General features: G+C 37.7%; 1 protein-coding gene and 2 pseudogenes across 2 annotated transcripts; 1 reads left to right on the forward strand and 2 right to left on the reverse strand.

Moving 5' to 3' along the window:
• Window positions 1-39,112: 39,112 nt before the first annotated feature.
• LOC142169197 (uncharacterized) lies at window positions 39,113-78,796 on the reverse strand (annotated as a pseudogene).
• Window positions 78,797-108,302: 29,506 nt separating this feature from the next.
• Window positions 108,303-108,713, forward strand: LOC107821135 (cysteine proteinase inhibitor B). Its single transcript, XM_016647547.2, has one exon. It carries the CDS (start codon window positions 108,303-108,305, stop codon window positions 108,711-108,713), a length of 411 nt encoding a protein of 136 aa, XP_016503033.1.
• Window positions 108,714-110,666: 1,953 nt separating this feature from the next.
• Window positions 110,667-120,904, reverse strand: LOC107802968 (putative UDP-N-acetylglucosamine--peptide N-acetylglucosaminyltransferase SEC; annotated as a pseudogene). Its single transcript, XR_012698502.1, has 28 exons — window positions 120,395-120,904; window positions 118,812-118,957; window positions 118,557-118,655; window positions 118,428-118,478; window positions 117,569-117,685; window positions 117,430-117,486; window positions 116,938-117,057; window positions 116,760-116,822; window positions 116,587-116,665; window positions 116,243-116,352; window positions 116,091-116,144; window positions 115,934-116,001; window positions 115,754-115,856; window positions 115,362-115,564; window positions 115,163-115,259; window positions 114,582-114,653; window positions 114,384-114,460; window positions 114,195-114,311; window positions 113,998-114,082; window positions 113,738-113,905; window positions 113,078-113,188; window positions 112,903-112,989; window positions 112,470-112,597; window positions 112,305-112,387; window positions 112,072-112,177; window positions 111,832-111,978; window positions 111,067-111,187; window positions 110,667-110,966 (listed from the first exon to the last, which is right to left on the reverse strand). The product of XR_012698502.1 is annotated as a putative UDP-N-acetylglucosamine--peptide N-acetylglucosaminyltransferase SEC (transcript).
• Between the last annotated feature and the right edge of the window lie 6,634 nt (window positions 120,905-127,538).

Consider the following 127,538-nt stretch of genomic DNA (forward strand, 5'->3'; position numbering starts at 1 on the left):
GGTTGGTGGTCTAGGTGTAGCGAGTGTGTTGCGTACACCAAGTGTGGGAGTTGCATGTGGTTGTTCTGATTGTTCATGGTGGGAAGTTGGAAAGATGGTCTAGAAATTCTTTGAGTTAGCAGTATTAGTCGATTTCTCCTATTTAGAGGAAGTAGCAAGTTTGGCATTATTCTCTCATGTGGTGTCTTTTAAAGTATTAGAGGAAAGCTGATTTGGAAGATTCAATTTGCATGTTATTGGGTGAGTTTGGCATGTGCGAATAAATAGAGGCAGCTTGATCAGCTAACTCTATAGCTATGTCCATTTGGATGATGTCTGTTGATAAGTGTTGAACATTGTTTTGTATTTTTGTGACTTGTCATTTGTGGAGTGTATTTTGTCTCCATGTAATAGGGGAGGCTTAGTAAAACTTGAGCTATCATTAGGATTTGGCAGCAAATCAGAATGAAAGGGTGTAGGGTTATGATCATTTTGAGCCACGTCTGGGACACGTGTCTCTTCATTACTGGTTGATTTCTTTGGTTGTATTGAAGGGATAGAGCGTGTGGTAGGGGAAGCGTTTTGCAGGTCATTTGGAGCGTTTGAGGAATTAACATCTTTTTCATGATCTTCTTGGAGAGAGCAAATTTATTAGAAGTGGTGGGGTACTGGATATTAATTATTCGATTCTTCTCCAACATGTTGTCTATGGGATTGGCATGTAGTTGTCTTTTATTGAGTAAGTTAGTATTGGGATTGCTGGAATATTCAGACTCTTTAGATTTGAAAGCAAGTTTCTGGGTAAGAGATACTTACCTGTGGCAGCGTCAAAGATTTTAATATTTATAACTATCTCTCCACTTTGCAATTTTGTGGTACTGTGTTGTTGTTCCATCTGTTTGCCTGGTTCTGTATCATAGTTGTTGCTGGATGTCACGATCCAAAATTCCACCACAGGCGTCGTGATGACACTTAGTCTCTAAGACTAGGTAAGCCGATTACAATTACAATTTAAGTTATTTTTTTAAAACATATAACTTAATACACGTGTCGAAACCAACAACGGAAATAATTCTATCAACCTCCCAAGACTGGTAATACTGATTCACGAACTCTAACTGAATACATGGAATGATCTCGAGGATCAAATACTCAATACTGTTTGATTAATAATTAACAGTACAATAAAATAAAAAGACTCCAAGGGACTGCGACGACCAAGCAGCTCTACCTTGAATCCTTGCGATCACACTCTATCCTTGCGATCACACTCTATCCGAGTCCGATATCTCCAATACCTATCTCTACACAAAAATGTTTAGAAGTGTAGTATGAGTACACCACAGTCTGGTCCCAGCAACTATCAAGACTAACCTCAATGGAGTAGTGACGAGGTACAGTCAAGACACTCACTAGTCTAATAACATATGCAATATAGTATACAAAAATAATCGGAAACAATTAACAATGATGGCAATAAAAATCGACCAATGATAAACATAGCCGGACAACAAGAACACCATAAATATTGCTCAACAAATAATGAATACAAGTACAACCAATTAATCAAGTCTTTCAAATATAAATATTTCACCTATATGTTTTTCAAATAATAATCTTTAGGATATAATATTTTCCAATAAATATATTTCGAATATACTCCCTTCAAATAAATATCTTTCAAATAAATCTCTTTTAAATATAATTCCTTGAAATAAATATCTTTCAAATATCATTCTTTCAAATAAACGTTTTTCAAATATAATTCTTTCAAATAAATATCATTCGAGTAAAAGTCAACATGTGACACCTCATTTAAAAATCATAAAAATACGGTCTAAGCCCACTTTCATATTTCCACAGTACATCGTGCCAAATCATAAATGTTTTTCACGTATAATTATTTCAAATAAATATCTTTCAAAAAAAAGTCATACTGTGACACCTCATTTAAAAATCATAGAAATACGAGTCTCAACCCACTTTCATATTTCCACAGCACCTCGTGCCAATTTCTCTATCACAACCACACAGACAACTCACGTGCCAATATCATCATCATTTACTCACGGCACCTCGTGACCACATTTCATATCACAACTGCACGGACAGTTCACGTGCCAATATCATCATTATTTACTCACGGCACCCCGTGCCCACATTTTATTTCATTATCCGCCTGACAATAGCTACATGCTCCCAATTTCAATATAGATCTGACTATTATCAATTTACCAACAACGGGACATATTGCACGAGATATAAAAATAAACACAAGAAAAATCACAACATTACGTGAAATTTACAAATGCAATAACCCCAACTCATCACATAAAAATTACCAACACAATAACCCCGCATCATCACATATCATTGCCAACACAATAAAACCACATCATCACATATCATCTCTGACAATAGCCACCCTTATCTCTCCTATAGCCACCCTTATCACTCATATAATAGCCTCCCTTATCCCTCCGCCCTGACAATATCAATAGTCACTCTTATCGCTCCTAAAGCCACCCTTATCTCTCCTATAGCCACCCTTATCGCTCCTATAATAACCACCATTATCGCTCCGTTTAATAACCTCCCTTATCACTCCGCCCAGAAAATATCCAAACACACATAACAACAGTGAAATACCACTCTTATGCCCGCATAATGTCAACAATGGAATTCCACCCTTATACGCCGCATAATAGTAACCCAAATCACACAACAATTCACACAGAATATTATCACATCACAACAGCATCAACTCGTATTTACAAATTGCTTGTAGGCCACAACCATTCTAAAGGTACAATAAAGTCAATTAATTTCACAACAGATAGTCTACCGCTCAACACAATGTATATAGAATCTCAAAAATAACCACAAGGATGGGAAAATAACTCATCATAAGACAACGCCTTCCTTAATCCAAATTTTAGATAAATATATAAACGCCTCAATTTAAACTTATTTAATTAATTATTTGTGTCCGAAAGCTTCAAATCTAGTCACAAATAATTCAATATACTCAACACAAATCGTAGGAATTAATTCCATATGAATTTGCTAAATTTCATAATCTAAATCCGAAATTAACTCAAAAATTAACAGTGGGGACCACATCACGGAACCCGACAAAAGTTATAAAATATGAACGCCCATTCAACAACGAGTCCAACCATACAAAAATTATCAAATTTCGACATCGGATTGACCTATAAATCTTCTTTTTATATTTTTGTAAGATTTTATAAAAATCTGATTTTGCTTCCATAAATTCACGGATTCATGATGTAAATGAGTGTGGAATCATGAAATATAATCAATATAGGATAAGGAACACTTACCCCAATGTTTTTTCGTGAAAATCGCCTAAACCGAGCTAAAAAAATTCAAAAATGAGTAGAAATGGCAAAACTCCCCGTTTTGTGGAGTTTTTACTGTTTGGGCGCCACAGGTGGCATGGGGCGCTGCCCGTGGCACTATTTCCAGTAACCTTAAACATCCCAGCGCCAGGGCTAGCGCCCCGCGCTACCCTGGGCGCTGACGGCGACGGAAAATCGTTTCCGACAAGGAAATTGGCATAACTCTCTCATACGATGTCCGAATTCAATGATTCTTTTTTCTATCGCTCCGAAATTTCAATACGGATCTAATACTTCAATATATGATACCACATATTCTTGAAGAATCGATGTCGAAACATTCTAGGTTCGATGCTAAAACATAGCAAATCAAGTCCGATTGACCTCAAATTTTGCACACAAGTCATAAATGACATAACGGACCTATCAAAATTTTCATAACTTGATTCTGACATCGATATCAATAAAGTTGACTCCCGGTCAAACTTCCAAACCTCCCATTTCTAACTTTCGCCAATTCAAGCTAAAATCAACTACGAACTTCCAAATAAATATTCGGACACACTCCTAAGTCTAAAATTACCATACGGAACCGTTGGAATCATAAAAATTTTATTCCGGAGTCGTTTGCTCAAAAGTCAACTCTCTGGTCAACTCTTTTCTTTTAAGCTTCTTAATTAAGAATTGTTCTCCCAATTTGATCCCAAATCATCTGAAAACCAAACTCAACCCCACTTGCAAGTCATAATATGTATTGCATAGTTGTTCTGGACCTTAAGTCGCTGTACGAGGTGTAAATTCATAAAACGACAAGTCGGGTCATTACACTGGAGCTCTCTTTCTCTTGGCGAATGAAATAATTTGCCATTGTTCCCTCGACCGGTTATTGTTAGGTGCTGCTATGGGCTCTGTTTTGTTGGTTGATGATGATGGAGTTTGATGGGTGCGATGATGGAAGGTGTAGCGTAGCCTCCCACATAACTTGCAGAGGATACGTTCCCCCTCGTATATGATTTGCTGCTTATATTTGCCTATGAAGATTCAGGTCTGGACTTGTTCACCAGAGGAAGCTCAATACACAACCGTGCATATCTTCCATGTATAGTTGCACCGGTGCATGCGTCTATTTTTAACAGGCGCCCAACGGTGTTACCTATTTTCCTTAGTATTAAGGCATCGTAGAACTCAGTGGGTAACAGTGGGAGGCGTATCCAAATTGCTGATCTATCTTGTGTTGCTTCACTTGCTATGAAATTAGGTTCCCATTTTTTATAGAGAGGAAATAACCATTAACAAACTGATAACTTCCATGGAAATAGAGTTTGCAGCTAGAGAGATGACGAAGGAGAAGAAGATAACCTCTGCAGTACATGAGGCCATGGTTCTAAATTCAGCTTCAACTGAGCTTCTAGAGACAATATCTTGCTTCTTTGATTTCTAGGAGATAAGAGCACAACCAAACTTCACTAGATAACCTGTAACCGACCTTTTGTCTCCACACATGCTCCCCAATCTGAGTCACAGTAGGTTGCTAGCTTGCTTGTATTCTCTGCAGGCATTAAGAGTCATAGACCAAGTTCTGCCTTAAAATATTTCACCACTCTGAGAGCAGCTTCTAGGTGAGATATTTTGGGGCACTGTCTTAGTGCCTTAGCTAAAGTAGTGAATTTTCTTGTGAAGAAACTGCACTCTCGAGCCATTCACCTTATCAAACCTCTCTCTCAAATCCTCCAAAACCTTATGCTCACTCGATGCATACAACACACTATTTAGTAAACTAGGTCTAACAACATTCATAATCCATGAAAGGACAACAACATTCACCTTTTCCAACAGATCCTGTAGTTCAGGTGTAAATCCAGATTTAGGATATCGACCATCTACAATCCCTAGATTGCTTTTCCCTAGTAGACCAATTTGCATAGCACTACTCCACAATGTATAGTTTTTAGATCTAACAAGTTGAAGAGAGATCAGAGAACTACCCGGTGTGTCAGTTGGCTGCAAGTACAAGGGGTGATTATTATCGATTGTAGGGAAGACACTTCCTCCAGTTGTAGCATTTATTGGATTTAAAGTTCCAGTAGCATTTGCATAATTAGTGCCATGAATTACATATTCAATTGCCATATCTAGCTGAATTAATGAGTGAACAACAAAAAATAAGCCCTAGCTTCAATTAGAGTTCCCTCACGATAATTCACTCACTTAATTGAGTGAATTAGAGAAACTAATGAAGACAACTGAGTTCTTGAGTGCCACCGATCAGCGTTACATACTCTGATACCATGATAACTTCCATGGAAATGGAGTTTGCAGCTAGAGAGACGACGAAGGAGAAGAAGATCACAGTTGAGAGAAAGCAGAAATGCTCTGTATTTCTGAGAAAGAAGGAAATGAAAATTTTGTTCTTACCTCCAACATGTACAGTGTATTTATAGTTATAACTAACTAACCAAATATTACACAAACATATGTAATATCTTAACTAACTTAAGATGAGTTGGATCCTAGCTGGAATGTTGTAACTACAACTTGAACTTTTCTTTCACACGCTTATTGCTCAACACAAACCATGCCCTATTTTGAAGTACTCTGATCATGTTTTCCTCTTTGTTGAATTTCACAATAAAATAGTCAGACCCAAGGTCAATCAGTGAAAAGTTTTTTGATGGTTGCCACAATTCTTATATTTTCCTTTTTAGGTATTGATGTTGGATTCTTTTTCCTATAAGCTTAATGATCAGCGAGTGCTTCCATGGTTGGTACTTGTGATTTTTGTCTTCCTCTATGAGTTGGATCGACCTTATGCCATTGAGAGAGTTTTTCTGTGGCTATATCCATGCTTGCATCTAGTGGGGATTGTAGCTCCTTTATTATTGCATCTTTTGACAGGTCAATGTTCATCATATATTCGGTTGAGAGGAGTTTTTCTTTGAAAGAAGACTATTGGTTAGGTTCATTATTAATACTTGTACTATTGATATCTGGTGGTTTGGGAGGTATCTGGTATTGTTTTTATTCTTCTTTTTGTAGTTTCTCCATAGTTGGATTCATTGGTAGTTTAGTGAAGTTTGCGTAGATGTTATAGAGAAGGTAGAGCTTCTCACTCTATCAGATTGCGGCGTATATCTATTTTGAATTCACAATGATCATTAAGATAAGTTGTACACAATTACATTGAGAATATGTTTTGTTAATTCCAAACGTTGCTGAGAATTCGCTATATTCCGAAGGCTAGAAATGCGATCAAAAACTTAACATGTTCAACAATGTTTTTGGCGGGAACATACTAGTCCGAAATAATACTCATCCCTAAAACTATATTGTCAAAATTATTACGAAGAATAATAATAAAAATAAGCTGGACCAGAATCTAAAAAGTAACATAATATGTAGAAAAACCAAAATGCATGAACTTTGATTACAGTAATTTAAGAGTCTATAGACTTTATCTTCGGGGAAGTATACAAACATCTGTTCTTAGTACTGCTATTTAGGGATTAATCAATACTTATTTTATCTTAAAAATTAAAATTAAAAATTTTAATTTCAGGACAACTCAGAATTTATGTTCCGAAAACAGAAAAGGAAAACTGAATTCACGGCACATTGTCTAATTCCTAAATAGCAAACCGTAGAGAGACTACATGATGTCGTTTCTACTTCATCTTCATGTATATGGGCTAGACTAGACATAAAAGTTGGATTGCTATGAAGATGGACCGAAAACAAGAAGCTCAGTCTAATATTAGGAGAAGGTGTAAGGGATCTTTACACAAATAGCCATTCATATTCATTATTTTTTTTTTAGCCATATACATAAATTATACATAATTATACACATATAATACATAAATTATGTATGTATTATAACTCCACCAGTTGTTCTTAGTTTAAGTGGTTGGATGACCGGCTGTTTGGGTTAATTCTTCAAGATGGAGATGTGAGCCATAATGCATAATTATGGGTTTTCGACTATCATTCAGTGCGGTGCTTTATCATTTAAATATAAGAGATTTTACACAAATAGCCAGCCGAATTCACTATTTAATTTTTGTAGTCCTTATACATAGATTTTAGATTGATTATATATGATTATACATATAATTTAGAATTATATGAAGTCGAAGAGGCAAATATGTTATTTGGCGCACAAGCTAAGAAGGAGTTGAAGGGGTAAAAATGTTATTTGGTGCACAAGCGAAAGAGGTAGTCCATTTATTAAATACAGCCTCTATACGTCTACTCTAATGTTCATTGTTCCAACAAAGAAAGCACATAGAAAGTGATGAGTGATGACAAAATATGGATTCAATGAATGAAATAAAAAGAAAGAAATAAGGTAATTCGGATTAAGTCAAATGATTAGATGGAGTTACATTTTTAGGGTACTATAAATATATTAACATAGACAAACTTTCTAACATTGTGACATTGTACTAAAACTACTCTTAATATATAGTTGCCAACAATTGACAGGAGTACTACTCCAGCATTAAATAAAATCTTGACCCTGTGATCAGCAGGAGAACTACTCCAGCATACAACAAAATTTTCTTGATATCTCCACCAAACGACGACGTCAAATTTTCATCCTTATTAGGAATTTTCGATGCTGGAACAGGACGGCCACCCAGAATTGCTGGCGATTGAATCGAAGGGTTATTTTTATCGCCTCGGGTTGAATTTAGAACAAGAATATCATCCATATTTGGTGGTAAGGGCAACACCAAATCCTTTGGCATAGATGGTAGTGGTGATGGTGGTGGCTCCTTTGGTACCTTTGGAAAAATTGGATGCCTTGCTGCAGAAGGTGTCATCTGACAGTGTTTCGCAAAAAGAAAAAGAAGAAAATACATGTATAAGTAGTACTCGCCTATTTTATTTTATATGTCTTGTTTTTACTGTGTACGAGTTCAAGAATAAAAAATGGACTTTTTAATCACACGACCTTCAACTAAATGTGTGTATGATCTATAACCTACTTACCAAATTAGCCTTTGAATCTAGTGGTCTTAATTAAACATGCCAAGTTATTTCTATAAGAGAATTCATTAAGGGTAAAATGAGTGGTGAAAGGTATTTTTTCTAAAACAGATGAAAAAAAGTAAATCACATAAATATAAATGGAGAAAATATTTTTTTCTTTTTGATAAAAATACATTGTGTAAATATATTTGTACGATAAGCATTTGAAAATAATGGAAGTGGAAAATCAATTTGGAACAAGTAATGAAGCCTTAGAAACCCCACTAAAGCCAAGCTATACTAAGAGGCCTCTTAAATTTATTTCGTAAAATCCATATAATAATAAGATACAATTGAATTTGCCTTTTGATCTAAAGATCAATGAAAATATGACTAAATATAAAGTAGCTAAGTCAGAGACAGTGAGTTAAAGTCAGAAAATAAGTCAAAGATATGAAAAGAAATAAATGAACTTAGAGGAGGAAAAATTAAAATTGAAGAGGAAGATAAATATGCTAACTACTAAGAGAAAATTTATTGTTATTTGCTAACTCGTCTTGTACAACCTCAACAAAATAAATAAATTGCATAAACTTGAAATCTCTTATTAATAACTTTTATATAAAATAAATTGTATGTTATATATAATAATTAATAATATAGTAAACTCCTAATATTTTTGGGGCGTTCTAATTTTGGGGTCTAGCCTTACGCTTCGGCCGCCCCTGGAAGCATATATTGATACATTTTTATGAAAATTCACTAAAACTTTCAAATGACTTTAGTATTAAGAAACTTAAAAGTCAAACAGAACAATTTTGAATCTTGGATATTAGATAGAGCAAAAATTACTTTTAGCCCGTGACCGAAATTATTTATATTCATAGCCGCAAAACTTTATAACATTTAAGTATTTTTATAACATATAGAAATGCATATTTGTAAAAATAATATATACTTTTTAGCTATTATTTTTCAGAGCAGCTATACGGTGTCATTTTTCCTATTGGATATCTGCCACTGATTATTGATTTAATAAAAAGTTTAAAATTAAATAGTTTTCAAATATTAAAAGATGTCATTTTTTTGAAAAGACGAAAAAAGAAGAGTACTATATAAAATAAAACAGAGGGACATGTTGATGAACTCACCGAGGTGACGAGTAGGGTTGAGGTCCCGAGTTGAAACAACTGAAGTAATAAACAGAAGAAAAGCTAATGTGACCAACGCTAAGCTGGAGCTGCAAAAATATTTGCACAGTCAATTTACTTATATGATAATTACATGTAACTTTCTATGGTAAACAATATTTGATAACTAGACAAAATTGTAACTAATTTATAATAAGTTGAACTTCAATGGTTATGTAAAAAGGGTATTTCATATTGTCATTACATATAATTTAACTCATTCTTTTTTTAAGATACAAGGAGGTATTTTTTGAGTTTTAAGAAATTTTGCGTTCAATAATCTAGAAAGGGAAATTAAGTAAAGAATAAGAAAACTTTTTTATGCGTTGCCTAGCATGAATTTAATCCAGTATTTGTTTTTTCCTATTTATTTGAAGCATATCTCAGCAACGAGAATTTATACTATTTTACAAAATTTCAATGAAATAGAATAGAATTTTACCTCATTTTCATGCTGACAAAAGTATTTTGAGGCTGTAAGATCAAAATATTTTCTCTTTCAGATGGTTTGTGTTTTGGTGACAAATAACAAAGTCCTATATATAGATGAAGCAAAACGAAAGATAATAATTATAAGAGGAATCACATTAGAAGCCAATTAATTAACGCATGAGACGATGGCAGTTAGGATTAAGGAGAAAATACTGTATCATATGAGAAGTAACGCAAAGGGCATAAATGCAAGAAATTCGTTATTAAAGAAAACAAATATTAAGTACTATTATTTAAATCATTAACTGACTAGAAATTGATTTGGGTATCATCCACACTAAATGTGATGATCTCCAATAAATTTCATCTTTATCATTCTAATTATTGTTTTTGTTTTTTGTTAGAGAATATTTTTTATTTGGAGAAACAGATATTTTATTAATAAACTACTAAGGTGGCATTACATCACTAGTACTATTAGTAGGAATAACACTTAAGTTTCCAAACATTGCCCGTTTGTTACATATTGAATTTGATATAAGTCTAGTAGTAGCTAGTCCATATTTGTCCTCTTGGATGATTGTCTTGACAAGATCTGGGGGTGAACAAAATATTTGTGCCAGCAAGAGGTGGTTGTTTGGAGCCTAATTTACTCAAAACGTGTGCCACCTTGTGTCACGACCCAATCTAACCCAGTCGTGATGGCGCCTGTCATGGAACTAGGCAAGTCGACTCATTTCCAAAACAAACTGATATTTTCACTTCAAAAATAATTTCAATGTTATTGAACATAAAAACCTTCGTAAAGGAATTCAAATCAAAATAAAAGTGAGGAAGGAAAAGCCCGACATCGGAGTGTCACTAGTCATGAGCATCTACTACAATCTGTCTAACAATCTCAAGGCTAACTCAGCCTGGAAAATAGCTAAATACAACTAGAGGAAGATAAGAGGGAGAAGAGCAAGGGCTCCGATCGCCAAATAACTACCTTGCTATCTCCGAGAAAATCTTCAACCAGAACAATCAACAACTGCTACCGCGTCCAGCTACACCTGGATCTGCACACAAGGTGCAGGGAGTAACGTGAGTACGCCAACACAGTAAGTAACAACAATAAAGAAAGACTGAGCAGTAGTGACGAGCAATAAAGCATATAACGTTCATATCATGAAATCTCAGTTCTAGTAAAAACTCATTTAAGGATATTTTTCAATCGCTGTCAAAGAGAGAAAAAAATGCAAAGCTGAGCAAAAATGAAGAGATCATAAACAGCCCCTCGGGCAAACCTCACAGTCACTTGTGCCACTCGGGCATACCTCACAATCACTCATGCCTCCCAGACACTCAACACTCGGCACTCGCACTCAGTAGGTACCTGCGCTCACTGGGGGTGTGGACAGACTCCGGAGGGACTCCTTCACCCCAAGCGCAATATCAAGCCAAATCATGGCATAATCACTCAGGCCCACGGCCTATATCAAACATGTTGCGGCGTGCAGACCAATCCAATAAATATGCAACATGTTGTAGCGTGCAGCCCGATCCCATAAATATCCTCACAAATCAGGCCCTCGGCCTCACTCAGTCATAAACCTCTCAAGCCACTCGGGCATTTCAGTAAAAACAGGATGCTCAGCCCAAAATAACATTTATATGCATCAAAAATCGAGTAATAAAACTGAGTTATGTAGTAAACATGTATAACCATAATCGAGTATAGATTTTCATTCGAAAACAGTGAGAGGATAGTAAGAAAAGGCCCCTAAGGATCCAAACAGTACTGTCACAAGGCCCAAATATGGCATTCAACCCAATTAACAGAAACTCTTTCTAAAAACACATAAGTACCATATAATTTCCACAATATATGAAACTTTACAGTTGCTATGGGACGGACCAAGTCACAATCCCCAACAGTGCACGCCCACACACCCGTGACCTAGCATGTGTGTCACTTTAAAATAGTAGAATGATACGAAATTCGGGGTTTCATACCCTCAAGACTAGATTTACAATCGATACTTACCTCAAACCGGTCAAATCTCTACCCCGCAATGCTCTTGCCTCTGGACTCGGACTCCAAATACTCCAAATCTATTCAGAATCAGTACAATACCATCAATATACACTAATGAAATGAATTCTACAAGAAAAGCTACAAATATTAAACCAAAACCCGAAATTAGCTCAAACCCGGTCCCCGGTCCCACGTTTCGAAATCCGACAAAATTCACAAAACTAGAAAGATCACTTACTCACGAGTGTAACCATACCAAATTCATCAAAATCCGACATCGTTTGGTCCTTCAAACCCTTAAATTACTCTCTAAAATTTCCAGGCCCTAACTCCTCACTTTCACTAATTATATGATTAAACAACGGGAAATCACCATATATATGAGTATTAGGGCTCAAGCAACTTACCTCACTGATAGCCCTTGCATCACCCTTCAAATATCACTCCAAAAGCTCCAAAAACCGACTTGAAAATGGTGGAAATGAACCAAATTCGCGAAGGGTTCTGTTTATGGTTTCTGCCCAGGATTGTCGCACCTGCGGGCTCTTTTTCTGTGCCTGCGGGACTGCACACACGGTCAAGGCGCCGCATCCGCGAACTCCACTTAATTCCCCAGCTTCCGCACCTGCGCTCCAGGCCTCGCACATGCGGGCTCGCAGGTGCGGCCAAATCCTTCGCGCCTGCGCTCCAGCCTTGGCCTCACATTTTTCCGCATCTGCGCAGCAAATTCTCGCGCCTGCGAAAGCGCACCTGCGCTCTTCTACTCCGCTTCTGCGAAAACTGACCAACCTCCTTTTCTTCACATTTGCGCACCTTCCCTCCGCGCCTTCGACCTCGCACATGCGACTTCCCCTTCCGCAGGTGCGGAAATAGCAGAAGCAGCAGCTTCAGCTGCATTCCAACTTCGACACATCCGTTAACCACACCCGGAATCACCCCAAGGCCCTCGGGACCTCAACCAAAAATAGCAACAAGTCATATAACAACCTACAAACTTAGTCGAACCTTCGAATCACTCAAAACAACATCCAAACACCAAATTACCTTCGGATTCAAGCCTAAGAACTTCTAAATTTCCAAATTTGGCAACCGATGTCGAAACCAACCAAACCACGTTCGAATGACCTCAAATTTTGCACACATGTCACAAATGACACTACAAATCTTCTCCAACTTCCGGAATTCCATTCCGACCCCGATATCAAATTTTTCACTGCCGACCGAAATCGCCAAATTTTCAATTTTGCCAATTCAAGTCTAATTCTACCACAGACCTCCAAATCACATTTCGGGCGCACTCCTAATTCCAAAATAGCCTAACGGAACTATCAGAATTCAAATCCGAGATTGTTTACACATAGGTCAACATCCGGTTGACTTTTCCAACTTAAGTTTCTACTTAAGAGACTAAGTGTCTCAATTCACTCTGAAACCACTCCGGTCCCGAACCAACTAACCCGATATAACATAATATAGCTAAATAACACAAAAGGAAGTAGAAATGGGGAAAACGGGGCTATAACTCTCGAAATGACCGGCCGGGTCGTTACATCCTCCCCCTCTTAAACTTTAATTCGTCCTCGAACGGGTCTAGAAACATACTTGGAGTCTCGAATAGGCATGGATCTCTTCTCCGCATCTCCTGCTCAGTCTCCCAGGTGGCCTCCTCCATAGGCTAACCTCTCAATTGCACCTTCACTAAAGCTATATCCTTTGAGCTCAACTTTTGAACCTGCCGATCAAAAATAGCCACCGGCTCTACATCGTAAGTCATATCACCCTCCAACTGAACCGTGCTAAAATCCAAAACATGGGACGGATCTCTGATATACTTCCGGAGCATGGAAACATGAAACACTGGATGCACACTCGACAAGCTGGGTGGCAAGGCAAGCTTATAAGCCACCTCCCCTATCTTCTGAAGCACCTCAAAAGGCCCAATGAACCGGGGGATCAACTTGCCCCTCTTACTGAACCTCATAACACCCTTCATGTGTGATACCTTCAGCAAAACCTTCTCCCCAACCATAAAAGACACATCACGGACCTTCCTATTTGCGTAGCTCTTTTGCCTAGACTGCGTCGTCCAAAGACACTCCTGAATCAATTTCACCTTATCTAATGCGTCCTGGACCAAGTCTGTACCTAAGAGCCTAGCCTCACCCGGTTCAAACCATACAACCAGAGATCTACACCTCCTCCCATATAAAGCCTCGTATAGATCCATATGAATACTCGACTGATAACTGTTGTTATATGCAAACTCAGCGAGTGGCAGAAACTGGTCCCATGAACCCCCAAAGTCAATGACACAAGCACGCAACATGTCCTCCAATATCTGAATAGTGCGCTCGGACTGCCCGTCCGTCTGAGGGTGAAATGCTGTTCTCAACTCAACCTGAGTACCCAACTCTCACTGCACGACCCTCCAAAACTGTGATATGAACTGAGTACCCCTATCTGAAATGATGGAAAAAGGGAGACAATGCAGGCGAACGATCTCTCGGATGTAAATCTCAGCCAACCGCTCTGAAGAGTAAGTAGTACCAACTGGAATAAAGTGCGCAGACTTGGTCAGCCGATCCACAATAACCCAAATAACATCAAACTTCCTCGAAGTCCGTGGGAGCCCAAATACAAAGTCCATGGTGATCTGCTCCCACTTCCACTCTGGGATCTCCAATATCTGAAGCAAGCCACCCGGTCTCTGATGCTCACACTTAACCTGCTGACAGTTGAGACACTGAGCCACAAATCCAACTATATCCTTCTTCATCCGCCTCCACGAATAGTGCTGCCTCAAATCCTGGTACATCTTCACGGCACCCGGATGGATGGAATACCGCGAGCTATGAGCCTCCTCAAGAATCAACTCTCGAAGCCCATCTACATTAGGCACACATATCCAGCCCTACATTCTCAGCACGACGTCATCGCCAATAGTCACATCCCTAGCATCACCTCTCCGAACCCTGTCCTGAAGAACGAGCATGTGGGGGTCATCATACTAACGCTCCCTGATACGGTCATAAAGAGAAGACTTGGAGACCACACAAGCCAATACCCGACAAGGCTCCGAAATATCCAATTTGACAAGCTGGCCCGCTAAGGCCTGTACATCCAATGCCAAAGGTTTCTCTGTTGCTGGAAGATATGCTAAACTCCCCAAACTCTCTGCCCGGTGACTCAAAGCATCGGCCACCACATTGGCCTTCCCTGGATGGTACAAGATAGTGATATCATAGTCCTTAAGAAGCTCCAACCATCTCCGCTGACATAAATTAAGATCCTTCTGCTTGAACAAATGCTGCAGACTCCAGTGATCAGTATAGATCTCACAATGAACCCCATACAAATAATGATTCCAAATCTTCAAAGCATGAACAATGGCTGCTAACTTAAGATCATGGACATGATAGTTCTTCTCATGGGTCTTCAACTGGCGCGAGGCATAGGCGATCACCCTACCCTCCTGCATCAAAACACAACCAATGCCTATCCTCGAGGCATCACAATACACAGTGTAAGAACCTGAAGCTGATGGCAAAACTAATACTGGAGCTGTGGTCAAAGCGGTCTTGAGCTTCTGAAAGCTCTTCTCACACTCATCCGACCATCTGAATGGAGCACCCTTTTGGGTCAATTATGTCAAGGGCGATGCAATAGATGAAAATCCCTCCACAAAGTAATAACCCGCCAAACCAAGAAATCTCCTAATCTCCGTGGCTGAGGACGGTCTGGGCCAACTCTGCACCGCCTCTATCTTCTATGGGTCCACCAGAATACCCTCACTGGACACCACGTGCCCCAAGAATGCTATTGAACTGAGCCAAAACTCACTTTTGGAGAACTTTGCATAAAACATCTCCTCCCTCAATCTCTGTAATACAATATTCAAATGCTGAGCGTGCTCCTCCTGACTACGAGAGTACACCAGGATGTCATCAATGAATACAATGACGCATGAGTCCAAATAGGGCTGGAATACACTGTTCATCAAATGCATGAATGCAGCTGGGCCATTGGTCAACCCAAAATACATCACCAAGAACTCATAATGGCCATATCGGGTCCTGAAAGCTGTCTTAAGAATATTTGAATCCTGAATCTTCAGCTGGTGGTAACCGGACCTCAAATCAATCTTGGAGAACACCCTCGCTCCCTGAAGCTGGTCGAATAAATCATCAATACAAGGCAAAGGATACTTGTTCTTGACTGTGACCTTGTTCAACTGCTTGTAATCAATACACTGTCTCATGGAACTATCCTTCTTCTTCACAAATAGAACCGGTGCACCCCAAGGTGACACACTAGGCCAAATAAACCCATTATCAAGGAGTTCCTGAAGCTGTTCTTTCAATTTCTTCAACTCCTCCGGTGCCATACGATACGGTGGAATAGAAATGGGTTGAGTACCCGGCACCAAATCAATAACAAAGTCAATATCCCTGTCAGGCGGCATGCCGGCAAGTCTGTAGGAAACATATCCAAAAAATCACGTACCACCGGAATAGAATCAATGACATGAGTCTCTGCACTAACATCCCTCACAAAAGCCAAATAAGATAGGCAACCCTTCTCAACCATACGCTGAGCCTTCAAATATGAAATCACCCTACTTGGTACATAATCTACAGAACCGCTATATTCAACCCTCGGAATTCCCGGCATAGCCAACGTCACCATGTTAGCGTGACAATCTAGAATATCATGACATGTAGATAACCAATCCATACCCAATATCACATCAAATTCGACCATACTGAGCAGCAAAAGGTCCACTTGGGTCTCCAGACCCCCAATAGTCACCACACATGACCGATATACGCGGTCCACAATAATAGTATCACCCACATGAGTAGATACATGTATAGATGAAACTAAAGACTCATGGGGCATATCCAGAAAATGGGAAAAATATGAGGAAACATATGAATATGTTGAACTAGGGTCAAATAATACTGAGGCATCTCTATGACAAACTGAGACAATACCTGTAATCGCAGCATCTGAAGCAATAACATCTGGTCTGGCAGGGAGGGCATAGAAATGAGCCTGGCCACCCCCTGATCCGCCTCCCCCTCTAGGGCAACCCCTAGCTGTCTGACCTCCACCCCGAGCTGACTGGGCGGGTGGTGAGGTAACTGGTGCTAAAGTTGGAGGATGACTCCTATGCTGAGATAGACCTCCATGACGACGAGGACAATGCCTCCACATATTCCCAAGCTCCCCACACTCAAAATAACTCCCTGGTGCTGGTGGCGAAAACTGAAGGGAGCCCCTAGCACCGGGATGACTAGTAGAAGAACCTGGCATGGAAGAGCCCTGAACAGGTGGAGCACAGGATGAAATCTGAGCTGGAAGGGCACTAAGTGATGAGTGGCCCTGATGAGAACTATGAGAACTATGGCCAGATGATGCACCCTGATGAAATGGCCGAGCTGACTGAGCCTGTCTGAAATAACGACCTCTACCGTGCTGGAACTGACACCCAAAAGGAGCACTGCTTAATCCACCCTGACCACGAGGCCTCTTGGCCTCCCTCTCAACCCTCTCCTAACCGTGAACCATCTCAAACTGTCGAGCAATGTCAACAACCTCATCAAAAGTAGCACCCGAAACCCTCTCTTTGGTCATGAGCAACTGTAGTAGATAAGTGAGACCATCAATAAACCTTATGGTCCTCTCCCTATCCGGTGGAACCTACCACAACGCATGACGGGCCAACTTGGAGAATCGTATCTCATACTGTGTCACAGACATATCACCCTGGCGAAGCTGCTCAAACTGTCTGGGCAGTTCCTCTCTGCAGGATCGAGGCACGAACTTCTCCAAAAAGACCACGGAGAACTGCTACCAAGTAAGGGTTGCTGCGCCAATAGGCCTACGCCTCCCGTAAGTCTCCAACCATCTGAGTGCACCCCCAGAGAACTGAAAGGTATTGAATGAGACCCCACAAGTCTCCAGAATACCAGCAGTACGGAGTATCCTCTAACACTTGTCCAAAAAGTCCTGAGCATCCTCTCTCTCTCTGTGCCACTAAAAGGTGGTGGCCGGAGTCTCCCAAACCTCTCCAACCTACGCTGATCATCCTCACGCATGGCAGGAACCACATAATCCTGATCAACTGTAATCGGCTGGGCTGGTGGTGCATCCAGTGTCTGAAGTCCCTAAATAACCTGCTCGGGTGTGCGAGCGATGGGAGTCTGAGTGCCTCCCCTGGCCTGAGAAGTGGCTACGGCCGTCGAAATAGAGATCGCCTGAGCAAGTCCGGCACATGCTGTCAGAATCTGAGCTAGGGCCTCCTGAAGGCCTGGAATCACAATAGGCACAGGTGGTGCCTGAGCTGGTGCATCAACAACTGGAACCTGGTCCTGATCTGGGACAACCGGTGGATCTGCAGGTACTGCCCCAGCTGTTGTATGGGCTGCACCTCTTCCCCTACCATGGCCTCTACCGCAGCCTCGGGCTCTCACGGCCCTGGCTGGTGGTACTGGTGACTGGCCTTCCTGATCGGTAGCACGAGTCCTCACCATCTGTGAGAGATTGAAACAACATATGTTTAGTTACTAGAATCAACAGATTCGCACGATAAGAATTCATGAATGTGGAGTTTCCTAAAGGTTCTGCAGCCTCTCGAAGATAAGTACAGACGTCTCCGTACCGATACGCAAGACTCTACTAAACCCTCTCATGACTCGTGAGACCTATGTAACCTAGGCTCTGATACTAATCTGTCACGACCCAATCTAACCCCAGTCGTGATTGCGCCTATCGTGGAACTAGGCAAGCCGACTCATTTCCAAAACAAATCGATATTTTCATTTCAAAGATAATTTCAATGTTATTTAACATAAAAACCTTCATAAAGGAGTTCAAATCAAAATAAAAGTGCGGAAAAAAAAGCCCGGCATCGGGGTGTCACTAGTCATGAGCATCTACTGCAATCTGTCTAACAATGTTAAGACTAACTCAGCCTGAAAAATAGCTAAATACAACTAGAGGAAGATAAGAGGGAGAAGAACAGGGGCTATGATCGCCAAACAACTACCTTGCTATCTCCGAGAAAATTTTCAACCAGAACAATCAACAACTGCTACCATGTCGAGCTACACATGGATCTGCACACAAGGTGCATAAAGTAACGTGAGTACGCCAACTCAGTAAGTAACAACAATAAATAAAGACTGAGCAGTAGTGACGAGTATTAAAGCATATAACGTTCATATCATAAAATCTCAGTTCTAGTAAAAAAATCATTTAAGGATATTCCTCAACAGCTTTCAAACAGAGGAAAAAATACAAAGGTGAGCAAAAATGAAGAAATCATAAATAGCCCCTCGGGCAAACCTCACAGTCACTCGTGCCACCAGGGCATACCTCAAAATCACTCATGCCTCCCAGTCACTCGGCACTCGGCACACACACTAAGTAGGTACCTTCGCTCACTAGGGGTGTGTACAGACTCCGGAGGGTCTCCTTCAGCCTAAGCGCTATATCAAGCCAAATCATGGCATAATCACTCAGTCCCTCGGCCTATATCAAACATGTTGCGATGTTCAGCCCGATCCCATAAATATGCAACATGCTGCGGCGTGTAGCCCGATCCCATAAATATACTCACAAATCAGACCCTCGGCCTCACTCAGTCATAAACCTCTCAAGCCACTCGGGCATTTCAGTAAAAACAGGGTGCTCAGCCCATAACAACATTTATATGCATCAACAATCGAGTAATAAAATTGAGTTACACAGTAAACAGGTATAACCATGACTGAGTATAGATTTTCAATCGAAAACAGTGAGAGGATAGTAAGAAAAGACCCCTAAGGGTCCAAACAGTACTGGCACAAGGCCCAAATATGGCATTCAGCCCAATTAACAGAAACTCTTTCTAAAAACACATACGTACCATATAATTTCAACAAAATATGCAACTTTACAGTTGCTACGGGATGGACCAAGTCACAATCTCCAACAGTTCACACCCACACGCCCGTCACCTAGCATGTGCGTACTCAAAATAGTAGAATGATACGAAATTCGGGGTTTCATACCCTCAGGACTAGATTTACAAACGTTACTTACCTCAAACCGGTCAAATCTCTACCCAGCAATGCTCTTGCCTCTAGACTCGGCCTCCAAATTCTCCAAATCTATTCACAATCAGTACAATACCATCAATATACACTAATGGAATGAATTCCCCAAGAAAAGCTCCAACAATTAAACCAAAACCCGAAATTGGCTCAAACTCGGCCCCGGGCCCACATCTTGAAATCCAACAAAATTCACAAAACTAGAAAGCTCACTTACTCATGAGTATATCCATACCAAATTCATCAAAATCCGACATCGTTTGGTCCTTCAAATCCTTAAATTACTCTCCAAAAATTCCAAGCCCTAACCCCTTATTTTCACTAATTACATGATTAAACAATGGGAACTCACCATATATACGAGTATTAGGGCTCAAGTAACTTACCTTACTGATAGCCCTTGAATCACCCTTCAAACATCACTCCAAAAGCTCCAAAAACCGACTTGAAAATGGTGGAAATGAATCAAATTCGCAAAGGGTTCTATTTATGGTTTCTGCCTAGGTTTTTCGCACCTGTGGGCTCTTTTTTCATGCCAACGGGACCGCACATGCAGTCAAGGAGCCGCATCCATGAACTAAACTTAATTCTCCAGCTTCTGCCTCTACGCTCCAGGCCTCGCACATGCAGGCTCGCAGGTGCGGCCAAACCCTTCGCGCCTGTGCTCCAGCCTTGGCCTCACATTTTTCCGCATTTGCGCAGCAAATTCTCGCACCTGCGAAAGCGCACCTGCACGCTCATACTCCGCTTATACGGAACCTGACCAACCTCCTTTTCTTCGCATCTGCGCACCTTCCCTCCGTGCCTGCGACCTCGCACATGCGACTCCCCCTTCCGCAGGTGCAGAAATAGCAGAAGCAACAGCTTCAGTTGCATTCCAACTTCGGCACATCCGTTAACCACCCGGAATCACTGCGAGGCCCTTGAGACCTCAACCAAAAATACCAACAAGTCATATAATAACCTACAAACTTAGTCGAACCTTCGAATCACTCAAAACAACATCCAAACATCAAATTACCTTCGGATTCGGGCCTACGAACTTCTAAATTTCCAAATTCGGCAACCGATGCCAAAGCCAACCAAATCACGTTCGAATGACTTCAAATTTTGTACACACGTCCCAAATGAAACTACGAACCTACTCCAACTTCCGAAATTCCATTCCGACCCGATATCAAATTTTTCACTGGCGACCAAAATCGCCAAATTTCCAATTTCGCCAATTCAAGCCTAATTCTATCATGGACCTCCAAATCACATTCCGGATGAACTCCTACGTCCAAAATCACCTAACGGAGCTAACTTAAGTATCAGAATTATAATCCAATATCGTTTATACATAGGTCAACATCCGGTTGACTTTTCCAACTTAAGTTTATACTTAAGAGACTAAGTGTCTCAATTCACTCTAAAATCACTCTGGTCCCGAACCAACTAACCCGATATAACATAATATAGCTGAATAACACAAAAAGAAGTAGAAATGGGGAAATGGGGCTATAACTCTTGAAACGACCGGCCGAGTCGTTACACCTTATTCCCTTCGCGGTAACTATCCAGATCACTGGATTCCCCAATCTCTTCAATAAGCACCTGCATTCAAGGACAACGTTAGTATATGCTGGGTAGCTATTATGCTCAAGTAACTGGATTATCTCTGTGGAATCAGTTTCTATTTCCATGAGAGTTAATCTTCTATCATCTGCGAGTTTTAACCCTACTTGGAGTGCTAGTAACTCTGCATGTGTAGGGGCGTAGGCTCGGACTGCTTTAGTGAAGCCTACTACCCAGTTACCTTATGTGTTTCTAATAATTCCTCCAATGCCCCCTGCATGATATCTATCCAATAAAGTTCCATATGTAATTAATTTGTATGTCTGAGGTGGTGGTGATTGCCACTTGATGGGTATGGTTTTTTTTGTGCGGGAGGCTCGTATTTTTTTCTACGAGAAGTTTGAATTCGATGGTACGTGTTTTGACCAATTGGTAGTTTAGAGGTTTGGAGAGGTTGTTAAAGCAGTTGTTGTTTCTATTTAGCCAAAGTTGCTATAGTACAAAAGGAAATATATCTTCCCAAGTTATATAGTTGTAGCTGGTAAGTATATGGAGATCCTTAAGCAAAAGCATCAAGTGCTTGCCATTTGGGAGGGTTTGAGTATCAATTCCCAGGCTACTCTAGAATGTATGGGCAGCTAAATAATGTAGGAAGATATGTGTGATAGTTTCTTCTTATTGGGCACAGGTAGTCATTGGTGACTCCAATGACTACCATTGCCAAAGGAATAATTTGGGCAGCTAAACATTATGATAGCATTGCCAAAGGAATAATTTTATTTTATTTAAGGTACTTAGTTTCCAAATCCATTCATAGTCAATATCTGTTTGTTGGTGCTGGTGAAGAAAGGCATAAACAAAGCGTGTGGAGAAGGTGCCATTTGGGTTTAGAGACCAAATGAGGGAGTCCATGGCCATTGGGTTCTTGGAAAGGGAAATGGAGGAAATCTTTTCTCTAATGTTTTCTAGTAGCTCGAAGGAGATTTGTGACCAGTTCCACTGGTCGTGGTACCACTACTGGGAGACTGTTAGGTTAGTGTCGTTGATACAAAAGGGCCATTGAATGATCGAACGGATACTGGGAGTGTTGGGGATCCAATTTCCATAATAGAAATGAATGCATTTTCCGTTACCAACATCACATGTAATGCCTTTTATAACAATTTTCCACCCTTTCAACACATTTTTCCAAATGAAAGAGTTGGTCTTGGCATTAGTTCTCCTACTGTATTTTTGGATTAGGGTATTAGCACAAATTGTAGAATGGTTGGTGAATAATCTCCATGCTAACCCTGCTAGTGCATCTTTATTTTTATGGATTGATTTATGAATTCCAGACCCCCAGTTTTTTAGGGAGAGTTACCATATCCCAGGCAACATAGTGCAATCTCTTGTTATGAGAAGTAGTGCCCCAAATGAAGTCACCCTGTATTTTGTCAATTTGTTATTGAGTCTTCTTGGGGAGGGACATATATTGCATGATATGAATTGGTATAGTGTTGGGGGAATATTTTGCTAGAATTGTACGTGCCGCAAGACTTAGGAAGCTTGATTTCCAATTTGACAGCTTGTGACGCATATTATCAATAACAAATTGGAAATCGCCTGGCTTTGGTTTGTTGTTGAGGATAGGGAATCCCAAGTATTTGTCAAACTGTATGGTTGGGTTAATGTTGAGCAACTCAACTGCGTATTCTCTTATGGCAAGTAAGCAGTTGTTTGAGAAAAGAATTTTTGATTTTGTATTGTGTCACGATCCAAAATTCCGTCACAGGCGTCGTGATGGCACTTAGTCTCTAATACTAGGTAAGTCGATTATAATAACAATTCAAGCCATTTTTTTAAAAATATAATCCAACAACGGAAATATTCAAACAAACTCCCAAGACTGGTAATACTGAGTCACGAACTCAAACTGAATACATGGAATGATCTCAAGGATCGAGTACTCTAAACTGTTTGATTAATAATTGACACTACAATAAAATGGAAAGACTTCAAGGGACTGCGACGACCAACCAGCTCTACCTTGAATCCTTGCGATTACACATTAACTCTGTCCGAGTCCGCTAGCTCCAATACTGGCTCTGCACAAAAATGTGCAGAAGTGTAGTATGAGTACACCACGGTCGGTACCCAATAAGTATCAAGACTAACCTCAGTGGAGTAGTAACGAGGTACATTCAAGACACTCACTAGTCTAATAACATGTGCAATATAATATACAGAAATAATAGGAAACAAATAACAATGATGGCAACAATAATCAACCAGTGATATACACAGCATGGCGACAAGAACACCATAAATATTACGCAATAAATAATAAATATAAGTACAACCAATTAATCAAGTCCTTCCAATATAAATCTTTTGCATATATGTTTTTCAAATAGAAATCTTTAGGATATAATACTTTCAAATATAATTCCTTCAAGTAAATATCTTTCAAATAAAATTCTTTCAAATAAATTTCTTTCATAAAATACGGGTCTCAGCCCACTTTCATATTTTTACGGCACCTCGTGCCAATTTCTCTATCACAACCGCACGGACAACTCACGTGCCAAATATCATCATCATTTAACCACGGCACCTCGTGCCCACATTTTATATCACAACTGCACGGACAATTCATGTGCCAATATCATCATTATTTACTCACGGCACTTCGTGCCCATATTTCATATCACAACTGCGCGGACAGTTCACGTGCCAATATCATCATTATTTACTCACGGCACCTCGTGCCCACAATTCATTTCATAATTCACTTGACAATAACCATAGGTTCTTAATTTTAACATATATCAAACTATTATCAATTTACCAACAACAAGGCAAATTGCACAAGGTATAAAAATAAACACAAGGAAAATCAACATCTCATGAAATTTACTAACGCAATAACCTCACATCATCACATATCATCCCTGACAATGGCTACCCTTATCTCTCCTATAGCCACCCTTATCACTCCTATAATAGCCTCCCTTATCCCTCCGCCATGACAATATCAATAGCCACCCATATCGCTCTTTGCTGTATTGGTGATTCCGAATTTAGGTTGTGCTCCATTCACTTTTCTGTGTCATTTTTATGGTATTCCGCTGATACTTTTTGTTTCCTTTCTTATTGCAATTATTGTATTGTGAGCCATATTGCATAGTCTTTATGTAGATATCATATTTCTGTGGTACTATACTTATACTTTTTCAGTTTATTAGACGAATGGGTGTCGTGACTATTCCTCGTTACTACTCCACCGAGGTTAGTCTTGATACTTTCCGGGCACCACTGTGGTGTACTCATACTATACTTTTGGACATTTTTGTGAAGATCCAGGTATTTGTTCATTAGTAGCTGTGCGGGTCATTGCTGTGGAGACTCAAGGTAAACCTGTTGCTGCGTTCGCAGGCTTCGGAGTCACCTTCAAGTTTTTATTTTGCACTGTTTATTCTTATTTCTGGATAGTTGTATTTAGAAATTTTCTAGCAAACACTCTGTAGAGATATCTATTTCAAATTGTCAGATTTATTTAAATAATATTTTTATTTTAATTAATGTTAGGCTTACCTAGTCCCTAAGACTAGGTGCCATCACGATACCCAAACGGAGGAGAAATTGGGTCGTGATATTACGGTATTTAATGCATGACCAAAATCTAGATGTCCTATTGTTGCTAATCTGTCTGCCTCCCCACTTTTCATCCTGCGTTAGAACATCGTTAAAATCTCCGCCTATGAACCAAGGCACTTTATAATTATTAAATATTGACATAACGTTTTCCCAAAGAGTATTTCTACTAACTAGATATGTGCTTGCATAAATGGCACTAAATTGCCAAGGAGTGTGGTTAGGGAGTACCTGAACTGGGACATGCAGCTCTTGGCCAGTTTACCTAATGCGTTCAACAGCTACCGTAGTGTCCATTCACATAATTACTATGCCGCCAGCTCTCTCATGGGTTGGAACTTCTATCAGGTCGGAAAAGTGGAACTCCTCCTTAAGGTTCGCATGGCTTTTCATTTTTGTTTCCAATAGGACTACCATATAGGGGTTGTAATTATTTACCAATTCTCTAAAGTTACATCTAAAATCTACGTTGTTTGCACCTTTAACACTCCAAATGACTATGCTAGTGGGTGTGTTCATGATTGATGAGAAGTTAAGGTGTGTATCTCCATTAGGATTGGTTCCTCTCGTCCTGAATTGACTCTCTCTCAAATTGGTGATTGGTGGTGTTATCTCGATCGAGAATTTTTGAAGAGCTATCGGGCATCGGAATATGTATTTCTTGTCCTCCCTCTCCGAGAATAGCATAAGGGCTATATCTCTTATTGTTGAGATTTCTGTGAATGACCTTCTTCCTAGAGGGGGAAGTATCTCCAGGTCTTCCACCTCTTCCATTTCTTGTCCTTCCTAATCTAGGCTTAGTGGTTGTTCCATCGGGGCCGCCATTTTTGGTTGTTGTTGCATTGGTTGTGGTTGCCATGGAAATAGTAGTGGATTCATTTCTATCAGCACCTGAGGTTAGAAAAAAGGAGATCGAACATTTGGTTAATGTTCAGTAGTGGATTAAAGTGTTGAGGTAGGTTCTAGTGGTTGTGCATGGCATGGTACAATGCTGGAGCTACATCAGGTGCCAGTAGATCGAGTATATTGGCCATCCACATGTGGTTTATGGAGTTGTCCATTGTCAATTTCATCCCTTTTGTCACTACTTGGGCAAGAAAGTTTGGATTTCGAATGGTCACCATAATCTCCTGTCACTCGAGCATCATTGTGAAGAACAGAGCTTGGCCATAGAGGTCTTGCTTAATCCACAAGGTTGGTTGGTGGTCTAGGTGTAGCGGGTGTGTTGCGTACACCAGGTGTGGGAGTTGCATGTGGTTGTTCTGATTGTTCATGGTGGGAGGTTGGAAAGATGGTCTGGGAATTCTGTGAGTTAGCAGTGTTAGTCGATTTCTCCTGTTTAGAGGAAGTAGCAAGTTTGGCATTATTCTCTTATGTGGTATCTTTTAAAGTATTAGAGGAAAGCTGATTTGGAAGATTCAATGTGCATGTCATTAGGTGAGTTTGGTGTGTGCGAATAAATAGAGGCAGCTTGATCAACAAACTCCATAGCTATGTCCATTTGGATGATGTCTGTTGACAAGTGTTGAGCATTGTTTTGTATTTTTGTGACTTGTCATTTGTGGAGTGTATTTTGTCTTCATGTAATAGGGGAGGCTTAGTTAAACTTGAGCTATCATTAGGATTTGGTAGCAAATTAGAATGCAAGGCTGTAGGGTTATGATCATTTTGAGCCACGTCTGGGACACGTGTCTCTTCATTACTAGTTGATTTCTTTGGTTGTATCGAAGGGATAGAGTGTGCGGTAGGGGAAGCGTTTTGCAGGTCATTTGGAGCATTTGAGGAATTAACGTCTTCTGCATGATCTTCTTTGAGAGAGAAAATTTATTAGAAGTGGTAGGGTACTCGATATTAATTATTGGATTCTTCTCCAACATGTTGTCTATGGGATTGGCATGTAGTTGTCTTTTATTGTGTAAGTTAGTATTAGGATTGTTGGAATATTCAGACTCTTTAGATTTGAAAGCAAGTTTCTAGGTACGAAGATACTTACCTGTGGCGGCGTCCAGGATTTTAACATTTATACCTAGCTCTCCACTTTGCAATTTTGTGGTACTGTGTTGTTGTACCATCTGTTTGCCTGGTTCTGTATCATAGTTGTTGTTGGATGTCACAACCCAAAATTCCATCATATGCGTCGTGATGGCACTTAGCCTCTAAGACTAAGTAAGCCGATTACAATTATAATTTAAGTCATTTTTTTAAACATATAACTTAATACACGTGTCGAAACCAAAGGAAATAATTCTATCAACCTCCCAAGACTGGTAATACTGAGTCACGAACTCTAACTGAATACATGGAATGATATCGAGGATCAAATACTCAATACTGTTTGATTAATAATTAACAGTACAATAAAATGGAACGACTCCAAGGGACTGCGACGACCAAGCAGCTCTACCTTAAATCCTTGCGATAACACTCTAACTCTATCCGAGTCCGATATCTCCAATACCTAGCTCTGCACAAAAATATTCAGAAGTGTAGTATGAGTACATCACAGTCGGTAACCAGTAAGTATCAAGACTACCCTCAGCGGAGTAGTGACGATGTACAGTCAAGAAACTCACTAGTCTAATAACATATGCAATATAGTATACAAAAATAATAGAAAACAATTAAGAATGATGGCAATAATAATCGACCAATGATATACACAGCCGGGCAACAAGAATACCATAAATACTGCTCAACAAATAATGAATATAAGTACAACCAATTAATCAAGCCCTTCAGATATAAATATTTCGCCTATGTGTTTTTCAAATAATAATCTTCATGATATAATATTTTTCAATAAATATATTTCGAATATACTCCCTACAAATAAATCTCTCTTAAATATAATTCCTTGAAATAAATATCTTTTAAATATAATTCTTTCAAATAAATCTTTTTCAAATATAATTCTTTCAAATAAATATCTTTCGAATAAAAGTCAACCCGTGACACCTTATTTAAAAATCATAGAAATACGGTCTCAGCCCACTTTCATATTTCCACTGTACCTTGTGCCAAATCATCAATGTTTTTCATGTATAATTCTTTCAAATAAATATCTTTCGAAAAAAGTCACCCTGTGACACCTTATTTAAAAATGATAGAAATACGAGTCTCAACCTACTTTCATATTTCCACGGCACCTCGTGCCAATTTCTCTATCACAACCGCACGGACAACTCACGTGCCAATATTATCATCATTTACTCACGGCACTTCGTGCCCATATTTTATTTCATAATCCGCCTGGCAATAGCCACATGCTCCCAATTTCAACATACATCAGACTAATATCAATTTACCAACAACGAGACAAATTGCACAAGATACAAAAATAATCACAAGAAAAATAATCACATAAAATTTACCAACGCAATAACCCCACATCATCACATAAAAATTACAAACACAATAACCCCCACATCATCATATATCATTACCAACACAATAACCCCACAACATAATAACATGTGGTGTAGTATGAGTACACCACGGTCGGTACCCAGTAAGTATCAAGACTAACCTCAGTGAAGTAGTGACGAGGTACAGTCGAGACACTCACTACTATAATAACCTGTGCAATATAGTATACAAAAATAATAGGAAACAAATAACAATGGTGGCAACAATAATCAACCAGTGATATACACAGCTGGGCGACAAGAACACCATAAATATTGTGCAATAAATAATGAATACAAGTACAACCAATTAATCAAGTCCTTCCAATATAAATCTTTCACCTATATGTTTTTCAAATAGAAATCTTCGGGATATAATACATTCACATAAATCCCTTTCTAATAAATCTTTTTAAAATATAATTCCTTCAAATAAATATCTTTCAAATAAAATTCTTTCAAATAAATTTATTTCGAATAAAAGTCACCCTGTGACAATACATTTCAAAATCATAAAATACGGGTCTCAGCCCACTTTCATATTTCCACGGCACCTCGTGCCAATTTCTCTATCATAACCGCATGAACAACTCACGTGCCAAATATCATCATCATTTAACCACGACACCTCGTCCCCATATTTCATATCACAACTATACGAACAATTCACGTACCAATATCATCATTATTTACTCACGGCACTTTGTGCCCATATTTCCTATTACAACTGCACAGACAGTTCACGTGCCAATATCATCATTATTTACTCACGGCATCTTGTGCCCACATTTTATTTCATAATTCGTCTGGAAATAACCACAGGCTCCCAATTTCACCATATATCATACTATTATCAATTTACCAACAACAATACAAATTGCACAAGGTATAAAAATAAAAACAAGAAAAATCAAAACATCACATGAAAATTACCAACGCAATAACCTCACATCATCACATATCATCCCTAATAATAGCCACCTTCATCTCTCCTATAGCTACCCTTATCACTTCTATAATAGCCTCCCTTATCCCTCCGCCCTGACAATATAAATAGCTACCCTTATCGCTCCTACAGTAGCCTCCCTTATCGCTCCGTTTAATAGCCTCCATTATCACTCCGCCCAGACAATATCTCAATACACATAACAACAGTGAAATGCCACCCTCATGCCTGCATAATGTCAACAATGGAATTTCACCCTTATACGTCGCATAAGAGTAACCCAAATCATACAACAATTCACACAAAATATTATCACAATCGCACAACGTCATCAACTCGTATTCATAAATTTCCCGTAGGCCACAACCATTCCAAAGGTACAACAAAGTCAATTAATTTCACAACAGATAGTCCACATCTCAATACAATGTATATAAAATCTCAAAAACAATCACAAGGATGGAAAAATAACTCATCATAGGATAAGGCCTTCTTTAATATAAATTTTAGATAAATATATAAACGCCTCAATTTAAACTTATTTAATTAATTATTTGCAAATAAAAATCAATAATGAAATTATTTCCAAGTGACAAGTGACAATGACACCAAATAATCATATAAAATACAAATTCGACAAAAAACAAATGAGGCATTGAAAATCAAGGATTTACTAAGTTCCAACAATTTTCCAATTTAATACATAAGGGTGTCTACAAATTTCAACCGACATAATTTGCACATATAAACCAAGTACGTACTTGTCACCTCACGTACATAGTTTTCAATTACACAATTTTCACATAAGACTCAATGCATAAGGGGTAATTCCCCCACTCAAGGTTAGGCAAGATACTGACCTCGTTTCGAAACAAAATTTCAAGATTCCAATAAACCTCTGCCTCGTGAATTCATGTACGAAAGCTTCAAATCTAGTCAAATACAATTCAATATACTCAACACTAATCGTAGGAATTAATTCCATATGAATTTGCTAAATTTCACAATCTAAATCTGAAATTAACTCAAAAATCAACAGTGGATCCCACGTTTCGGAACCCGACAAAAGTTACAAAATATGAATGCCCATTCAACCAAGAGTCCAAACATACAAATATTATCGAATTCCGACATCGGATTGACCTTGAAATAATCTTTTTATATTTTTGGAAGATTTTATAAAAATCTGATTTTTCTTCCATAAATTCGCGGATTCATGATATAAATGAGTATGGAATCATGAAATATAATCATTATAGCATAAGGAACACTTGCCCCAATGTTTTTCCGTAAAAATTGCCCAACAATCGCCTAAACCGAGCTCCCAAAACTAAATATTGAGTATAAATGGCAAAACTCCCCGTTTTATGGGGTTTTTACTGTTCGGGCACCACAGGTGGCGCGGGGCATTGTCTGTGGAGCTATTTCCAGAAACCTTAAACATCCTAGCGCTAGGGCTAGCGCCCCGCGCTACCCTAGGTGCTGACAGCGACGAAAAATCATTCCCGACACAAAAATGGGCATAACTCTTTCATACGATGTCCAAATTCGACGATTGTTTTTGCCATGGCTCCGAAATTTCAATACGGATCTAATGATTTGATCAAAACTGAATTTGGAACTCAATTGCTTAATCTGATATCACGTATTCTTGAAGGATTGATGTCCAAACATTCTAGGTTCGATGCTGAAACATAGCAAATCAAGTCCGATTGACCTCAAATTTTGCACACAAGTCATAAATGACATAACAGACCTATCAAAATTTCCATAACTGGATTCCGACGCCGATATAAATAAAGTCGACTCTCGGTCAAACTTCCAAACCTTCCATTTTTAACTTTCACCATTTCAAGCCAAAATCGACTACGGACTTCCAAATAAATATTCGGACACAATCCTAAGTCCAAAACTACCATACGGAAATATTGGAATCATAAAAATTCCATTCCAGAGTCGTTTACTCAAAAGTCGACTCTCTAGTCAATTCTTTTCTTTTAAGCTTCTTAATTAAGAATTGTTCCCCCAATTGTATCCCAAATCATCCGAAAACCAAACTCAACCACATACGCAAGTCATAATACGTATTACGAAGTTGTTCTAGATCTTATGTCGTTGTACAGGGCGTAAATTATTAAAACGACAAGTCGAGTCCTTATATTCTCCCCCTCTTAAACATATGTTCATGCTCGAATGTGCTAAGAATTATTGGGATGACATTAAATTACTGAGTGCATTCTTATACACATAACTTGCGGGTGATTCTACATCACCTAAAATTTAACATGGATCTGACAATGCCATCTCAGTTGAAGATTACTTCTTTCATCCATACTTATAAACTTTAAAACAAATTTCTTACACTCCAAACATTTTCAAAAGACCTGATTTTTACGTCAACACATGGTATTAGCCTCAACTGGCTATAGCAACTCGTGCCTACGCACACATCAACTTTCTTGATAGTGCTGAAGTACTTCAAAATTTTCCGGGGTGTTACATTCTCTCCCACTTAGGATCATTCTCCCTTGAATGAGAGGTAGAGTCCGCCCTCAAACATATAACATAACTTATATCTTCTTTCGCATGTCTCAATTACCCAAATTTTACTAACTCCTAAATTTATTTTAGAAATTTCGGCAGAGTCTCCCCTGTAATTAGGTCTATCTACCTGCCAGAGTAACACCAAAACAACTCTAAACAACACATCCACAACCCAACAAAGCACCACAATGTATATATCAATAACACTTATCTCAACATTACAAGCACTATATTATCATAATGATATCTGGACATGAAGCACATCATATGTATGCCCATAACCACATCTATGGTCTTAGTAATTGTTCATAATCGATTACAACATCGCCAATTAACCTCATGTTAAAAAAATCTCATTTTAAACCTCGACTTTACTAACAACGAGACACTAGGCATGAAGACCTCATAATTATTTACCCAATTTAACGAGTCATATTTAATGCCACCTGGGCACTCACCTCGTAGGCTAAAACTCAATAATTACAATACGAATATGGCAAATTATGCACAGAGAAATTCATACAAGAATTTTCAAATAAGCCAAACAGGCATGACTCCCTATAAGTACTATAGTACAAATTAAATTTCACAAGGGAGAATTTAAACACATAAATTTTCATCACAAGGATATCATCCTTATATAACTTCCATCGCGGCTCGTAGCCCGATTTAAACATATCAAATCATATTAAAATGCGATGATCTCGTCCTCAGTTCTGAATCACAAGTATTTTGCACATTGTGCGTACAAATATTTTTCATTTCCTTTCTTTCTTCTTTTCAATAAATTCGGTAAATAATTTTCACAACACATAATGAACCCTCAATAGTTCCCGAAATTACATCAAAACCCATTGTAGCAAGTACTAGAAAGTCACTTTTGGACTCATATCCCTCAATAGTGTCCAAAAGAACATGATAGACATGGGCTAACACCATCAAATCACCCAACAATGATAAACAAGTGAGTGGCATACAAATCACAAACTCGTCCTATATGGAGCACGATAAGAGGTCTCACGTCGATAGTCAGAATTGAATCAAAATAAGAATAGTGCTCCTTTCATTAAAAATTAAATCATGCCTGTAACGACACCATCTGGTGTAGTGGCCTTAGCCACACCATAGAAAATATATCAACGGGCTGGGCCTACCCCTCTAGGGCGCCCTCTACCTGCTTGTCCTCCACCTCTAACTGGTTGTGCACGTGGGTAGTAACTACATTGGGGCCCATAGCTTGAGTATTCTGTTAAAATCCAGCCCTCCCAAGTCTGGGACAATCTCTCATGATGTGCTTAGTATCACCACACTAATAACAACCCCTCTGAGGTCGCGGCTGCTCGTACTGAGTCTGTGCCGGATAACTGAATAACGACTGTAAGAATTTTGTGCCGGTAGTGTACCGTAAGAACTTACTGGAGCACCCCAAGTAATCTGATGTGCGGATTGAGCTGGCCGACTGCTCGAGTCTCCGCCATAATGGGTCATAGCTGAAGAGTAAAATCCACTGAACCTTCCAGAGCTTCGAGACCTTTTGGCTTCCTTAGACTCCCTTTCCTCACCTAGAACACCCTCAATCCTCCTCGCAATCTCCACCTGATAGCAAATTCTGACATTGTCATAGTGTCCTGATGCAACCATTCAAACACTGTGCGCCACGCATCTCGGAGAGTTTAGGGAACAAATTCTTTCAAAAACATCTATGAAAACTGAGCCCAAGTAGGTGGTATTACATCAGCTGGTCTACCTTCTTCATAGACTTGCCACCACTGATGCGCTACTCCTGACAACTGAAATGTGGTAAAGGCAATGCCTCTCACTTCGAGAATACCCATGGTACGTAGAATACGGTGACACTTTTCTAGAAATCCCTGAGCATCCTCAATATATGTGCCACTAAAAGTAGGTGGACTATACCTCTTAAATCTCTCTAGTCTCTTTTGTTCTTCTTCTTATGCCTCTGGCCTAACCTCAGGCTGAATCGGAATAACAGGTTGTACTGGTACTACACCCGAAACCTGACCAATGTGAACTCGTTGCTCTAGAGTACGGGCGGTAGGAGTTTGAGTTACTCCCCCAATCTTCGAAATATTCGGTGCAACAGAGATCAATCCCGTCTGAGTTAATCTACCAAACATATTCAAGAACTACGCTAAAGTCTCCTGAAGTCCGGGGGTAACAACAGGTGCTTTTGGTAACTGTCCCCCAATTGGAGCAACTGACGGCTCATCAACTACCCCTCCAACCGATGTTCTAGCTGTGACACGTGTCCTTCCTCGGCCTCTACATCGGACCTGGCCTCTTGTAGCCCTAGCAGTATGTGCGGGTGCCTGCTCAGCTGACCTGGTAGTACGTCTCCTCACAATTTGTGAGAGAATAGAGATAAAAAGGCTCAAATTCCACAATCAACAAATCCGCACGACATGAATGAAAGAAGTGGAAGTTTCCTAACATTTCTGTAGCATCTCAAAGATAAGTACAGACGTCTCCGTACCGATCCGCAAGACTCTACTAGACTTGTTCATGACACATAGAACCTATGAACCTAGAGCTCTGATACCAACTTGTCAAGAACCAAAATTCCACCACAGGCGTCGTGATGGCACTTAGTTTCTAAGACTAGGTAAGCCGATTATAATTACAATTTAAGCCTTTTTTTAAATATATAACTTAAAACATGTGTCGAAACCAACAGCGGAAATAATTCTTTCAACCTCCCAAGAATAGTAATACTGAGTCACGAACTCTAACTGAATACATGGAATGATCTCGAGGATCAAATACTTAATACTATTTGATTAATAATTAACAGTACAATAAAATGGAAAGACTCCAAGGTACTGCGATGACCAAGCAGCTCTACCTTGAATCCTTGCGATCACACTCTAACTCTATCCGAGTCCGACATCTCCAAAACTTGACTCTGCACAAAAATGTGCAGAAGTGTAGTATGAATACACCACATTCGATACCCAGTAAATATAAACACTAACCTTAGTGCAGTAGTGATGAGGTACAGTCAAGACACTCACTAGTCTAATAACATGTGCAATATAGTATATAAAAATTATAGGAAACAATTAACAATGATGGCAACAATAATCGACCAATGATATACACAGCCGGGCAACAAGAACACCATTAATATTGCTCAACAAATAATGAATACAAGTACAACCAATTAATCAACTCCTTCAAATATAAATCTTTCGCCTATATGTTTTTCAAATAATAATCTTCATGATATAATATTTTTCAATAAATATATTTCGAATATACTCCCTGCAAATAAATATCATTCAAATAAATCTCTTTTAAATATAATTCCTTCAAATAAATATCTTTCAAATATAATTCTTTCAAATAAATCTTTTTCAAATATAATTCTTTCAAATAAATATCTTTCGAATAAAAGTAAACCTCTGACGCCTCATTTAAAAATCATAGAAATACGGTCTCAGCCCACTTTCATATTTTCACGGTACCTCGTGCCAAATCATAAATGATTTTCACGTATAATTATTTCAAATAAATATCTTTCGGAAAAAAGTTACCCTGTGACACCTCATTTAAAAATCATAGAAATACGAGTCTCAACCCACTTTCATATTTCCACGGCACCTCGTGCCAATTTTATCATTATTTACTCATGGCACCTCGTTCCCACATTTCATTTCATAATCCGCCTGTTCCCAATTTCAACATAAGTCAGAGTATTATCAATTTACCAACAACGAGACAAATTGCACAAGATATAAAAATAAACACAAGGAAAATCACAACATCACATGAAAATTACCAACGCAATAACCCCACATCATCACATAAAAATTATAAATACAATAACCCCACATCATCACATATCATTACCAACACAATAACCCCACATCATCACATATCATCCCTGACAATAGCCACCCTTATCGTTCCTATATACACCCTTATCACTCCTATAATAGCCTCCCTTATCCCTTCACCCTGACAATATTAATAGCCACCCTTATCGCTCTTATAGCCACCTTTATCTCTCCTATAGCCACCCTTATTGCTCCTATAATAGCCTTCATTATCGCTCTGCTTAATAGCCTCCCTTATCACTCCGCCCAAACAATATCCCAACACACATAACAACAATGAAATACCACCCTTGTGCCCGGATAATGTCTACAATGGAATTCCATCCTTATACGCCGCATAACAGTAACCCAAATCACACAACAATTCACACAGAATATTATCACAACATCATCAACTCGTATTTACAAATTGCCCGTAGGCCACAACCATTCCAAAGGTACAATAAAGTCAATTAATTTCACAACAGATAGTCCACCGCTCAACACAATATATATATAAAATCTCAAAAGCAACCAAAAGGATGGGAAAATAACTCATCATAGGACAACGACTTTTTTAATCAAAATTTTAGATAAATATATAAATGCCTCAATTTAAACTTATTTAATTAATTATTTGCAAATGAAAAATCCATAATGAAATTATTTAAAGAAATATCAAATCAACAACACACGAAATTCACATAAAAATCTAAGTGACAATAACACCAAATTATCATATAAAATACAAATTCGATAAACAAGAAATGAGGCATGACAAATCAAGGATTTACTAAGTTCCAACAATTTTCCTATTTAATACATAAGGGCATCTACGAATTTTAACCGACAAAATTTGCACATATAAACCAAGTACGTACTCGTCACCTCACGTACATAGTTTTCAATTACACAATTTCCACGTAAGACTCAATACTTAAGGGGTAATTCCCCAACTCAAGGTTAGGCAAGATATTGACCTCGTTTCGAAATTAAATTTCAAGATTCCAATAAACCTTTGTCTCGCGAATTCGCATCTGAAAACTTCAAATCTAGTCACAAACAATTCAATATACTCATCACGAATCGTAGGAATTAATTCCATATGAATTTGCTAAATTTCATAATCTAAATCCGAAATTAACTCAAAATTCAACAGTGAGGCCCATGTCATGGAACCCGACAAAAGCTATAAAATATGAACGCCTATGCAACCACAAGTCCAACCGTACAAAAATTATCGAATTCCGACGTTGGATTGACCTTGAAATAATCTTTTTATATTTTTGGAAGATTTTATGAAAATCTTATTTTTCTTCCATAAATTCGCAGATTCATGATGTAAATGAGTATGGAATCATGAAATATAATCAATATAGGATAAGGAACACTTACCCCAATATTTTCCGTGAAAATCGCCCAAAATGCACCTAAACCGAGCTCCCAAAACTAAACAATGAATAGAAATGGCAAAACTCCCCGTTTTATGGGGTTTTTACTGTTCGGGCACCACAGGTGGCGTGGGGCACTGCCTGTGGTACTATTTCTACAACCCTTAAACATCCCATCGCTAGGGCTAGTGCCCCGCGCTACCCTGGGCGCTGACGGCGACGGAAAATCGTTCCCGACACGGTTCGACTTCGAATTCGACGATTCTCTTTGCTATGGCTCCGAAATTTCAATACGGATCTAATTCTTCAGTATGTAAAGAATCTATGTCGAAACATTCTAGGTTCGATGTTGAAATATTGCAAATCAAGTCCGATTGACCTCTTATTTTGCATACAAGTCATAAAATTACATAACGGACCTATCAAAATTTCCATAACTGGATTCCAACGCTGATATCAATAAAGTCGACTCCCGGCCAAACTTCTAAACCTTTCATTTCTAACTTTCGCCATTTCAAGCCAAAATCAACTACGTACTTCCAAATAAATATCCGAACACAATCCTTAGTCCTAAATCGCCATACGGAACTATTGGAATCATAAAAGTTTCATTATGGAGTCGTTTGCTCAAAAGTCGACTCTCTGGTCAACTCTTTTTTTAAGCTTCTTAATTAAGAATTGTTCTCCCAATTTGATCCCAAATCATCTGAAAACCAAACTCAACCCCACATGCAGGTCATAATACGTATTGCGAAGTTGTTCTGTACCTTAAGTCATTGTACGAGGCGTAAATTCTTAAAACGACAAGTCGGGTCATTACACTGGAGCTCTCTTTCTCTTGGCGAATGATATAGTTTGCCATTGTTCCCTCGACTGGTTATTGTTAGGTGCTGCTATGGGATTTGTTTCGTTGGTTGATGATGATGGAGTTTGATGGGTGCAATGATGGAAGGTGTGGCCTAGCCTCCCACATAACATGCAGAGGATTTGTTCCCCCTCATAGATGATTTGCTGCTTATATTTGCCCATGAAGATGCAGATTTGGACTGGTTCATCAAGAGACAGCTCAATACACAGCCGTGCATATCTTCCACGCATAGTTGCACTAGTGCATGCGTCTATTTTTAATAGGCGCCCAATGGTGTTACCTATTTTCCTTAGTATTAAGGCATCATAGAACTTAGTGGGTAACTGTGGGAGGCGTATCCAAATTGTTAATCTATCTTGTGTTGCTTCACTTGCTATGAAATTAGGTTCCCATTTTTTACAGAGAGGAAATAACCATTAACAAACTAATAACTTCCATGGAAATGGAGTTTGCAGCTAGAGAGACGATGAAGGAGAAGAAGATAACCTCTGCAGTACATGACGCCATGCTTCTAAATTCAGCTTCAGCTGAGCTTCTGGAGACAATATATTGCTTCTTTGATTTCTATGAGATAAGAGCACCACCAAACTTCACTAGATAGCCTGTAACTGACATTCTTGTCTTTACACAGGCTCCCCAATCTGAGTCACAGTAGGTTGTTAGCTTGATTGTATTCTCTGTAGGCATTAAGAGTCCTAGACCAAGTTCTGCCTTGATATATTTCACCACTCTGAGAGCAGCTTCTAGGTGAAATGTTTTGGGGAACTGTCTTAGTGCCTTGGCTAAGTGAGTGAATTTTCTTATGAAGAAACTACACCCTTGAGTCATTCACCTTATCAAACTTCTCTCTCAAATCCTCCAAGACCTTATGCGCACTCTATACATACAACACACTACTTAGTAAAAGAGGTCTAATAACATTCATAATCCATGAAAGGACAACAGCATTCACCTTTTCCAACATATCGTGTAGTTCAAGTGAAAATCTAGATTTAGGATATCGACCATCTACAAAACCTAGCTTGCTTTTCCCTAGCAGACCAATTCGCATAGCACGACTCCACAATGCATAGTTTTCAGATCCAACAAGTTGAAGAAAGATCAGAAAACTACCTGGTGTGTCGGTTGGCTGCAAGTACAAGGGGTGATTATGATCGATTGTAGGGAAGACACTTCCTCCAGTTGTAGCATTCACTGGATTTGAAGTTCCAGTAGCATTTGCAGAGGTTGCGCCATGAATTACATCTTCAATTGCCATCTCTAGCTGAATTAATGAGTGAACAACAAAAAATAAGCCCTAGCTTCAATTAGAGTTTCCTCACGAGAATTCACTCACTTATTTGAGTGAATTAGAGAAATAACAAAGACAACTAAGTTATTGAGTGCCACCGATCAGCGTTACAGGCTCTGATACCATGATAACTTCCACGGAAATAGAGTTTGCAGCTAGAGAGACGACGAAGGAGAAGAAGATCAGAGTTGAGAAAAAGCAGAAATGCTCTGTATTTCTGAGAAAGAAGGAAATGAACATTTTGTCCTTACCTCCTACATGTACAGTGTATTTATAGTTATAACTAAATAACCAAATATTATACAAACATATGTAATATCTTAACTAACTTAAGATGAGTTGGATCCTAGCAGGAATGTTGCAACTACAGCTTGCCTTCACACGTTCATTGTCAACACAAACCATGGCCTATTTTGAAGTACTCTGATCATGTTTTCCTCTTTGTTGAATTCCACAATAAAATAGTCAGACCCAAGGTCAATAAGTGGAAAGTTTTTCGATGGTTTCCACAATTCTTGTATTTTCCTTTTTAGGTATTGATGTTGGATTCTTTTTCCTATAAGCTTAATGATCAACGAGTGCTTCCATGCTTGGTACATGCGATTTTTGTCTTTCTCTGTGAGTTCGATCGACCTTATGCCTTGAGAGAGTTTTTCTGTGGCTATATCCATGCTTGCATCTAGTGGGGATTATAGATCCTTTGTAATTGCATCTTTTGATAGGTCAATGCTCATCATATATTCGGTTGAGAGGAGTTTTTATTTGAAAGAAAACTGTTGGTTAGGTTCATTATTAGTACTTGTACTATTGATATCTGGTGGTTTGGGAGGTATGTGGTATTGTTTTTGTTCTTATATTTGTAGTTTCTCCATAGTTAGATTCAGTGGTAGTTTGGTGAGGTTTGCGTAGATGTTATAGAGAAGGTGAAGCTTCTCACTCTATCAGATTGGGGCGTATATCTATTTTGAATTCACAATGATCATTAAGATAAGTTGTACACCATTACATTGAGAATATGTTTTGTTAATACTAAACGTTGCTGAGAAATGCGATCAGAAACTTAACATGTTCAACAAAGTTTTTGGCGGGAACATGCTAGTCCGAAAAAATGCTTGTCCCTAAAACTATATAGTCAAAATTATTACGAATAATAATAATAATAAAAATAAGCTGGACCAGAATCTAAAAAGTAACATAATATGTAGAAAAACGAAAATGCATGAACTTTGATTACAATAATTTAAGAGTCTCTAGACTTTATCTTCGAGAAAGTATACAAACATCCGTTCTTAGTACTTCTATTTAGGGATTAATCAATACTTATTTTATCTTGAAAATTAAAATTAAAAATCTTAATTTCAGGACAACTCAGGATTTATGTTCCGAAAACAGAAAAAGAAAACTGAATTCACGGCACATTGGCTAATTCCTAAATAGCAACCCTTAGAGAGGCTACATGATGTCGTTTCTACTTCATCTTCGTGTATATCGGCTAGACTGGACAGAAAAATTGGATTGCTATGAAGACGGACCGAAAACAAGAAGTTCAGTCTAATATTAGGAGAAGGTGTAAGGGATCTTTACACAAATAGCCGCTCATATTCATTATTTATTTTTTCTAGCCATATACATAAATTATACATAATTATACACATATAATACATAAATTATGTATATATTATAACACCACCAATTTTGTTTAGTTTAAGTAGTTGGATGGCCGGCTATTTGGGTTAATTTTTCAAGATGGAGATGTGAGCCATAATGCATAACTATGGGTTTTGGACTATCATTCAGTGCGGTAATTTATCATTTAAATATAAGAGATTTTACACAAATAGCTGGCGGAATTCACTATTTAATTTTTGTAGTCCTTATACATAGATTTTAGATTGATTATATATGATTATATATATAATATAGAATTATATGAAGCCGAAGAGGCAAATATGTTATTTGACGCACAAGCTAAGAAGGAGTTGAAGGGGTAAATATGTTATTTGGTGCACAAGCGAAAGACGTAGAGTCCATTTATTAAATACAGCCTCTATACGTGTACTCTAATGTTCATTGTTCCAACAAAGAAAGCACACAGAAAGTGATGAGTGAGGACTAAATATGGATCGAATGAATGAAATAAAAAGAAAGAAATAAGGTAATTCGGATTAAGTCAAATGATTAGATGGAGTTAGAAACACCATTATATATTAACATAGACAAAATTTCTAACATTGTGACATTGTACTAAAACTATTCTTAATATATAGTTGCCAGCAATTGACAGGACAAGATACAAACTATATTAATTTATTGAAATACATGCACATATTATTCATACTATAAGTATTAAATAAAATCTTGACCCTGTGATCAGCAGGAGAACTACTCCAGCATACAACAAAATTTTCATCCTTATTAGGAATTTTCGATTCTGGAACAGGACGGCCACCCAGAATTGCTGGCGATTGAATCGAAGGGTTATTTTTATCGTCTCGGGTTAAATTTAGAACTGGAATATAATCCATATTTAGTGGTAAGGGCAACACCAAATCCTTTGGCATACATGGTAGTGGTGATGGCGGTGGCTCCTTTAGTACCTTTGGAAAAATTGGCACTGCTCTATTAGGTAGAGGCTTCATTTCTTGTACTGGACTAAACATTGCTTGAGGTGCTACAAAAAATTTACAAGAATAAATTAGCCCCAAAATTAGATGCCTTGCTGCAGAAGGTGTCATCTGATACTGTTTCGCAAAAAAGAAGAAGAAGAAAATACATGTACAAGTAGTACTCGCCCTATTTCTTTTTATATGTCTTGTTTTGACTGTGTACGAGTTCAAGAATGAAAAATGGACTTTTAAATCACACGGCCTTCAACTAAATGTGTGTATGATCTATAACATACTTACCAAATTAGCCTTTGAATCTAGTGGTCTCAACTAAACATGCCTAAGTTATTTATATAAGAGACTTCATTAAGGGTAAAATGAGTGGTGAAAGGTATTTTTTCTAAAACAGATAAAAAAAAAGTAAATCACATAAATATAAATGGAGAAAATATTTTTTTTCTTTTTGGTAAAAATACATTGTGTAAATATATTTTTACGATAAGCATTTGAAAATAATGGAAGTGGAAAATCAATTTGGAACAAGAAATGAAGCCTTAGAAACCCCACTAAAGCCAAGCTATACTAAGAGGCCTCTTAAATTTATTTCGTAAAATCCATATAATAATAAGATACAATTGAATTTGCCTTTTGATCTAAAGATCAATGAAAATATGACTAAATATAAAGTAGCTAAGTCAGAGACAGTGAGTTAAAGTCAGAAAATAAGTCAAAGATATGAAAAGAAATAAATGAACTTAGAGGAGGAAAAATTAAAATTGAAGAGGAAGATAAATATGCTAACTACTAAGAGAAAATTTATTGTTATTTGCTAACTCGTCTTGTACAACCTCAACAAAATAAATAAATTGCATAAACTTGAAATCTCTTATTAATAACTTTTATATAAAATAAATTGTATGTTATATATAATAATTAATAATATAGTAAACTCCTAATATTTTTGGGGCGTTCTAATTTTGGGGTCTAGCCTTACGCTTCGGCCGCCCCTGGAAGCATATATTGATACATTTTTATGAAAATTCACTAAAACTTTCAAATGACTTTAGTATTAAGAAACTTAAAAGTCAAACGGAACAATTTTGAATCTTGGATATTAGATAGGAAAAAATTACTTTTAGCCCGCGACAGAAATTATTTATATTCATAGCCGCAAAACTTAATAAAATTTAAGTATTTTTTTAACATATAGAAATGCATATTTATAAAATATATATATATATATATATATATATATATATATATTTTCAGCTATTATTTTTCAGAGCAGCTATACGGTGTCATTTTTCCTAATGGATATCCCGCCATTGATTATTGGTTTAATAAAAAGTTTAAAATTAAATAGTTTTCAAATATTAAAAGATGTCATTCTTTTGAAAAGACGACAAAAGAAGAGTACTATATAAAATAAAACAGAGGGACATGTTGATGAACTCACCAAGGTGACGAGTAGGGTTGAGGTCCCGAGTTGAAACAACTGAAGTAGTAAATAGAAGAAAAGCTAATGTGACCATCGCTAAGCTGGAGCTGCAAAAATATTTGCACAGTCAATTTACTTATATAATAATTATATGTAACTTTCTATAGTAAACAATATTTGATAACTAGACAAAATTGTAACTAATTTATAATAAGTTGAACTTCAATGGTTATGTAAAAAGGGTATTTCATATTGTCATTACATATAACTTAACTCATTCTTTTTTAACATACAAGGAGGTATTTTTTGAGTTTTAAGAAATTTTGCGTTCAATAGTCTAAAAAGGGAAATTAAGTAAAGAATAAGAAAACTTTTTTATGCGTTGCCTAGCATGAATTTAATCCAGTATTATCTTTATTCCTATTTATTTGACGCATATCTCAGCAACGAGAATTTATACTATTTTACAAAATTTCAATGAAATAGAATAGAATTTACCCCATTTTCATGCTGACAAAAGTATTTTGAGGCTGTAAGATCAAAATATTTCCTCTTTCAGATGGTTTGTGTTTTGGTGACAAATAACAAAGTCCTATATATAGATGAAGCAAAACGAAAGATAATAATTATAAGAGGAATCACATTAGAAGCCAATTAATTAACGCATGAGACGATGGTAGTTAGGATTAAGGAGAAAATACTGTATCATTTGAGAAGTAAAGCACAATAAAACATGCGCAAAAGGCATAAATACAAGAAATTCGTTATTAGTACTAAGGTGGCATTACACCACTAGTACTATTAGTAGGAATAACACTTACGTTTCCAAACATTGCCAGTTTGTTACATATGGAATTTGATATAAGTCTAGTAGTAGCTAGTCCATCTTTGTCCTCTTGGATGGTTGTCTTGACAGGATCTGGGGGTGAACAAAATATTTGTGCCAGCAAGAGGTCGTTGTTTGGGGCCTAATTTACTCAAAACGTGTGCCACCTTGTTCCCTTCGCATAAACTATGCCGGATCACTGGATTTCCCAATCTTTTCAATAAGCACCTGCATTCAAGGACAACATTAGTATATGCTGGGTAGCTATTATGCTTAAGTAACTGGATTATCATTGTGGAATCAGTTTCTATTTACATGGGAGTTAATCTTCTATCATATGCGAGTTTCAACCCTGATTGGAGTGCTAGTAACTCTGCATGTGTAGGAGTGTAGGCTCGGACTGCTTTAGTGAAGCCTACTACCCAGTTACCTTGTGTATTTCTAATAATTCCTCCAATGCCCCTGCATGATATCTATCCAAAAAAGTTTCATCTGTATTTAATTTGTATGTCTGAGGTGGTGGTGATTGCCACTCGATGAGGATGGGGTTTTTGTGCGTGGGGCTCGTATTTTTTTCTACGAGGAGTTTTAATTCGATGGTACGTATTTTGACCAATTGGTAGTTTAAAGGTTTGGAGAGGTTGTGAAAGCAATTGTTATTTCTATTTAGCCAAAGTTGCATTAGTACAAAAGGAAATATATCTTCCTAAGTTATATGGTTGTAATTGGTAGGTATATGGAGATCCTTCAGCAAAAGCACCCAGTGCTTGCCATTTGGGAGGGTTTGAGTATCAATTTCCAGGCTACTCCAGAATGTATGGGCAGCTATACGATGTAGGAAGATATATGTGATAGTTTCTTCTTCATTCTTACATATTGGGCACAAGTAGTCATTGGTGACTCCAATTTTATGAAGATATGACTTTGTGGGAAGCCTGTTACGATAGCTATGCCTAAGAAAGAATTTTATTTTATTTAGGGTCCTTAGTTTCCAAATCCATTCATAGTCAATATGTGATTGTTGGTGTTGGTGAAGTAAGGTTTAAACAAAGTGTGTGGAGAAGGTGCCATTTGGGTTTAGAGACCAAATGGGGATGTCCATGGCTATTGGGTTGTTGGAAAGGGAAATGGAGGAAATCTTTTCTCTAATATTTTCTAGTATCTCGAAGGAGATTTGTGACCAGTTCCACTGGTCGTGGTACCATTGAATGATCGAACGGATACCAGGAGTGTTGGGGATCCAATTTCCATAATAGAAGTGAATGAATTTTCCGTTGCCAACATCCAATGTGATGCCTTTTGTAATAATTTCCCATCCTTTCAACACATTTTGCCAAATGAAAGAGTTGGTCTTGGCATTAGCTCGCCCACTGTATTTTTGAATTAGGGTATTAACACAAATTGTAGAAGGGTTGGTGAAAAATCCCCATGCTAACCCTGCTAGTGCATCTTTATGTTTATGGATTGCTTTACGAATTCCCAGACCCCCAGGTTTTAGGGAGAGTTATGACATCCCCGGCAACGTAGTGAATTCTCTTGTTATGAGAAGTAGTACCCCAAATGAAGTCACCCTGTATTTTATCAATTTGTTGTTGAGTCTTCTTGGAGAGGGACATGTATTGCATGATATGATTTGGTATAGCGTTAGGGGCATAGTTTGCTAGAATTGGACGTCCCGCAAAACTTAGGAAGCTTGATTTCCAATTTGACAGCTTGTGACGCATATTATCAATAACAAATTGGAAATCGCCTGGCTTTGGTTTGTTGTTGAGGATAGGGAATCTCAAGTATTTTTCAAACTGTGTGGTTGGGTTAATGTTGAGCAACTCAACTGCGCATTCTCTTATGGCAAGTGAGCGGTTGTTTGAGAAAAGAATTTTTAATTTTGTATATTGTCACGACCCAAAATCCTGCCACAGGCGTCATGATGGCACTTAGTCTCTAAGACTAGGTAAGCCGATTATAATAACAATTCAAGCCATTTTTTTAAATATAAACTAACATAAAAAATATTCAAACAAACTCCCAAGACTGGAAATACTGAGTCACGAACTCTAACTGAATACATGGAATGATCTCAAGGATCGAATACTCAATAATGTTTGATTAATAATTAACAATACAATAAAATGAAAAGACATCAAGGGACTGAGACGACCAAGCAACTCTACCTTGAATCCTTTCGATCACACTTTAACTCTGTCCGAGTCTGATAGCTCCAATACCTGGCTCTGCACAAATATGTGCAGAAGTATAGTATGAGTACACTATTATCGGTACCCAGTAAGTATCAAGACTAACCTCAGTAGAGTAGTGACGAGGTACAGTCGAGACACTCACTAGTCTAATAACCTGTATAATATAGTATACAAAAATAATAGGAAATAAATAACAATGATGGCAACAATAATCAACCAGTGATATACACAGCTGGGCGACAAGAACACCATAAATATTATGCTACAAATAACGAATACAAGTACAACCAATTAATCAAGTTCTTCCAATATAAAGCTTTCGCCTATATATTTTTTAAATAGAAATCTTCAGGATATAATACTTTCAAATAAATCTCTTTCAAATACAATTTCTTCAAATAAATATCTTTCAAATAAATACAATTTCACCCTGCCACTTTCATATTTCCATGGCACCTCATGCCAATTTCTCTATCACAACCGCACGGATAACTCACGTATCAAATATCATCATCATTCAAGGACAATGTTAGTACATGTTGGGTAGCTATTATGCTCAAGTAACTGGATTATCTTTGTGGAATCAGTTTCTATTTCTAGGGGAGTTAATCTTCTATCATCTGCGAGTTTCAACCCTGATTGGAGTGCTAGTAACTCTGCATGTGTAGGGGTGTAGGCTCGGACTGCTTTAGTGAAGCCTATTACCCAGTTACCTTGTGTGTTTCTAATAATTCCTCCAATGCCTCCTGCATGATATCTATCCAAAAAAGTTCCATTTGTATTTAATTTGTATGTCTGAGGTGGTGGTGATTGCCACTTGATGAGGATGGGATTTTTGTGCGTGGCGCTCGCATTTTTTTCTACGAGTAGTTTGAATTCGATGGTACGTATTTTGACCAATTGGTAGTTTAAAGGTTTGGAGAGGTTGTGAAAGCAATTGTTATTTCTATTTAGCCAAAGTTGCATTGGTACAAAAGGAAATACATCTTCCTAAGTTATATGGTTGTAATTGGTAGGTATATGAAGATCCTTCAGCAAAAGCATCCAGTGCTTGCCATTTGGGAGGGTTTGAGTATCAATTCTCAGGCTACTCCAGAATGTATGGGCAGCTATACAATGTACGAAGATATGTGTGATAGTTTCTTCTTCATTCTTACATATTGGGCACAAGTAGTCATTGGTGACTCCAATTTGATGAAGATTTGACTTTGTGGGAAGCCTGTTACGATAGCATTACCTAAGGAAGAATTTTATTTTATTTAGGGTACTTAGTTTCCAAATCCATTCATAGTCAATATGTGTTTGTTGGTGTTGGTGAAGTAAGGTATAAATAAAGTGTGTGGAGAAGGTGCTATTTCGGTTTAGAGACCAAATGAGGGTGTCCATGGCTATTGGGTTGTTGGAAAGGGAAATGGAGGAAATCTTTTCTCTAATGTTTTCTAGTAGCTCGAAGGAGATTTGTGACCAGTTCCACTTGTCGTGGTACCACAATTGGGAGACTGCCGGGTTAGTCTTGTTGATACAAAAGGGCCATTGAATGATCGAACGGATACCTGGAGTGTTGGGGATCGAATTTTCATAATAGAAGTGAATGCATTTTCCGTTGCCAACATCCCATGTGATGCCTTTTGTAACGATTTCCCATTCTTTCAACACATTTTGCCAAATGAAAGAGTTGGTCTTGGCATTAGCTCGCCCACTGTATTTTTGGATTAGGGTATTAACAGAAATTATAGAAGGGTTTGTCAAAAATCTCCATGCTAACCCTGCTAGTGCATCTTTATTTTTATGGATTGGTTTACGAATTCCCAGAGCCCCAGGTTTTAGGGAGAGTTACAACATCCCCGGTAACATAGTGAATTCTCTTGTTATGAGAAGCAGTGCCCCAAATGAAATCACCCTATATTTTGTCAATTTGTTTTTGAGTCTTCTTGGAGAGGGGCATTTATTGCATGATATGATTTGGTATAATATTGGGGGCATATTTTGCTAGAATTGTACGTCCCGCAAAACTTAGGAAGCTTGATTTCCAATTTGACAGCTTGTGACGCATATTATCAATAACAAATTGGAAATCTCCTGGCTTTCATTTGTTGTTGAGGATAGGGAATCCCAAATATTTTTCAAATTGTGTGGTTGGGTTAATGTTGAGCAACTCAACTGCGTATTCTCTTATGGCAAGTGAGCAGTTGTTTCAGAAAAGAATTTTTAATTTTGTATTGTGTCACGACCCAAAGTCCTGCCACAGGCATCGTGATGGCACTTAGTCTCTAAGACTTGGTAAGCCGATTATAATAACAATTCAAGCTATTATTTTAAAATATAAACCAACATCGACATTATTCAAACAAACTCCCAATACTGGTAATACTGAGTCACGAACTCTAACTGAATACATGGAATGATCTTAAGGATCGAATACTCAATACTGTTTGATTAATAATTAACAGTACAATAAAATGGAAAGACTTCAAGGGACTACGACGACCAAGCAACTCTACCTTGAATCCTTGCGATCATACTTTAACTCTGTTCGAGTCCGATAACTCCAATACCTGGCTCTGCAAACAAATGTGTAGAAGTGTAGTATGAGTACACCATGGTCGGTACTCAGTAAGTATCAAGACTAACCTCAGTGGAGTAGTGAAGTTACAATCAAGACACTCACTAGTTTAATAACCTGTGCAATATAGTATACAAAAATAATAGGAAACAATTAACAATGATGGCAACAATAATCAACCAGTGATATACACAGCTGGGCAACAAGAACACCATAAATATTGCGCAACAAATAATGAATACAAGTACAACCAATTAATCAAGTCCTGCCAATATAAATCTTTCGCCTATATGTTTTTCAAATAGAAATCTTCAGGATATAATACTTTCAAATAAATCTCTTTCAAATAAATCTCTTTCAAATATAATTCCTTCAAATAAATATCTTTCAAATAAAATTCTTTCAAATAAATATCTTTCGAATAAAAGTCACCCTGCCACTTTCATATTTCTACGGCACCTCGTGCCAATTTCTCTATCACAAACGCACGGACAACTCACGTGCCAAATATCATCATCATTTAACCACGGCACCTCGTGCTCACATTTCATATCACAAATGCACGAACAATTCACGTGCCAATATCATCATTATTTACTAACGGCACTTCGTGCCCATATTTCATATCACAACTGCACGGACAGTTCATGTGTCAATATCATCATTATTTACTCACGGCACCTTGTGCCTACATTTCATTTCATAATTCGCCTGAAAATAACCACATGCTCCCAATTTAGGGACAAGTGCTTTACTAACACTAGGCTCTCTAATTCCTCTATTTCAAGGCATTAGAGCTGAGAAAGGATATACAAGTGTGATTATGAGTGTTGATGCTGAGATTTGGAATGGAAGATTTGTTATTTTGGGATTAGTTGCTTTGGCTTTTTGTAATGACCCGACCAGTCGTTTTGAGCCCTAGCGCATCATTCAGCGGTTCAGACATTTAGTAGCTTTATTTAAGATGTTATGACTTGTACGTGTGGTCGGAAATAAATTTCGGGAAGTTCGGAGTTGATTTGGAAAGAAAATTCTAAATTTGGAAGCTTAAAGTTGGAAGAGTTGACCAAACTTTGACTTTTGAGTAAACCACCTCGGAATTAGAATTTGAAGGCTACAACAGCTTCGTATGACGATTTTGGACTTGGATGTATGTCCGGAATGAGCGTTGGATGACCCGGGAGCGTTTCGGCGCCTATTATGGAAGTTGACAATTTGGAAGAATTTCATAAATTTGGGTTGATATGTATTTCAATGTTATCGATGTCCGTTTGCTATTCAGTGTCAAGGAATAGCTTCGTATGGTAATTCTGGAATTGGAAGCGCGTCCGGAAGTAGATTCGGAGGTCCGTAGGTCATTTTGGAGTCATTTGGCTAAAGCTAGAAATTTGAAGGTTTTTGAGAAGTTTGATCAGGAGTGAACTTTTTGATACCGGGGTCGGATTCCGATTCCGGAAGTTGGCGTAGATCCGTAATGTCAATTATGACTTGTGTGAAAAATTTGAGGTCAATCGGACTTAATTTGATAGGTTTCGGCATCAGATGTGGGAGTTAGAAGTTCAATAGTTTATTAGGCTTGAATCAATGCAAAATTCATGGTTTCGATGTTGTTTGATGCGATTTGAGGCCTCGAGCAAGTTCGTATCGTGTTTTGGGACAGGTTGGTATGATTGGACAGGGTCCCGGGTGCCTCGGGTGTGTTTCGGGTCATTTTTTCCATGTTTTTCTGCTACTAATGCTGGTTTTGGTGTTCTTCATCGGGAACGCGGGGAGGAGATCGCGTTCGCGAATAAGATTTTGGGCTGGAGGAAATTACTCATCGCGAACGAGACACAGGGGTCGCGAACGTGAAGAAGGAAATGTGTGGCTGCTATCTTGTGCTTCGCGAACGCGAAGAAGGGCTCGCGAACGGGAATGCGAAGGGTCAGAGTAGTTGACCTTCGCGAACGCGATAAGTGGGTCGCGAACACGAAGGGGATTTTGGGCAGTGGCATTTTTGCCTTCGCGAACGCGAGAGTTGGAACGTGAATGTGAAGGGGAAGGGGTCAGAAGCTTCACGAACGCGAGGTATAGGTCGCGAACGCGAAGAAGAATTTCGGGGCAGAGTCTTTTAGCCTTCGCGAACGCCAGGTTTTGGTCGCGAACGTGAAGAAGGACGGACCTGGTCTGGGCAAAACGTTTTATAAGCAGGCATTTCACCATTTTTAACACGGCTTAGACGATATTTGGAGCTTTTGAAGAGGGGATTTCATCGTCAAGCATAAGGTAAGTGATTTCTACTAGTTGTGAGTTAAATACAAGGTTTATACATGAATTTAGACATGAAAATTTGTAGAAATTTGAGATTCTGAAGAAAAACCTAGAAATTGATATTTTTGGATTTTAACCACGAAAATGGCTATGGAATTGGATGGTAATGATATATTTGAGTTCTTGAGGTTATGGGTAACGATTTCGTCCGAAATTTTCTGAAATCCGGGCACGTAGACCCGGGGTGAATTGTAGAAATTTTACCATTTTGTGTTGGGTAATTAATTTGATAGTCTAATTTCGAATTTTTGAGCATGTATTAATTATTTTATATAACATTTGGATAGTTTAGAATTTTCGGCACCGAATTGAGAATTTAACGCGATGTGGTCATCGGAAAGTGGACTTTGAGACAAGGTAAGTCTCTTGTCTAATCTTGTGAGGGGAAAATTACCCCATAGGTAATTAAATTAATAATTATTGCTAATTGTGGGGGATACGTACGTAAGAAGTGACGAGAGTCCGTGCGTAGCAACTATTAATGCTAAAGTCCGGATAGTTTAGGACTCAAAGTATGAATTACTTGTTTAAATTGTATCTGTTGCCTAATTAAATTATTTGATATATATTGTAAATTGTTAATGAGAGATAGTAAAAGATGGAATCTCATATGGTTAATTTCTGTTTAAATAAATTAATTGTTAAAAGAAATTATTCATCCTCTTGAATTAATCCTCATAAATATACTCTCATTCAGGAGGTATATAAGAAAATATCCTCCTTTCTTGTGGAGCGGGCCGAACGCCTCGGCAGTATAGATGCATCTATGGATCGCGTTGCATGTCCCTCGGCAGTGTACACGATACTCTGGATCGGGACGTACGACCTCGGCAAATATCGTGCCTAATAATAATAAAAGTTACACGATACCTTGATATTTTAATTTTAGCTTGTGAATTTAATTAACAGATTGGAAATTTGTTGCATCTGAAGGAATTAAATTATTTCTGATGGTTCATGAAAATTAAATTTAATTCTATAAATCATGTCGATCTAGATATTGCTATTTTTATTTTATTTATTATTATTGACCATTAGTGATTGTCAAAGTCGGTCATCTCGTCTCTACCTCTTCGAGATTAGGCTTGGTACTTACTGGGTACACATTGCTTACGTACTCATGCTACACTTGCTGCACATTTTATTGTGCGGGTACAGATATATCTAGCGGCCTTGTGGGCGCAGAGGTGTGGTTAAAAATGCGGGTACTTAGGTGAGCTGCATTCTATATTACGATCCGCAGCCAAAAGAGTCTCCTTCTGAGTTATTTATATTTTTCCTGTCTAATTTGTATTCTGACAGATGCTGTATTTTATTTTTACTCCCTAGTAAATGCTCATGCACTTGTGACACCGGGTTTTGGGAGTAGTTATGGGTTTTCCTTTATTGAATCTGTTAAAAGTATTATTATTATTATTTACTCTATAAATTCTATTCTTTACTTGTTAAGCCGAAGGGAAATATGATTTTAAAAAAAGAAATGAGAACCCAATTGAGTATTTATTGTTGGCTTGCATGACAGTGACGTCCGGCGCCATCACGACCTTAATGGATTTTGGGTCGTGACAACATGGTATCAGAGCACTAGGTTCACTTAGATCTCACGAGTCATGAGCAAGTTTAGTAGAGTCTTACGGATCGGTACAGAGACGTCTGTACTTATCTTCGAGAGGCTACAAGGCTGTTAGGAGCATTTCCCTTCCTGATTCGTCATCGTGCAATTTGATTTCTTTGAGGCTTATGCCTTTGATTCTTTCCTACTCGATCTTATGCGACATGAAACGCTTGTTATAAATCGGGAATTGAGAAATTGTAATGGTACTACAGATGTGGTGCAGGATTTTCTCCCTGCGTTAATGATTGGGCTATTGTTGTCGCCTTGCAGAATGATGTTCTGTCATTTTAGCTCAGTAGCTATATTTCGGATGGTTATGAGGCTACGCACAGGTTGCTACGATGTTCATGAGTTATTATCTCGCGGAATTGATGTAATGGTGTGGTGCTCGTTTATGTACTGACGCAGTGAACGACCTGAAAGAAGGTTATTCTCAGTACATGATGTAAAGGTTCGATGTTTAATCCGGCAAATGAAAGGTAATCTTACTATGAATGTTAAAGTTTGGGGTTGATGGAGTAATGAGGCTTGATAATTTCGAGCGTGGTAGAATTTTCAATTGTGATGTGGTGGCATCGCCTTGTTAAATGCGTTAAGGTTCGCCGGTGTTATGGTTTTCTTTAACTCGCCTTCACGGCGGGGTGTTAGGAATTGGTATCGGGGAAGCAGTTGTCGGAAATAGCGGTGTGCAACACTTCAGGATTCAATTGGTATTTCTAATGTCACGGCTCAAGGTAGATAATCTTCCAGGAGGATTAAGGCTGGTAGAAATTTGTTAGTTAAGGTATTACAGAGATGCATTTTGATTTGATATAATATTTGGGTAATGAAGGATGAGGAAGGACATGTGGGAGGTGTCTTGCGGTGGTTAAAAAAGATTATAGAAAGCCAAGTGTGAGAAATAGAAGACGAGTAGCTGCTTAAAGGAGAGGGTTTGACCAAAGTGGGAGAGTGGCAAGGTAGCATATGGGTTACATGGTAGGATAATTACACGTCTTGAGGAAAGTCTGGAGTGATTTGGGATTCATGATGGACAGTGATTAGATCTACGGACTTAAGTTGTAATATTGGCTGCTATATCAAGGAAGATTGGGCGTGACAGGAGGGAGTTGCTTAATATGTAGTGGGACGCAACATGACTTTGGATTGGGATGTATTATTTCACCTTTAGTTGATGTCAACGGGTAGTGAACGGACTTGTACAACTGGAGAACGAGCACGGGCTCAGGATGGGTTATTGGTTTCGTGGTAATAGTACTCGGTGCAGCATAGTTGGAGGATGTCAGCATAGAATTTACATAGGTGGGATATCTCCTGTGAGCAGATTAGCGGTTGGATAGTGTTGATGGAACTTCTACGAATAATTTTATTGACTATCCAGTAAGAGATCAAGTATGTGAATGTGGCTAGTGATTCAGAATATTCATAAAATGTAAACATAAGGATTCCGAGGAATTTTATGGGTCCATTATGAGAGATTGTGTCAATGGGGGATAAGGAGTCCTGGTAGGTTCCAGGATTATGCAATTGTAGCTTCAAGCTAAGTGGGAGAGCCCCACCGTCTACAATTGGATTACATGGCTATCTACTTGTGAGGTTTCTAGTTATCGGCATATTGGTGGGTTATTACGACTTAGGAAAGAGAACATCAATGGTAATTTGAGCAAAGGATTTGAGTAATGTGTGTTGTAATTGGTTTTATTGATTCATGTTCAGGCTTTGGGAAGACTCAGGGTTTATGCTTCACGTGGAGGTGATGTACAAGGAAAGTGATCTAGCTGGGTGCTTCTTTGTGAGGGTATTCATGTACTAGTGTGGCAATGGAGTTTGGTTATATTCTAGACTAGGTCAGAGTGGGTGACTCTTAACAACGTTTCAGTGAGTTCAAGAGTTTAAGTCCGGCACTTGAAGATTTTGGGTCCGTGGTATGGTTAAGGATTGAGTTCCGTAGTGGATTTCAAACGAGACTTGGAGTGTTTTATGTTATTATCGGATGAGCGGTGCAGTGTTGGAGGAAAGGAAGATATGGCTTAGGATTTGCGAGAGGTTTAGAATAATGTGTATACCAGTCGGAGATGCTATCGTGCACTGGAGAAAGGTATGAGGTGATTTATAGGTATTGAGATGATGTAGTCTCGCGATTCGGGTCACTCGGGGTGAGTGCGGATTGAGTTTGATATGTTGTGAATAGAGCTAACATTATTTCTAAGGCATGTCAAGGGTAAATTTAAAGAAGTTAGGTCAGTTGCAATGGCCGAATCAATGTGATTGTGGCAATGATTGGTTCATCCGATGTGTGAAGTTATAACATGTGATTTATGGTTATACGTGCAGGCTTGACAGCCACCAAGAAATGATGGATTTGGGAGGTAGTTGATTCAAATGGCCTTGTTGGGTAGATGGATCCCAAAAGAATTATGGTGGTTTAGACCACTACTTGAGGAGTTTATTTCCTGCGGTTATGGGAATTCAGTAGCGTGTTGCAATGGTTCTCCTGAATTGAGTTAAGCAAAAGGTTGATATATGATGAAATGTTTGGTCTATTAGTGGTTCAAGAGTGATGATGGAATTCTTGAACCCTCACTTATTGGCATGCTAAGTGCGGTGAGAGGTATGTAATTGGAAGTTGAGGATCGAGGTTGTGGTTTGGTTTTGACAAGAATGTCACAAGCTCGGACGAGCAGAAAAGGATTTAGAGGTTTAAAGCAAGCTGGTATTGTCTTCAGCATCACCTGAGATCGGTGTCATGTGTAAGAGGCTTTGTGTATTGATATTCAAATCCTTCATTTACTTTTTTAGCATTTGTATGGCCGGTGGTATGGATGTGCAGACTTGTGGTGTAGTGCGGAATGTCGTGGGATCGTATTCCACGGGAAGATTATATAAGTATGACCTGTAGTCACTTAATTGATCGGAGATCGAGACCAAGTATGAAGATTGTGGTACTATCACTAATTTGAGAAATTATGCTTGAAGGGCGCTCTATTCAGTTGGTTGAGAATAGTGAAAGTTTGTTTCGAATTCGATGGTTGTTCTTGCGTGTCATAGGAAAAGGGTCATTGTGGATCAGTGAGAGATTATTTACCCAAGCGTGGTATAATTGGAAATGGTTTGAGGTCCGTTGATGGGTCCAAATGTGATGTGTACTCTACACCAGCCTGGGTGTGTTCATTCAGCATAGCATTCCTTATGGAATAATATGCGGGCATGGGATGTTAATTTCGTCGCCAGCTATTTCAGATGATACTGTATTGTGCCATGTGGGTTGTGAGACGACTTGATTATTTGTACAATGTGTTGAGGTCCCACACATCGGGGGTATTATGTGAGAAGGATGGCTCTCGAGATGCATATCATATAGCGCACCTTAGATGTTCTTGAGTTTTATAGCGTATGACGCTATCCGTCTCCCCAGGATTTATATTATGCACTTGGCGTGCTTATGGTTGATATTCAGACATTCGTGAGTATACGCGTTACAGTTCGGGGTGTGTTTTCCTTAGATTATTGCGTGTGGATCGGGTTGCACGCCGCCACAGGTAACATGATTGGATCGGGTGGCACGCCGCCACGGGTATTATATGTCAATTGGGTTGCACGGCGAAATAGCATGATGTTGGGCACATTTCCCTATATCTATTCCTGTGTGTGTTGTTCGCATTTTCTGAGAGAGATTCATGACATTTTTTCAGTTGTTAAATTAGTTACGCGGGTTGAGTAGTTATTTCAAGAGTTCATTTTTCCTTATATATCACATTCGAGTTTGTTGCATGTTGGCGTATTGTTGGCGTCATACGAGATCTTGGTCAGGGTTTGAGGTGGCTTATTGCCTGTGTAGCTTATACTGGGTGAGACGAGACTATTGGATCGGAAATCAGTACAATCAGATTTATATAAGGTATAATAAGGAACAAATATCGCTATTCAGTTCAGAAGGAGGTAATGGTCCTTGTCAGGAGGGGCGACTCCATGATTTGATTGATTCAGCAAGTGGTTATGAATTTCTACACATATTCTTTTTCATTACAGTATTGTGAGGATTTAAATCGGGCATATTTGTATTATGAGGTGTATTGCGAGCATCAGGTTCGTGAAATTCCAGTTATTGTGGTTGGAGGATGTTGCCGTGGGCAAATGAGTTATGCGGTGCGTGGTGTGATTTTTGCATAGATGCACAATCATGTTTTATCATAGTGTGTAGTGATTGATACGGTGTTTGTATGATAGAATAAGGTATTGTAAAGAAGTTCAGAGGTTGGAATTGGTTCTAAGGCTTATTGATTGAATAAAAAGGGAGGACCTTCTGTTCGGCTTGAGCCGAGGTTCCAAACTGGGATGGTGATGGCACGGGTAGGTGCACGAGGTGTTAAACAGTGAATTTGGATAACTCCGGAAGAGTCCTTAGCACGTTCGAGAACGAACGTATATTTAAGTAGGAGAGAATGTAATGATCCAACCGGTCGTGTTGAGCCCTAGCACGTCATTCAGCGGTTCGAAGCATTTAGTAGCTTCATTTCACATGTTATGACTTGTACGTATGGTTGGAATTAAATTTCAAGATGTTCGGAGTTGATTTGGAACAAAAATACTAAATTTGGAAGCTTAAAGTTGGAAGAGTTGACCAGACTTTGACTTTTGAGCAAACGACCTTGAAATCGGGATTTAAAGGTTCCAACAGGTTCGTATGATGATTTTGGACTTGGATGTGTGTCCGGAACGAGCGTTGGATGACCCGTGAGCGTTTCAGCGCCTATTATGGAAGTTAACAATTTGGAAGAATTTCATAAATTTGGGTTGAGGTGTATTTCAATGTTATCGATGTCCGTTTGGGATTCTGAGTCTGGGAATAGCTCCGTATGGTGATTCTGGAATTGGGAGCGCGTCCGAAAGTAGATTCAGAGGTCTGTAGGTCATTTTGGAGTCATTTGGCTAAAGCTAGAAACTTGAAGGTTTTTGAGAAGTTTGACCGGAAGTGGACTTTTTGATATCGGGGTCGGATTCCGATTCCAGAAGTTGGAGTAGGTCTGTAATGTCAATTATGACTTGTGTGCAAAATTTGAGGTCAATCAGACTTGATTTGATAGGTTTCAGCATTGGATGTGGGAATTAGAAGTTCAATAGTTTATTAGGCTTGAATGGATACGAAATTCATGGTTTCGATGTTGTTTGATGCGATTTGAGGCCTCGAGCAAGTTCGTGTCGTGTTTTGGGACAGGTTCATATGATTGGACGGGGTCCTGGGGGTCTCGGGTGTGTTTCGGGTTGGTTTCGGGTCATTTTTCCTATGTTTTTCTGCCACAGATGCTGGTTCTGGTGTCCTTCATCGCGAATGCGGGGAGGAGATCGCGTTCGCGAATAAGATTTTGGGCTGGAGGAAATTACTCATTATGAACGCGACACAGGGGTCGCGAACGCGAAGAAGGAAATGTGTGACTGCTATCCTCATGAACGCGAAGAAGGGAAGAGTACCTGACCTTCGCGAATGCGATAAGTGGGTCGCGAACGAGAAGGAGATTTTGGACAGTGGCATTTTGGCCTTCGCGAACGCGAGAGTTGGAACGCGAACGCGAAGGGGCAGCGGTCTGAAGCTTCGCGAACATGAGGTATAGGTCGCGAACGCGAAGAAGAATTTCGGGGCAGTGCCTTTTAGCCTTCGCGAACGCGAAGAAGGATGGACCTGGGCTGGGCAGAACGTTTTATAAGCGGGGTTTGTGTTCATTTTACCATTTTTCACATGACTAGGATGATATTTGGAGCTTTTGAAGAGGGGATTTCATCGTCAATCATAAGGTAAGTGATTTCTACTAGTTGTGAGTTAAATACAATGTTTATACATGGATTTAGACATGAAAATTTGTAGAAAGTTGGGATTTTGAAGAAAAAACTAGAAATTGGTATTTTTGGATTTTAACCGCGAAAATGGATATAGAATTGGATGGAAATGATATATTTGAGTTCTTGAGGTTATGGGTAACGATTTCCTCTGAAATGTTCCGGAATCCAGGCACGTGGGCCCAAGGTGAATTTTAGGAATTTTACCATTTTGAGTTGGGTAATTAATTTGTCAGTCTATTTTCAAAAATTTGAGCATGTATTAATTATTTTATATAACATTTGGATAGTTTCGGATTTTCGGTGCAGAATTGAGAATTTAACGCGAGCTGGTGATTGGAAAGTGGTTTTTGAGACAAGGTAAGTATCTTGTCTAATCTGCTGAGGTGAAATTACCCCATAGGTAATTATATTAATATTTGTTACTAATTGTAGGGGCTACGTACATACGAGGTGACAAGAGTCCGTGCATAGCAACTATTAATGCTAAAGTCCGGGTAGTTTAGAACTCAAAGCATGAATTACTTGTGTAAATTGTATCCGTTGTCTAATTAAATTATTTGATATATATTGTAAATTGTTAGTGAGAGATAGTAAAAGATGGAATCTCATATGCTTAATTTTTGTTTAAATAAATTAATTATTAAAAGAAATTGTTCGTGCTCTTGAATTAATCCTCATAAATATACTCTCATTCTGGAGGTACATAAGAAAATGTCATCTTTTCTTGTGGAGCGGGCCGAATGCCTCGGCAGTATAGATGCATCTATGGATTGCGCCGCACATTCCTCGGCAGTATACACGACACTCTGGATCGGGCCGTACGACCTCGGCAGATATCGTGCAAAATAATAATAATAATTACACGATACCTTGATATTTTAATTTCAGCTTGTGAATTTAATTAACATATTGGAAATTTGTTGCATATGAAGGAATTAAATTATTTCTACTGGTTAATGAAAATTATTGTTAATTCTATAAATCATGTCGATCTAGATATTGCTATTTTTATTTTATTTACTATCATTGACCATTAATGAGTGCCAAAGCCGGCCATCTTGTCTCTACCTCTTCGAGATTAGGCTTGATACATACTGGGTAAACGTTGTTTACGTAATTATGCTACACTTGCTGCATATTTTATTGTGTAGGTACAGATATATCTAGCGGCCTTGTGGGCGCAGAGGTGTGGTTAAAAATGCGGGGACTTAGGTGAGGTGCATTCTATATTACGATCCGCAGCCAAAAAAGTATCCTTCAGAGTTATTTAAATTTTTCCTGTCTAATTTGTATTTTGGACAGATGTTGTATTTTATTTTTACTCCCTACTAAATGATCATGCACTTGTGACACCGGATTTTGGGAGTAGTTATGGGTTATTCTTTATTGAATCTATTAAAAGTATTATTATTATTTACACTGTAAATTCCATTCTTTACTTGTTAAGCTGAAGGGAAATATGATTTCAAAAATAAAAAATGAGAACCCAATTGAGTATTTATTGTTGTTTTGTCTGACAGTGATGTCCGACGCCATCACGACCTCAATGGATTTTGGGTCGTGACACTTTTACTATGTTAAAGGAGGTGCATTTCTCCAAGTGTAAAATAATTTAATTGTAAAGATATCACTATCGCCTCTTGGATTTGTTTTCATATAATTTATTCGACTAGATAGAAAGTTATTCTCACGACCCCAAATTCCCTCTGTAGGATATCGTGATGACACCTAGTCTCTAAGACTAGGTAAGTGTAATGACCCAACCGGTCATTTTGACTTTTAGAACCCCGTTCCCCTAAAAAAACTCTCCATATATGCTTTTATTAATTTATGACTTGCAGGGATGGTTGGTTCGGTATTTTTGGAAGTGTTCGGGTTGAAATCGGAACACTTGGTTTCTTAAGTTGGCCTTAAAATGTTAAGTTTTACTTCGGTCAATAATTTTGAGAAAACAACTACAGAATCAGGATTTGATGGTTTCAATAGCTCCGTATGGTGATTTTGGACTTAGGAGCGTATTCGAAATTTTATTTGGAAGTCCGTAGTTAAATTAGGCTTGAAATGACTAAAACAAGAATTTACGTTTGAAAGTTTGACCGGGGAGTTGACTTTTTAATATCAGAGTCAGAATCTAGTTCCGAAAATTTTTATAGCTCCGTTATGTCATTTATGACTTGCATGCAAAATTTGAGGTCAATCGGACTTGATTTGATATGTTCTGGCGTCGTTTGTAGAAATTAAAAGTTTCAAAGTTCATTAGGCTCGAATCTATGTGTGATTCGTGTTTTTAGTGTTGTTGGATGTGATTTGAGGACTCAGCTGAGTTCGTATGATGTATTAGGACTTTTTGGTTCGGATGCTTAACAGATCATTTCTGGACTTGGCTTGATAGCTGAAGTTCTGGTTTCTGCAGGTTTTGGTTTCCTTCTACGCGATCGCGTGAGAAGGTATGCGATCGCGTAGGCTTAATTGGGCAGCTGAAATTTTATGCTATGCGATCGCGTGGGCGAGTCCGCGATCGCTTAGGTTTGAAAAGGTGTGCTATGCGAACGCGTGGCTAAGACCGCGTTCGCGAAAAGCAAACGAGGCAAAACCTGGTCCACGCGCTTCACCCTTCGCGATCGCGTGGATGAGTCTGCAATCGCGTAGGTCTAGGAATGTTGTGTTTTGCGATCGCGTGGAATTATACGCGATCGCATAAGCTTAAATTTGGGCAACCTTATTTTATTCTTCGCGATCGCGTGCCTTTGGCCGCGATCGCATAGAAGAAAAAGCCTGGGTAGAAAGTTTAAGTTCTGAAAATGGGACTCCCATTTTCCAATTTTAACGATTTGGAGCTCGGATTGAGGCGATATTTGGGAGAATTTCGGAGAAAATATCGGGGTAAGTGTTCTTAACTCAATCTTGGTTAGATTACCCGAATCCATCACTGTTTTGAACAATTAATTAGTGATTTAAGTTGGAAAATTTTGAAAACCCTCTTGGATAGATTTGAGGATTTGAGGGTCGAATTGTTATCGGAATTTGGTCATTTTGGTATGGTTAGACTCGTGGTTGAATGAGCGTTCATATTTCGTAACATTCGCCAGATTCCGAGATGTGGGCCCCACGGACGATTTTTGAATTAATTTTGGATTTTTATTGAAAAATGTAGTATTTTCTTATGGAATTGATTCCTATAATTTTTAGTGATTGTATTGAATTATTTTGGCTAAATTCGAGCCAGACATAGTTGGATAATCGTGGAAAAGGCTTTCTAGTGGATTAAATTGGAGCAAGTTGAGGTACGTCTCTTTTCTAATCTTGTGAGGGGAAAATTACCTCATAGGTGATTAAATTAATAATTGTTGCTAATTGTGGGGGCTACGTACGTACGAGGTGACGAGATTCCGTGCTTAGCTACTATTAATGATAAATGTCCGGGTAGTTTAGGAATTGAAATTATTGGAATTGAAAGAATTGATTATCTTTGCTTGTTAAGGAAATTCTTGTTATTCCTGTAAATGAGGCTAATTGATAAATTAGAAATTTAATGGAATTGAAGGAATTTAATTATTTCTGCTGGTTAAAAAACATTATTGTTAATTCTATAAATCATGTCGATCTAGATATTGCTATTTTAATTTTATTTATTATTATTGACCCTTAGTGAGTGTCAACGTCGGCCATCTCGTCTCTACCTCTTCGAGATTAGGCTTGATACTTACTGGGTACACGTTGTTTACGTACTCATGCTACACTTGCTGCACTTTTTTATGCAGGACCTGAGACAGGTGCTATATTTGGATTTATCGGCGCTCACCGGCGTTATCCAGAGGCTTAGTGGTGAGCTATTTTCTGAGCCGTTCTGCAGCAACTAGTGCCTCTTCATGAATTTTTATTCTGTCTATTTTATTCCAGACCGTATTTATAATTTTTGTATAATCTACTAGATGCTCATATACTTATGACACCAGGTCTTGGCACATACACTAGTAGAATTTCTGGATTTAATTATTTTACTTGGGTTTTGATTTATCGTATTTTGTTTTTACATCTTTCTTACACTTTGAATTTCGAAAAGATTGATTACTCGGATAATTTTTAAGGAAATGAATATATGTTTAAATCATTAGTTGGGCCTAGATGGGATGTTGGGAGTCATCATGACCTATAGGTGAGTTTGGGCCGTAACAGTAAGCCTATCAATGCGGAAATAACAATAGAAATCTAAAATTAATGCACTGCAATTCAAATAATTACAACTCCCAAAATTCTGTAGAAATAAGTCACAAGCTTCTAAGAATTGTTTTCTAATGTCTCTACATTTATCAAGGTCTAAAGGAATAAGGAAGCAACATGATAATGATAGAAGGGGACTCCGGAGTCTGCGGACGCTGGCAGATATGCCTCAAAGTCTCCATGCACAAGTAACTCACTGATGTCTGGGATGGTAAGATGTACCTAGATCAGCACAAAATGATGTGCATAAGCGTAGCATGAGTACACCACAGCGGTACCCAGTAAGTGCCAAGCATGGAAAAAATATTTAACAATATAATAAAATAAAATGACAATGGAAATGAATCAAGTAGTATGTCACCCTTTAATTACACTAAATAATGGCAAATAATATCTTATGAAAATAAAACATAATTCTTTTCAACTTTAAGAAAATCATAACAATTATCAAAGGCAACTGCGGCCATAAATCAATATCAATAAGGGCACTACCGAGCTGTCACCTCACTATAAGGAAATTTGAGGAAAAATACCAGCAGCTACCGGAAATCCCCCAAAGGCCAAAAATGATCTGTTAGCCGTTTAAAACTCACCCGAACCCCTCTGGACCTCAACCAAATATACCAACAAGTCCTAAAATATCATATGAACTTAGTTGAGTCCTCAAATCACACCCAACGATACTAAAAACACGAATCACACATAGATTCAAGCCTAATGAACTTTGAAACTTTCAATTTCTACAAACGACGCCGGAACCTATCAAATCAAGTCAGATTGACCTCAAATTTTGCACGCAAGTCATAAATGACATAACGGAGCTAAGAAAATTTTCAGAACTGGATTCCAACCCCGATATCAAAAAGTCAACTCCCCGGTCAAACTTTCAAACTTAAATTCTTATTTTAGCCATTTCAAGCCTAATTTAGCTACGGGCATCCAAATAATTTTTCGGGCACGCTCATAAGTCCAACATTACTATACGGAGCTATTGGAATCATCAAAATTTTATTCAGGGGTTGTTTACACATAGGTCGACATCCATCCTACCTTTTTAACTTAAGTTTTAAACTTTGGAACTAAGTGTTCCAATTTATTCTAAAAATCTCGTCGGACCCGAACCAATTGCCCCGGCAAGTCCTATAACAGTTATAAAGTACAGAATGAGCATTAAATATGGAAACATGGGTATAACTTTTAAAACGACTGGTCGGGTCATTACATCCTTCACCTCTTAAACAAACGTTCGTCCTCGAACGAGTTTAGAATTATACCTGGAGTGGTGAAAAGATGAGAATAACAACTGCGTATATCATGCTCGGTCTCCCAAGTTGCCTCCTCGACCGGATGACCCCTCCACTGAACCTTCACGGAAGTAATGTTCTTTGACCTCAACTTTCGAACCTGCCTATCCAAAATAGCCACTGGTTCCTCAACATAAGATATATCCTTGTCCAACTGAACTGAACTGAACGGAAGTCTAACACATGAGACGGATCGCCGTGATACTTTCAAAGCATAGAAACATGGAATACCGGATGAACTGCAGAGAGACTAGGTGGTAGTGCAAGTCTGTAAGCCACCTCTCCAACTCTCTCAAGAAGCTCAAAAGGCCCAATATACCTAGGGCTCAACTTTCCCTTCTTCCCGAACCTCATCACACCCTTCATAGGCGAAACCTAGAGCAAGACCCGCTCACCAACCATGAATGCAACATCACGAACCTTCCGATCCGCATAATATTTCTGTCTAGATTGGGCTGTACAAGGTCGATTCTGAATCAATTTAACCTTTTCCAAGGCATCCTGAACCAAGTCTGTACCCAATAGTCTAGCCTCGCCCGGTTCGAACCAACCCACTAGAGACCGGCACCGCCTACCATACAAGGCCTCATACGGAGCTATCTGAATGCTTGACTGGTAACTGTTGTTGTAAGCAAACTCCGCAAGTGGTATGAACTAATCCCAAGCACCCCCAAAATCTATCACACATGCATGAAGCATATCCTCCAGTATCTGAATGGTGCGTTCGGACTGCCCGTCCGTCTGAGGGTGAAATGTTGTACTCAACTCTACCCGAGTAACCAACTCACGTTGTACTGCCCTCCAGAACCGTGATGTAAGCTGCATACCCCGGTCAGAGATGATAGATACCGGTACGCCGTGAAGTCTGACAATCTCGCGAATATAGATTCGAGGCAACTGCTCGGAAGAGTAGGTAGTCATCACAGGAATGAAATGAGCTGACTTGGTCAGCCTATCCATAATCACCCAAACTGCATCGAACTTCCTCTGAGTCCGTGGGAGCCCAACAACGAAATCCATAGTGATCTGCTCCCATTTCCCTTCTGGAATCTCTAACTTCTGAAGCAACCCACCTGGTCGCTGATGCTCATACTTCACCTGCTGACAATTTAGGAACCAAGCTACATATTCCACTATGTCTTTCTTCATCCTCCTCCACCAGTAATGTTACCTTAAGTTCTGATACATCTTCACAGTACCCGGATGAATGGAGTTCCCCGAACCGTGAGCCTCCTGGAGAATCAATTCGTGCAAACTATCTACGTTAGGCACACATAGCCTTCCCTACATCTGTAATACACTGTCATCTCCAATTGCGACTTCCTTGGCATCACCGTGCTGAACTGTGTCCTTAAGGACAAGTAGATGGGGGTTATCATACTGGTGTTCCCTTATACGATCATAAAGAGAAGACTAAGAAACCACACAATCAAAAACTCGGCTCGGCTCAGAAACATCCAGTCTAACAAACTGGTTGGCCAAGGCCTGAACATCCAAGGCTAAAGGCCTCTCTGATGCCGGTAAATATGCTAAGCTTCCCAAACTCTCCGCCTTACGACTCAAGGCATTGGCCACTACATTGGCCTTCCTAGGAGGATAGAGAATGGTGATATCATAATCCTTAAGCAACTCCAACCATCTCCGCTGCCGCAAATTTAGGTCCTTCTGTTTAAAAAAATGTTGTAGACTCCGGTGATCGGTGTAGACCTCGCAATGAACACCGTACAAATATTGCCGCCAAATCTTCAAGGCATGAACAATAGCTTCTAACTTAAGGTCATGTACATGATAATTCTTCTCATGCACCTTTAACTGTCTGGACGCATAGGCAATCACCCTACTATCTTTCATCAATACTGCGCCGAGACCAATACGCGATGCGTCATATTACACAGTATAAGACCCTCAACCTGTAGGTAATACCAATACTGAGACTGTAGTTAAAGCTGTCTTGAGCTTTTGGAAGCTCTCCTCACATTCCTCGGTCCACCTGAACGGAGCACCCTTCTGGGTCAATTTGGTCACAGATGCAGCAATAGAAGAGAAACCCTTTACAAATCGGCGATAATACCCTGCCAAACCAAAGAAACTCCGGATTTCGGTAACTGAAGACAGTTTGGACCAACTCTGTACTGCTTCAATCTTCTTCGGATCTACCTTGATTCCCTCGCACGAAACTATATGACCCAAAAATCCCACTGAATCAAGCCATAATTCACACTTTAAAATTTTTGCATATAACTTCCTTTCTCTCAAAATCATAAGCACAGTCCTCAAGTGCTGCTCATGATCCTCCTTACTCCGGGAATACACCAGAATGTCGTCAATAAATACAATAACGAAAGAGTAAAGATAAGGTTGAAATACACTGTTCATCAAATGCATAAATGTTGCTGGGGCATTTGTCAGCCCAAATGACATTACAAGAAACTCATAATGACCATAACGAGTCTTAAAGGCAGTCTTTGGGATTTCTAGCTCCAGAATCTTCAACTGATAAAAGACTTAACGTAAGCCGATCTTAGAGAACACTTTGGCACCCTGAAGCTGATCAAATAGGTCATCAATACGTGGAAATGGATACATGTTCTTCACTGTAACCTTGTCCAGCTGGAGGTAATCAATACACATCTGCATAGAACCATCCTTCGTCTTCACCAATAAGACAGGAGCACCCCAAGGCAATACACTGGGTCGAATGAAGCCCTTGTCAAGCAACTCCTGTAACTGTTCTTTTAATTCTTTTAACTCTATTGGGGCCATACAATATGGTGGAATAGAAATGGGTCGAGTGCCCGATAACAAATCAATTCCAAAGTCAATATCCCTGTCGGGTGGAATACCCGGAAGATCCGCTGGAAATATATTAGGAAAATCCCTTACTACATGAACTGACTCCACAGTAGGAGTATCAATACTAACATCTCTCACATAGGCCAGATACGCATCACACCCCTTCTCAACCATTCGTTGAGCTTTAAGAAATGAAACAACCCTGCTAGGGACATAATCTGAGGTACGTCTCCACTCTAGCTGCGGTAGACCTAGCATAGCCAATGCCACCGTCTTGGCGTAACAATCAATAATAGTGTGATCAGGCGACAACCAGTCCATGCCCAAAATAATATCGAAATCCACTATACTGAGCAATAATAAATCAACTCTGGTCTCAAAATCACTGATAACAATTAAACACGACCGATACACATGGTCCACAATAAGAGATCCACCTACGGGTGTAGATACATAAACAAAAGAACTCAAGGAATCACGGGATACGCCAAAATATGGGGCAAAATAAGATGACACATAAGAATAAGTGGAGCCTGGATAAAATAAGACTGATGCATCTCTATGACAGATCGGAATAATACATGTGATAACAGAATCGGATGAAACGGCCTCTGTCCTAGCAGGAAGGGCATAATATCTGGCTTGGCCTCCCCTTTTAGGGCGACCTCTACCTATCCGATCTCCACCTCTGGTTGGCTGTGCAGGTGGAGTGGAAACTAGTGTAGTAATCATGGCCTGAGAAATCAGAAGGCCCTGTGGAATGGGTGGGGCCTGAGAAATATATGGAGGTCAACCCCTCCTAAATCTGGGGCAATCTCTCATAATATGACGAGTGTCACCGCACTAAAAATAAGCCCTCGGAGGACGTGGCTGATGGGACTGGCTCGGACCTAATCGACTAGCCGGAATATAGAACCTGAGGTCTGGGAGTAGCCGTAATACCACTGGAAGATGGAAGTGCTGAATGAATAGGACGGCTCACATAACCTCTACTGTGACAGGCTATAACTGGGGCACGAGAATTATTATATGTGCCAGAATCTCGGGGTCTCTTAGCTTCCCTCTCCCGGATTCGCATACCTTCAAATCTCCTAGCAATTGAGACCACATGTTGGTATGTGATGTCCATCTCTAGCTCTCGGGCCATATTGAATCTGATACTAGGGTGGAGACCCTCAATAACTCTGCAAACCCGCTCTCGAACAGTAGCAACTAAGGCTGGTGTATGCCTAGCCAACTAAATAAATCTGACCGCATACTCTGGCGGTCATAGAACCCTGGCGCAGCTGCTCAAACTTTGCGCGCCATGCATCTCTAAGACTTTGAGGAACATACTCCCTTAAGAACATATCTGAAAATTGAGTCCAAGTAAGTGAAGTTGCCTCGGCTGGACTATCCAACTCATATGCCCGTCACCACTGGTAGGCTGCTCCTCTAAACTGGAATGCCGTGAAAGAAATTCCACTAGAATCCACAATACCCATAGTACGAAGTATATGATGACATTCTTCCAGAAAACCTTGAGCATCCTCTGAAGCTAAACCGTTAAAAGTGTGAGGGTCGTACTTCTTGTACCTCTCGAGCCTGAGCTGCTCCCCCTCTAAAACTGTTGTCCTAATCGCAGGCCGAACTGGGATAACTGGCTGCACTGGTATAACCTCCGGGGCATGATCAACTTGGGCCCGTGGCTCTGGAGTACGGACGGCGGGAGTCTGTGCTCCTCCATCGACCTGAGATGTGGTAGAAGAAAGTGGGATTAACCCTGCCTGATCTAGAGTACCAAACATGCTCAGAAACTGGGCAAGCGTCTCCTGAAGTGTAGGAGTAATAACACGCGTTTCAGGTACCTTCTCTCCAACTGGAGCTACTGGTGGCTCTGGTGCAGCAGCTCGTGCAGGTACTCTGGCTGCACCACGTGGTCTTCCTCGGCCTCTGGCTCGACCTCTGCCCCGACCCCGACCTCTTGCGGCTCCAACAGGGGGCTCGGGTGTCTGATCATCAGATCTAGTTGTGCGTGTTCTCACCATATGTGAGAGAATAGAAAGACAATGGTTTAGAACTTTGAAGTCAACAAATGTGCACGATAAGGAATCAAAGAAGTGAATATTTTCCTAACAGTTCCATAGCCTCCCAAAGATAAGTACAGACGTCTCCGTACCGATCCGCAAGACTCTACTAAACCTGCTTGTGACTCATAACACCTATTAACCTAGAGCTCTAATACCAACTTGTCACGACCCTAAATTCCCTCTGTAGGATATCGTGATGGCACATAATCTCTAAGACTAGGTAAGCCTATCAATGCGGAAATAATAATAGACCTCTAAAATAAATGCACTGCAATGCAAATACTTACAACTCCCAAAATTCGGTAGAAATAAGTCACAAGCTTGTAAGAATTTATCCTCAATATCTCTACGTTTATCAAGGTCTAAAGAAAATAAGGAAGCAACATGATAATGATAGAAGGGGACTCCGGAGTCTGCGGACGCTGACAGATATACCTCGAAATCTCCGTGCACAGGTAACTTACTGATGTCTGGGCTGGTAAGATGTACCTGAATCTGCACAAAAAAGATATGCAGAAACGTAGCATGAGTACGCCACAGCGGTACCCAGTAAGTGCCAAGCCTAACCTCGGTAGAGTAGTGACGAGGTCAGGTCAGGCCCTACTGGAAAATAATAATGGCATGGTAAAATGTTTATCAATATAATAAAATAAAATGACAATGGAAATGAATCAAGTAGTATGTCACCCTTTAATTACACCAAATAATCGCAAATAATATCTCATGAAAACAAAACAGAATTCTTTTCAACTTTAAGAAAATCACAACAATAATCAAAGGCAATTGCGGCCATAAATCAAAATCAATAAGGGCACTCTCGAGGTGCCTGTAGACAATAAATTGCTTCGAAAAAATAAAATCAGGCTGAAACATATTGCAGCAATCGTAGTATTTTATTTCAAATATTTGAGTGTTACAATCTCTATGAATCATCTGATTCTTCTTTCCATTAGTAAATAAAAGAGCTTTTGAGCTTAATCTTGAATTTTATTTTATTTTAATCCAAGTGCTTGAGGCCTGATCTTGATCTTGACATATTTTTAATCCAAGAGCTTGCAGCTTGTTCTTGAATATTCGTCTTGATCTTTTAATCCTTAGAACACTTGAACACTTGTAGCTTTTAGAAAAATCTGCAGCGTTTGATCTACGAGCTCTCTCTTGCTTCTTGTTATAACTTCTGGTGTCTTTTCTGAGTTATGCAGACCTCTATTTATAGTTGTGGGAGGAAAGAGTTATGATACGAACAAACTCTTTCCGACCAATCAAATTGAAGTGTGACAAGACCGCATTTGATTGGGCAGAGCATGTCACTTGCACACGTGGCGCGGTTTCATTGGCCCTTTAAAATGACTTGACATGCCTTGTCATTTTGACACGTAGCATAATCTTATAGGCTCTTTAATTTGACTTGGCAAGGCCTTGTCATTTTGACATGTGGCACGATTTCATTCGCCGTTTAATTTGACTTGGCATTGCCTAATCATTTTGACACGTGGCACGATCCTATTGGCTCTTCCGCTTGATTTGGCGTGCCAAGTCATTTCACGTGTGGCACCAAACTGGACCTCTAGGAAGATGATATCTTGGGCTTAAAGAAATGGGCTCATCATATGTAGCCCAACTAAATGGGCTAGCCCAATGAATTTGGACCTATTTATTTAATCCATATATATTTAATTATGTAATTAATCCAATTATTTTAGCTCATAATACTTATTTGGAGTAGTATATTTAAAATATAATCCAAATTATTTATTGAATTTGAATCCAATAAATTTTACATGCCTACAAATGCCCTCTAATTCAAGATTGTCGGGTGTCTAAACTTTTGAAGATTGGGCCTGAAGTATGATAATTACACTGGATTACTAGAGCAAACTATAAAATGTTTCTATTATTCTCTTGTGAAAAGTTTATATCCTTATTTTTGAATCATGATTTTCAGTGCATATCTCTCACAAGAGACAAATGGCACTACATTTTGATTTTTAAATTGTCAAATTTGTCATGACATGGACAATCAATGATCATATTACTTTGTCCACTTATTTTGCTTCCAATTACGTTCTTTTAACAGGGAATATTTTCCTTTTCCTTACGCAAATCCTTGGACTGCCAGACGTGGCATGCGGATAATTCGGGACATTATCTATGAGCCGTTATTTGTAGGATTCCGAAATTGAATCGGATAAGGGTCTGATTTATCCATCTATTATCATAAATAGGTTTTATTTATCTACTGTTTATATTTTTTATCAAAAATATCCTTATAGTTATACATTAGGTTCATATTTATTCTTACGCGTTAAAATGGGTTATATTTGCCCTTCGTTATACTTTAAAATCATATTTACCTCTCTACTCTTCAAAAAGGGTTACATTTGCCCTTTGCTATACTTTATTGACATATTTATCTTTACAAGTATACCCTACATTTACCCTCATCCGGTAAATCGCCATGTCCCACCTTTGTTTTCCTACATGGCGCATATGTGGATTTCTTTTCTTCCAATTTAAATATGGTCACCTATTTAAGATAATTTAACCCCGCCCACCCAATTTAAATAAGATTTCATTAACTTCATTGTTGTGCAACTTCTTGTAATTTACTTTGGTTACTGCAATAATTGTGAGTTGTATTAGATTAGTGATTTTGAGTTCAAAGTTATTGTCTGTGGGGGAGGGGGTGGGGGGAGGATTGAGAATTATGATTTCCATTTAATTTAGTTAGTATGTCTTATTTAAATTGAGTGTGCGGGTTAAATTATCTTAAATAATTGACCATATTTAAATTGGAAGAAAAAAAAATCCACATAGGCCCCATGTAGGAAAACAAAGGTGGGACATGGCGATCTACCGGATGAAGGTAAATGTAGGGTATAATTGTAAGGATAAATATGTCAAGAAAGTATAACGAAGGGCAAATGTAACCCTTTTTGAAGAGTAGAGGGGTAAATATGATCCTAAAGTATAACGAAGGGCAAATGTAACTCTTTTAAACGTTTAAGCGGTAAATATGAACCTAATGTATAACTGTAACGATATTTTTGATAGAAAAATTAAACGGAGGATAAATAAGGCCTATTTATGATAGTAGAAGGACAAATCAGACCCTTATTCGAAATTGAAATGCTTCAGGAAGTATAATAGACTTCAAATTACACATGATCCCACATCGATAATGAATTTTTGACAGGTGACTTTTGACATCTATAAATACCACACACCCTTTATTCTACTAGTACAAATTTCAGTGCCAATTTCGGCGTCTGCAAATTGCTTTGAGTCAACTATTGACGACTTGAAGGTATTGACGCAAAGGTAATTTATTCTTTTTTCCTGTGCTTTCTTTTTTTTGTACTTTGTTGTGTCTTTTTTTCTTTTTTTCTTTTCTTTTAGAAGTAACTTCATCAAACTACGAAGTACTTTAAAAGTTCGAGATGAATACCTTTAAAAGTTTACGATTAAGACCTTTAAAATTTGTGGGAAAGACCCATAAAAGTTCGTGCAAAGATTCTTAAAAGCTAGTGGTCATGATCTCTAAAAGTTTGTGATGAAGACTTTTAAATATTCGCGGTGAAAACCTTTAAAAGCACGCAATGAGGACCTTTAAAAATTCGTGGCGAAAACCTTAAAAGCTCGCGATGAAAATCTTTAAAATTTGCGGTGAATCCCATAAAAGTCCGCGATGAAGACCTTTAAAATTTATGGCAAAGACCAATAAAAGTTCTTTCAAAGATCCGTAAAAGCTCATGGTCAAGATCTTTAAAAGTTCACAGTGAAGTCCTTTAAAAAGTTCGCGGTGAAGACTTTTAAAAGAACACGATGAAGACCTATAAAAATTCACGGTGAAGACCTTTAAAAGCTCGTTATAGAAATATTTAAAAGTTGGCAGTGAGGACCCTTTAAATTTCGTCGTAAGCACTTTTAAAAGTTTAAGACAGGCACATTTCAAAATTCGAGATGTACACTTTAAAAGTTCGCAATAAACCTTTAAAAGTCGAAGGCGAATACCTTTAAAAGTTCGCAATGAAAACCTTTAAAAGAAAAACTACGACATGGACATCCCTTTTTTCCGGTTCAATATCAATATTTGCTTGCATAACATGATGTATTGACATCCATAAAATAGAACTTTGCTTTCTTTTAAACATATCTATCGTTCATGTCTCGAAGTTCTCTGTATTTGAATATACATCCTCATTTGTCTTTTGAAGATAATATTATTCATTACCTTTAAACCATTTGTGGTAGGAAATATTTATCTCGATATGACGATGTCAAAAATATAAGCCATTTGATTTCTTAGAAACTAAACTTAAAAGTCTAAGACATATCAAAAATTTGAAATCAAACACCTTCAGAATCGCCGCCGGTAATAATTTGAAACCAACTTTTGATTTCACCACGTTGAAAATTTTAGATTTGCGCAGTCTCACCAAACAATTCATATATTGGTGTAGAAGTCAAAATTGTAAACCGTTTGATTTCATGAAAACCAGACTTCAAAATATAATACATATATAAAATTTAGAATCATCCCAGATATTATATTGAATCTAACTTTAGATTCCGACACGTTGATAGTTTCAGATTTGTGCAGCTTCACCAAATAAATTATATATTGGCGTAGAAACGTCAAAATCATTAACCGCTTGATTTCATGGAAAATAGACTGCAAGATTTAAGACATGTCCTAAATGTAGGATTTAATACCTTAAGGATAGTTTCAAATAGTATTTCAAAATCAATATCAGATTTTGATATACCGACGGTTCTGAATTGGCACGACTTCTTCAAAACTTTTATGTTTTGGTATGGAAGCCTCGGGATCACAAGACGTTTTTCTTGCTATCAGTAGAATTCAAGAGCTCCATTATCACAAATATCTTGGGTTCAAGTCTCACTGAATTTGGGACGTTGTGTCAAGCAATCTTTCTTCTTATACTTGTGTTCCCTTCTAACGTCTCTCTTCTCTTCCCCCTTTTTTTTGGCAGTGAGCGAATATGAAGTCCAACAAACTTGAAGTTTATGTGAACATGAAGACATAGCGGATCACCAGACTTTGATGCAAACATTGTCATCATTTCAGTGAAGACACTATTTTACCATAGCAGCTTGCCCCCTTTAAATCAAATGGGACCTAAAGTTTAACAGAAAAATGGTATCTCAACTCAATTTTCAAGTACTGATTGAATGGATTACATTCCATCGTACTTTATTTGAAAAATGATTGGGGCACTATGTATCTTTTGAAATCATGCGACTGAACTCAGAATGAAATTCTAAGCTGCCTACGTACCTCGGTGAAGAGGATCAAGTCATACCGTAGTTCATAATGGGTGATTATTTTTTATGTCCTAACTTTTGCCTAGGCCGCCTCTTTCGAGGTTTTTAACGTAGCAGATATTTTTTTTTAATGTCCTAACTTTTGCCTAGGCCGCCTATTTCGAAGTTTTCAACCTAGCGGATTTGTTTTTTAATGTCCTAACTTTTACCTAGGCCGCCTCTTTTGAGGTTTTCAACCTAGCGGACTATTTGTTTTTTGGTGGACTGTACACAGTTTAGACTCATGCGGGCCAGGAGTGTAGGAACATGCAATTTAGATTCATGCGTCGAGGAGCGTTGCAACTTCAAGGATAATACTTCTTCAAAAACTTTCCATTGATAGGGCCGATTCTCATGCCATCTGCATCAACTAGCTTTGTAAGCCCCATTTGAATAAGCTTCTTGCACGACATATGGCTCATTCCATTTTGAAGTGAACTTCCCTACAGGTTTATGGGAAGTAATAATGGGTCTTCTTATGGCAAGGACTTGATCTTCTACTTGAAAGGATCTTGGGCCAACTCTTTTATTGAAGGCGCGAGACAATCGAGCTTGATAACATTCAAGATTCTGTTGAGCTTCCATCCTTCTCTCATCAAGAGCCTCCAACTCTGCTAATCGAAGTCGAGCATTTTCTTCATTAGTGATGCCTTCTTGAATAGCTAATCGTAATGAAGGTATTTGACGCTTGAGTGGCAAGACGGCTTCAACTCCATAAATGAGTGCATAAGGGGTCGCTTGTGTTGGCATGCGGTGATTTGTCCTATATTCCCACAAAGCTTCCTCCATGCGGTTATGCCAATCCCATTTGGATTTGGAGACGACTTTCTTTAACAAGTTGCATAGAGTCTTGTTAAATGCCTCGGCTAGACCATTGGCAACAACATTGTACATAGAAGAGTTATGTTGCTTGAAGCCGAAGAGTTCACAAATATTGTTCATCAACCTATTGTCGAACGACTTGCCATTATCCATTATTATGTAACGAGGAATGCCAAAGCGATAGATAATGTTTACTCGGATGAAACTTGCAACATTTTCCTTCTTTACTTCCTTAAGAGCAACAACTGCAGCCCATTTTGAGAAGTAGTCAGTTGCAGCCAAGATGTATAGGTGCCCACCAGAGGACTTTGGCAGTGGTCCAACAATATCCAATCCCCAAGCTTCAAACGGCCAGGATGCAACAGTTGGGTGTAACACTTCAGGAGGTTGATGAATAAAATTCGCAAGGAATTGACAAGCCTGGCATCTTCGAGCGTAGTCCAAGCAATCTTTACCATCGTTGGCCAATAATATCCCATCCTTTTTATATAGAAGTAAAGCTTTGGTCCATACTGGTGCGAACCACATACACCAGAATGTGCCTCTTGAAAAGCTTGAAGTGTTTCTTCCTCCCCTAAGCATCGCAAGAGTACTCCCTCGAATGACCTTCTGTATAGAGTATCTTTGTAGTAAAGGAAGCGAGGTGCACGATGACAGATTTCAGTCCTTCTCCTCCGATTTTCTGAATGTATCCCATAACATAAGTAGTCGATAATGGGTTGTCTCTATTCTTCTTTCTCAACTTCAGAAAGAGCGACAAGATGCTTGAGTTCATTTTCTTCACCTTCAGCCTCATTTGGCGGTGGTACTACCCATTTTTGGTAGACAGTAACTTGCGCTTGATCAGGCAGGGTTAACGATGAAGCTAGGGCAGCTAAAGCATCAACCTTCTTATTTTATTTCCTTGGCACATGCAGAATAGACACATCGCCGAGCCACCCCATTAAAATTTTAGCGTAATCATGATATGGGCGTAGTTTAGGCTACTTGACCTCGTAACTACCTAAAAGCTGATTGACCACTAACTGGGAGTCACCAAAGACTTGCAATTGCAATTGCTTCATATCAACGGCCATTTCAAGCCGAAGTATTAATGCTTGATACTCAGCAACATTATTGGAACAGAGTTGTGTCAAGGTGAAGGAGTAGGGCAAGACTTCACCTTGGGAAGTGACAAATACTACGCCAGCACCAGCTCTTCCATGATGCGCAGCACCATCAAATTACATCTTCCATGGAGGTTGAACTTCAACGACCATTGTGTCCTCATCAGGTAGTTCGTCAATTAGCTCACAGTCATCAGGATTCGGATGATCTTCCAAGAAGTCGGCCAATGCTTGTCCTTTTATAGCCTTTTGAGGGATGTACAAAATTTCGAATTGTTGAAATTGGAGGTACCATCTCGCTAGTCGATCAATAAGAATAGGTTTTGACATCACAAACTTGATGGGATTTGCCTTTGAAACAAGACGGGCAACATGAGCTTGAAAGTAGTGCTTCAACTTTTGAATTGAGAAGACTAGCGCCAAACACAACTTTTCAATTGGCGAATAATTTAGCTCGTTTGTTGTCATCATCCTGCTCAAGTAGTAAAGGGAGTTTTCTTTCCCTTCACTATTTTCTTGGGCCAACAGCGCTCCAACAGACCTTTCTTGTGCTGAAATGTATAGTATCAGTGGCTTTCCAAGTATAGGGGCTTCCAAAACTGGAGGCTTCATCAAGTAGGATTTAATGCTCTCAAAGGCATTGCTACACGCTTGGTCCCATTTGAAAGGGACATCTTTCTTCATAATGTGACTGAATGGTTGGCGCCTCACAGCTAGGTTTGAGATGAATCTCCTAAGGTATGCTAACTTTCCTTGCAGACTTTTCAATTCGTGAATATCCCGAGGCTTAGGCATTTTTAAGATTGCATCTACTTTGGCTTGATCAATTTCAATCCCTCGATGTCGAACAATGAAACCAAGGAAGTTTCCGAAAGTAACTCCAAAGGCGCATTTCAATGGATTCATCCTAAGTTGGTACCTCCGGAGCAACTCAAACACCATTCTCAAGTCTTTTAAGTGGTCACCCTTCTTTCTTGATTTTACCACCAAGTCGTCAACATAGCATTCGACATTCTTGTGGAGAAGATCGTCAAAAATATTCTGCATAGCCCTTTGTTAAGTAGAACCAGTGTTCTTCAAGCCAAAAGGCATTACCTTGTAGCAATAAATACCCTTGGGGGTGCGAAAAACAGTAAGTTCTTCATCTTTTAGTGCCATGCGAATTTGGTTATAGCCTGATGAACCGTCCATGAAAGACATTGCCTCATAACCAATAGTAGCATCGATCTTTGGTTTCGATCAGGGGAACCAAGTCCGGCCTAAAGCGCCTTTGAGCTTGCTTAACAAGACGAGTGCCATTCTTTACTGCAAGGTGATGGACTGCTACTTTAGAGTCCAAGCCATGCATTTCTTTGTAACTCCAAGCAAAGACATCCCTAAACTCCTTGAGTAACTCAAAATAAGTGCTTTCTTCATCAACTTCTACTAAAGCACTTAGGTAGGTGGGTCTTGGTTCTTCATCAGTGCCAAGGTTAACTTCTTTTAATGAATCAATCGTTGCATTCACCCCTTCTTCAAGTTTCGGCGGAGCATCTTTTGCATCTTCATCTTCTTGAGGGTCCCCATCGTTGAAGGATATGTGATAACATGGTAAAACATCCTCTAATTCTGCATTATCCTCCATTGAAGATTTAACACCATTCTCGCCTTGTACAGTAACATGATACAAAGAACCCACACTTTCTTCAGCTTCGTCATATTCCTTAGTGTAGATGACAGTATATGGATTTACTTTCAGTACTTCTTTACATGAAACCACATATTTTGTTTGTCGCCTCATTCTAGAAGGAACCAAACTTTGGAAATCCTTATAGATCTTCTGGATTTTGGGCGAAGCGAGTGTTCTTATGCTTTGAAAATTTCTCTAGAACTTGTTCCCCTTCTTTAATGGACCCAATCTCTCAAACACGGAAGTTCTCACAGTTGATTTTCCAAGTCGATCAAAGACAGAAGGCTTGTTAGAAGCGGCAGATTCATCTTCTACAGTGATATAATTGATGCTTGCCCTTCTTATGGAGATGCGCACTGGTGACAGTTGCTTGTATCCCAAACCTTCACATAGTTGTCTTATCGCAGTTTTTGATGGTAGCTTCCCTAACTTTGACGACACATTAGGATTGTATCCAGCTTTTTCAAATAGCATGTAAGCGTTAAGATCAAAACCTTCATTTGTTCGCTTTGTAGGGAGTGCCACATTCTGCAAACGATTTTGGGCCACAAACCTTGCAAGCACCATTGAGGACGACTTTACTGCCTCAATTCATTTGACCGGTAGAGTTAACCCCTTTAGCATGTTAGTTTGGAGATTAGATGATTCACCTTCATCTTTCTTCTTTTTAGGGACGTATTGGAGCGGAGGAGTTGTTCCTCCGCTCATCACCGAATTAAATCAAACAAAAAAATACAAAGATAATCACCAAAATATTCTTATTTCGGTTTAAAATATACTGATGAATAAAGTTGCAATCAATTCAAAGCTCCATAAATGAATTCATGCAAAGAACTAGAGTTAAAATCCATATATATCATTCAAAATATCATATCCGTCAAACCCTAAGGTAAACTACTCCATAATCATGGAGAAATTCATCATAAATAAACTTGAAAAATAAGAAAACATGAATTCAATCCAAACTCGGGAGTTGAGTTGAGGAAAGAATGATGAATCCTTGTGCTTTGATTCTCTAATGCTCTTCCAATCTTCCGTAGGTCAAAAGTCCTCTAAAACGTATTTTTGATGTATTTATACCATGTAGAAATGGGTCCGCACGGAACACTAGACATTGTCTCGCAATGACCGTTCCTCATTTTTTGACTTTTAGAGCCATAATACTGGAATTTTACTTGATTCTCAGATTTTCATATGCTATAGCCAACTCCATCTACATGGATCCGACGACCGCACCGAATAGCCTAAAATTTGCCGGAAAAAAGAATAACCTATAGGACATTCATATTCGTCTCGTCATGACCGTTTTTTATTTTTGGCATTTTAGGACCATGAAACTAGAATTCCACCTGATTCCCAGATTTCGTATGCTATAGCCCATGCCACATGCATGGATATTAGGCAATTCAGAACCCGACACCCGGATTCATGAAGGCTTTGTGTATATTAGCATACGAAAAATTAGAAATAGTCCTTAATTCCTGTTTTATGGACCTAAAATGCCAAAAAATAAGGATTAAGCATGGCGAAGCATTGATTATTGTTCATTAGATCGTTCTCATGGGGCTACAAAGTTTTAGGTGATTCGGGGACCGTTTTCTGAATTCATAAAGATAGCGTGGACATTAGCACATGAAAAATTGAAAATCATCTTGAATTATTGTTTTGTGGCCCTAAAACGCAAAACTATTGAGGAACGTTCGTGGTGAATCCATATATATTATTCATTAGGTTATTTTTAATGGTGTATAGGGTAAAATATATTATGCTAAGTGGCCGCTTAAGAGAGTGACATGTGGAGCCAAAGGCGGAGAATAGTTAAAACCGAAGGCAACTGTTCCGTTTGTCATTGGAAAGAATGACACTCGTAAAGATTGAAATAAATACCCTTTCGCTCGGTAGCATTTAATGGAGAATATTCCATAATATTTAGTACACTTCCTGTTATAGAGAATTTTTCATTTATGCTCACCGTTACACCTTCTTCAATGGCCCTCATAATTGACATTAAAGAAGGGCATGGTCCTAGGACCTTGTTCGCTAGGTGAAACTATAAATTGTGAGCTATATTATCACTATAAAGGACACGAATTTTGTGGCAAACTTACTCTATAATCGATTCAAAGCTTTATAAAATTTTATCTTCTTATTCTTTGATTTCATTATTGCTATGCACGGAAGCCCTGCTCCCGAAATTACTGTTTCTGCTATTTTATCTTCACTTCAAGGCTATGTATTGCATATTTCTTCAATTATTTTATTATTTCAGGATCAAATTAATTCATTTGTGTAGAAACCACGTATAAATTCAATTGTACCATTTTATGGATAAACAATGTGGTACCCACTATGGGGCCTAGACAGTCGTGTAACTAAGTTGATCCTTGCCTCTTTTATTAACGTGTTTTTATTATTTGTCTTAGAAAAAAAATCACAAAAACAACAGATAATAGTGTTAACAACACACGCAATCTCAAGGAGACCAGTCTCATCATGAGGATTCAGTTAGTGACACCCACAATGAGGGAAAAGATGCCACGTCAGTCCACGACAGGCGGTACTCATGACATGTTCGGGAGGTGACTCCTGATGATGCTGAAGAGGAGCTTGTTGTTGATGTGGTAAGGGTCCTACAAGAGCAACAAACAACCATTCTAGGCCACCTCACACGGCAGGATAAAACTATGACGGAGTTGAAGCAGGCTTTATCGGGGGCATTAAGCACCTTTAAGCATGCGTCTAAGAGATAAACATGAACAACATCTGTTGAATTGTGAGAATAGCATACGTGAGGGAAACCTGTCCAAAAGACATATATGCATACACGTGCTAAATACGTAGAGCGAGCCGACAAGGCTGCTATAGACAACTATATATCCAAAATTGGAAGCCGACAAGGCCATAAACTATCCAGCTATACATGACTGTCTACAGACCTCTAATAGAATATACAATGGTACAGGGACGGGAATGAGCCCCGTCATACCCATATATATATATATACAAACACATCATACCAAAACTCAAAGCAGCTCCGGATCAAATGGAGCACACCAACTCTCGTTGATCAAGGATCCTAAGAAGGGGGACCGTCAGCCTGTCTACCTACACCTGTGGGCATGAAACGCAGGCCCCGGGAAATAGGGCGTCAGTACGAATAATGTACTGAGTATGTAAGGCATAAAAATCAGTACATAAGAGACATAGATAAAACATGGAATAAAGAATTTCGCATGTAAGTCTAAGTAACTTTGTAATTCCTGAAATATTTATAATGTCATGCACGTGCATATAAATGTCGTATCATGCATAAGTATAGGTGTACATAACATCATCAGTCTCTGAGAGCATCCCATCATATCATCTCGGCCACTATGGGCAAAATCATCAACATATACTAGTTGATCAGGTGGTGGTGCGTATATAACGCCGTAACCTTTTCCCATATCTCATATACATATAATATACGCATATATAATGCCATCTTGGTCATGGGTCAATGTACATGTATATATGAATAAAATGCATAAGAAATATGTTAATAAGATTTCTCGAAATGTTATAAGATCAATATGCCTTTCAGATAACTTTATCAACTACGTATTTTTCTGAGACCCATGAACAGAAGATATAATAAAAATTCACATGGTAAATCAAGAACATAGGCATACCTAGTAATTCTATGAATAGAGTCATTTATGCAAGTTGCGTATTTGCTCATTTCGTTTGTATCATATGAATCGTGCCAAAAAGAAAGAAGGGATAGCCTTAACATACCTAAGTAGGTTCTCTGGACAATCCCTCTAACACACGATAATTGCGACAAAATACGTGACGGCAAGATCGGAGTAGGGAAAAATCCGTATGATATTCTTTAGAAAGATCGCATCTTACTCCCTTAAAATTGTAAAATCTCACATTGCTAATATACTAGGAATTCTCGTTTGAATTTTTGTTTCAAAAAGATCACGTTGCTACCATATGAATTCTCATATGAATTGGATGAAGCTTTCATTCCTCCTATTGTAGAGATATCAAATCTCCTTAAGTGATTTAGAGAGATTTTTAGACCTTGGTGGGTGTAGGCCCCACATATTAGATGACAAAGCCACTTAATCCTCTAAATATGCCACCTATATATAAACGTAAGAGTCAAAAAATTTGGCTTTCTTGGCTGCCATGTTGAGGGGTTCCTTGGTCTTATCCAAGGTTCTTAATTAATCATCCTCCAATTCTTAATTAACTTATTAATCTCCTATTAACCAATAATTAACTAATTACTCATATAATTAAGAATTATCTCAAATTACGTAAAATACTAATCACTTTTAACACACTTTATGTACCCTGCTATCATGGTCATGGGGTACCTTGTATGGCATTAGTCCATAATTATTGGGTATTATAGCTCATATTGTATTTTATCCCAAATCAACAACCTTCAACGAAACTCATTTTCTTTGATTCATTTACCCTTTAACCTTCACGACACTTACTTATCGCTTGTTATAAATAGCATTAATGCTTATAACCTCAAGATAATCTCATCCCCTAGTCTACGTCGATTAACTGACGACGAAACTTTAATGTGCGAAAATGCTAAATGTAACATCCTTCCCCCCTTAGAAACATTCGTCCTCGAATGTTTCACTCCCCGGGATCTATATGGATTTTGGCAGAGTCGCCTTTGTAGAAGTAATACTATCAATATTTCATGTAGAGAACTCAATAATTCAACGCCACATATTGCCACAATCATCAATCATGACAAAGGCCTCACGCGACTAGTGAAAATAATTAACACAAGAATCCATACTCCTACCTTAGGGATGTGATGTCTCAGTTGGATACTTCTCTGGAAGAGGAAATAAGTGAGGATACCTAGACTTCATGTCATCTTCGGCTTCCTAAGTCATTTCTTCCACATTATTGTTTCTCCAAAGTACTTTCACCGAAGCTACGTCTTTACTCCTCAATCTTCGCACATGTCTTTCTAGTATAGCAATGGGAGTTTCCTCATATGATAGCTGCTCTGTGACCTGAATATCGTCAACGGACATGACTCTAGAAGGATCTCTGATACATTTATGAAGCACAAACACATGAAAGACTAGGTGAATAGACTCCAAGTCAGAAGGCAAGTCTAACTCATATGCTACCTAGCCAACCTTGCGTATGATATTATATGGTCCAATGTACCGGGGGCTAAGTTTACCTTTCTTACCAAATCTCATAACTCCTTTCATTGGTGATAACCTTTAGGAATACCCAGTCGTCAACCTGAAACTCTAAGTCTCGTCGTTGATTATCCGCATAAGACTTATGACGACTTTGGGCTGCTAATAGCCTTTCCTGTATAAGCTTAATATTCTCGATTGCTTGTTGTACTAACTCTAGTCCTACTAATTTAGTTTTCCCAACATCGAACCATCCTACAGGTGACCTACACTTCCGTCCGTAAAGAGCTTCGTATGGAGCCATTTGAATACTGGAATGATAGATATTATTATACGCGAACTCAATAAGCGGCAGATGATCATCCCAGCTAACCTAAAAGTCTATCACACATGCCCGTAACATATCCTCAAGTGTCTGAATAGTACGCCCAGTCTGTCCGTCTGTCTGAATAGTACGCCCTGAGTCCCCAATCTGTTTTGGAAAGACGTCCAAAAATTAGATATAGGGACACCATGGAGTCGTACTATATCCTTAATGTAAAGCCTTGCATAATCCTCTCCAGAATATATAGTCCTAACAAGCAGAACATGGGCTGATTTTGTAAGTCTATCAACAATCGCCCATATAGAATCTAACTTACATTGGGTACGAGGTAAGCCTACGATGAAATCCATATTGATTACTTCCCACTTCCAAGTCGGAATCTCTATAGCCTACAATAATCCACCAGGCTTTTGATGCTCAATCTTAACAAGCAGACAGTTAGGGCACTAAGCAACAAAATTTGCTATATCCCTTTTCATTTCGTCCCGCCAATATAGTTCCCTGATATCATGATACATCTTTGTTGCTACTGGATGGATAGAATAACGAGAATAGTGAGTCACTCTTATAACCTACCTGCACATCCCTGCAACATTAGGGACACATAATCATCCTCGATATCTGAGAACCCCATCTCATGTATTCTCAAATGGTGTCCTCTCCCTCTGAGGGGTTGTATCCCTGTAATGAGATAACACATGATCCTCATACTGGCGTTTCTTCAGTTCAGTACTAAAGAGGATGTTGTCGTGTCCTGAATAGTAATTTTGGTATCACCCGAATCCAATAATCATACTCCAAGTGTAGCTAGCTGATGAATCTCATGGGCTATTTCCCTCTTCTCTGACTGTAAATATGACAGGCTACCCATTGATCTACGGTTGAGGGCGTCGGCTACCACATTCGCCTTCCTCGGATGGTATAAAATATCAACGTCATAGTCTTTAAGTAGCTCCAACCATCTCCTTTAGCGTAAATTCAATTCCTTTTTCTTGAAGATATATTGAAGGCTCTTGTGATCTGTATAGATATCAACATGAATGCCATACAAGTAGTGCCTCCACATCTTTAGTACATGAATCACCGTGGCTAACTCAAAATCGTGGGTCGTGTAATTCTTCTCATGCTTTCTTAGTTGTCTAGAATCATAAGCTATAACATTACCATGATGCATCAGTACACAACCCAATCCAATGCCCGAAGCATCACAATAGATAGCATAACCATCGGTTTCCTTTGGAGTGTTAGAACTGGTGGTGAAGTTAGTCTATCCTTCAATGCCTAGAAACTCCATTCGCAAGCATCAGTCCACTAAAACCTAGCTCCCTTCTAAGTCAATTTTGTCAATGGTGCCGAAAGAGAAGGAAATCCCAATACAAATCTCCTATAATTACTGTTGATACCCAATTTTTCTCTCATATTTTTCAAATACCTTCAAAATAGTTCATATGCATCATCATTTGATTTACAAGTATTTTTCAGAATTTTCCATAATTTTTAAAGACTTTAAATCAATTTATTTCTGCATTTTTATTATATAAATATCCAATAATTACCCTACAAATTATTTTTGTGATGATTTAATCATCTACACTTATCATTTATACCAATATGAGGTTTTAAATATTTTCAGTGCATCTATCATAATTACATTTGTATTTTTAGGGCCAAATTGCATATTTTGCAATAATAGCCCATATGCATATATAATTACATTATTCATACAGAAAATAACTTTTTATATTTTTATAATATTAAGTAGTTATTTTTAATCATTTTCATGTACAAATGATATTTTTTGTTATTTATTAATTATTTTATAAATTATTGACTTCTTAAATTGTGGGTATTTAAAATCTAGCCCTACAATCCCCTATATTCGGATTTAACCCAACACCCTTACACCAGCACAATACCCTTGTCCCAAGACCCATTACCCCAATTCCCATACCTATTTAAACACCCGACCCAGGACCCCTTTAAATCGTGACCGTTAATCTCTAAGATCACCGGTCCACGTTATATCCTCCCCTTTAGACCAACGTAAACCCCTAACCCTAATCATTCTATACCACCTCGCCGCCCTGGAATTTCCTCGTCTCTCATCTCTCATGAACACTAGCCGTTGTTCCTATCAACCCCACCCCAAACCCGGCCCCAAAAAGGAATCCAGCATGGATTCCCTTACCTTATTTACCTCTCCTCACCACTGGCCACTCGTCTATGAGCTTACTTAGTTGCTTGCCTAACGTGGCAAGAAAATCTTGCTAAAATCAAACCAAATCGGTTCACACCTCTAATTTTTGTGGCTATTCCGTCTATGTTCATAATTGATTCTTGGTGAGTAACGAATATTCTTCATATCTGTTGATGATTCTTACCTACCCCAAATTAGGATTTTCAAACCTTTTCAATCGGACCAAAATAGGTCCGATTTTCTGATTTTAATGTTATTGTGCTTCTATTCATCTTATTTTGTGCGATTTTCACTTTATTTTCTACTCATTTCACACTTTTCGTAAAACTAGGGTTTGAAACTTTCTCCTTTTCTTACCGATTCTGGTGAATCTTTCCTTTCTGTGTTCGATTACTTTCTTTCCTTATGTTTTTCCTGATTTTTACTTTAATATTTGTTTAAATATTTTGAATAATTTTTGTTTTGGTATTATATTCTGAATAATTTTTGTTTCGATATTATTTGTGTGTCCTTTAAAATCTACCTTAATAAGTCTGAACGATTTGTGTTTTGGTATGTCTATGTATTTACCTTAAATAATCTGAATAATCTCGGGTATTTCCTTGATTTGTTGAATCCCTTGATTTGTGCCCTAAATTACCTATAACTGATTCTGAAATATTTTCTTGCGTATGAATGATTTGTTTCCATGTTTATGTGATGATTTCTATCACTATATATACTCTTCCCCCATTCCCTTTTAAAAGGACCTTCGACTATTTTCTGGACTCACTATAGACTTACTAGACAAAGGTTATTCTGATTTTGCATTCTATACTCTAACTTTGGCCGACTGGAAGCCAAGGCCAGTCAGATCTGAAATTTTGCTATATACTGTGGACTTCCATACTTTGTGTATTTGTTTTGCTTAACTGGTGAGTCACCTAACTTCTGCACTTTCATTCTTACATGTCCCTGATTTGTATATGTGATTACTATAAAATTTGTTATTCAATATACTTTGGAAGGTGTTTAAGTATAGCTCTATCAAATATGTATGTCTTAGTCCCTTTAACACTTAATTTCTCCTAATGTTATCTGTGTTGAAGTTATTTGAACTTATTTAAGGTCTATCCAGTTAATGTATCAATCCTTGAATGCCTATGAACATGTTTATCCCTTTACCCTGAATCCCTGCAGTGAATGTCTCACATATGTGACTCTTATTACTAGTTATAATATGCCTTTTTGCTATTGTGTTAACATGATCACTCGATCCCACACCCCCTCTAGTGTTTGTTTGTAATTTGGAATAGTTATCTCATCATGTTCAAATTGCTGCTTTATCCTATGATACAAACTGGATCATCTTTGGATAGATCATTATAACAAAGTTACCTGCTACTTAACATGATTTTACTGAGTGCGTGTGTCTTGACTTATGACTGTAAGCATGATGCCCTCCCCCCTTCTATGATGTTGTTCTGGTTTTCTTGATAATAACACTAGGTTATGTACTTAACATGATTCAGCATGATTTAACTCATTCTATATCTATGACTATGCCAAACTTGCAAACATATTCTTTGCCAACTTTTAGCATGTGACTGCTGTTGTGTTGAGTTTGAAACTTGTTTATCAGTTTCATTAAACTAGTTTTTTTTAAGTTCTATTTAAGTGTCTGCTTGTTGAATCAATTTGGTCATGTATGCTTAAATCCTCAATTCCTGTCTTCTCAATTTTGGTCTTTCTTTCTCTGTCACCTAAGCTCTTTTAAATCCTATTCTTAGCCAATGCTGCCCAAGTTCTGTCTGTTGGCCTCCTTAGTGTGAGCACTGCTCAGGGTTCATTAGAGACCCGTGTGAACTCTGACACACTAGAATTTGGTCCTTAATCCCTCCTCTGAACTATTTTTATTAACCACCCTAGTGTGAGCACTGCCTTGGATTCTTGAAGCCCTTGGGAACTCTGACACACTAGGGCCTTGGTTCTATATGCTCAACTCAATCTTGTGCTCACTGGGTGAATCATTCAATTCCTGGATGTTGTACGTCTATGAGTGTGTAACTTGGAGACTGTTGTGATTTGTGAGAATAATGGCCAGGCCTGTCCAGGTGTATTTTGGGCCTGCTGTAGGCTCCCTATAGTTATTCTCCTATGTAATTCATGCTATTCATTCTAGGTCTGTAATAATTATTGTAATAATATTTGGGGTGTTAGTGAAATTGGGAAAGGGAATTGTATCTTATATTTTTAATAAATGGGGTAGAAATCCTGCCTATAGGTTCAATAATGTGTGTTTAGTTATAGTGTGTTAGAAATCATGCCTATAGGTATCCTATTATGTTCAGTCATTATATGTTAGCAATCCTGCCTATGGTTTCAATACTTGATTCAATTGTGTTCTATTTCTACTTATTAGAAACCATGCCTATAGGGAATTGTATGATTCAATATGCGTTTACATGCTGCCATATTCACAAATTGTGAAAGTCCTAAATGTTTTGCTTGTCACCTAGTATTTTCCCTTTTGAGCAACCTAAGTTAAAGTCTAGAACCACCCTGAAATAGAGGTCCAAATGCCTCCTGGGCCATAGGCATGGGACGGGTAGTGCACGCTTAGAGTACGACTTAGAATTGACTAGTGCGCTTTAGGTATACAACTTAAAGATAGTAATCGGGTAGCAGGAGATGATAGTTTGTGCCCGCTGAATAATAGGAGTAACACCCCATCTTGAGAGAGTTACGAAGTATTATTTATGTTGCACGAGGTGATCCTTTAGGCTAAAAAACTTAGGACCCCCTTCCCACCTTGTCTTTCAATCGATTATTCATGTTTAGTAATTCCTTGTTTCTTAGATTTGATCACAGACTAATTCATATAATTTGAGTTCAGCTGGGACCCACCGTTGTGGACCTCGAGGAGTGCCTAACACCTTCTCCTTAGGGTAATTTGAGCCCTTACCCGATCTTTGGTGACGCGAATTGGTTAATCTAGAGTTATTTGCAAAATAGGTGCCCTAATAAACCTTAATCCGTTAGGTGGTGACTATCTCTTTTAGTACCCTTCCTTTAAAAGAGTTGTCACGATGTTGAAGCCCGATTACTCAAATCCCGGAAAAACTCACGAAATCCGAACTCCCGTTCCGCTACGATTTCAACCATACAAAAATTATCCAATTCTGATGTCAAATGAAACCTTCAAATCTTAAATTTTTGTTTTTGGAAAATTTTATAAAAATCTGATTTTTCTTCCATAAATTCACGGATTCATGATGTAAATGAGTATGGAATCATGAAATATAATCAATATAGGATAAGGAACACTTACCACAATGTTTTCCCGTGAAAATCGCCCAAGAATCGCCTTACCCGAGCTCAAAAATGGAAAAGGGTTGAAAATGGGACGAATCCCATTGTCCAGAACTTAAGTTATGTTTCTGGGATCTTTACCCATCGCGAACACGGTCAGTGTCTCGCATTCGCGAAGCACAAATTTGGGTTGTCTAATTTTACCCTTCGCGAACGCGAGGGCTATCTCACGAACGCGAAGCTTGCCTGACTTGTCCTTCGCGAATGGGAGATTCCCTTCGTGAACACGAAGGCAAATTACCTGGACAGTCTCTTTCTTTTCGCGGACGCGAGGCTTCGATCGCGAACGCAAAGCTTCGCACCTCAACCCTTAGCGAACGCAAAGTACAAAACGTGCCAGTCCAATTTACTCTTCGCATTCACGAGAATGATAGAATCCTAGGAGGCTCAAATCTATTCAAGGACAAGAATGAAGCTTTGGAATCTCAAAGACGGTCTTTAACAAGATGTCAAGCTAAAGAGTTGCAAAACAAGGTCAATAGACTTCAAGTGCAAATAAAGAAGTTGTTAATTGGGATGGAGAACTCAAGGATAAAGGATATGAGTTATTTAGTTGTTACAATTATTTTATGGTCCAAATTTATGTCCAAGAAGAGGTGGATTAGATCCCAAGATACATCCTCTGAAGAAGGTCCAAATCAGGCCACTATTGGACCTATTTGGCACCTAAATATGTGTACAAACTTGCAGCCCAATAAGTCCTACATGAAGCCACATTTTTATAACATAAAAAGGACTTACTTGCTGCCCAAGAAAGGTTCAATAGGCGTGATAGAAGTTGGGTACAAGTTGGTGTCAAGTTGCTTGCAAGTTGCCATAAAGATTTCCAAGATCCTATCCATGATTAGTTTGGGACTTTTAAGATTCCATCCAAGATTGGTTTTAACTTATTTCCATATATTTTGGTACTAGATTTATTTCTTTCCTAGGTAGTTAAGGTTATGTTTTCCTTTTTCTAAGATTGTTGGAGTTACTTTCCAAGATTGACTTGATTTTTGTTTCCTAGTGTTTTTCCTTTTCCTAAGGTATTTGGACATGTTGTCCAAAGTAGTTTAGGACTTTATTTCCTTGTTTTTAGGTAAGAATTTCGTGACCCACTCTCTATATAAAGGGGTATCTTCTTTGTTTTTAGATTTTAGATTATTATAGACTATTATCAATAAAAATTGTGAGATTTTTCTTGCGCTCTTATGTGTGGCTACTCTTGGATTTATTCTTCAACCTTCAAGACTCAACTTAAAGTGGTAAGATTAAACTCCTTTGAATTTTTTGATTACTTCTAGGTATTCAAGAAAGGTGATAAGTTTAAGCTTATTGTTGTTCTTGTTATTCTAAAGTGTTGGGTTTTACAGTCTATCTCTTGTTTTTAATTCTCTACCAAAGGCGATTAGTTCTTTGTTAGCTAATTGTTGTTGCTAGGAATAAACTTAAAGAATAGACTTCTTGAATTCAAGAAGCTCTTTCTTGAATTCAATCTATCTTTAAGGACGCATTTTCCTCAAGAAGAGGTGAATGATAGCATCCTAGGAAGCTCAAATCTACTCAAGGACAAGAATGAAGCTTTGGAAACTCAAAGAGGGTCTTTAACAAGATGTCAAGCTAAAGATTTACAAAACAAGGTCATTAGACTTCAAGTGCAAATAAAGAAATTGTTAATTAGGATGGAGAGCTCAAGGATAAAGGATATGAGTTGTTTAGTTGTTACAATTATTTTATGGTCCAAATTCATGTCCAAGAAGAGGTGGATTAGATCCCAAGAGACATCCTCTGAAGAAGGTCCAAATCAGGCCACTATTGGACCTATTTGTGTGATTACCCAAAATATCATCTTTAAATTTAATAAGTAATTATGTGTTCTAAGACCTCAAAAAGTACCATTTATCATTCCTCGACTTGCGTGCGCAGTCCGTACAATTTTTTCAGAAAAGTTTTTATGTGAAAAATAGATTAAAATGTGAAATAGAACTTTAAAACTCAACTAAGTTGACTTTAGTCAACATTTTGAGCAAACGGACCCGGATTAGTATTTTGATAATTCCGGTAGGTCCGTATCGTGATTTGGGACTTGGGCGTATACTCGGAATCGAATTTCGAGGTCCCTAGCTTGAGATATGGAATTTTGATGAAATATTAAAAGCTTGAAAGCTTAATGAGTTTTAAGAAATTACTGATGTTGGATTTATTGACCTCGGGTCCGTATTTTAGTTCCGGAGCCCGGTATAGGTCCACTATAATATTTATGACATTTTTACCGAATTTGGTGAGAATCAGAGTTGATTTGATGTGATTCGGACCTCCTGTTGTAAAAATATAAGTTTTAAAATTTTCTTGAAAACTTCCTTTGATTTGGTGTCCGATTCGTAGTTCTAGGTGTTATTTTGGTGATTTGATTGCGCGAGCAAGTTTGTATGATATTTTAGGACTTGGGTGCATGTTTGGTTTGGAGCTCCGAGGGCTCGGGTTGATTTCGGGTGGTTAACAGACCATTTTTGGACTTGGGAAAAACTGTAGAAATTTGCTTCTGGTATCCTTCTTCGCGTTCGCGAGAGGTGGCTTGCGATCGCTAAGACGAAAATGGAGGAGGTGAAATTTACTCTTCGCGTTCGCAAAGAGGGGGACACGTTCGCGAAGGGAAGAGGGCAGTGTTCATCGCGAACGCATGGAAGCGTTCCCGTTCGCATAGAAGGTGAGGACTGGCCAGGCAACAAGCGTTAAAGCTTCGCGTTCGCGTAGGGTCTATCACGTTTGCGAAGGCCAAATTTCGTAAGGCTTCGCGTTCACGACATTGCCTTCGCGTTCGCGAAGAGTAAAGTTTTGGCAGCACAAAAATGTGCTTCGTGAACGCGAGGCACTGACCGCGTTCGCGAAGGGTAAAAATCCCAGAAACAGAACTTAAGTTCTAGAAATAGGGTTTCGACCCATTTTCAATTCTTTCCCATTTGTGAGCTCGGGTAAGGCGCTTTTTGGGCAATGTTCACGGGAAAACATTGGGGTAAGTGTTCCTTATACTATATTGATTATATTTCATGATTTCATACTCATTTATATCATGAATCCGTGAATTTATGGAAGAAAAATTAGATTTTTATAAAATCTTCCAAAAACGAAGATTTAAGATTTGAAGGTCCATTTGATATTGGAATTGGACAAATTTGGTATGGTTGAACTCGTATCGGAACAGGTGTTCGGATTTTGTGAGTTTTTTTGGGATTTGAGACGTGGATCCCACTGTCGAATATTTTAATGAATTTTGAATTTTTATCCGGAAGATTTGTAAATTCATATGTAATTAATTCCTATGATTCATATTGAATATATCGAACTGTTTGTGAATAGATTTGAAGCTTATGAAGGCAAATTTAAAAGGAAAAACTGTAGTTGAATAATTGATTGGAATTTGCAAAGCGAGGTAAGTATCGAGGTTAATCTTGACTTGAGGGAATAGAACCCTTAAATTGTTTGTTATGTGAATTGCTTGTAAACGACGTATAGGTGAGTTGACGAGTGTCTATACGTCGTCAAATTAATTGTTTGCCTACTTACTTGAAAAATCATAAATTATTTTTAATCATAAATTAATTATTATAATAATTATTTCTCTCTTATTCTTTGCAAATATAAATTCTTGAATTCCTGCATTAATTGTTACATGCTATTTGAATTATGTTCCTTAATTATTATTTGACATTTAGCATAATAAATATTAAACTGCCTATTTGCTCCCTGATTTTCATAATAATTTATTATTTGTCATTGTTTGCTTCATAATCAAACCATAATTATTGTATGCTTGTTGTCTTGTAATTTTATATTAATTGTTATATTTATTGGGAAAATTTCTTCTATAAGAATTGGTAAATGAAAATGTTGGAGGAGCGGGTTGCACGCCGCAACTTGATTGATTATAATGAATATATTAGAGGATCGGGTTGCACGCCGCAACAGACTTATTAAAAGTCAATATTGGAGGATCGGGTTGTACGCTGCAACAGACTTATTAAAAGTCAATATTGAAGGATCGGATTGCACGTCGCAACAGACTTATTAAAAGTTAATATTGGAGGATCGAGTTGCATGCCGCAACAGACTTATTAAAAGTAAATATTAGAGGATCGGGTTGCACGCCGCAACAGACTTGTTAAAAGTCAATATTGGAGGATTGGGTTGCACGCCGCAACAGACTTGTTAAAAAGTTAATATTGGAGGATCGGGTTGCACGCCGCAACAGAACTGAATGTGGATATATTGTGAGAGTGGGTTGCACGCTGCAACAGAAATAATGGAAATGATAATTGGTTATGACTGCTGAGTTGCCTTCAATTATTATAAATGAATTACCTGATTTATTCCTATTATTGTTGTTGTTACTAATATTGCGTACAGGTTAATGTAAGTGAACTGCCTTAGTCTCGTCACTACTTCATCGAGGTTAGGCTCAGCACTTACCAGTACATGGGGTCGGTTGTACTGATACTACACTCTGCACTTCTTGTGCAGATTTTGGAGTTGGTCCCAGCGGCGTACCATAGACTTGCTCGGATTTCAGCTATCAGAGGAGACTTGAGGTATAACTGCATGGTGTTCGCAGTTCTGAAGTCCCCGCCTATCGTACTTTAGCTGTGTGTTTATTTTCATACAACTTTATTTTATTCAGACCTTTATTTGTATTTATTCTAGAAGCTCGTATACTTGTGACACCAATTCTGGGATGGTATTTAGACACTGTTATTATTATGGATTATTTCAAAATTGCTTCCGCATTTGCTTCCTTGTTATTAATAAATTTAAAAATTATTTTAAAAATGGATAATGTTATTCTAACGTTGGCTTGATTAGCAAGTGAAATGTTAGGCGCCATCACGGTCCGGAGGTGGGAATTTCGGGTCGTGACAGTTGGTATCAGAGCACTAGGTTACATAGGTCTCACGAGTCATGAGCAAGCTTAGTAGAGTCTGAAGGATCAGTACGAAGACGTCTGTTCTTATCTCTCAGAGGCTATGAAGTTTAGGGCGTCGGCATTGATCTTTCATTCTTTATCGTGCGGCATTGATCTTGATTGAAACTTATATCTCACATTCCTTTGTATCTACTCATGTATGACATTGCGCTCTCTGTATCAGTTGTGCGTCGACGGTTCGTGATGCCGCAGATGAACTACGAGGGAGCCATAGATGCTCAAATATTGCCTCAACGTATGATTCCGACTGAAGATGCGGACGTATAAAGAGATCACCCAGTGAATAATGTGGAGGGGGGGTGCAACGTACCTTGGCATATGGTTGATTTATGCGAGTTGTGAAGGTTAATATTGTGGACCATCGGACGAGGTGAACTATGACTTCGCGCCGAGTGGGGGAGTCCACTATCAATGAATAGATTGCGAGTCATGTGCTATATCAGTTTTGGCCTGAAATGTATATATGTGGTACTGAAAGGTTCTCCCAAAATTTATATGTGTTTAAGGCCTGAGATCTTATAGAGAATAAGGTTGGGACATGCGGTATGCCCGCCTCTGAAATAATCTTATACTTCAGTACCAAAGGAGTTAGAGAAACAACATTAAATTTACAGAAGGCCTACTCAGCGTGGACATCATGGTTGCGGATTTTGGGGTGCTTCGGAGGAAGTACAATGGTTGACGAGATTCTGGACTAAGAATTGTCTGTATGGAGCTCTACTTTTGTGATCATTGTATATAAATAAGGGTAAAGTTTACCCCAAAGAAGAATTGAAGAGTATGTTAAGAAATGGGTGAGCTCAACAGTGTTGAGTCAGCATTACAAAAGAAGAAATTGGCCTTGGGAGAGATAATTCTCCACAGGTGTCTGTGGCAAGCCTATGAAGAGGGCAGACCAGCCAATACAACACCGCCCACTTGGCTCGGTTCTCACAAATACTTTTGAAAGAGTTTGTTTTCCGGACTCTCCGTAATGCATGGCGCATAGGATTTGAACGATTGCGTCAGGTCACCATGACGGTGTCATAATATGCCATCAGGTTCAATAAGTTAGCCCGTCATATTCCTACTTTGCTTCCTACAGCCAGAGAGTGAGTCCACATAATCATTAAAGGACTCAATTATGATCGTAAAATTTTGTATGAATCGGGAGCTACAGGCTGATACTTCATTTCCACTAGTGGTAGAAATTGCCAATATATTAGAATATGTTCGGGGTGAGGAAAAAGGAAACTAAGGAGACCAAGACGTCTCGAGGTTCTGGGGCATTCAGTGGATTCTACTCAGCGAGTATAAATCGTTATGGTGGGGGCTCGGGCAGTCGGCTAGCCCAGTTTGCACATCGGATTAACCGAGGTGCTCCAGTAAGTTCTTTTAATGCACCACTGACATAAGTGTCCAACAATGGTTATTCAAGTTATTTGGCACAGACTCAGTATAAGCAGCCAAACTCGCAAATGGGTTGTTATGAATGCGGTGATACTAGGCACATCATGAGAAAATTGTTCTAGACTTGGGAGAGACATATTTCATCAAAGCACTCAGGCTACGTGCCCCATTGCAGTTACTACACCACCCACACGACCAGTTAGGGGAGGAGGACAGGCGGGTATAAGGCGTCCTAGAGTGGAGGCCCAACCGTTGATACAATTGTTTTATGGTATGGCGGAGGTTGATACATCAGATGGTGTCTATATAGGCGCGACCTCGATTTAATATAAAGGAATAATTTTCTTAACTTGATTTGGTTCTGAGTATCGAGGCGAGTCCTCCTATTGTGCTCCATTTATGAGTGAGCTTCGTAATTCTATAATCTACTTAGGTGTTTACTCATGTTGGAAGATTCTATGGAGATAACTACACTTATCATTCCATGTTGGTCACTAATAAGAGTTGTGAGGCTAGATGTGGCTTTCTATTACTCATATCAATAAGTTTTGATGTAATTTTCGGATAATTAATTATAAATTGTGAATGATATGCCCTACCGGTATGGGGTTCATTATGTGTTGTGATTTTGGGTAACCGAAATTATTTAAAAGGAGAAAATGAAAATTTTTGCTTGGCACGATGTGCATATTACTTGTGATTCAAAACTGAGAATGAGATCCTCGCATTTTAATATAAAATGATATGTTTAAACCGGGCTACGAACTGAGGTGGAAGTTATATAAGGACGAGATCCTTATGATAAAAATCCTTGTGTTTAATTCCTCCCTTGTGAAATTTAATTTGTACTATAGTACTAATAGGGAGTCATTCCTGCTAGGCTTATTTTAAAATATTTGTATGAAATTCTATGTGCATACTTGCCAAATTCGTGTTGTAATATTGAGTTGTAACCTACGAGGTAGGTGCCCGCCCAGGAGGCATTAAATGTGACTCGTTAATTCGGGTAAACAATTATGAGGTCTGCATGCCTCGCATCTCGTTATTAGTACTGTGAAGATTTCAAACGAGATTTTTGTTAACATGAAGTTAATTGACGATTTTGTAATTGATTATGAACAACTATTAAGACCAGATTGACCCAGAAGGGTGTTCCATTTAGATGGTCAGACGAGTGTGAGTTGAGCTTTCAGAAGCTCAAGACTGCTTTGACTACGGTGCCAGTATTAGTATTACCCACAGGTTCAAGATTGTATACGGTATATTATGACGCATCTCACATTGGGCTTGGTGCAGTATTAATGTAAAATGGCAAGGTAATTGCATATGCGTCGCGGCAGTTGAAATTTCACGAGAAGAATTATCATGTTCATGACTTAAAATTGGCAACCATTGTTCATGCGCTGAAGATTTGGAGGAATTAACTCTACGGTGTCTCGTGTGAGGTATTTACTGATCATCGTAGCCTTCAGTATCTGTTCAAACGAAAAGATCTTAATTTGAGGCAGAGAAGATGGTTGGAGTTGTTGAAAGACTATGATATCACCATTTTGTATCACCCCGGAAAGGCCAATGTGGTGGCCGATGCTTTTAGTGGAATGGTTGTGAGTATGGGCAATCTTGTGTATATTCTGGTTGGTGAGAGGCCATTAGCTGCAGATGTTCAGACTTTGGCTAATCAGTCCGTGAGGTTAGATGTTTCAGAACCCAGTCGAGTTATAACTTGCACAGCCGCTCGGTCTTCTTTATATGAGCGCATCAGAGAGAGGCAGTATGATGATCCACATTTACTTGTCCTTAAGGACACGGTGCGGCACGGTGATGCCAAACAGGTTGTTGTGGGGGAAGATGGAGTTCTGTGAATGCAGGGTCGTATTTGTGTGCCTAATGTGGATGGGCTTCGTGAGTTAATTCTTGAAGAGGCACACAGTTCCAGGTATTCTATTCATCCAGGTACCGCTAAAATGTATCAAGATTTGCGGCAACATTATTGGTGGAGGAGAATGAAAAAGGATATAGTTACACATGTAGCTCGGTGTCTGAATTGTCAGCAAGTTAAGTACGAGCATCAGAGATCTGGTGGTTTGCTTCAAAAGTTAGAAATTCCTGAGTGGGAGTGGGAGCGTATCACTATGGATTTTATTGTTGGGCTCCCACGGACTCAGAGAAAATTTGACGCAGTTTGGGGTCATTGTGGACAGGTTGACCAAGTCAGCCCATTTCATTCCAGTGGCAGTTACCTATTCTTCAAAGAGGTTAGCTGAAATTTACATTCGTGAGATTTCCGCCTTCATGGTGTGCCCGTGTCTATTATTTTAGATCGAGGTACGCAGTTTACCTCACATTTCTGGAGGGTTATACAACATGAGTTAGGCACGCGGGTGGAGTTGAGTACAACATTTCATCCATATACAAACAGACAGTCAGAGCGCACTATTCAGATATTGGAAGATATGCTTCGCGCTTGTGTTATAGACTTTGGAGGTTCTTGGGATCATTTCTTACTACTTGCGGAGTTTGCTTATAATAATAGCTACCAGTCGAGCATTCAGATGGCTCCATATAAGGCATTATACGGAAGGTGATGCCGATCGCCAGTTGGTTGGTTTGAACCGGGAGAGGCTCGTTTGTCGGGTACCGATTTGGTACAGGATGCCTTGGATAAGGTCAAGATTATTTAGGATCGACTTCGCACAGCTCAGTCTAGGCAAAAGAGTTATGTCGACCGTAAAGTTCGTGATATTGCATTCATGGTTGGAGAACGAATATTGCTCCGGGTTTCACCTATGAAAGGTGTAATGAGGTTCGGAAAGAAGGGCAAGTAGAGCCCTAGGTATATCGGACCCTTTGAAATTCTTGAAAAGGTGGGTGAAGTAGCCTACAAGCTTGCATTACCACCTAGTTTATCAGCGGTTCATCCGGTGTTCCATGTGTCTATGCGCCGAATATATCATGGTGATCCGTTCCATGAGTTAAATTTCAGCTCAGTCCAATTGGACAAAGATTAGACTTACGAGGAGGAGCCGGTGGCTATTCTAGCCCGGCAGGTCCGACAGTTGAGGTCAAAGAGTTATTCTTCAGTTCGGGTGCAATGGAGAGGTCAGCCGATAGAGGCATATACCTTGGAGTCTAAGTCGGACATGCAGAGTAAATGTCCACACTTATTCAAAAGCTCAAGCACTTCTTTCTAACTCCGTTCGAGGACGAACGTTTGTTTTAGAGGTGGAGAATGTGATGACCCAAAATATCATCTTTAAATTTAATAAGTAATTCTATGTTCTAAGACCTCAAAAAATATTATTTATCATTCCTCGACTTACGTACACAGTCCGTACAATTTTTCGAAAAAGTTTTTATGTGAAAAATATATTAAAATATAAAATAGAGCTTTAAAACTCAACTAAGTTGACTTTAGTCAACATTTTGAGCAAACGGACCCGGATCAGTATTTTAAAAATTTTGGTAGGTTCGTATCGTGATTTGGGACTTGGGCGTATGCCCGGAATCGAATTCCGAGGTCCCTAGATTGAGATATGGAATTTTGGTAAAAAATTAAAAGCTTGAAAGCTTAATGAGTTTTAAGAAATTACTGATATTGGATTTATTGACCTCTGGTCCGTATTTTGGTTTCAGAGCCCGATATAGGTTCACTATAATATTTATGACGTGTCTGCCGAATTTGGTGAGAATCAGAGTTGATTTGACGTGATTCGGACGTCCGATTGTAAAAATATAAGTTTTAACGTTTTCTTGAAAACTTCCTTTGATTTGGTGTCCGATTCGTAGTTCTAGGTATTATTTTGGCGATTTGATCACGCGAGCAAGTTCGTATGATGTTTTAGTACTTGGGTGCATATTTGGTTTAGAGCCCCGAGGGCTCGGGTTGATTTCGGGTGGTTAACAGACCAATTTTGGACTTGGAAAAAATTGCAGAAATCTGCTTCTGGTATCCTTCTTCGCGTTCGCGAGAGGTGGCTCGCGTTGGCGAAGAAGAAACTGGAGGAGGTGAAATTTACTATTCGCTTTCGCGAAGAGGGGGACGCGTTCGCAAAGGGAAGAGGGCAGTGTTCATCGCGAACGCGTGGAAGCGTTCGTGTTCGCATAGAAGGCGAGGCTTGGTCGGGCACCAAGCGTTAAAGCTTCGCGTTCGCGTAGGGTGTATCGCGTTCGAAAAGGCCAAATTTGGCAAGGCTCGCATTCACGACATTGCCTTCGCGTTCGCGAAGAGTAAAGTTTTGGCAGCACAAAAATGTGCTTCGCGAACGCGAGGCATTGACCGCGTTCGCGAAGGGTAAAAACCCCAGAAACATAACTTAAGTTCTGAAAATGGGGTATCGACCCATTTTTAATTCTTTCCCATTTTTGAGCTCAGGTAAAGCGATTTTTGGGTGATTTTTACGGAAAAATATTGGGGTAAGTATTCCTTATCCTATATTGATTATATTTCATGATTTCATACTCATTTATATCATAAATCCGTGAATTTATGGAAGAAAAATCAGATTTTTATAAAATCTAAAAAAAACTAAGATTTAAGATTTGAAGGTCCATTTGATATCAGAATTGGACAAATTTGGTATGATTGAACTCGTATCGGAACGGGTGTTTAGATTTCATGAGTTTTTCCGGGATTTGAGACATGGGTCCCACTGTCGAATATTTTAATGAATTTTGAATTTTTTCCGAAAGATCTGTAAATTCATATGGAATTAATTCCTATGATTCGTATTGAATATATCGAATTGTTTGTGAATACATTTGAAGCTTTCGGGGAAAAAATTAATAGGAAAAGTTGTGGTTGAATAATTGATTGGAATTTGCAAAGCGAGGTAAATATCGGGGTTAACCTTGACTTGAGGGAATAGAACCCTTAAGTTTTTTGTTATGTGAATTGCATGTAAATGACGTATAGGCGAGGTGACGAGTGTCTATACGTCGTCAAATTAATTGTTTGCCTACTTACTTGAAAAATCATAAATTATTTTTAATCATAAATTAATTATTATAATAATTGTTTCTCTCTTATTCTTTGCAAATATAAATTCTTGAATTCCTGCATTAATTGTTGCATGCTATTTGAATTATGTTCCTCAATTGTTATTTGACATTTAGCATAATAAATATTAAACTGCCTATTTGCTCCCTGATTTCTATAATAATTTGCTATTTATTATTGTTTGCTTCATAATCAAACCATAATTATTGTATGCTTGTTGTCTTGTAATTTTATATTAATTGTTACATTTATTGGAAAAATTTCTTCTATAAGAATTGGTAAATGAAAATATTGGAGAAGCGGGTTGCACGCCGCAACTTGATTGATTATAATGAATATATTGGAGTATCGGGTTGCACGCCGCAACAGACTTATTAAAAGTCAATATTGGAGTATCGGGTTGTACGTCACACCAGACTTATTAAAAGTCAATATTGGAGGATCGGGTTGCACGCCGCAACAGACTTGTTAAAAGTCAATATTGGAGGATCGGGTTGCACGCCGCAACAGACTTGTTAAAAAGTTAATATTGGAGGATCGGGTTGCACGCCGCAACAGACTTGATTAAAATGAATATGTTGGAGGAGCGGGTTGCACGCCGCAATAGAACTGAATATGGATACATTGTGAGAGCGGGTTGCACGCTGCAATAGAAATAATGAAAATGATAATTAGTTATGACTGCTGAGTTGCCTTCAATTATTATAAATGAATTACCTGATTTATTCCTATTATTGTTGTTGTTACTAATATTGCGTACATGTTAATAAAACCGAAGGCAACTATTCCGTTTGTCACTGGAAATAATGACTCTCGTAAAGATGCAATAAATACCCTTCACCCGGTAGCATTTATTGGAGAATATTCCATAATATTTAGTGCACTGCCCGTTACAGAGAATTTGTCATTTATGCTCACTATTACACCTTCTTCAATGGCCCTCATAATTGACATTAAAGAACGGCATGATCCTCAGACTTTGTTCCCTATGTGCGGCTATAAATAGTGAGTTATGTTATCATTGTAAATGACACGACTTTTCTGGCAAACTTACGTTATAATTGATTCAAAACTTTATACAATTTTTTTCTTATTATTATTTTATTTCATTGATGTTGTGCCCGGGGTCCTGCTCTCGGAATTACTATTTCTGCTATTTTATCTTCACTTCAAGGCTAAGTATTGCGTATTTCTTTAATTATTTTATTATTTCATAATCGAATTAATTTACTTGTTTAGAAACTACGTATAAATTTAATTGTACCATTTTACGGGTAAACAAATTGCCCACATAATTGTAGGCAATTCAGAGCCCATCGCCTAATTCAAGAAGATGATGTGGACATTAGCACACAAAAAATTAAAGATCGTCCTGAATTCCTATTTTTTGGCCCTAAAATATCAAAAAGAATGAGCAACAGTCATGGCGAAGCGATGACTATTATTCATTAGGTCGTTTATGATGGGCCCAAAAAACATAAGTGATTACGAGACGTTCGCCCAAATTCATGAAGACGACGTCAACATTAGCACACGAAAAATTGGAAGTCGTCCTAAATTCCTATTTTATAGCCCTAAAATGCCAAAAACTAGGAACATATATGACGAAGTAATTACTAATATTTTATCAGGTCGTTTCTTATTGGCCCATAAAATCTTAGGCGATTCAAAATCCGTCACCCGAATTCATGAGGATGGCTTGGACATTAGTATCCGAAAAATTGAAAATAATCCTAAATTCCTATTTTATGGCCCTAAAATGCCAAAAAATGAGGAACGCTCATAGCGAAGCAATGAATAATTTTCATTAGGTTGTTAGTGATGGATTCAAAAAATTTTAGGCAATTTGGAACCCGTCGCACGTATTCATAAAAATGGCGTGGACATTAACACACACAAAATTAGAAATTATCCTGAATTTCTATTTTATATCCCTAAAACACCAAAAATGAAGAATGGATATGACGAAGCAATGACTATTATTCATTAGGTTATTTCTGATTGGCCCATAAAATCTTAGGCGATTCATAACCCGGCCGAATTCATGAAGATGTTGTGAACATTAGTACACGAAAAATTCGAAATCATCATGAATTCCTGTTTAATGGCTCTAAAACACCAAAAAATGAGGAACGGTCATGGCGAAGCAATGAATATTTTTCATTAGGGCGTTTGTGATGCGCCCACAATATTGTAGGCGATTCGTAGTCCATCGCCCGAAACTATGAAGATGGCATGGATATTACAACAATAACAACAACAACAACAACAACAACAATCACAACTTAGTGTAATCCTACAAGTGAAGATGGCATGGACATTAGCATACAAAAAAATTTAGAAATCATCGTGAATTCCTAATTTATGTCCCTAAAATGCTAAAAACGAGGAACAGTCACGACAAAGCAATGACAGTTGTTCATTAGGTCATCTATAATGGCCTACAAAATTTAGACGATCCGTAGCCCGTCGGTTGAATTCATGAAAATGGTGTGGATATTACCACACGAAAAATTATAAATCGTCCTGAATTCTTATTTTATGGCCCTAAAACGCCAAAAAAAAGGGGAACGATCATGGCGGAGCAATGACTATTGTTCATTAGGTCATTTCTGATGGGCTCACAAATATTTAGGCGATTTGGATCCTGTTTCCATAATTCATGAAGGATCTTCGGTTGATCGCTTATTAATTAATACCAAGATCATATTTTTATAAAGTGGGAGATCCTAGTGAAATCATAGATCATAATGTGGTCTAAAAATCGACCATGTATTATTTATGATTGCATAAGTGATCTCCGATTGATCGCTTAATAGTTATTTTTAGTATTTTTTATCTAGAAATCACCCGTGTATTATTTTTACTTTCCTAAATGATCTTCGGTTTATTGCTATAAGTTATTAGCAAGATTATTTTTTATAAAATGGGAAACGTAATAAAATCATTGATCGCCTATGTTTTATCTAGAAATCACTCGTGTATTTTTTATGATTGCCTAAGTGATCGCTTGTTAGTTATTACCAAGACGTGTTTTATAAAGTGGAGATTCTGGTGAAATCATAAATTGCATATATGTCGTCTAGAATTCACACGTATATTATTTATGACCGCCTATGTGTTATCTAGAAACCGGTCATGTATTATTTATGATCGCCTAAGTGATCTCCGGTTGATCGCTTAATCATTTTTTATAAGGTAAAAATTCCTAATAAAATCATAAATTATCTATATATTATTTAAAAATCGTTCATATATTATTTATAATCGCATAAGTAATATATCAGTCGCATATTTGTTTTTACGAGGATCAAATAGTAACAGATTAAACATCAACGAATTATTCAATCCTCAATTAAATACAAAGAAAGTGAGTGAAAATGACAGAGGAAAAAAAGATGTGTATCGAATTTGCAAATAACGGATTCCAAGACCTCTGACTCCGTAGCTTTTTTAATTCCTAGGCGACAAGCGCTAGCCATTCTTCCTCTTATCTCATGTCATTTTCAGTGTTAAATATTGGTAGGATCTCTTTTAAGTTTATGAACTAGAGTTTTAGAAATTATAATCCTAATCTTTTTGGTCTCTCAAATATAATCTTGAGCATATCTAGTTCCTTAAATGTGTTAAAGTGGAGCACATTTAATCTCACTGACACAATATATTAAAAAATTAATGGTATTACCCAACTCTAATTTATGAAGTAAATTTTCTGCTCTGAACCAAAACGTTTCCTCTCCTTTTATTGGATAACGCAAATTATCACTTTAATTCCTCATATTTAGATAATGTCTTCTAAAATTTTGACCTTGAAAATAACCCCTTTTGTGCCAGTTTTCAATAAGAAAATGACATTGTATAGCCGCTGTAAAAATAATAGTATAAAATTTGTATGTTAATATACAAAAATTATACAAATTTTAAATATTTTTTCCGCTACCATATGTAAATAGTTTCTAGCACGAGCTAAAAATAATAATACAACCTGGTTAGTCGTTTGCTTCAATAATATGCTTAGAAGTGATCCTGACAGCTCTATGTTTTTCAAATTTTAACTTTTCTTTTTGAAAAAATCAATCGATTTTTTTAATTGTATATATATACAAAAAACTATACAAATTTTATACATTTTTCGCCTATTATTTTTACAGCGGCTATACAATGTCATTTTCTCATTGAAAACTGGCACAGAAGGGGTTATTTTCAAGGTCAAAATTTTAGAATACATTATCTAAAAATGAGGAATTAAAGTGATAATTGTGTTATCCAATAAAAGGAGAGGAAACGTTTTGCTTCAGAGCAGAAGATTTGCTTCGTGAATCAGAGTTGGGTAACACCGTTAGTTTTTGAACATATTGTGTCAGTGAGACTAAAGGTACTCCACTTTAGCATACTTGTGGGACTAGATATGCTCAAAGTTATATTTGAGGGACCAAAATAGATCTACCCTAAAAAATAAGGGACAATATTTGTCAAAAACTGGAATCCATCAACTAAATTTAAGTATGTGAATAATTATTTTTGTACTCTAATTCTTACGAAAGGCCCCTTAAGAAGAAATTAAAATGAATCAAATCATTGAGATTCTTTTCTCCTCATCGCTAGCCAGTTGGGACGATATCTCTCTTGTCCTATTGGAATCGAATTTTATGTTATGATATAAGATATGTTTTGTATAACAACATTTTGCTATAACATTCAAAAGATATCGAAAAAAACAAGACTTTTATAGTAAAGTTTAGCTACAGTAATTAACAAAAATTCGATAAATATTCATATTAGTGGATTTGCACCGTACATGATCCATAAAAGATAGAATTGCACGTACCAGACTCCCAAGTTATGATATTTTCAATCTGTATCTAATTTATTAATTTTAACATGTGTAACAGTTAAAGAAGATATCATTTGATCTTTTGTAAACCAACGATCAAAATATCATAATTCGAACCGTAATATCATAAGTTTGAAATTCTACAGTCTAATTTGATTTTACTCTCTTTTGTTAAGTAAAAAAGAATTAAAATAGTTTAGGTAGCCAATTAACAAAGTACAGAAATAGCGCTAGTTGGAATATTCTAAAAATATATAGTACTAATAGTTCCATTTATTTATTATGTACCTAAATATTGTAGTCATAATGCACCCAATGTTGTAACATAGTGGTTAATCCATGAAATGTTTTGAGATCTAATATTCAAATTTTGATGGAGATAAATATATTAGGTTATTTTATTTATCTAAGTCTTGATTGATTTAATTGTCTTCGTGCAATTTCTAGATTACATATTTAAGCCATAGAAACAGTCATTAATATTTGCTTTAGGATAGACTGTGCACATCACATCCGTTAAGGTGCAATTCTTCTCTTAATACGAGATGTCTTGTCCACCGAATTATTATTTTTTTATTGTTTGAGTTATCCGATATTATATTGATAGGAGCTAATAAATATTCGATAAAATTAATCGAGATGCACTTAAACTAATTCGATTGATTATAAAAAATATATATATTGTGGTCATGAATGTCAATGACCTATATATAAGACGAGCTAATGTAATACAACAAATCCATACAACATATCAAAGAAGAATTGACAAATGAATGACATTCGCAAATTGCCTTTGTCCACACTGCACTGTCACCTTTTAGCCATTCAAAGAGGGGAGATGGCCAAAGCAGACAAGCATTTATTTACCCAAAAACAATCATATCCAAACTCCAAAGAATCAAGAAACTAATAATGCGTGCCAGAAAGCAATTTTATTAATTCCAAAATACATTCCTTTTAACAAAACAAAAATATTATGCATAAAGTTAGAGTTAATATATTAATCCTTACTAAAAATATTAAGGTTTCATTTGGTTAGTGGAACAAGAATACTAACGGTGAGATAGACTTCGAGATTATTTATTCAATGTTTGGTATGATAAAATTTAGACTAAAATAATAATAAGATTAAAATCTCATATATGTGGGGTAGCTATAATGTCCTTATCTATTCCACAAAGTAACCAAACGACCCCCTAGAGTTTAAGCTTAAAAAGCTATATCACTTAATGCATATAAGTTGGAATTCAAAGGCCTCGTTCCAAATTTCGAATTAATTAGTTTTAAGCATATTATTAACCTATATCACAATCTTTTCTTCGTACAAGTACAGTTTCATTAAAAAGTAACTCAGAAATTTATATTCTTCCTATCATCCATGAAAATGTAGAGTCCATTACCTAGACGGTCACTCAGCTTTCCGAAATTATCTACCAGCGTCATATTTCTTTCGTTTGTAACAGCAAAGTCACTTAATTATGTCTATATCACTCAAAAAGTCACTAAACCAAGATTTATCAAACTTTTAATCGCCAAATACCTATTTTACCTTTTTAAATTATCAACTTTTATCTTCTGCTTTTTTTTGCTTTTTAATATTATGATTTTTTTATCCTTTCAATCAACATTATGTACTTACCTATAGAACAAACATAATTTATTTTTTAAAAAAACTCTAGCATATATAATGTCGAAATAATAATATAATTGAGCATAATATTCAAGAATATGTAATGTCTATTACAAAAATACTTTTATTTTAAATAATTATTTTATATAGTACGTGCATGGCATATATATATATATATATATATATTCTTTCATTCTCAATTGTGTAAATAAATTTTTGAGTTTTTATTGTTAATATCAAAATTATTATTATGAACAAATTGTTCTAATTAACTTTCTATTGTGCTCAATATTTTATTATTCCAACATTGTATATGCTTAAATACTATTTTACTTTTTAAATTTATAAATAATTTTTTTTTTCTAAAGTAAGTCCATAATATAGATTTAAAGGAGAAAAAATATTATATTAAAAAGCTAAAAAATAAAAAGAAGATAAAAGTTGATAATCTAGAGGGTAAAATAGGTATTTGGCGATCAAAAATTTGAGAAATCTAGTTCAGTGATCTTCTGAGTGCTATTAGCATAGTTAAGTGACTTTGTTGTTACAAATGAAAGAAATATAACTTTGGAAGATAATTTCGGATAGTTGAGTGATCATGTGAGTAATAGACTCTGAAAATGTACATTAATTAATCATAATCAAACTATAAAAAAATAAGGAAGACACGTGTCATTATCGTTATTGTACCATCATTAGTTTGATGTTAATTCCAAGTGAGGAAAAAACAATAATCAAGATATATGTTTATTGAGATTAATGTAAACAACTCTCACTTACAATTTTTTACTATTCTCTTTTTTATTTTTTATTTTGTGTCTCTAACCAGCATTGAGGTTCAAATACGCTCTGAAAAGTCCCACTTAAAGATAGAGCGCTTGATAACTTATCAAAGATAACTTCATGTCCCGAGACATCTAATTAAGGATGAATAAGTATTTATAACTCCATTATAACTATTATAACCTTGTTATTTTTTATTTGTTTTCTTGATACCGATATGATCGATACTCCTATTAGGACCCGACTACTATCCTCTTGTGCCATCTCAGCACTTTGTTTCACAAAAACGCGGCATCACGTACGTGTTGCCACCATCTTCATAAGTTATAACGTGTCCCAATACTACCATCCTCTTCTCTCCCCCCCCCCCCCCCCAAAAAAAAAAAAACTCTTATATAATTCCCCCATCTCCTAAAAAGGAACTCACTTCTCCAATGGCAAAAACAACAAAAATCCTCTCTTTTATCCTCCTTTTCTTTATCATCTCCGTATTTTCTTCAACCCCATCAAATGCTTTAGGTGGAAAAAAACTAGGTGGAAGAACACAAATCCAAGATGTGAAGACAAACAAAGAAATTCAAGATTTGGGAAAGTTTTGTGTTGAAGAGTATAACAGAAATTTGCAAAAACAAAAACAGAAGGTTAATAATAATAATGGGTTGTTGAGTTTTTCTGAGGTTGTTGAAGCAGAAAAACAAGTTGTTTCTGGTATTAAATATTACCTTAAAATCTCCGCAACTACTTCCTCAGGTGCTCCGAAAATGTTTGATGCTGTTTTGGTTGTTAAAGCTTGGGAGAAAAAGAAAGAATTGCTTAACTTTTCTCCTTCTCCTGCTACTAAGTGATTGTGGGATAATGATTAAACGTTTAAGCTGCTGGTTCTAATGCTTAATTAGAATACTTTAATCTAATTTTTAAGTCTTTTTGTTTTTTAACTTCTTTTCTAGTCTTTGATTTGTAACGTATTTTGGGTGACTTTTTAGTGTTGTACTATGTGATGCAATAATCAATGAACGACATATGTTATTGTTGAACTCTTGTGGTACTTTGCTGTTTTAGTTTTTTATTTTTATCTTATAACTGGCTTTCGTTACATACGAGAAGTTACAACACAGTGGATTCTTTACTTTTTCTTTTCTTTTTTTTTTTTTTTGGCACAGTTGTATGGGTTTGAGCTTCCCAGTGACAAGTATTAATTTACTGTTCGAGATTTTAATTCTTTTAAATTTTTATATTCTAAATCAACATTTTTTTACGTATCTAATGGATTTCTCAATATCAATACAATATTTTGAATTCGTAACCTAAACTTTATTACCATTGAGAGTCGATTCGGCCAAATAAACAGAATGGCAAGCTTCATTACCATTCGAAAAATTCTATCGGTTCGAAACTAAGGGCTCGATTGACCATAAAAAAAAGATACATTTTTTTCGAAAAATTTTATTTTTTAAAAATCAGTATTTGTTCATGAAATTTTTTATTTTCATTTAGAAGATGAATTTCGGAATTTTTCGAAAATTTAAAAAACTCCGAAAAGTTATTTTTAAAATTTTTCACTTCAGATTACTCATAGAAATTCAAAAACATCCCAAAATTATATTCGTCTCCAACCATAAACTCTAATTTTCAAATATCATTTTTATTTGAATTTTGTTTTTCACTTTTTCCGAAATTTTACGATTCTTATTCCAAACGCACACTAAATCCTAAACTTCGGAGCTAACCTAGCCTCCTCCTAAACCCGGTGATCTTTCAACCTACTTTTTCTCCCTTTGACAGGATTGTATTTTTGGTTGAAATGGGATGGATTGTGTTCAAACTCCCGAAAGGCAATCTATGACCATAAACTGCACTCTTTAATCTATTTATTCTTGGCCTTCTTTATATCATAACATCGGCAAATGTTTTCTTCAAGAGTTTATTGAGTTTATGACGTACAGTATATCAACAAGTCAGTATCGGTAGATATCTTCTTGCCTAATGGAGTTAACTCAACATGCATAACCCGAGCGGAAGTCAAGATGCCAGCGGAATGATCGGCCGGACAGAGGCTAGGGCTGCTTCCTTCCCACCGCGTCCTATTGATAGGCAAATTAAAAATACGCAATCGTTGTTAAAATCGATCTGCCGTAAGTGGCCGAGGATATATCATACTAACAATGTGCATTAAAGTGAATCTGCCTTAAAGTGAAAATATTATAGTAGCAGTGTTTTGTCTTGTGAGCTCAGCACATAATGTGAAACGAAGAATAAAATATAATATAAAGAAGTTTTCATACAGGTTTGTCTTCGTAAAATTGATTAGACCAAGAAATGGAGCAGGACTAACACAAACTGGTGCGAATACGAGGAAATGGAGAGCAAATTGATTATCCAATCACATAGATTTGCGAGTATTATCCCCACTGTGGGGAGTCTACGACAGCATCAGATCACAAATAGGATTTCCCATCTGCCATTTAATTCCAAAATGATGTGATCTCGTTCGGTTGAAGGCGAAGTTTGTTTACGAGTAGTTAAGAATGGAGCAATTTTTAGACAAAGGGATCAAACACAATGTTGTTGGTTTACTAGGGGTATCGGACACCTGCATAAAAATCAGCTGAAAATGTCAAGACAGGCCGATGAATAAAAACTTACAATCAAAAACAATCATTCACCTATCCTGACATCTCCTTGATCGGATACTTGGATTTTACACCTAACAACCACCCTTCTCCCTCCAGCCTCTCTCTTGTGCATCTCCAAATTCAAACCAAACTAGACAATGGGTGAGTCTCGACATTCACTTGCACTTGAGCAACTAATAAACTTTCATCGAGAGTATCCAGTACCATGAATGGATATGCTTAAGACTACTTACGACTTAATCACAACTCCAACAAACACCTAAAATCCAGTAATCTAACTTCTATATGTAAATAGCAGTTTATGTTCTCTTGGTTTTATCTACAAAATCATGTTGACTTCCTTTCTACAACGAGCGATCAAAAGGAAACTCTTGAGTCATTTTCAGTCACTTTGAAGGGCTGAGGGTGCTGGCCAGAGCAATAGAGATTCCACATCTTAAAGTAAGAACGTTCCAGATTCCTCACCTGATAATGCAAGGAGAAAGAATGAGCAGTGTTTAGGCATCCATGTCACTCAAAACACCAGAATCAAGAAGTAAATCTGATGTTGCATTCGATCACTCACCCAGCGTGCTGTATCAAATAAAGGGCAGCTCATGCGCACAGCCTTTAGTCTATTTGTGAGATCTTGGAGCTTTGGACGATTTAGTGCCAATGACACTGCCTTCTCCTCATATTCCTTCATACTGCAAAATGTAAAGTAAATCAAATTCATAGAACCAAAAGGAATAGAATTAAGGAAACAAAAAGTACACAGCCCTTTTCTCTGATTCACCATGAACGTCAATGCAGGATATGCAGATGTCCTCAAGTAATTTTTACAAGCAGAATAAAATTATCAAAGATCCTTTAACTTGCATGGCCGTCTTGAGTTTAAATAAACAAACCTTGAGACAATGCCACTATGGATGAGGTAGACAATATGAATAGATGAGGAAGCCAGTTCCAAAAGGTCACCAAATTGGGCATCCAAAATAGTCCCACGTACAAGAAGTCCCTGATTTCTAGAGGACTTTCTTCCTCTCCGAATTATCAAGGAACGGATGATTTTAAGGAAAAAATATTCATATTACAGAAATGACTACTTTACAGGAACCGTGTCATGTTGACCTTATTGCACAGTTCAGTCATTTTTGTCTTGTCATTTAATCATCTAATTTTTGGTATAGGCGCCAGTCTTCTTCAACACACACACACACACACACACACACACACATATATATATATATATATATATATATATATATATATATATATATATATATATATATATATATATAGAGAGAGAGAGAGAGAGACATAAAAATCATAACAAGTCTAGAACACCTACCTGCTGACAACCATCTCATCCCCAAGTCCTGTGGCCACACACAGGGAACCAGCAACTCTAGTAGCCATCTTCTCAAGGGGAAGGGTTATCATTGGTAGACCAGCCCAGAGAACATCTGTTCCTGTGGTATGTGCGTTGCATAGAGGCCTAAAAGTGAAAAAAACCCAAAATTCAAGAACATGAGATGAATGGAACTGGATTCCTAGAAAGCAAGATGCTGAATCTTCTTAATCTTCATACGTGTCAAGGAAAAGATCAGCCAAGGAGCTGCGCCTGATGTGCTCTTGTTTCATTGCAACATCTGTGAAAATAATTCGGTCCGGTTGCAGGCCTTGTGCAGCAGCATCTGGAATAAATGAGCTGAATTAGGGAGACTTCTCATAAACTAATAAACAGGTTCCCTAGATATGAAGTTTCAAAAGTTTCATAAGAGAAACTTTGAGAAATGCACACAATGTGGAAGAAATACATACGTGCGCGGAGCCTCATCTCCCCTGCAGCTGGAAACCTCAGAAGCCAAAGAGCACTATTCGGTACACGCTTGAGGATATTGCACCTGCAACAATCCAATTCAACAAGTTTACCGCAAGTGCTTGAGAAGGTAACAGCTGAACAGTTTAAATCAATCCAGTAACTACCAAGTTATAAAAATCTCAGGGTCCATTTTGTAGAGCTGATTGAAACATGCAAATATGAATTTATCCTCGGGCAGTCCATAATCTGAGCGCTTCGGTTGGCAGGTTGGATCTAGCACATCACGGTTTTTCTACAAAGAGCAGCAGCAAGACACTCAACAGCAGTGAAAAATATAAAACCAGAAGATTTCAACATAGATAGAAGCTGAGATCTCTTTTTTAAAAAAAAAAAAAAAATCACTCATATTTTATTCATAATAAATTACATAAATAACTAAATATTATCTAGTATTTGAATCGAATGACCTAGGTAGAGCGAAAAGGAGACTTGAGTCATATAGCCAACTCCAACTATTTGGGATTGAGGCATACTTGATTCATTGTTGGATTGAATGAAACACGATTGATATCAGAAACTTGAGTGAGGAAAACTTACTTGCTTATAATCATTGACAAAATAGCAATGAGGGAGATGTACAAGCTTTTCTGAGTAAATATGCGCGTACTTCGTAGGTGAAACAAACTGCATATAGGGAAATTACACTCAAGGACCCCATAAAGAGAAAAGGTCAACAGCAAATATAATATCAAAGGAGTCACTAGCAAATTACCTCATCTGTAACCAAATAATCTATGTACTTTGCCCCTGTGGTTCCAGGAAACCCCATGTATGAAACCTGGATTGGAGCGGGCTGCATGGCAAATATCTCATTTCTCGCCCCCTGCAATACAACATTCCAAAGTCAAAGATGATAATATTAGATAATTGAAGTCATACCAAAAAAGAAAAACACCTTTCAGCAAAGAAGGCAAAGCAAAGAATGTGCACATTATGAGGAAATTAGAACAGGTGAAAGATGTAACACGTGCAATGTTCGCGTCAAACAACAAATATATAATATATACCAACAAATGTGACCTCATGAGACCTGTTCGCAGGTTTGCAGTTTCGTTAGGCAATCTCCTTATAGTACTCATTGCTCAAAACAGCAAAAGGGAGGCCATGGCTACCCAAACACTCATCGGGATTTATTCGAGTTTAGATTTACGTCTACAACTAAGCTAAGTAAAAGACAGAAGAAATCATTGATTTATTTGTTTATTGTGCACTATTTCCAAGAAAAGGCAGCTCCTTTCCCCCTTTATTTTGTTTCTTTATGTTAATGGGCCAAGCAATTGGGCGCCAGCATGGTTGAGGACACACAAACAACACTAAAAAAAACAAATATAAAATCCAATTAAGATTGATCTGGATTGAGTCCAATGTGTACCTTGGTATAACCATTAAGGTTGATAAGTATCTGTATTTGATCCTCATTAATCATCCTCGCTATCACATCAGATGACAAGGATGACACATCAATAAAATGCTCCGCTTCTGTCTGGGTGCGAATCCTCCACTCTGTACCATCATTTGGACTTAAAGCATAGCAGAACACCTAGGAAAAGAAGTACCAGCAGATTTAGCATGAATAAGAGACGAAGTCGTGAATGGTGCAAAAGATTAGAAAAGGCAACAAATTGTCTGAACCTCAACATTCTCTTTGTCATGCATCCCAAAAACTGAACCCATTAGATGCGATAGTGGGTGGTTGCCGAAATCACTGCTCACATATCTAGACCCATTTTAAAAAATTTATTAGCAGGCAGTAATGTTTACAAACAGCCTATAGCAGATGTCGACCTCAGGAAAAGCAACCAAGTATAAATCAGCTTATAGAAACTTACCCAACCCTCAGGCTGCCGTTCCTGCCACCTCCCATATTTGGCAGTGGGGGAGGATGGGTGAAAGGAGGAAGTGAGTAGCGAGCTGCTATCACAGAGCAGTGCTGGGCATACTTGCAACTGAACAAGCAAAAGAACAGTCAGTTTCAACCTCACATAACTCCTGTGATTAATCCAAAAAAAAATCCTCACCTGATATCTAGAGCCAGCATTGGATCAAGAGGGTAAGCAATCGCATGGAAAGGCTGAACGCTTGGGATAACGGACATCTAAAGGGAAGTTGCCACATACGCGACAGGGCACACCATCAAGGAAAATAGAGTCAGTATTGCAGGGATAAAAATAGCCTATGAAGCAAATATGTAACAGTTCGGCAAGTAGCTATAATACCTTAATCTGTCTTCTAAGTATACCCTCAACTTCAGTAAACATCTTCTCTCGGTTATCCCAATCACAGACACACTGCAGATAATGAAATAAATGGGAAGATTATGCAACAGAAATAACCCAATCAAACAGTCATCTATTGTGAAGCTACAAATTAAGCTTAAAAGAACCTGTCACCGACCTAGAAAGCACATTTTATTAGATGAAACCAATTATACGTTCGCATTAACAAGATGCACATGAAATTTTACACAGTTGCTTCTTTAAATAATTGCTGGACAAATTCAAAATTTCTTTGCAAAAAAGGCGACTGGCAACAGAGATAAATAACACAAGGTAAATAAACAGTACTAACAGGAAGCTTAAGATCAATATTAAGCAAACAGAACATGGCATGAATTGTGTGCCTCGCACTAAGCAGACAAATTCGAATGAACTGCAGAAGTATAGTTCATTAGACAGGTTATTTAACTTCATGCTTTTAGACATACATAAGCAAAGCTTATCAAGTTCCCAGTAGTTAGTGCATGAACTCTGATAAACCCAAGACAAAAAAATAGTGGAAATGAACAGGATGAACATACCTGTAACGTGTGGAGAAGATTACAAGTTGCTTCAGGGAAGTCAGAGCGTAGCATCAAAGCTTGTCTATAGCTTTTTATAGCTGCTTCAACGTTGCCACTACACACACAAAAAAAAAAAAAAAAAAAAAAACATTATGATCAAGCAGAGTGGACAGGTAGGAACACAAACAAACGGGACCATCAACCGTTAATAACATACCTATCCTTGTAAGCTGAAGCCAAATTTGCATGAGCCTCTGCCATAGCAGGCCTAATGGAAATAGCACGCATGTAGTCTTGTAAAGCTTCATTAACCCTACCAATCTCTTTGTATGTGTTACCCCTATTGACCAGTCCATCAGCTGCCATTGGGTCAATCCTGAGTACCTCATTGTAGCAAGATATGGCTTCTACATAATTACCCTGAAAGTTACATCACATAAGAAGGAAAAGTTCATGTTAGTTAAAAACCTGACAGAGGAAGGGCATTAGTAGTTGTATATAAAATAATCCCTCGACTATCTTAAATATTTATTGTATAAAAACCTCCAGAAAACTTTTTTACTGACTCAAAAATTAAGCATCCTACGGAAGTAAAGATTAAATATTTACCTGTTGCTTGTATATTATGGCTAGATTGTTCAAAGGAGCTGAGAGCCCTGTTGTCACAACCAAAGTTGCTTTATAACATTGTGCAGCGGCACTCATCATGTTCCTACAGAGTAGGAATAGCAACTCATTACTTAATTGAAAGAGTTAAGAAGAGAATCTTTCTGACTAAGCAAACCTTACCACTCCATATAAATATTTCCCAGATTGGTCAGTGCTTGCGGATGGCTAGGTTGAAGAGAGAGGCATTGCTGCATGCATCATCAAAAAAGTTTAAAAAGCAGCACAAAAGCAACACAAAAGAAAAGACACGCCCAACCAACAACGGAACACAGCTTACACGATAGCAATGAATTGCTTCCTCCACTCTACCAGCATCTTTCAGAGCATTACCCTATAAGCAACATTTTTGGAGAGCATATAGCATTAAATTGAAAGAAATGTAAAGTGAAGATAGGATTTGTATGGACTAAGATATGATAAAAATCTAACCAAATTGTTATATGCCTCCAAGAATCCAGCATCACAAGTAATAGCTCTCCTGTAGTTAAGTATTGCCATTTCCATATTTCCTTGTTCATAGTACACACTAGCTAAGTTGCCTGCAGAGAGGAGATCCAGCTGTTAATGTGTTATTAGGGTGTCCAAGTCGCACTGAAGGGAAAAAAGAAAATCGCACTGAAGATGAAAACAGTGTCTTTCATATTGCAATAAATCCTGCGCACGGACATCTCTGAGTAAAGATGTGTGCTGTTTAAACAGTCTCCCAGAGACAGGCAGCTTTATTTATGCATCATGAGCTGAATTTAAGGCAGGACTAAAACCAGGGAACTCACCAAAAGCCATGGCATAGTCTGGTCGTACTTGGAGCGCACGCTGATAACACACAATGGCCTCCTGGGGCATTCCCAAAGCCTGGAAAATGCAAAGAAGATGCTTGTATTTCTCCATATCCTCGTCCAGGCACTCGAAGCCACTGGACCCAATTAGCACAATGCATGAGGCTTACCTTGTATACATTTCCCAGATTCAGATACGCATCTGAGAAGTTCGGTTTTAGTTTGACCGCTTCCTGAAGGAGATTAAACCACAAAAAGGGAATCAAACATGATTGCAGTCAGATGCAAAACAAATCCAACACTAGGATCAGTAAATCCAAGTACACTATGATTTAAAGTTATTCATACCTTGTAGTACTGCAAAGCCCTGTTAAGATCACCTGCCTCCATAAAAAGGCCAGCAAGATTGGACCATGCGATGGCAAATGTAGGTTGTATACGCAATGCTTCAACATAACAATTGTATGCCTACCCAAAAAAAAAAAAGAAATACTCAAAGGACAAGGAACTCAACAGGATATATCTATCGAGAAAAGGGGGGAAAAACGACACACAAAAGCATAACAACAAGATACGCCAATAGTCATTAAAATAAGCACAGAGAATTTTCACAAAGCTGCACAAAGCAAGTAAAAATCCAGAATAAAAGAAGAACGCTGGACCACATGCTGCACCAACTCAGGTACAATAGGCAAACTATGTATAGCGTTGAAGAACCCCCCGCCCCACCCACCCCAATCCCCCCCCCCCACCATCCAAAAGGCACTCGTGAACTTAAAAGCCCATCACAGGCAACAAAATAGAAGAGCACAAAGTGGATTGAAATCCTCTCTATCTTACCTCTTGGACTAGACCTTGTGCTTTCATCAGATTGCCGAGATTGCTGTGAGCATCAACCTAAAAGAATCATAGTCAATAAAGAAAGTACGATTGCAAGAAGCACATAACTAATCGTTTATAGAGTTCAATTTATTAGTACCAAACGTGGATTTAATGCTAGAGCCTGGCGGCAACACTGGGCTGCCTCATTCAGCCTTCCTTTCCTCATATATGCGCTGGCTAAATTTGACCATGCATCCGCAAAATTGGGACGGAGCTGCAACCAGACAATTTAAAGTCAAATTACCTAGCATAAACCTGGCAAACAATAAATATCTTATAGGAGAAAGCTACCACGTAAAAAGGCTTTAGTTAATCAAAGATAATGAAAAGACAAACGGCAGAGAAACAGATATTTTAAAAATTTGCAACTTTTTGAAATAACACGAACTTGAGAGATGAAAGGAATTGCAAGCAATAAGCTCCAAGGTTTTGTGAATAAACTCAAGTGCATTAGACCTACAACCCCATTGTGACTCCAAAACTGCCCGCATAACCTCAACCAAAAAGTTCTTTCAGTACCCAACATAAAAGTAAAGGCAAGGATAACTGTCTAAGCTAGACATACGTTCCTTTACAAAGCAATCTATTCACAACTTTGACCTGCATTCTTCTGCATCAAAGATTCACAAGTTATCACATGGTACCATTTAAATTCTTAAATGAATGCTGTTGGTTACTCTATTCCAGATCACATGTAACCATTTGCTTGTAGTAAGAGACATAATTCTTTACTAGATCAATAATACATATGTCATGTAACCGAGTGTAAATTCACATCTTAATTGGAAGTTATCAGATGGAGCTTTTTTATACTTATGTGGAGTTTGTTGGTTACTCTTCCAAATCACAACATTAGCTTCGACCTTTCTTCAACCATTTCACCTTTCTTCTAATTGATAAGAGCAGAAATGAAAAGCTCTTGATACATTCATGTAAGACAGAAGAAGTATACAAACCTCAATTGCAATTAAGTAATAGCGTATTGCAACATCAATATTGACTTTTTCCTGCACCAGCAAAACTTTATCAATGCTCAATTCCAAAACCACAAGAAGCAGCTTCTAGATGAGTTAGTAGAATCATACCTTCCAAGCATTCGCCATATTTCCATAGCACTCAGCAAAATGTGGGTCGATCCTTAGGGCTTCTTCATTCTTTGCAATGCACATATCAAAATCGTGCAACTAAAACAAAGAAATGGTAACATGCTTTACTTCAGATCCGCAAATCTCATCGAAAAGAAAGTAAAAAAAAAATAAAAAACTTATTGAAATTTTTTTTAAAAAAAATGCAAGATAAAGAAATCACAGCAAATGTACGGACCATCCAGGAAAGCTCACCTGATAATATATAGCCCCAAAAAGAAGAAGATTATCAGTGCGCCCTGGATTTCTCTCATAAACTGCCTTGCTATGCTCTAGTGCCTGTTTATAGTTCCCAGCTTTGTAGTTCTGATGAGCAAGAGTTAAAAGAGCGTCCTCATCTACTGTTGCAAATAAATAGAGATGTCAGAAATTGATCCTAATAGCAATCCTCAGTACATAAGGCAATTACTAGTATTTGGCTAACAGCTGACTGCATGACCTAAAACAAATACAATCGGTAAGATATATCAAAACTAAGCTATTCGAAGACATCTACCGATGCCAGGTTAAATATCTTCTAATTCATGTGGCACAAATCAACAACTCCCCTTTCCTTTCTCTATCTTTTTCCATGTCTTGTTAAGGAATTATTCCTTTTCTGGATATTTTTTTTGTTGGCAGCATGGCAGAGTCTCAACTCTCACATCCTTTAGGTTCTTGGTATCACAGAACAGATTAATATTCAGTAATTTAGGTTCAGAAGGTTTAACAAAACACTATCATACTATAAAATGTATTATGTTCCCCTATTTACTACACATTGATACTTACCTCCCGAATTAGTAACAGTTTTTAACAGTCTAGTGCACTAGCTTTACTTAGACAAAGTACACCAATTTTTTATCGAAGTCATCATAGATAATAGGTAGAGTATCAACCCATCAGTTAGCGAAACTTTAATCACAAATCCATTGGATGTATCCTCTATCTATACCCCTTCACTTTATTCAGGTCAATTCCAATACTAAAATCCATTTTAAGAATCAGCGGTTCGCTAGACCTCACACTTCCCCCACTTTATGCCTGCATTATGTAATCCCACCTCTTTACAGATCATTTGCTTCTATTTCATTTTCTTAGCTAACCTACATTGGTTTCTAGAGATTTTAATAATTCAACATAGGTTGTTAGTACGGCGGCTTCCAGGTGAGAAAATAATCTCTTATTTGCTATAGACAAGTTGGAGTCTTCCCTCTTCTATCTGTATTTGCTTATGCTAGTCTTTCCTCAACAATGCTTGAGATATATCGAGATATCATTAAATTGAGGCTCTTCTGACTATTGTCAAAGGCTCGTTACAGGCGTGCTTAAGCTTTGAAACCCAGCTAAAGCCAGGTCGTGAGCTAAATAAGCTATGCATAAGAACCACAAGAGATATAGCAACTTCAATTAGACAACAAGACAATGCAAAAATGTTTCTTTTGCGAATCAAGATGACTAGTCATGCAAAAAAGACCATCCTTTTGTGAAAATAACCAATTAAACACAGAACATTGAATAGCAAACAAATTCATAGCCTTTAACCAAGCAAAAAATTAAGAAAATCTCTATGTACAAACTAACATATATCCCTCCGAATTAAAAATTAATTATCTCATTGAAAATTCTTAAAAATAAAAAAAAAGTACAAAAAATTGTAATCTTCCTCATATGAAATTGAGTACTAAATACATATACATGTAGGAATATAAATACTCCGTTCCGATTTTCAATCAATAAATTTCTTCCAAACAAATTTTAAAGTTTACACATTTAAAAACAAAAGGTATAAGCCTGACCTTCACGAGACAACTCGGACTTGATACTAGCGAAAGGCAATGCGGATTCAGACTGAAACGGAAAAGAGGAATCAATCCTCTGATCACCAGCGGTAACGCCACCATCATACGACGGAACCCTAGAAATCATCAGCAGCTGATTTTGCTGTTGCTGCTGCTGATGATTGTACTGCCGAGGATCGGTTTGCAGCGACAACATCGCCACCGCCGGAAAAAACAAAACCGCCGGAGCTCCAAAAGCAGATACTAATTTTAAATTTTTTTAATGGGAAAAAGGAGGAGACAATGGAAGAGAATTAAGGAGAATTTTTAAGGAAGATTTTTCATGGAAAGAGCTGGATTCTAAGAGAGGAATAAAATTTAAGGAGAAAAAATAGTTGCATTTTTATTTGTTTGATCAAAAGCGACTTCTCGAATGTGAATATGAGCACTTCACCACGTAACGACAAATAAGTATAAAATGACTGTTGCGTCCCTCTATTAACTTATATTTGGCTGAATTTAGACCAAGCGTTGAACTAGTCTACAGTAGTGGTAATTTTGTCATTTCAGTAACGTAAGAGAAGTGTCTTAAACAAAACTTGGCGTGGCCGTAAAATTCCAAGAAAGAACTAATCGTATCATGTTTCCCATGTGCACATCATTACTTCATCCAATAACTATTATACACGTGCTAAACATCTTTAGCATATTTGTCGACTTATTATAAATGGAACATGTGGCAGTTGTAGAAGAGAGATCATATCACAATTGTAGCGGATTCTCTCTCTTCCTTTAACATTAATTAGCGGCCAAATAGGTGTACGCCCTTAAACTTGCCTCAAGTTTTCATTTTGATACTTTAACTTAGCGTTTTTCCTATTGAACATTTTAATATTATATAAAGTGATCTATTGAATACTTTACTCATAACCAGTAAAAACAATAAGGTGTGTGTAATTCACACATGAATGACTTAGCAAAATGACAAATAAGAGGGAGACACGTGACATTTGGGTCCAAATAGTCAAAAAGAAGTTTTGAAAATAAAAAAGATTTATTTTAAATACCCCACTCCCATTGTCACCTTCTTCCCAACCACCCCCTTTCTTTTTTCATTTCATGGAATCCCCCCAGTCCCTTTCCATAGAAACCCACATTCGCCTTCCCAATCTTCTTGGCTCTTCAACCACCAGAAGACTACCGTTTTCATCTGCCAAAAGGAAAAAATGCAGGTACCGTTTTTGGATTTTCAGATCTGGGGAAGGGAGAAATTTATGTCAAATTTTTTTCTTTCTTTTTTGGGTTGAAAATCCTTCTTTTAGCTAGCTGGAGAAGAAAAAATCCAAGTTGAGAAAAAAAGGGAAGAAACAAAAAAGAATCTGGCGATTCTAGCAACCACCGGCCATTGCTCATTTCCTTTCCTCCTTCATCTCTATTATTATATTTTGTTGTTGTTTTAACTGATAAAAGAGCAGAACTGAAAGAAGTAACCGGACATTTAATATTTCGGGGGCTACCATTAAAATCGGCGACATTTATCACCATTTCTGATCTTCCATCATTGTGTAATTGGAGATTCGTTCGTGTTCTGTCTATTACTGATTTCGTGGTTGGTGTGTAAATGTTAAAACCTTGATAACATATTACTGTTGCTTGTCGCCTCTTTGGACCTGGCCGGAGTTCTGACTTTTCCGGCGATCTCCATTAATTCCGGCAATAAAATTTATTATCATTCTTATTCTGCTTTCGTTACTTGTCGAGGATCAGGTGGTTATGGGTGGCCTTTAGAAAAAAAAGTCAATTTTGATTTAAACCAAAAAAAAATGATCTCAAACCCATTAAATTCACTCGCGTAAGAGGGGGTGAAATACAACTCTCTTGCCATGTCCGTTTTTGTGTTTAATAGGCATACATTGATTTGGTTTAAAGTGTTCAATAGGTAATAGGCTTAGTAAAGGTATCAAAATGGAAACTGGAGCCAAGTTTAAGGGGCCGTACACCTATTTGGCCTTAATTACCTGAAATTTGTGGTGTATAAAATTAAACATTTACTTTTAAATGCCGTAGAAATTGTGAGGAGGGTGTCAATGGATATTTAAAAATCGACTAAATCGATCGAACCGTACCGCACCGAACCGATTTTTAGGTTTCTTTTAATAGAATCGTAGGTTTTTATATAAATTTACAACAATACTGATAATTAGGGTATATTTTTTATTTTATGAAAATAAACCGAAAAATACTGAACCGTACTGAATAAATTTACATATATAAAATATATTTATATATTAAGTTTAAAAATAATAAAGTACTAAATTTTTCCTTGGGTCTTGGAATTATGAAAATGATTACAAGCCAACAAGTAATTAAGATCAAAATCCTAATTCCCAAACTTATTATGCTACTCCTACTGAAACTAAATTATTTCCACCATATTCACTAGAAAGACATAAAGTATTCTAACGATTATGAGTAGCAAACTACAATGTATTGAATATGTTTCCTTTCGCATGATTTAGATTTATCTTTTTGAATATTTAATCTTTTATAGACTTTATTCTTGACTCCCAACTTGGTTAATATCTCTCTACTTGTGTGATTTATCTTTTCTTTGTCTTTGCGTAGTTTCTTTTACGCAACGGAGAGTAGTTGATGGATCTATACGCTGGCCATCTTTCGTGTTTTCATAATTCATGACCATTTAAACAGTAAAAATATCTAGAGAGTTTTGCTAAGTCTTATAAAAGTATGAACGTTATTGTATTCTATTTTTACTAGTGACTTTTACATGAAATTTTAAAAAATACTGAAAATTAACCGAACCGTACCGATACCGAAGAGAAACCGACATGATTGAGACGGTTTCAAAAAGTTTAATTTTGGTTATACATAATAGAATAACCGAAAAATTGATATGGTATAAATTTTATAAAATAACCGGCCGAACCGAACCATTGACACCCATACTCAGGAGTTCCGTTAGGAAGTCAACAGCAAAAATGAAACTTTTCTAATAATATGACTATTATAGACAACATTTTTTACTAATGGTAAAGTAGCTTAATTTTCTGAGCCGAGGGTCTACACTCTACAGGAAACGATCCATCTACCTTCTTTAAGGTAGGGATAAGGTATGTGTACACTCTATTATCCCCAGATTCTACTTGTGGGACTATTTATTGTTGGTAAAATAACTTAATTTTGTAAATTTAAAATCACGTGACATCGGTTGGACTCCTAATACCTTAATTATTTTATATTCATAATAACTTATCGATGCCAATCCTCTTTTCAAGAAATGCCTTTGAATAATTGTAATCAATGATATATAATCGACGTCATCATAAACTCGACGAGTTACACTCCTAAAATTTGTTGAATATGATGTTTGAGCCTTTTAAGTATTGATCATCGTTGGTAGGACAACACGATGCACTAAGTATTTCATGCTCACCTAGGGTTCGAGAAAGGATCACATGCACCTTAAGGTGTGATGTAGAGAGTCTGCTCTAATACAAGCAAGCATTAGTGGCTGCTTCCTCAGCTCGAACTTGTGATTTATAAGTCACACGAAGACAATTTTATCATTGCTCCTAGCCCCTATAATAACCAGTGGCGAAGCCACATGGTCATAAGGGTGGTCAATTGACCACTCTACGTCGAAAAATTGCACTGTGTACATAAGTAAAATATTACGTTTTAGAGGTATATAACACATTGAACACCCTTTATTGAAATTTTTTTTCAATTCTTTCAAATTTAAACACCTCTATAGAAATTACTAACCACACTGTTGACTCCAAGACTATAATACATAGGAAAGTTTGATCATTGTCTTAACCATAATAGAAGATGTGCTAAAAATAGTTTCTAGAGGGGTCAATATTAGTGAATTTCTACTCGAAACACGTGGAAATTGTAGGAGAGAGGTCAATCAACGTCGTACATTTAGCTATGGTTCATAAAAGAGTCCATAAAAGAGTTGAAACGTATTAGGAAAAAGTTTGCGTGTGAGAATGAATTTGATGGAATGGGTTAGATACGTTAGGTTGGTGATGAAGAATTAAAAAGGCAAAGTTTGAAATTGCTTTTCTTGTTGATTTTCGGAATGTTTGAATAATTATTGGAGATGCATTGAGTTGATTTGTTAGGATCTTGTAGATTTTGGATTAATATTTGAATGAAAAGGCATGATCTTGGAATAATTACTTTGGATAGTGGCTAAAGCGTATCCTTAAAAGAATTAGTGCTACAAAAGGAAATTTAATCAATTACGCAAAATATTTTATAAATAAATTCGAGCAAGAACATGCAATGAACGACAACTTACAATATTAAGTCTGAACTTAGTCCTCATAATGTTGACTCATAAACTATTCCTATGCTCTGGTCGAAACAAAAAACGTAAAATTGAACTTTTTGTGCCCAATTTTTAGAGCTATAGGTTATGCATTTTCGTTTTACCTTTTTTTTTTTTAATTTGTAAATAATCCACACACATAGTTTGATTACTTGAACGTGAAAAATTAAAGATAAATTTATGACCTAAGGGTGTTCATGGTTCGGTTTGGATCGATTTTTTTTAAAAAAAAATTAAAAAATACCAAATAAGTCGATTTTTCAATGGAACGAAACCAAACCAATTAAATCAGTTTTTTTATCGATTCGGTTTTTGTCGTTTTTTCTATTTTTACGATTATTTATCATTTTTTTCTTAAATTTGAGATATACACTGCTAAACAAATATTCCGACAACTCAATTAAAAATAGATTATTTCTAACATAAAATAGATTCTTGTACTTAACTAGCGAAAGAAAACTACCAATCAAACTAGAATGTAAAGACAAAAAAGAACTAGATTATTATAATAGCAAAGAACTAGGCTTAAAGTGAAAACGATTAACATGTACCATAAATTTTCAGAAACTTTGTATAAAAATATACATACATATACATATATATATACATACATACATACATATATATATATATATATATATATATATATATATATATATATATATATATATATATATATATATATATATATATATATATATATATAAGTGGACCAATAAATTTTTAATAGCTACTTCTATAGTCGGTTTTGTTCGATTTTTTCGATTATTTATTTATTAAAACTAAAACCAAACCAAATTTGATCGATTTTTAGAATTCAAAACCAAAACCAAACCAAACCAAAAAGTATTGATTTTTTGATCGGTTTGGTTTGGTTTTTTGAATTTTTATGAACACACCCATTTATGACTTTTTGGTTATAATAGATAAGTTTCTATTTTAGATTTTAATATGACTACAAATATTTATTTACTTAACTTTACTATAACCATGGAAAAACTCAGAAGTCATACAAATATTTCATAGTACCCTTTGAGGAATGTGGCTATGGAATTTTAGGTGCTCTGTAACTAGGTATATTGTTTTTTTTTGTTGTTAATTGTAATATTTACATTGTTACCAAAAAAATAAAATTACGAACAAACACCGCTAAATCGCATTATACAAATTGTGAAAAGCAAATGGAGAAACCATCACTATTTTTCCTTTATTTAAACTCGTACCTTACATTATAGTATATAATTAAATTCTTTTAGCTAGGGAGTACAAAGGCATGCATGACTTTGCCTCCGCGCACAATATATAGACATTCGAGTTGGGAACACTGCAACTTCTTCTTCTTCTTTTTTTTTTTAAATAATTTTTCTAACAACTCGTATTATATATTATGAGAAAAGTAGAAAGTAATGGTTCTTGATATAATCTCATATTATTTAACAAAGTATTATATTTAGTATATTAAGGAGGAATATGATCCTTCAGTTTTCAGGAATCACAACAATTGCAAACTGAGCAATATGAATAATTAACAAATTCATTCCACGACCATTGGGGCTTAATTGGGTCATTCAACGTCCCAGTTGTGTCCTGAGCTTCATTTGCGGCACCCAAATTCAAGTAATATAAGTTCTCTTAGATAATATAGAAAATGAAAGATGCATGCAAATAGAAGGCCTTAATTTTTTCTCTTTGTTTCATTTTCTACCGGGGAAAAGTCAAATTTTTACTGTTTTGTGTGACGTTTTGGACTGGATCCGAGTTGCTGTTTTTAGGACTGTTTGGGGTGTATGTTGCTGGTGATTCAGCTGCATTTCATGGCTGAATTTTAGAAGCGAACAGTGGTTTTTATGGTGAAGCTAAGTGAGGAAGATGAAGTATTCTTGTATAAAAAATGGTGAAGAAGAAGGAAGCTGCTAGGTTTTGTTTGGCCTCCAGCTCCCCCTTTTCGTTTCTGTGTGTGTTATATAGTTGAGAGAGTGACAAAGATGACAGAATCCATTAAGAGTGAATGAAAATAATTCTTTTCAAAGAGAAATCGGTCCCCTCCCTAAAGTGTGTGTATCCCTCTTTATGGTAGGAGAAAGGGCTTAGGATTGGGATTGGGCTAGGAGAAACGGGCTTTTGGCTATTGGATTCAGGTTTTGCCCAATTCGGGTCATGATTTGGACATTTGAACAAAGCAAGACTCTAGGAGAACTCGTCCAAATTAAATTCTTTTTTTTTTTGTGATTTTTAATTTTATCAAATAAAACCTATAAAAGATGAAATACAAGCTAAAATATTAAGATTAATCTTAAGAACTATTTAAATACTAAAAGTGATAAAAAATCTAAATATGGTCAAAAATTAGGTGCTCACAGCCTGCCCCTCTTTGCTTGAAAACATGAATAGTTTTCAGGCAAAGACAAGGTGAGCCGCATGATTAATTTTTGACCATACCATTATTCAAAAAGGAAGAAACAAAGAAAAGAAAAGAGAGTGCAATCGAGCCCTGATTTTGGACAGCCTACATATCCCGGGTGATAAGGGAATCAAGTCGCGTGTAGTTCAAGGAGAATGATGGAATGATGAGTTGGAGAGTCGAGTGAGGTTTCGTCGAGGCTCCGGTCCGTGGTCCTGTTATTACATTAAAATCAAAATCTAAAGGAACTAAACAATCCTATCAGTTATGAGTTACAAGATTCCTATCTATAAGTTTTCTGAAGCTTGATCTTGAGTCTTTAATGGTTCTTCATACAGACTTTTGATTTGAACCTTGATGCTTGCTAGCTGCAGGTGCTAGTTCATTCTTCTACGACTTTT

This window comes from Nicotiana tabacum, chromosome 14 (genome assembly GCF_000715075.1).
Source record: "Nicotiana tabacum cultivar K326 chromosome 14, ASM71507v2, whole genome shotgun sequence".
NCBI classification, from domain to species: domain Eukaryota; kingdom Viridiplantae; phylum Streptophyta; class Magnoliopsida; order Solanales; family Solanaceae; genus Nicotiana; species Nicotiana tabacum.

What these genes read in the sequence shown, in the direction of transcription:
- LOC107821135 (XM_016647547.2), top strand. Translation starts at nt 108,303, where the DNA reads ATGGCAAAAACAACAAAAATCCTCTCTTTTATCCTCCTTTTCTTTATC.